Raw genomic sequence first — 121,896 nt, 5'->3', positions numbered from 1 at the left:
GTTGAAGCATTGACAGCTCTGACCGCACTTCTAATGTAATTTGGTGGCCAACGCAACTCAGTGCTAGTTTTAAAAGAATTCTCAGGCAAAAACATTTGATCGTTTCAGGGATTCTTGGCTTGAAAGCTGTTGGGAAATCCTCCCTCAGCTCATTTCTTTTACCGTCACCTGCTGTCTTTAATTCATGCATGCTGTTCTCCCCCCCCCCCCCCCCCCCCTGTTCTCTTGCGCTCTGCTGTCCCTTTTGAAGTTTTCGGGAGTCCTGTGGCTTTCAAAGGGTCAAGAAAGGGCAGCCTACTGTCTGATCGAAGGCAGAGCGTGGGATAAATGTGTGGTACCACCTGTCCTTGCCGCTCTGGGTTGACACCGCTGGTGTCACTGTACTTACACCTCTCCTTCTCACCTCGCACTGCTTACACATTATTTCCGCTTGTTTACATACCAGCAATGTAAGAGCAACAGGGCGAAAGCACACACTTACAGTAGTAGAGCTCGCGCCCAAGTGTACAGGGATGTGTCGCGAGTGAAAGGACCCCTACAGTCACACATAGACAAATTAAGAAGTCACACTGGTAAAAGCCCAGCCTTTCCTTACACTTCACAATATTGAGGACTCATTCTGGACCATGGCGAGAGCAGCGGGGGTGTTTGATTGAGGGAAAGAACTACGTCCTGGGGAGTGAGTCAATGATAGTTCTGGGTTCACACAGAGAATGGAAGGAGGCATCTGAAAGTCCTTCAGGATGGAGCATTTGCCTTTCAAATAGCACTTATAGATCAAGCCTTTCTGAGTATATGTGGGTCTGTCAGTGGATGTCTCCTTTGTGGAGTAGGATTGTCTTCATCAGCCTTGGCCCCCTTTGTCCCACAGAATCCTCAGGAGCAGGTTGATCTAGCCTTCAAAGCAAAGTTTGATCCTGACAACTTCTCAAACTTCTGTATAACTTTACGCACAGACCGGAAGGGAATATCCCTCTGCACCCGGCCTCTACTGGATCCACAGGGCGCTCTATAGGCTGAGTTTTTACTGAGGAAAATATAGAGAGGAGGGGGGAGGCCACAACGCAGTCGTAGCCAACCCTGACCAAGGCCCAGAGTTGGCAACACTCCTAACGGATTAAAGCGGGTAGGCAGAGTAACGAGGTGCTCCTGGGTCACGGGGTTATGGAAGCTAAGAGCACCTCCTCCAATATTGAGAAACACTCCAATGGTTTTGACCTGAGGTGGGACAGTGTTGAGCGATTCCCTTCTTCCATCATAAACTGTAAAAAATGATAAGCTCTGTCTTTCCAGCAACCAGCTTTCATGACCATCCAGAGAGCTCACACCTGAAACAACAAGTGTGTAGTAAGTAACTGAAGCCTTAACAAAGCTAACATACATTTTACAATTCTTAAGAGGTTCTGTCACTTTGTACTATACTGTCTGTCTATTTAGTGGATTGTTTGGCCTTGGTCGCGATACCATTTGGTTCAAGACAACCATGGCATCTTCTTAGTGATGATCACCCCAGGGTTGACTGGTCCAATCCAGTTTGTAGTCTGCCCTAGTACACTTCCATGGTCCCAGGACGAGTGGATGAGGTGGGTATGAGCACAATTGCTCATGCTTGAGCGCACACACCAGCGCCAAACATGATGTTGTATGATAACATATATGATATAATCAATGTGATACATCTTCCAATCAATGTGATTCATCTTCCGCCAGTCAAAATAAACACACAATCAGGAAATTTGCAGCATTACAGTGCTGTATTTTGAAGTGATAGAGTACAAGCGAACCGCGGTGAGATCATTTTATTTTGTTTTGACCAATTCTTGGTCTCTTAGCCGATGAAATGCATCAGAATGTGCACGAGAGGGTGACGTGGGCCTCGTAGCATGTCCTGGAATTTTTTTTGAGCATTTATGGCAGACGCAGATACGCTTGAGTTATGAAATAAATTGCGCGCGATTTACGACGACACGAGAGTAATTCGTATCAGTGTAACAGTCAACAGTGACATTGTTAATAAATATGTTTGTAGACAATAAGGATGTTGAAAATGTCAATGGCTTTGTAACGGAATGGCGCTAGTGTTGAAGGTAAATATATCCGCAGACAGTTATTTGTTGATTTGAAAAAAATATATTGAAGGATTATAATAATAAATTATGTTACTATCTGCTTCAGGAGCTGAGATTATTTAGTAGGCATTGACAATATTGTTGAATTTCCAGGAAAACTTCAGGTTTTCGGGAGGGACTCTAAAGTCACCTACAGGTTTTAGAGGCATGTTTTGGCAAGCGCTTTAGGCCTTAGTAGATTAAACAATATTGAAGTCTAACCAGACTGTTTTTCACAATTTTTGTTCATCGTACCCTAATTATTGGCACGGTGGATGACTGGTTAGCATGTCCGCCTCCTGCGGCTTGCTGAGAGAGTCTGGCTTCGGCCTTCCTGGGTGGAGTTTGCGTGTTCTCCCCGTGCTTGCGTGAGTTTTCTCTGGGTACTCCAGTTTCCTCCCACATTCCAAAGACATGCATGGCAGGTTAATTGAACACTCGAAATTGTCCCTAGGTGTGATTGTGAGTGTGGATGGTTGTTCGTCTCTGTGTGCCCTGCGATTGGCTGGCAACCAGTTCAGGGTGTATCCCGCCTACTGCACGAAACCAGCTGGGATTGGCGCGACCCTTGTGAGGAGTAAGAAAATCGATGGATGGATGGTACCCTAATTATTGTTTTATAACATATTCTTCAGCACCCCCAAGTTGTTTGTCAAATAATAAATACATTTTACATTCACTCAGGCTGCTTGTGTTACCATTAATAACTACAAACTGCTCCTAATCAAGTCACAATAATTGTATTTTTGTGAGCAAGTAAAAATGACTGATTTATCTTACATGTCACCGTTTCCATAACAGGAAAATCTTTTGGACTACTGGCAAATAAATTAAAAAAAAGGGGGGGGGGGGTAAACTTGAGAGAATACCCACTTCACCAGGAGACCACTACACCTCTGCAGCTCGCCTAAGGAAATTATTCCAAGACTACATAGACAACTCATCCAGGAGGTCAGAAAGGAACCTAGGGTAACACTAAAGTACTGCAGGCCTCCATAGCTGTAATTAAGATAATTGTACATGACTCAACAATAAGTTAGAGACTAGGTAAAAATGACATCCGTGGCAGAGTTACAAGGGGAAACCACTGCTGACAAAAAAAAAAGAAAAAAAAAAGCATAAAGGCTTAAAAGCCTAAATGATTTTTTAATTCTTTGAGGATAATATTGGGTGGATGATGAGATGAAAGCTGAACTTTTTGGAATGGTCTGGGGCTTCTTTGATGTAGCCATGAATTCTGCTCTTTACCCAAAAAATCCTGAGGGAGAATGTTCGGCCATCAGATTGTGACGTCAAGTGTAACTGCACCTGGGTTATTGTGAAATTAAGGAAACTCAATATGATTTTTTTTCTGGGGGTCAACCAATAACCTTTTATGCCATGCACTGATTTCCAACCATTGCCAAGCACAAGAATGGGTAAAAGTGAGTGGTCTATTGTGTAAATAATATCAAGCAGATACATGTATGTGTTTGAGATAATCCATACACTATTACTTAATGATCAATATTTTAAATAATTACATTCAAGTATTAAAAAAAAGAATGTGAAGTAGAGCGGAATCAATATTAATGACAAAACCTTCTTACCAATTTTGTAGATTGAACTGTTGCAGACCTCCACTTCCCAGTAATATTGTCCCTGTGCAATGATAACATCAGCACAAACTTGAGGGATGTAAGCCATCGCATCAGGGTCAGAGGTCATCATTAGCCTCTTGGCATTGTTAGGGAGTGAAACAAGAGAGATTGCTTCTTGGTAAGTCACAGTGAGGGATGAGTTGGACAGATGGAGTGAAGGGGGTGTTGTAACTGGGTCCAGAGAAAAATGTAAACCTAAAAAGGAAAAAAAGTAGAAAACGTAGCAGTTTAAAAAAAAAAATAGAACATGCTGACCGTCCACAAGATCCTGTATACGTTTAGAAATCTGAAGCATGATTGCTTACCAAAAACAGATTGCTCCATCGCCTCCTCCTGTAGTTCTACATTGCCCTCAGCTGGTGATACAGTGAAACTGCAAGCACTGGAACCTGCATTTAATATCAACAGGATATGAGCTGTTTCCACAACGGCAAAAACATCCATCCATCCATCCATCCATCCATCCATCCATCCATCCATCCATCCATCCATCCATCCATCCATCCATCCTCTACATGGCTTGACCTCATTACGGTCACAGGTGAGCAGGTGAGGATCCCTTCAATTAACACAAGGTGCATGCTTTTAGGGTATTAGAGGGCCTGGGGGAAAAAAATCTCGCATGCAAGGGGAGAGAATGCAACCTCCACATTAGGAGTCAAGATTTGAACCCCGGACCTCAGAGCTTTGATGCAGATGTGCTAATTCGCCATGTTGGCACATGATTTAAATCCCTGGTAAAATACTTTGTATTAAACATCAGTAACTGTTTTGCAGAGATACTGTATTCATCCACTAAATCATCATCATTATCAGGAATTGTAATAATATTACGTACATATTGCGTTGTTGAGCAGTTAATTTGCTATCAATACAGTTTCTATAGAATTTGTGCTCAGCTGATTGGGTGAGAAGCGGGGTACACCCTGGATTGGATGACAGTCAATAAATTACATTACTATTAAAATTTTATTCTGTACTTCTATTGATGTTACAACTGCTACGTAACCTACATTCTGCTCTTGGTGGTGCTGGCCAATTCAGACATCTTGATAGAGTTGCCTCTGTCATCAAAATTTGTGATCATAAATTGAATATACGACAAAACTAATTTGTAATTACGGTAATGCCTTTGGTCTACTAAATGAATGGGTGATGTGTGTTGCAGCATCGAGAATACACATTGAAAAGAGAGAACAGCACCATCTTCTGGATGTGCGGTGGCCTTGCCCTACTGTTAATGCAAAGCTGGCTCAACATATTGGGACCTGTTGCATCTTTGCAGTAAAATGGAACCTGGCCTATTGGCCTTCGATGGTCTCAAACATATAAAAAAACAAAAACAAGAGTAAATAATGGAATTGGAAAAAAAATCCGTTCCACGGTCAAACTGTTATCAGCATAAGACATCATTCATTGTATAGGCATTGAACATACGAGTTAACGTAAAGTTCCTTTAGTGCCACTATTGACTGCCCATGACTTGGAACGCCTGTACTGGAGGAATTCCAGTCGCAACTCAGCAGACACGGCTACGTCAAAATTTAGCCGTCATAAATGTAATAATAATGCACATATTTGTGGAGACTGGGGTCAAGTTGTATTTTACAATTTTAAAAATGTGCAGAATTTCACAAATTACTTCATGTTACAGATTAGATAGCTCTTAATATGAAAATAATCATCGTCTTATGCAATTATTCCATCTAGTGGCAGAAAAATGCATTTTAATTTCAATGAGTACAAAATGCGTCCATATTTTTATTAATTACATTTTTTTCCACTTTTATGTTAACAAGAGTACGAAAACTTAGGGAAATAATTTTTGTACATTTTATTGTACATTTAGAACAGATATAATTTAGCAATTAATTGTGAGTTAACTATTGAATTAATTTGATTAATTATGATTACAAAAATATTCGCCTGACACCCCTAGTAAAAACAATTTAACCACCATACTCTTCTCTCACCTATAATGACCCAGGTGTAATGAATTCGTCAAATGATCACCTTTTCCTCTCAACAGTCACACAATTTTAAAAAACGTTGTTTATTTTGTTGTGCCATTTTAGAGGCATTTTCCCAAAATGTTGTTTTTATTTGCATGACTTCAGGTTCATCCAACTTCAGAGGTTCAATCGAATATAAAAACATTCTTAAACCTATTCCATAAGAAAAATTGCTTGTTATCACCTTGTGCAGTTATACAACACTCTAAAAAGCACTTAACAAATAGTTAGCTAATCCCCCAGTCAATCGAACTGTGCACGGCAAAGGAGGCTTTCTGAGGAAGTTCTTGCATTGGATCTCATTAAATAAGACACAATTATAAATCAACTCACATTGTGCTGTTTCTTCATACACAGCCACAGGATTGGAGGACCCCTGAATTTCACAGTAAAAGTGAAAAAAGTTTGACAGTAAGTATATTACAAGTGCTTCAATAAATTCACCAAAGTGACAACTCTTACTTGTATATGTGATGGTGGCGATGGTGGGTGTGGTTTAGATGCTTCCTCGCATCTGACGCAGTCAGGCTTGGGATATTTTGGGAGACAGGATAGAGCAGTTGACCATGTCCTACAGGGCAGCTCCACATCATACAGACATAATGGACACAACACTAAGCAGACAAGTGGGCTCAGATCATAGCGGGGAGATGAACCTGACCTCTTCTCCCCTTCCCTTGTTATACAGTGAATACACATGGCATGAGAACATGGCAGGATTAGAAGCTCCTCATTGTTTCTTTTGCACGCAGGGCATTTGGAGAACTCCTGAAATGGCTCAGCATGCTTTTCATCCCTTTCAATTAGTTTGTTGTCTCTGGGACCAAAGGTCAGCCCTGACATTTTGATTCTTGAACAAATGTTTCACCATCCTTTCAGACGGCCTCATTTCTTCTTCTGTCAAGTGCCGGAATGAAATTGTTGCCTCACATCTGATGTTTGTCATTTGGGTTTTACTTTGAATTTATGAGTAAAAAAAACAATTACATAACAAAAATACAACAATTCCTTTTACTTTGTGAAAGCGTGACTGTCTGTATCCAATTATGCTCTTCAGAAGGCAAGGCCTCAGGCTTCGGTGAAGAGCTTCCCATCCTTTTGTTAAGAAGACATCCGCCTAAATGCAGATGCTGTGCTGTTTAGAGATATCCTGCTGCAGTAAAAATGACAAAATTCGCTCTTCTCTGAAAGACCAAAAGCACACAGAGAGCCTGGAGGATAAAAAAGACGAAATCCCCGTGTTGTGCTAACTCTGTTGTGTCCCAAATGACTGGTGTGGCTGCATTATGTAGAATAGGTTGAGAGCTGATAAAAGAGAAAAAGGGGGTGGCCGTGACAGAGTAGCCCAGCCTTTGAAAAGGCACTTACTGCTTGGTGTTGCTACGGTAACAGCCCTTTCCATAGAGAAGCACAGCCACACAAGATTATGTGCTGGAAAGATCTCCTATGTGAATAAAATTGGTGTGTGTGTGCTCATCTATTTAAAATGCAATGGATTTTCCCCCAAGTTATACTAAAGAGGCCAGCCAAAACATGCAGTGTTCACACACACACTCCTCATACAAGACAACATTAAATGAATGGCACATAGATTCAGACTTTTATTGCTGGCGTTGAAAAAGTGTGTGATCCTGCTATTCGTACGATATAAATTCATTCCAATTCTTATTTGTGCCTGCTGTAATGCTGGAAATCACAAGTACCGTCACATAATCCAATTTCCACATCCCCACAGACTTGCTGGTCATTAATTGGAATATTAATGGGAACAATAACTGATAAAAACTTTGGATTTCAGGCACACTTCCTGATGATGTTTTGATGGAAAGTGACATTGATAAAATATTGACATTGATAAAATATTGACATGGGGATGAATTTATAGTGAATACCCCAAACTAAGCCGAAGTGGTGGACGAGTCACAATAAAATACCCGAAACAGACATGCCAAATGGGTGCAAACCTACACAAGATTAGAAATATAATTTTTTTGTTGCTGAAAAGTATGAAAGACACCAACTAACTAATAGAGAAAACCAGGAACACTACAGGTCAGAATTCTTGAAAGGTAATTGAGGCAAGCAACATACAATACTCCAGCGCCCTCTCGCTGCTTAAGAGGTTCTTAAATACCCGTCTGACTCTAACCACCAGCAGGTGCATCGCTGGGGACTCCACCTCCATGTAGAGACTGAGGAAACAGACCAGACAGTTAGGTAGAGAAACAAGAACATTACAGAGGAAGTTACACTATTTTAATGTAGGCAGGAAAAATGGATTTCCTTATTTTATCAGTGTTCTTTTGCACATTGCTTACATTGTCAAGGTGACCCAGAAAACTAGTCAGTACTTACTGGTTTTATTTCTAGTCTCAGAAAACCAGTCAGTGTCCCCAGACCCATCCCCCCAATAAAACAAAACTGCACTTTTCAGAGTAGCCTTTGATTGTGGGCACTCTAAGGTTGAACATGTTTCAACTTTTTAGTATCATGTCGCAAGCATACGTGTGCACGTCTACATGTACGACGAGCGCGAAATTTCACATGCACGAATTTCGCGTGTCGCCCAGGGGGAGGGGGGGAGGCGATTTTCGCCTTGTTGCCCTGCTTCAATAGGAAATGAATTGAGAGCGAGCGACGTCGTCTCCCATGTGCAGAGCTCATTACACTGCTTTGTGAACAATATTTGAGAGAAATGGTGATATTGTGTATGTGGAAGAAGTTTGAGATCTTTCAGTTCATCTCGTAAAAAATGAGAGCTTCAAAAAGCAGTTGAGCTGTGATTGGTCGTTTACTGAGCTCTGAGCAAGTGCACAATGGATAAAAAAAAGGGTGATTTTGCTGCTTAACTTATATTCCACAAATGCAATATTAATCAGCAAACCATGTTTAGTCTAGTGGGGGTACATTGAATAGCAGCACGTGTGCACGACATGTGGACTTCTTGTTTGAGAACTGAAAAAAGACACTGGGCATCTGATAAGATGGTACCGCCCATCACTCTCCAGTTTGGCTACTGCTGCTGCAATCGGTTTGACTTAAGGATTGTCAGACTGCAAGACGTGCTTTCTCAGAAGATCATCTGACATGACTTTCTCGATGTCACTTGGGGTGTTTGCAGTCTGGGATATGATTTTCTCTTGCAGAGACGGCCTTCCACCGAAAATAATGTCATACATGATGACGGTGATGATGCTACACCATTATGTGATTCTGATACGCTTCAGTGTCAAACTGTTGTTTATTTCCCTATTGCTATGACAGATTTACAAGTATGGGCAGCGCAGCCAATGTTTGAAGGAAGGTCTCCTCCACATGTGCCCAAGCAAATGTCATGTTTGTGCAACTGTGCATTATCACAAGTTCAAAAATTGTTATGTGTATTTGTAATATACTGTATTGTTTCTATTCTTAACAGCAAAGTTGCGTTGTCTTCTTAGTGTGTCAGGACCTGTTTAGTCCAATTATGTGTTTTTTAACAATTGTGTGTCTACTCTGTACTTCAATTTTTGTGTTTAATTGCTTTTCTTAACATCATGGCCAGGAGACTACAGATGGAAAATAGCCTTCTGGCTAATTCTGGCTTTTTTAACTCATGCATTTCTATGTGATTTATTAAATAGCACTGTCTACTTTTAAATAAATCAAATTCAAATTCAAAAACCTCCTCTGGTCCAATGTCAATGATGACAGTCAGCTTAATGGTGAGAATGGTTTGCTTCACCTCTGTCTGCTACTCTGGCAAACTTTTCATCCACCAAATTAGTTGAAAACTCATGTCTGATTGAGGGGTTGTTTGCTGGTTGAAACACATTGGAAAACCTCTTCCAGTACACAGTGGGGTGAGCCTATAGCATAGACTGCACAAGTAAAACGCTTATCTGCATATCTCTGGCAAGGTTCATCTATCAAAGAAACTTCTGAAGCCAGAGGGGCCATGAGCTGATGAGAGGTTATCTGATACATTATTTAATTTTTTTACATTTGCGTGTGTCCACTGTCTCCTTGCATAGGATAATGTATGTAGGAGAAGATACCATCTTGTGAAAATACTAATGTAATGTATAAATAATTACACCAGCTAAACAACTGAAATTAATTTCAAAATATTTTACAATACATACAATTTTGCAGTAGGCGTGTGCCCTGGGCTCAAAAGTGTGGTCGAGGATTCCAGTAATCATCTGTGCATGTGATGGAGGAATGCAGAAAGCATCTAGGGGGTGGAGGGGTGGAGGGGTGGAGGGAAATGGAAAGCAGTCTGCTATGTACATGTGATTGGGGAATAACACAAATGTACTTGCATGAAATCTAATTGTTGTAGTCACATTTGCTTGTAGCATTTCTTAATTTTATTTTATTTTTTTGTAATTAAATCACTGTCCAGATCTACAAAGCCAAGGAACATTCTCTCACAAAAAGGCTTACAAACACTTTAAGATACAAACAGCGTTCTGTAAAGTAACTTATTCGTAAGTAGGGTACCGTACTAAATATACTGTATCTGCTGGAAATAAAAAGTTTATATCTTCTACTGGGTCATCTGCTGGATCTGATGGATTACTACCTTACTTGCCATCAGTGCAAAATAACCACTGCATTGTATACTTTATCTTTATGTATTTTTTATTTTTTTTATTTTTTATTTTTATTCATACCAGGAAGCTGGCCTTGGCAAAATACACAAAATCATTGTATATGAACAGAACAGACCATGCGATTCTAATCAACGAATGAATGAAACTCTCTCGTCAAGTGTGATATTTACAGTATAGCATTAATACCGGAAATTGGCATGTTTTAATTTATTTGTTCTACTAAATAATCACGCTGTTAATTAACATAAAGCAGTATAGAACGTAGACAATGAATGAGAGTTTAGAGTTACTGTTGAATGCATTGTCGCACAATCAAGTGAAATGATTACCCTATGAGTAGATGTGCTCTTTTATTTGAATAGCAGAACCGGAAGTACAAGCAAACATTGAAGCTTGATGTTTGTGCATCACATGATAGCCCACAAGTGGATTTGCAGAGAAATTAACCAACATGGAATCCGTTGATGGACTTGTACCCGACTTTTAAAACTTTTTGATACGTTCGTTCAACTTGGCAAAACATTTGATTTTTGTTTTGCCCACATCAGACACTTATTTTCTGCGTTGCTATGTTGTTAGCCAAGAAACATTTTTCCGATTCGCTATCCAGGACATGTCACTGATTAACTTTGCTGATCTAAAGTTTATTGACGTGCTGTTCGTGGGATATAGGCTACACAAGAAAAAACAAAACAGAACGTGGGGTTGTGGAGCTAGTGGAGTTCGAAGATGACAGAGCGGACTCCTCTCCTCCACTACCGCCTCTCCACCAGCGTCAATGAATCCGAGCTGCGGGCACCTCCGACCGGCCAGGTGCCGGAGGAGCACCCGGTCACTCCCCGGCATCGGTTCGCCCACTCGAGTCAACCAAGGAAATTGTCCACATTCTTCGGTGTGGTCATTCCAACCCTGCTATCAATGTTCAGCGTGGTTTTATTTCTGAGAATCGGTGAGTCTTGATGGAATCCAGTAAATGTAATTATAGCGGATATTACTTGAAATGTGCACGCTCTTATATGAAGTTTATGTGTTTTACTTTGATTCACAAACAGGTTTAATAAGATAGATGTCTATCTAAACGTTAATGCAATAATATTAATGTGATCAAACTGTATAATTTTTGTAGCATGCACAAATTCTAGTTGTTCACTGTTCACAAATGTAAGTAGAAGATATGAATGGGAACTAACATTACACCTGTACTTCCTCTTACAAGTTGGGTCATATATTAGTGGTGGTGGTGGGGGTTTAATATGTAAACTAGTAAGGGTGTTTCTCACTCCCCAAACCACGATTCGAATGTCGAGACATGGCGAATGATACGATTCAAGGATGTAACATTATTCTAAAATATAACTTCTGATTCGGTTTGATTCAGTGGGATTTTGATTTGATTCAACATAGTTAGGCTGTAGCTTTTTCAAGTTTGTTAATATGCAACAAAATGTAAACACTCTCCAATGCCCAAACTATCTAAGTTAATTAAATGTAATTAATCAGCAACTTCAAAACAATTTATAGCTAATGTACGTCTCTCGTAAAAGACAATTTGAAAAGTTTCTCATTACATTTGTGATTCGATTTAATAATGCAACAATTTACAAATGTAACAATTTGATTCGGTTCATCAAATCAAAACCGACATGCCGATTCTATTTTTATTTTATTTTATTTTTTTACACTATTATAAAGAAGATTTCTTTTTCACATTTTAGCTGTTTAGCTGTGTCTTTGCGAATATCACAACAGACACAACCTTGTTTTTTGACCTTTCCAATCAACCATCCATTTTCTATACCGCTTATCGTCAGTACCTGGAAAACTCACACACACATGGAGGGAACATGCAAACTTCACAAAGGAAGGCCAGCGCCCAGATTCAAACCCTCAACCTCAGAACTGCTAGGCAGATGTGCTAACCACTCACCTCCCAGTCCACCATCCTCAGTCTTGAATACTTAATACGAGTGGAAATTGTGTGGAGTTCTCATGTTCTTCCAATGCTTGCTTAGGTTTTCGCCCACTATTCCAGCTTCCCATACATGCTAGATTCATTAAATTCATACTTTAAATTAGGGATGGGTGAGTTTATTTTAAGGTATCAATGCTTGTGATGGCGGCTGATACCACCGCTCACCCCCTTGTGGACATTTTACTATTAGAACTAGTAATTAAAATTAGTATATTAGAAAACTGCCATTAATTTCATGCAATTTTAAGGAGAAATGTTATATTGGGATTTATAGATTTTCTTTAAAAAATGATCTGGCATTGTTTTTTTGGGTGTGGGGGGCATTTTATGTAGGCTTATGAAAAGTGCTAGTGGTATCGCTACTTGGTATCGTATTGATGACTGCTCAAGATTTGCATACTTGTACTGGTATCGGTCAGAAAAAAGTGGTATCGAGCTCCCTGCTTTAAATTGGCGAGTGAAGGTGAGTTTTGGATGGTTGTTGTTTGTTTTTATATACTGTATTATACTGTATGCCCATCCAGCTCACCCATGACCCTGATGAGGACAAGCGTTAGAGAAAAAAAAAAGGATATTAAGTGTGATATTACACTTTGCAATTTCACCACTTAATACAAGTTTTGATTAGTAAAATTACACCAACACATTTAGCCTAAACAAGTTGGCTAAAAAGGTTTAGCAGGTTTAGGGTCAAATGCTTGCTGGTAAAGGCCTGGGCTGTGAGTTATGGTGCCCTTCCATCATTATTCAGTTTTTTTCCCAGTTTTATGTATAACGGACATTTAAGTGGGGCATCTATGTGTTTTGTGAATTGAATGTAATGGTGGATAAAAGGTGGGGGGCACCGTTGTGATGTAGGATCGTGCCTCATTATTCAGGTATGTGTTCACTACATTTAGTAGTTTCTAAACCATTGCAAATGTCACGTGCCCAAAACCAGAAAAGACGTGAGCCCCGGGACATGTTGCATAAAATGTCAGACTCCTCGGATGGCTCAATACGGCTAGATTAATCTGTTGAATTCTTATTCCACCAACCCAATATGAATCAGAATGCCATGTTTAGACTAGTGGCCACTTTAACCAAAAATAAATAACTTGAATACTTTTTGATGTTGACAAGAAAAAATACTTCAAAATCACAGTTATTTGGACGGAACAAAAAAAAGCTTGGAAAAAGAGCATCCTTCTCATTTCGATCCTAAATTATCTTGCAAACCTGATAAAAGGATACCCAGGTTATAAAAATGAAAAAAAGTGATAATGGGGACCTTTATAGTTAAATTTTCGTCAACGGTATGTTCATACCCTGAGTAAAACAAACACTGTTGTTAGTGTGAAGCAGGAAATAATGAAATGACATGCAGTTGAAGGTTTCACATCATTGCTACAAAAGCATAAAAAAGCGAAGACAATTCATGAAGCACTCGGACAGAGCGTCACATTCATGTTACTCCTTGACTTTCATTGGATCTCTAGACAGGCCATGCGAGTGTTGATCGACCGTGTCAAGTCTCTTAGTTCTACTACCATGTTATTTTCTTACCCCCACCCTAAGTCTCGTGAGATGTCAGCTGCTGTGGAGTGCACACACATGCCTGCGCACGCATTCACACAGTAGCGCCTGTGTACGACTTAAGACTATTCACTCACACTAACATGCTCATGACCTCGACAGGAATTAACAATGGTTTTATTGTTGGACTGAAAGTCATAATATACCTACAGTGTTTGAATTTCAAACATTATGCTCTTGTGGATCTCTCTACTACTGTGTATCTACAGCTGTAATGATGATGATGATCAATAGCCACATTTGTTATTATCTCCACTACAAAAAGAAAAAGCACAAAGGCGAGTGGTATTTTTACACCAAAATACACCTCTGATTTCTGTGAGACTTTATGTATCAAGTACAGAGCAAATATTGATACACACTACACAGAGGAATAAAACACTTGTAAACATGTTGCACTACAAAAAAACAAGAAATCCCCCAAGCCCAGAATGCAAATGGTACAGTCTAATCTAGACTCTAAAATGCTATCCAAGAGACAATATCAATTGCAACTTAATGTATTTTAACTTTGTGAAGCTGCTTGAAGCAATAATACTGTATTAATTATATTTTACAGGCAGCTGTACAAAGATGATGATGTATTGTTTTGAAGTGACGTTTTGGCTCCAAGTCCCTGCCCGCCCGTGTTGGTACCCTTCTGTCTGGTTATCTGCAGATGACTCTCTCATGTCCAAGCCACAGAAATGGGTGGCCAACCTTGTCATGTTGTCTAGATAATGTAATCCTTCCTCTTGCCAGTTGAATGATAAAGACAGAAAGACTCAAAATGAGCTACACGTCTGGAACGCTAGAATCGTTGAACCAGTACAATACAGGACAATACAATTGCTTTTTAGTCGATACCAAATTACATTTTGAGAAATTCTTTAAACTGTACTTTGTCAGGAATCATTTTAACTTGCTGATTCCTGTTGTACAATTAGAGAAGGTTGAGCATTACAAATAATCATTCTGTACACTAATTACATTAAGGATGTTCGATACTACTTTTCTTTCAGACCAATACCAGTACAAGTACGGTTGAGTAGTCACCAATACCGATACCAAGTGCAAGATACCACTAGCACTTTTGATGCATAAAATGTTTTACCTCAAAACAATAACATATTATTTTAAAGAAAGACCTATATATCTCAGTCTAGCATTTCCCCCCAAAAAATCGCATGAAAATAATGGTAATTTTTTAAAATTAATTTCAAATTTAATTTTAAAATGAATGTATCAAGATTGCAGTCATTTCTCAATGGATATTTTGATAATAAGACAATATTCCATTTATTTTATTTTATTCACACCAGCCAAACTGCCTTTCAAATAAGTCAGTAATGAGCCGTCATTGACCATCTCATAATTGGTGTGTTGTTTTTTTCCCTGCAGGTTTTTTGGTTGGCCAGTCTGGACTTTACCAAGGAATCGCCATGTTTATTGTGGCCTACTTCATTATCTGCATGACTGTGTTGTCAGTATGTGCCGTCTCCACCAATGGAGCCCTTGATGCTGGGGGGGCCTACTGTATCCTCTTGCACAAATGTACACCTCTTTCTGTCCCATGAATTATACAATATCCAAGTGACTTAATTGCATGTCTATTTTAATTTGTATCACACAGTTTATTAATCTTGAAAAACTTCATATGCAGCAGGTTTAAGAGCATCAACAGTTCCCCTGCATGAGCCAGACACTTACGGGGCATGGGGAAAACCATAATTGGAGTTTGATTTGTTCAAAATACAATTTTCTCTTAATCACTGTCAATAGGCTACGCACTTAAAAAGTTTCCCAAATTACCTTTCCTTAACATTCCTCAGACATGATCAGCCGAGCGTTGGGCCCAGAATTTGGTGGTAGCATTGGGATTATGTTCTTCTTGGCTAATGTGTGTGCTTGTGCTCTTTATGTGCTGGGTTTAGTTGAAGCCATTATTGCCACCTTTGGTGTGCCAGAGGGTAAGTTTCAACGTAACTACGTACTAAAATTCTGTCCATTTGAAAAAGTTTTCTTCTTATTGACATCTAAATTTACAGTAACGATAAAGAGATGACATCTAATGTACAACATAACACATTGCAAAGGACATTTGTGTGAAATGATCATGGTTGCATTATTTTTTAAACTGCAGTGTGTGTATTATTAGTCATTGTGTCAATGCCTATTCAACTTTAAAAAATGGCCTCTCTCTCACATCTGATCCTTCCTTAGATGGAGCACTAGCCACATCTTCCTATCAGGTTCTGCCATCAGGCTACTGGTGGTCTCTGCTTTACGCTACGGCCATCGCCATACTATGTTTGCTAGTGTGCATGGTCGGTGCTCACATCTATGCCAAGGCCACCTTCCTAATCTTCATAGTGGTCATGTTTGTCCTCGGCACGATCTTCATCAGCTTTTTTGCTGTACGTCCTCGCACCATCAGTCTGCCGAGTTCTGCTGACTCCAACCCTATGGTAAATGGAACAGGCCCCACCACAGCAAACTTTACCGGCTTCAAGTTGGAAACCCTTCTAGGGAACCTGTGGGGTAAGGCAGAAATATTTCAACAGCGGTCATATTTTATGCTGTTAAATCAGTCGTTTTATACAAGTCAGGATTCTGAGAATATAGTGAGAATCCTGCCAACCCTTTTTTTCCTTCTCTTCACCGGCCCTAATCCTCTTTTCGTACTATGGAAGAGGATTAGGGCGAGTGAAGAAAGAAAAAAAAGTTTAAAGTCAGAATGCTCACTTTAAAGTCAGAATTCTGAGATTATAGTCAGAATTCTGACTTTAAAGTGAGAATTCACTGATACCAATCAGTATCAATACTACTAGTAGGGGCTGGGTTTTAAAAATGTAATAATTGATATCAAATCTAATTTCCTTTTGAGCCTGATATCGATTCATAAAACCATAAATTTATTATTTTAATATCTCTTTATCCCCATAATCTTTTTCCTTTTTTGTATCTTACTGTTTTCTTGAAATTTACAGTAATTTCTGGACTATAAGGCACACCTGAGTATAAACCGCAGGTGTTTTAATGTTGCCGCACCGGGTTCCCACTACTTTCTTTTCCATAACGAGGGTGCAAATTGCCTCACTCGCGTTCTGTCTCTCCTACTGTATTTTGGCTCACTTGGTTTGTTTTGCTCTGCCTGACGCTCTTGCGCTTCCTTTATAGTGCGCCCCCTTGTGATCTGATGGATAAGTTGCACCTTTGTATTAGCCGCAGGGTCAAATGTAAGTGAAACAAGTAGCGGCTTATAGTCCAGAAATTACTGTACTGTTCACATCAATTTAAAATTATTTTCTTGCATTTATGAAAGACCTGACTTTTCAGAATTCGACTTGACAATTCAGAATATTTTTAATTTATATTTACAATTATTGAATTAAAATTATGAAAATATTTTCATCTCATCCTTGCTGATGTGAGTGTTTTTGCAAAATTCAATTTGGAATTGAATGTTTGTGGGGTTTTTATCATGTCCTTGACATTTAAGAAGAATTGATGTTCCATAATTAATCAATATCGGATTGAATTGAAGTGAATCAAATCGAATCGGGCCCAAAAAATAAATAAAATAATCAAAATTGAATCGTACTGAACTCTTGTGAACCGAAATTTAATTGATTGAGGAAATTAGAATCAATACCATTAGTACTTTTGATACATAACCCCCCCCCCCCCCCAAGACAAATAATTTATAATTTATAGTAATAAAGAATGACCCATATATCACAATATAGCATTTTCCTTAAATTGCACGAAATTCATGGATATTTTTTATTCCTTTAACTTCTATTTTCTGGTTCCTGATTGTAAAATGGCCACAAGAAGTCGAAAGTATCGATACCTTGAAACACCGGCTGGTGTCTGCCGGATACCGATCTCTGGTATCGGTACTCGCTCATCTCTATTAGAAATATTTTATAGCGAGTCCATTTTTCATTGGTTAGTGATTTGGAAGGCTTGTACAAATATAATCTCTGTGTGTGAGCAGTAGTAAGGGCTCAACTAGATCTCATCCGGACTGGGAATTTTGCAGTGATTTAAATTGGCATGAAAAATCAAATTTATACTTTCAGTTGCTTGTAACAAATTTGACTTGAAGTAGCATTTTTTGTGTATGTATGTTCAGACTGTCTGATCTTTACTGAGTGTTTTAATACTGGTGGAGCATCTCAAAGTTCCCAACAAGAATGTGAATAGCCATTGTGAAAAGATTATTTTCACTCAAAATGTTAGTCTGTTGAATATTGTTGTCATCAAAAAATTGGAGGAGTCTATGAGGTTCCTTCTCACCTCACAACGGTATCTTTCACTTTAAAAGTACATCCTGCATTGTGAGAATTTGTCAATAGATATCGTTGACCTTGCTGATTGAAGATGGAAGCCTTAGAAACGGCTTCAACAACTTCTAGTCTCTTTACACAGCCGACTACACTGTGGATTACACAACCGGAAATCTGATGACCTTTGCCACTGTTTTTGCTGTGATGTTTAATGGTTGCACCGGCATCATGGCGGGGTCCAATATGTCAGGTATTTGAGCTGCATGTGCAACAGTTAGTCAGTTTATCAATCTGTATACAGACTGACCTCGTGAACATACTTGACCCATCTCCAAGGTGACCTGAAGAATCCAAGCTACTCCATTCCACGTGGTACTATCACAGCTGTCATCTTCACCTTCATCATCTACAATCTGCTCAGCGTTCTTGTGGCCTGCACCTGTGACCGGTCAGTAACTCTCAAACATTATTCTTCACAAGTTAGTCAAAATCAGCTGTGTATATAGCATTTCTTGGATTGGCCGTAACAAATAATTACACATAGTGACCTCCTTGGAAAGCCGAAATATACCCTAATATGCGTGCAAACAATGTCCACACTTTTTCTTTTAAATGTAAATCGACCAGATGTTTTTTTTTTTCAGGGTACTTTTTTTGGGTTTTAAAATGGCAGGCACCCAAAACATTTTGCAATATAAAAAGCACGTTCTGTATCTGCTTTGGTAAAGAACCACGCCTCATACTGATGTTGTTTTATTGCTCGTCCATTATGGAACACCATGACCCCCCCCCCCAAAGTTTAATATTTTCAATCAATATATACTATCATCCCGATGACTCAAACATTCAATAAATAAACAAAGACATTTCATTTAAAAACACGAAGAACCCATGTATTGTGATTGTTAGTTACATAAACAAGGTTTTGAAAGAAAAATAGAAAAAAATGATGTATCAAACAGAAATAAATACGACATGAGCACATTGCAGGGGGTACTCTTTCATATAAAATCTCTGTCATAGACGCACCAAAATCAGAACAGCCTCACGGCAACCTTAATTTTTCATAAAGCTCAGATTTTTTCCCCGAAACATACACACCAGCTTCAAAATATCCCACACTCTATCGATTACTTTCCAAAGGACTATATAGGGCTCTGTGCTACATGATTAAGAATTGTGATATCACAATGACATGGAGCTGGAAGCATCAGCGAGTGATCAGATACGATGGAAATGTGCGTGACATCAGCCAATCAGAGCAGGTTTTCCTTCTCTTCTGCGGTTTGCAAGTTGAAGATATAAACAGAAAATAAGAGAAACAAGAAGTAAACAATGACTGAACGCGCAGCTAAACAAGCCATGACTTGGCGCCATCTTCCCAAGATGAAACGGTTTTGATCATTCTTCCCCGTCGTTTTTATGGTGGTATCTCGTGAAGTAAATGAAGACGTTCTGCAACGTAAGTATTCCTGTTGAATCATTAGAATAATCTAGTGGAGCAACATGTGGGAAGCATTCACAGGTTGCCGACGTACCATTAGCAGTTAAGCCGCTACTAAGTAGTCGTGCAGCCACCAGACCAAAGCAGCAATCAATTGTGTCAACCCGTGTGAATTGCGAATGATTGCTGGTCTGCGAAAACTTGTTTGAACCAGTCCGTGGCGCAATAAAAGGTTGGGGTTGGGTCTGTAATGCAAACTATTATCGTTGCATGCCCCACACCTCCCGGAAAAAAAAAATAATAATTCGGGGGCACCATCACACTTTTAAGCTTAGGGCACGGCACCCACAGGGGTAGCGGCACTGATTCAGGGCTCACGCTATTTTGTAGGGATGTCCGAGTGTCCAGAAGAAAACAATGTAGTACATTCAAAATTACCCACAATGCACTTTGAAACGTAGTGAATATCGATGCTCACTCAAACGGTTGGTATAGACTACAGTGCATTGAGAGTATGAAAAAAAAATGCCCTAAGCGACAGCGCGAGAATCAAAGCGATGCTTTAACTATACACTACGAAAATAATTAATTTGTTTTAGTTGACCTGCGACCCTTGTGAGGAATAAGCGATTCAAATGGATGGATTGACTGTGGCTTGTGTTTTTGTTTAAATCCCGCCTGTTGTGTTTATTGTAGCTCAAAGCACATAAGGTAATGTTATTTGTTGATTGTGTTTTCATTTATTGTTATTCTAAGGGTCAGACACTGACTGTCAGTGGGGTCTGGCGGAATCCTCACATCGCCTCTTGCTCTCTCTTTATACACCCTTTCTCACCCACCTAGTTTTCTCTTTCTACGTATCTATTGCTGAGTGCCAGAGTTCACTATTGATTAGCTTGAGAGCAAGTGTTCCTGAGGTGCTAAATTGACATGACCAGGCTATTAAACACTAACAGCAATAGAGATCAATGCGGCCATCATTTACTCAGTATCTGCCTGCATACTACACACACTCACTGAATCGAGACAAAGTTTCTTATCAGCCCCTCTGGACGTCTCTTTATCTTTAGCTTATTTCAACATTTACAGGAAGTTTTTATTTCGTTTTAAACAAGACACCCCCATAAAATATCTTGAGAAATCTATCCTTTATATTGTAAACAGTACACCAATGGCGAAATTCACAAAAATTTTGCGTGGCTTTTGCACATTGAGCAATTAGAGATCGTCTAATTCACTCAATTCAATGCGTCATTCAATGCCTCACTACCTGCGCTTCCAAGAAGAATGTGCTTCGACGCCTATACTATTTGCACATATTTAAATTAGTTAATATACAGATATTTGGCAGAGAAATTGCCCACCTCTATAGAAAGGATTCTCATTGGTACACAGAGTCTAATTCAGTAACACCAGCGCTGATTGCCTTGTGCAGTTTGAGTGACGCAAATAAAGTGGAAGCCTGATCATGATAGTAGCGATTGTTGCATGGAGAAGGCATTGTGCATGCTAGGCAGAGCTGCTCCTCCGTATACGCAAATCACGCATTGTGCGTCGGGTGGCATTCGCCATGGCAACACTGGCTATCAATAAGGTGTCTGCGATTTTCGACATCTGACCAATGTGAGGGAACTCTCCGACATGTACAAGACATGACATCCTAAATTCCGCCACCCGTGCACTAATGCTGGAATATCATTCGCGCAATATCCTTTGTGAATAGGACGATAAATTGTAATTAGTGGCGTTATCAGCGTACGTAGTGTATTTTTTGTGGATTTGGCACCAAAAGTATAAAGTGTACGTATGGATGAAGAATAACTGCTTTAAACAAGGACCACTGTAGCTCTTGGCTATATTCAAATGTCACAACACAGACACTATGTCTATCACATGATGTGATTCAATGTGAAAAGGCCTCTATACTCCAATCGAGCATCAGCCAAATGTGACCGACGCCTACCGCCTGTGGTGTTGGCCTCACCGTTGTAAAAATGACGGAAAAACATACTGCAACAGACACCAACCCCGACTATTTAGTACCTTCTGCACATGTGTGAGAAGTAATACCCCTCCGTACTATCGGCGGTGGTAGTCACTATTCCTCATTGTTAAAAAGGGCAACTAGAATGCTCTTTACGGGGCAGGATATAAAAACGTAAACAATGCATACCGCTATACTTTTCACTCAAGATGTATTGCTATGCAAAGCACACCCTCAGGCTCATTACAGAGTACCGTGTAATGTAAAAGTAAATCCTACCTCGTATCCAACCCCTGCAAGCATCCTTGGGTGTCCACTCAGGATCCAGGAAGCTTTCTAATAGACTTGTATGACAGTGATAACCAAGCTGACGTATTGCCACTTGAGGATTAATTGGTTGGCTCACATTTGTCATTTACTGTTTTTGCCCCGTGCGCTGATTTACTATCTAATACCCAATTAGTTAGCAAATGTCCCGACAGTCCGACTCATGTTGAATACACCGAAAACGCCCCCCAGACGTTCTCCGACGGTTACAACGGTGATTTTATACATTAATCTGACAGCGCATACCGACACCCGGACACTTCCCGACCTCCGACATCTGATTGGTGTATTCGAGGTCTTAAAGGGCTTGTTGGTATTTTGGTGTATCTCTGCCAACACTTCCATTGTACAAAAGTAATTCATGCCATTGCGGAAGCCTTTAGGATGATGATTAGGTAGTGTCAGAGCACTTGAAGTGAGATACGCCCCCGTTTGCTCTCCAAATTCACACCTTCTTCCTCAATAAAATGTCAGTTGTTTGTGGCTTTCTCCTACCGTGCCTCTTGAATCGCCTCATACTACATGTTAAAGAAGCTTCCACCACTACTGTTATGCAATGTGGTCTGATAAATTAGTCCTGCACTACAAGTATAGTAACACTTGTTTCAAATCTACATTCTTTACCAATGATTTCCACTTAAATTAGATTCAGATTAGCTACTACTTCTAATGAGTGAGACTAGAGAGCAAACAGGGCCCCTGGGGAGGAATACTAAATTTGGATTTATTTATTTATTTATTTTACCTGCCTTTAGCTTCCACCACTGACAATTGCTACATAGACTATACTCTGCACATCATCTTAAGAATTTTACTACTCAGCTTTGTCTGGAATCAGCTCAACAAGACACTGCGCCTGCCTGTCAGGAGTCTTCCATTCCACTGCTGTCCCCCTGTCAAGCTGGCCAGCAATTAGCTAGTGCCATTCTTTCTGCTGCTCTTTTCATATCCTATCTCTGGAATATGGGCTGTCGCTCAGATTCCAATTGCCGAGCCAACATTGAATCCCTTGAACTCCATTGTCCTTGCTATGATCAAGAAGCAACCCAATACAAACTTGCTTTGAACCCTCAAACACACTACACAAAGCCACAACTGGTTCTAGTTGACTTGGCTGTGATTCACTATTTAGCTGAACGTTTTAACTTAAAAAGCTGCCAGAACACTTCATTGGAAAACCCGGTTGATCTACCCCTCTTCTAATTATATTCATCGACCAAACTCCAAAGCTTTTTTGCTTGGTGATTTTAACATTCAAGTCGACTCAAATAACTGTAGGATAGGATAGGATAGGATGCCTTTATTGTCATTATACACAGGTACAACGAAATTGTGGACGTTTCCCCTTTCCCCTAAAAACACATCTTAAAAAATAAAATAGCATATGATAAAATATCTAGCTATCTACAGTATAAACAATGTACACAAAGGTAGGAATAATGGTAAATTACATGTTACTGGTATTGCACACACATATTGCACATTTGCATGATAAATGGTATATTGCACGATTGCACAGATTGCATACAGTCAGTGTTTATGGGAGTTGAGGAGCGTTATGGCTTTGGGGAAAAAGCTGTTTTTGAGTCTGTTTGTTTTTGACTTTATGCACCTGCAGCGCCTCCCAGAGGGCAGAAGTTGTAACAGGTCAAAGTCAGGGTGTGAACTGTCTTTGGTAATCGAAGTGGCTCTGCCGAGGCAGCGGGAGGTGTAGATGTCCATTAGGGAGGGTAGAGGGCAGCCAATGATCCTCTCTGCTGTCCTGAGCACCCTCTGCAGTCTCTCCTTGTCTGCAACGGTGCCGCTGCCGTCACATTTTGTAATGCAGTAGGTCAGCTGGCTTTCAAAAGATGAGTAGTAGAAAGTCCGCAGAAGGTCGGTGGAAAAGTTGTGCTTCCTGAGGACTCGCAGGAAGCGCAGCCTCTGCTGGGCCTTCTTGATGGTTAAAGTGATGTAATTTGTCGAGGAGACGTCAGCGGAGGTGGCGATGCTGAGGAAGGTGTTGACCCTCTCCACATGCTCGCCATTGATGTAAAGGGGGGCTGGATCTGTGTTGTGCTTCCTGAAGTCAATGATGATCTCCCTGGTTTTCCTGGTGTTGAGATCAAGGTTATTGTCTGAAGACCGGGTTGCCAGCTTTACGACCTCCTCCCTGTAAGCAGCCTCATCACCCCTGGAGATAAGTCCAACCACTGTAGTGTCGTCGGCAAACTTAACAATAAGGTTGTTGTCGTGGGCTGGTCATGGGTGTAGAGGCAGTACAGGAGCGGACTCAGCACACAGCCCAGTGGGGAACCGATGCTCCGCGAGCGAGTGGAGGAGGTGTGGGTTGCAAGTTTCACGGTCTGGGGTCGGTTTGTAAGAAAGTTCTTTATCCAAGCGAACCTAGGTCTGCTGCTGCTCCAGGTAATCAGTGCTGTGTGAAGAACTACAGCAATGGCATCCTCTGTGGATCTGTTTTCACCGTAAGCGAACTGGTGGGGTCGAAGTCCAGGGGGAGATTGTCTTTGATGTGCTGAAGAACTAGTCTCTCAAAGCACTTCACAATTACTGGAGTGAGGGCCACGGGTGATAATCATTCTGACTGGTGATGGGAGATTTTTTGGTATGGAGATAAATGTTGCTGATTTTAGGCAAAGCTGGCTGGCTGCCTCGGCCAGGGAGAGATTGAACATGGGCCATTGAATTCCTCTCACTGCTGGACAATTTTAATATCAATCTGCAAATAAATTTTGCATCAAAGGTTAACACGTAAGATGTGGAATGCTCCACTGGAAAGCCGGAAAGTTGGCTGCTTTACTGTTGAACTACAAGTACATACTTTGAAGCCACTGGACGTATACTGGAATTGCTCCAAAGATAATCTGACCTCACTGTCCACCCGGAGGTGTACTATGATCGTCATATAAAAAGAAGCCCTCATTACATAACCCCCAAAAAAGTACAGTACTTCTCTCCCATCATGTGTAAACTATAAAGCAACACAAAACAATTTCAAATGAATAGAATTTGGTCTCGAAATGACTGACTAAAAGTGTATATATTGTATTTGCTGTGGTCTCTCTTTTCTGGAAATCTAATATTTCAGGTAATTGTGTGTTTAACGTTATTACTTTGAAGGAACGTTATCTGATGCTCAGCACTTGGCTACTTTTGATTTCACATGAATGTGGGTTGATGTTAGACAGAACTTTAGATTGTGACCAGTTTGGTTGCACATGTGACCTAAATTCTCAACGGTGTGACAAAAAAAAAAGGAAAAAAAAGTAGCATTAGTGCACTTTTTGGGGGGGGGGGGGTCTCCTTGACTATGAAAGCCTTCATTTGGTTATACAAACACACATCAGGCCCATTGTGATCTAAACCAATCAGAGATAGTGAAGAGACGGTTGGGATGGGCAGAACGGGTTGGACCCCATCGCTGATTGGCCCAGATAATCACATATGTTCGTGTGGGTGAGTTGGTGCGCGTGCGTGCGGGTGTCTACAAATTTGAAAATGTGTGTGCTGCAGTCAGACTCAGTCAACTTGCCCGTTGTGGGAGGCAGAGCTCCCACAGCGAGCAAGTTACACAAACATGCACACATGCTCAGTCACAGTGTGGAAAGTTGCATTCACTCAAAGGGAACAAAAAGATTTAGTAGATTCAAAGCTAAGTTTTCCGACGGAAAATATATTGTCCTAAAACGTGTTATTGTAACAGGGTTAGGTAGTGGCCTACGACCATCAGATTTAGAATAGAAATAGCGGTGGAAGATGAAAAAACACTGTAGATTGACAACTTCTTTGTTCAAAAGTCATAACTAACATACAAATTGTGCTTTATGCTGACCAGATTGTTAGTTAATCATTTACCAGTCAATATTAGCAACTACTGGTATTTATAAAAAAAAAAAAAAGAAAAAAAAGTGAACCTGTACACATGCGATGTAGAATGTGGTACAGGCAAAAAAGTGGGTGCACCTCACTTTTGTGCTGGTGCACCTAAAATAATAATAATTAATAACTCAATCTAGAGCCTTGATAAGACAAACGTGGAAAATGATTTTCTTTTTAATTTTAAAACCCTGTTCCGTCTTGTCCTTAGTTAACTTGTGGCAGTTTGTTGGATCTGGCCTTAACTGCACTGATAATAATCACCAACTTCGCTAAGATGTACTGTATACAAATTTCACAGTAGCACTATTACAAAGAGGGAATTTCCTTATTCTTGCTAATATTTACCCACATGTGCTATATATCTGGTTGATCAAATTGGACTGTTGGATAGTGGTGGTTAAAAAGAAAAACTATTTTTACCTTTAAGTGTTTGGTGAACAGATTTCTACATTTTCTTTTTGTGAAATGCAGTTTTCCAGATTTTCCATGTGATAGTTTCACGTGTGCATTGAATGGCACTTCATTCACACAATGGTCTGTTGTGCACTATGATGAAATAAAGTCATGAGATAATATTTGACACATAACTCAGAAGAATGTACTCATTGAATGAGAACTGATAGTTGACTTTATCAAAGGTGGACCCATAATGATTTCTCAAGAATTATAAGAATTCATAATACTTCACTCATGCTTTCTCTTGTGCATACATAAAACAATCAAAGTGTTTCTTAAACTTTCTGCACTGAATATAAGCTCTGATAAAGCTTGAGTCTCCAAGTACCACCATAACAACATAAATTAAAATACAGTAGCGTAGTAGGCCTAAGCACTTTTAAAAAAGGAGGCACAGGTTGTATTGTTAAGTTTAATGCTTTTGTTTGAACATCAACACTCCGTTGAAATATAGAAGTGTTAGAAAACTGTACTTAATGACACAAATACAATGTATTACACAAATACATAAATTAAATAAAAAAGAAATATGTACCTAAATAAATGTTTGAAAACAAGCCTTTCCAAAAGTACAAATGCTAATTCAATTAAATATAACGTAATGTAATTTACAGTATTTAGTGCTAAATAATATCAGCAATGGTCTCAGGGAACTTTACACATTGAGCAGGTTTGGACTCATTAAGCATCTGTTTCACAAATGTATATCTAGTAATTGAATTTAAAATATCTAATGCAATTGTCTTACTCAAATAGTAAGAGGAAGTAATGCCGGGGGGAGCGTGCTTTTTTGCTTTTAATAGAATGAAGTACAATTACATATCCATGACAGTAGGTGGCAGTAGCGCTCATTCAGAGTCAGAAATATCAGGGAATATTAGCTCTTACCCTGCCTTCACGTGCTATAGGAAAGATGGATCTTAACACTCGACCGAGTTCTGTTCATGTGCTTTTGTTCTTATAGCAAAAAAAATAAACATAGCCGCTAATGTACTCTTTGTAGCAGTGTTGTTGTTTTTAGTAGATTGTTTTGGGTTTACGAAATGTATTTCTTATTTTTCCCCCCCAATGCATTTTAATTGACGTAAAAAATATGCATATTTTTGCGGCGGATGAGCAATAAAGGCCAGCCCACGAATAGTTGTTATATCTCCATTCACCACGAGATGGCAGACATGGCTTAGTTGTGCTTGCAGCATGACTTATACTGCAGCTTTTCAATTATTTCCACCCAAAAATATTAAGGTTATAACAAAGTTAATATTTATTGGTGGAAATAATTGAAAAGCTCTGGCTCAGGCAATGTTTAAACAACACAAACTCGATCACATTTCTGTTATAATATTCAGAAACATTTATATTCAAATATATTTTACTTTTTTAATGTGTGTTTGAAATACAATACAGTACGTTTTACTGCTTAAAGTTGCTAACTACTTATTTAGCTAATTTGCCCAATTATTTTAGCAGGCATCATGGCCTCTGACATCAGTGATTACAGTGCTGCCTTTTTCAAGTCAAGCTTTCAGCAACAAAATTATGCAAGAAATTCTGTTCCATTAACATTCTCTGAGAATTTAAAATAAAAATAATTTCTAATGACAAAGTAGACTATAAGTTAAAAATATGCCATTCATAGCATGTGTTCTGTTTGTGCTTTGAACAATATGAATACATAATACATCAAATATCTGTGGAATGACATGTTTGAGTTGGCCGCCTCCACTGCAATTGTACAAGTTGTCCAAATGGTGGCAGTCATGCTTTCTAGCATATCTGCTCTGATTCACTCGAGAGGAACATTTAGTAACAAACTAACTTTGATAATAGCTATTGAAGATGATTGCTGTGTATAACAATGGTACTCTTCTTAAAAATAATAATTGCCCACTCATGTTTGTGGGAAGTGACAATATCTCAGCATCCATGGTAGCAGCAGAGGTGAATAATGTCAGCGCTCGCTGTAAGAAGCAGGTTTTGCAGCACAAGCCGATAAAGACTCTCAATCACTGGCACCATACCATTATCTCAACCTCCCACTAATCTTTAAACTCCTTGAACACAAATAGTCTTTTTTGGCTTTTAGTTGTTGGAAAAAGTTGTGCAAATTGGTTGTCAGTTCCCTACACATCTTCCTGTGTTGTAAAATATCAATTTGTAAGTGTAGAATATTTTAACACATTTCTTGGTTAATAATCTAAAAATGAATGAGTACTTTTTACTAGGTCATGGGTCCTCCCCATTATACGAATATTAAATATTTTATGTTAACAAAAGATGCCTAATGGCATAATCTTTTTTCACTGAAAGGATCAAGCCAACAGGAATACAAGAAAAGACCAGCATGCTGATTCGTGTGAAATATGAGCATGCCGACACATGAACACAGCCTAGTTACATTCAGCCCAACAGCTGGAAGCACACACCGCTAACATGATGTATTGATGCTAGCTATGCCAGCCAAAGATACGTTATATCAATCACTTTCCATTAGATTTGGTATATACTGGAGAGAAAGAGTTGTTATTTTCTTTGTCCTCGACTGCAACAACCAGTAAGTCCCACTTTCTGTACTGTAGTCATAAAAATGGAATTGTATACCGGCAATTTGTATCAGTACAAAACATGTAGATAGCAAGCGTTACTTTTCTTTTGTAGCAGCAGGCCTGAGTTTCATCGGCCATCTTTTGGTTTGGTTAACATCACCTTCATGATACTGACATTTGAGCAATGAAATGACTTACAGTCCCCGATTTCTTTTCAAACATACAATGGTTTTATCATCCCAATCACTATCAATACTTCACTCTCATTAACACGAGAAGAAAATGTAGTTCATTGGAAACTAAATGAAACTCATTTACAGCACTGTGCAATTGGTTTTCAGGTCACTTTGTAGAATGTTCTCATATTTAGTCACTTTTTAGATAACCATAAGTGATATGCCAGATTGGTGAAAGGGACAGTGATGGTGACGATGACGACTTAGCCAATATGAGATATGGAAAATCTATTAACCTCCTGTGACCAGCTAGCCAGGCATGACAGATTGCGATGTCTCATTTTATGAAACGTGTGTGTGCGTGTGTGTTTCACCAGTAAAAGAAACAGTTGCATTTTAAATACATTTTCATTGGATTATAATGACATATTTATGATTAGCTTCCATCATTAGAAGCAACTGTTATGTTGTGGAACTCTTTGGCTGGCATATTTTTTCCCAAATCTTTTAGTTTTTATTTATTTGTCCTCTGCTAATCCTACCCCCCCCCCTCCCTCCGTTTTATTCAAAGTGTGTATTTGGTGAGTGCAAACAATATGCATAAGTGTTTCCTGCTGCACAATGTTGTGCATCAGTGACCTGTGGGCTAATCCGCCCAGTTCTACAGAAGCTTTTCTATTAATAAATTAGTTGATAATTATATTAGTTTGAATCTGCTGGGCTTTCTTTTGTTGCACTATCTCCGACATGCAGCCTGGTGGATGTTTGTTCAGCCCACATATCCCTTGAATTGTCTTTCATCTGCTAAAAATAATGACACACTCACACATACACACACTGCATCTTTTTTTTCCACTTTATTTTTTTTGCATTCCATTTTGCTTCTTCTGTATGAATTCTATTGGCTTTACCTTTAATGCTTTATTCATTCTGGTTTCACTTTTCTTTTTCTTTTTTTGCTGGATGGATCAAGTTAATTCTCCAGTTTAATATTTGCATACATCTAGACTTAACATTGCCATGTGTTCATTTTATTAAAGAGAGCCCCCTCAATTCAAAGGATTTTAAATTTTGTGACGTAACTAAAAGAGCTAAAACACATGCTGAAGCATGCCAATGTGATTATTTCTATTCAATTAGCCGTGTTGTTTTCCCCTTTTCTAACCCTAACCCTGAACCACCATTTCATTATCATCAGTTGTGTGATGCTCTGTAGTGGGAACATTTACAATCCTTTAACTTTGGCTGAGTAACATTGTTTTCAGTACCTTTCTCTCTCTCATTATTTGCACACCATTGCTACAACCTGCTCACCACCACTCACTTGTCCTAAATAAGAATTAGCATTTTACATAGTGGGTAAGGTATGGTGTTGTCTTTGCTGCATGCCAATAGCATCCTAGTAAAGAAATACGATGCAAAAGTAATCACCATAATGTATTCTGACTGTAGTGAGTGTATTGGAAAATGAATGTCTTTGATTATAATCTGGCATCTTGGCTCAGGTAGTAAAGCAGAGGTTGTGTCTCAATGCAGTTCTGTGACATTGTGAGCTGGGAAAATAAATCAACACAAAATGGGTAAAGTTGCTTCTTTGTGGTATTTTCTGGCAAAATCGATTCTAGATTTGATTTAAATATGCGTATTATTCACAGTCTTTCCCCTTCTATTCTAAATTTTACAGCTTTTCAAAATTGCACTTTCACCAAACGGTGATATTGTTGGCTCCTCTCTATGTCTCCACATCATTTCTGTTCTTATCTTTCATATTTTTCCCCTCCATCTCAGTCCTCTTACCTCCTTTTATTATTTACCCCTATTTCGCCACAACATACAGTAAGTAGATTGTCACCAATTATGCCTTTTTTTTCTTTTTTTTTCTCATCTTCTTTTCTGACAAAGGAGTCCTACCATGGCCCGAGCAATGGCCAAGCCTTTCAGTAACGTCCTGTCTGAAATAAAAGCATACCGAGTCAGACAATGAGCTGATGTGATTAAAGTGCAGCGGTCAGAAAGGAGAACTTTCAAAAGAAGGATTTGGTGACAGTTGGAGATGTTGGCCTTTAAAAATGGGGAGCCAGCCCATTGGTCATTGTTTTCCATGAATACATTTTATATGATTTTATGTTCACAGTGATTGATGAGTACCTCATATTCTATCCATGGCAAGTGCTAAATGTGAATTTTAATCCAACAATCTATCATATGGTTCAACAAAAAACTGCTGTCTTTTCATGTACATACACCAAGGCATAAAATACAGTATGTTGTCATTATTCTGAAGATAAGATTCATCTACATAAAAAAAAAAAAAATCTTCATTATATCTCATAACATAACATTTTGTTTATTTTTTGGGGACACAGTATTAAATATATATATATATATATATATATATGAAAAAAATATATATATACTTGCCCTTTATGGCAAAATTATTTGACAAATGTATAGGATGATGCATCTTAATAAATTCACTGTTGTATTTCGGTAGTTCAATTCAAAATGTAAAACTCAGATACAGTTTTATTGATGACATGTTTCTTATATTCGTGTATTAAATTTTTTAATTTAGTTTTAGTTAACTAAAAGCTATATAAATATTTTTGTATTAAAAGTACAAAAATACAATTACAAAATCTCACTCTGTGTGTAGTTAATCTATAAAATAAATTTCCCTTAAACTGAAATAAAATTAATTTCTCATTCTAATTTATAGAGACAAATTTTATTTGACAAATGTGGTCCTCTTCTTTGAGGATGTTCTCCTATTTCAGTTCTTCCTCAGCTTCTACCTCCTGCTCGTCCTCCACGGATTCTCCCTCTCACCCTAACTTTTCTTCCTCTGATTTCTTCCATTTTGGCTGAAAGCAGGTGAACATACCTGCTGCATTTTTGTAGTGTTCAAACCTGATCGGTTTGTCTACAATAAAGCACTCATGTGTAGAAACAGTTAATGTGCGTGTGTTTAATCAACTGGCTCATGAGTGTGGTGATTTGTCAGTCAATGCTTTGGAATTGCAAGGAAGTGACATTATGACATATTGCTGTGTCTAATGTATAAAAGTGTGTTCAGTGTTTCTCAAATCATTGTGTGGGTTGTTCTGAAAACAGTGTGAGGCTGACTTCGTGTTTATTGTGGTGAAAATCCGGTCCAGTGTTTTGCTCCTTCAGTGTAAGGTGTTGATAATTATAGAATTATTTTGTTTTTAGTGTTTATGCAATCGTAAAAAACTGTAATCAGATTGTCGTGTTATTGTAAAGAAAATTGTTGACATTGGGTGAGACGCCAGATCGCTTACTTATGGATGTAAGTCTGTCATACAGACTCAATTATTTATGTTTTTAAATGGAAAATATATAATGTGGTTCAGCTAACGGCTTTCATACAACGGGAGAATACTTAAATACACGGCAGCAAACGGGCGTCGCAAGTCACAGATTGTTGGACTCTCCGTGAGTATTGACTCTGGACAGTTGCGAGAATGACTTGGATTCATAAAAAAAATGCAGTGTCTAGTCGTTGCCGTTGGTTGAGCCGAGATGGCATTCAACGTGGTGATGTCAATGGCTTCGCTCATTGCCGGTGAATTTGGCTGCGAGCAGTAGCTGTTATGGCGTCTCGACAAATATGTTCTGGGAGCTATTACACGTTCGCTTTAATACAAGCAGTGTAACAAAAAACACGTTTGAACACAGTTTTTCTTGAGAAACCATATATACAGTATTATTTCTCCTTCTGAGCACCACAGGTACACTTTAATGGTGAGGTTTAAACTTGTGGCCTCTGCCTTTATCAAAGACTGAAAATTTTACAATGGTCACTGATATAATAATAAAAAATAAAAAAAATTAGGGGTGCACCGATCGATCGACCGGCCGATCCCTTATATATCAACCGTATCTTTTCCACCGATTTCATCTCCCTCCTCGGACGTCTGAAAAAGTCAGCCACTGTCCTCTTCTGCTGAGATGAGTAATGGGCTGTTCATTTTTATTTCAGAGAACTACTTACTTTGCAGTTGAAACAACCCGTTTGTATTATTTCACAGATCTTGTTAGATGTTTTCCAATTAAATAAGATTGGAACTGTGAAGGTGTATGCTGCTTGTGGAAAAAATCGAAATTGGAATTGGCAGGTCAGACTTTTTAAAAGATCGAAGATCGGTGATCGGCCAGAAAGTTGTGATTGATTAAATAAATAAATACATACATCTTTATTTCTATGGTCCAGATTTATTTGGGAAAAAAACAGAACACTTGAAACCTGCCAAGACAAAAATTACCTTAACTTAATAATTTTGTTACACAATCTTTTGAGGCAATCACCAAATTTCTTCTGAAACTCTGAACAACATCCCTGCATCTGTTGATCAGGATTGGTAACCCACTCCTTGTAAACAAACTGTTCTTTTTGTCTCTGTTTTGAACCTTCTTTCTCTTGACTGAATGTTTGAGCTTTGTCCATAGCTTTCCACTAAGTTCAGATAGAATTTGTAAACCCATTGATTTCAACATGTTTTTTCTTGTTTTTCTTTCTTTAATGGAAGGGTACCAACAGTGTTGAGCTTGTTTGTAGGAGAGGTAGATACACGTTGCTGAAACCACAGTTGATGCTTCAAATGTCCAGAATGCATGTGAATGGTTTGGGAAGAGAAAGCAAATGCTCATGTTGAATATGAAAATGTGTGTGCAAATGTGGATGCATGTGTGTGTACCCACAGAGGCCTTGTTAGTTATTGATTCCATTTAATAATCCTTAACCACAGTCAACTCCCTTGAGAGCACTTATCTTTCACTTTCGCTCTTTCTCCCTGCCTCCTACAATTCTCCCCTTGCCTCCCTTTTACGCTCTGCCTCTGGTTTATCTGTCTGTATCTCTTTCTTGCTCCCGGTGTACCTCAGCTATACTCTTTAAGTACCTACAAGGTCACGGTAAAGTGGGGTTAAAGACGGACATTAAATCCCAGCAGTAAGGGATTTAAGTTTGGTGCTAGTGCTTTTGTTTCCATGCAATTGACTCTGTGGTGACTTGAAGGCCTGAAATAATATAGGACACTGTCCCAGATACTAACTTGAAATATTATTATTTTTGACCCCTTTGCTACTGGTTGCTTCATGTTACAAATACATTTGTCGTCATATGCTCATAATGCTCTAAATTAACATTTAAATTGAGATTTTCTGTACTGATGTTAAACTATTATCTTGACTGTAAAAAGAATGTCTGGGACAGATACAATTAACTTTGTTTCTTTATAACTTGATTGTATAAAAGTGGTCAGCATTCTGCAGCCATTTGTGGGGACAAATCATGGAATACAATTTCATTTGAAACCTATAGTTTAGGTATTTGCAATTTATACATACCATTTTTCATATCGCTGGCCTGCTACCCAGTATCCATTTGGTTCTGGACACTTGGATAGCTATTTATTGTTGCAGCCAAACACTTCTCAGTTATTCAGCATGTGCTATCAAGTCAATTAAGTTATATAAGTGGAGCACAAAAAAGGTTGAAACATTTTTGCCTTGAAGCTTCGCCGGCACCACGTGCCAGCATCAACACTGACCTTTCCAGTCTACAGTACATAAACACCATTGTACTGCATTCAAACTAGTCATGACCCTTTCACAGTCTATTAGGTAGGTAGGTAGGTAGGTACGTACCAAAGTGAAAATTCAAGGTGTCCGGTAGCAAAAAGAACATTCGTACATCATACACAAAATCAGCAAGTAAAGACCCAAAACATAACATAAAATAAGTTACAAATAAATGACAATAGTATTAAAATGCATATTAACAAGATTTGTTTGACAATCTAATGACCTCTCAGTCCTGTATTGCACAGAGAGGATTCTGTGGATGGCTGGTGTTACTGAGGATGGACTTCATCCTCCTCCTAATTCCGCTCTCGACCAGTTGCCCTATAGAGTCCCACCTTTCTCCCTATCACTGACACACACTTCTTAACCACTTTGTCAAGATGGTTCTGCTCCCTGCCCATCATGCTGTTGAACAGCAGCTGTTCCCCCAGCACACCGCAGCAAAAATTACGGCACTGGAAACAACAGACTCACAGACATCAAAATATTTAAATTTTCTGAGAAAGAGGAGTCTGTTCTGTTTATTCTTGTATGCAGCGTTTGCATGTTCCAACCAGTTCAGTCTGAATCTAAAGAATAAGAATCTGCAACCGGATGGTGTTAAAAGCACTTGAGAAATCAAAAAAACATTAGCCTTATGACCCCTTGTTAATTGGGAAAAGAGAGAACCTCTGTTGGTGGAAAGTTGATACTACAGTCAAGCAATGATGAACCTTGTCGGGGTTCGCCACAGTGTTGTTTTGACACAATTTTTACACCGGATGCCCTTTCTGACACGACCCAACCCTTTTTGTCTGGATATTGGACCGGTATTAGCTTGGAATCAGCATATAGCGTTAAGGGTCTTGCCTAGACTATCATTAGAATTTGAAAATTGATCTCCTATATCCATTGTGTGGAAGCGGGTGTGGATAGGGCAGGGATTGCAAAATTATTCGATGGAATAATCAATTCTAAAACAATTCGTTAGTGACAGCCCTTCTTTATTCACAGACTCACAAAGCATCCCAACCGGGTGGCCGCGGGCATGTCCAGAGGTGTGTGAAGCCCGCAGGAAAATTATCTTTGTGTGTGAAGGCACCCAAAGACATTAGCAAGCGAGATTTGTCCTTGCATCTTTCACAAGATGGGTTTATTGATTTACAGGACCATCATTTTCATTTTGTAGAGACACAATTGGTCAGATAATGAGCATTTCAGTGATGTTAGCCATAAGATGGAGCCATCTCTGTAACAAGCTCCCATCTCATTTCAGCATTTATCGGAGATTCTGAAGCCTTTTTCTCTTTGTCGGTTAAACTAGATGATCCTGAATCATTATGTTAGTTTTTCTGATGATTGGCCGCACTCGAATGACTCGAGACCACAGAAGAAGTTACAGAAGAATGAGCATGGCTGATATTCTAATATACTAAAAACAGGCTGTGAATTACCTCCAGCCCTTAGTTGTGAATGCCTTATCAAAAGCACAAACATATTAAATGATGGATGAAAAAAATTGATATACATGACTGAGCAAATGGGGGTATGAAAAATAAATGGTAAACAAAAGAATTGAAGGAAGTAGAAGCCAAAAAAAATTAGAACAATCAGGAGTACAATCTCTGTCGCTCCTTTTGAGTCGTTTCGCTTTATTTCCTCTCTACCCTAAGCAAGCTCCTTTAATCTGTCACTCTTTCTCCCGCGCCTTAATTCCCCCCTTTATTTGGATGTCATAGCTCATTTCATACCGATGTTTGGATCAATACTTACTACCCAGGCCCTCACAGTCATAAGTAATACCAATACACAAAATTATCAAACATACTGCAGCAACCATACAAATGGCATATTGTACTATCGCCACCTAACACACGCACCATGTACTGCAACTCCAGCTTCATCCCTCTCTCATCTCATTTGTCATTCACCCAAACAGACCATTCGTCGTCTCTGTCACCCATGCTACAAGCTTTTATTAGATAGCCAGTTTGCAAATCTCAAGCTTGTCAAGATTTATTTGGCCCTGAATGCACATCAGATAAACCAATAATGAGGCCATCAGTTTGAACCCAAACATCGCACCCCTGTGGGCCATTAACACAGACCCTTAATTCTTTATCATGGCTGACACGTAAGTGGTGTTCACTTTGTTGGGACTCTGGTCCGGACTAAACACTGAATTATTCATTTGATCTTTTTCCCCGCTACCATTTTTACCGGTCCTGACAGTGCACATTAACTCATTCACTGCCATTGATGGCTATAGATGTCAAAAATTCATTTGAACTATTTCTATTAGTTTAACATTTTTGTTAACAAGAGTATGAAAACCTAGAACTTTTTTAATTGTACATTTAGAACAAATATAAAATTTGTGATTAATCGTGAGTTAACTAGTGAAGCCATGCAATTAATTACGATAAGAAAATGTAATCGCCTGACGCCCCTAATTTTTTATATATATATTTTTTTAATCGTGTCAGGCGATTAAATGTTTTAAATTGTAATTAATCGCAGGACTTCAATAGTTAACTCACGATTATTTGCAAATTTTATATCTGTTCTAAATGTACAATAAAAAATAATCTAGGTTGTCATACTTTTGTTAACAAAAGTGGGAAAAATGTTAAACAGAAATAATTCAAAATATTTTTTTTACGTCTATAGCCGTCAATGGCAGCGAATGAGTTAAAAAGCATCTCTATTACTACTGCACCCTGATTTGACATTGTTTTTGATGTATTTGTATGACAAAACTCAAACCTTTGAAGCAGTAATGTGAACTACTAGATTACACATACTTATTGTGGTATTTTTTCCTGCTAAAATGTCATGAAGAGCTTCTAAAATGAACTCTCCAAAGACTATGGAATTACTTTGAGATGGAGATATGCCATGCCACATCAAAGCCTTTCAGACTCTGATGCCGATTGTTATATATTTCACTGGTCCTCGTTATTATCACTTAAAGAGTTCATACCAACACACACACTTGCTAAACTGACCCGAATCGCAACTAAATTTGCTTGCAAGCAGATAGAGATCAATTCGTTCTCAATCAGATTCTTGCGCACCAAGACTTGGGTTATGACAGGGGTGTCCAAACTTTTAAATTAAGGGCCACATACAGAAAAACAGAACGATAAAGATGCCACTTTTTCCAATTCTTTGACTTTAATGTATTAAAAACACTGAAATCTTTAAACAAAGCAATTATTTATTATTTATATTTTCTAGTTAATAAAAAAAAAAGCTCAATAACAGCTTTGTGTTAAAGGTGATAAGGCAATTCGTTTAGTATCTAGTATCTCACTAGAATAAATCCTCACCTGCAATAAACAAAGACCAAATGCCATCACCACAATATTTTAAAACAGTTCCTTGTGAATCGTTATATTATATTATATTAAATTATATTATATTATTATAGAGTCGTTTTTGGTTTATGCCGCGGGCCGCTGAAAATTGGATGGCGGGCTACAAATGGCCCCCTGGCCCCAATTTTAAACACCCCGCTGGATTATAACGTTCATATTTGACCAAAAGGCACTTCACTCGTCAGTGCAAATCTATTATCATTATTATTATTATTATTATTATTATTATTATTATTATTATTATTATTATTATTATTATTATTATTTTACCCTAATTTACAAATACCACCTTAATTTTGTGTTTCATCGAGTGACAACTTTTGAACAAACATTACAAGCATTTAAATATGCTCAACTGTCAGAGCAGTACTGTAAATGTGATGCTAAGATTAAAAGGACAGACTTGGACTACTACAATTGCAAACACCAAACAAAAAATATTTCTATTAGGAAAAATTGTTTCTAAATCACAAAAAGTCTAAATGCTTCCAATAATTATTTTTTAATTCAAATCTAGAGGTTCCAGTTTTTCACAATTAATCTCTGTTAGTACATTTATTTTGATATATTTTCAACCACAGTAGAACATTGTCGTGTATGTGTGAACATGCGCATACTAATTTGTGTGTGCCACTTGGACTCCATGTATAATAATAGTGAGCTTCGTTCTTCGAGTGGAGTGAACAATACCTAATAGGGCCATGATGGCAAGTATTAAAATCAGTGGACCTTAAAGTTGACGTGATGAGCCTCTTAATTACCGTAGAAAGTAGGCAAGAAAGAACAAGACTGAGAGAATGAACGCTGCTTTAACTGTGAACTCTACATATGAATGAAGAAAGGATTGCCAAAAAGATCAGTCAGAGCAACAACAGTGAACATGTTTTGAAACCATGCTGATGAGGCTCATGTTGGAAGGAAATGGATGACTTGTGTTTGTGAGTGTGTGCCAAGCGTTACACAAACATACATACATTTGATTACGCAGCCCCTTTATGGACGGAACAAATGACCTATGATGAAAAGAAACTCTTTTTTTTGTTGTTGGTGAAAGTCAGAATACAGGTAAATCTGTGTGTGTGTGTGTGTGTGTGTGCGTGTGTCAGTGCATGTTTTGAAACACCACAAGAGATTGAAAGGGATCAGGAGAGAGTGAGAAATGCTTGGCACTGTAATTCCGCTCTCTGGCTGTGTTGTATTGGAAGGAGGTGGGGAGCCAGCGGTAATCATGCACACCCTGCTGTGTTTTTTCATCTCTGATCTCACTGCCTCCATGTTGAGTGCAGCATCTTGTGTGCTAATACGCGCAAGCACAGTCGCACACATGCACGCTTACTCACAGTCGCTCTCTCAGCAGTGAGTCTCTTCCAGGAGCTCATCATTAGGCACCTTGGCAGAACAATCACTTTGCTCTCAACATTTTCATTGAAAACCATTTTGTCCCTACAATAAATGAGTTTAAAATCACACACCACCTTTTAGACCACCTGATTTTGATGTAAAGATAATGAATTCATAATCTCTTTTTATGCCTAGAAAAAATGGATATGTTTCATACCATTCTATGAAAGACAGTTCAATACATTAGCAATTGACAGTATGCTTCTCATTTTCTCCCCTGCCAGTCCTGCTGTTACTGTTGACAAGTGCTCCTGCCAATCCACTGATACAAAAAAAATAAAATCACTCATACAGTCAAATCTCATATCACTATACATAAACATAGTGCCATTTGCCATTAGAAAGTACAAAACAAATTATCAAATGTGGCAAATCAGCATTTTTATAACTTATATGTGTCACAGACGCGCAAGTGTGTGCGTGTGTGTGTGCGCGTGTGTGTGTGTGTTGCCAAGCAAATCCAAGATAAATTGAACTTGGAATTTCAATGACTGGTGGATTGCCCCCTCTGTTTCTGCATTGAAATTGAATTGTTTTTATAGATTGAAGACCTTGAAATCTTATAAATTACATATAAAGTGTTGTGACAAAGTATGTGTCCACTTTGTGGTATCATATTTTTGGGGCATTTTGATATTTATCCTATACGGTAATCCGAAAGACTTGTGTCAGTGATTCTTAACCTTGTTGGAGGTATTGAGCCATACCAGTTTCCTATGCATATTAAACGAACCCTTCTTGATAAAACACCCAACCGCAATAATTAAATTTTCAGTTTTTTTATTCAATTGTAAACATGTCAATTAACAAAACTTCAATTACTTAAATAATTCAACTTATTTTTAGTCTATTAATTTCTTCTTCTTTTTTTGTGCAAATATTCAATTGTTAAATCTTTCAAGGAAGGGTCCCCATCACTAGTTATGAATACAACAATTTCCAGATTATTTCCTTTCAATTTCAGCATTTCCTTTGTGGCCAAATATATGTCCTCTCCTCTCGTATGTGTTTTCAAAGCTGTGATACCCAAAATGTTCTCTATAAATGTTTTAGTCTCCTCGTGATAAAATCGGACATGCATCAAAGCTGAGAATTGTCATTTACATCAGTTTATTCATCCGCAGCCAACACAATACACAGGGCACTTTGGATGGCGCTGTCCATCTGGGGGTGCACACATCCTCCGAGAGCAGCTCTGCTCTTCTTCTTGTTGTTATGGAGGACAAGGGAATTAGAAATTTCTTTTCTCTTCAAATAGCGTGTCTGCCATTGCTTCCAAACATTCCCTGACCGTTCCGGAGTCAGTAAAAGGATTTTTGTGTTGCGCCCAAAATCTACTTCACGCGTAGTGAGCACTCGTAGGCAGATAAACGGGGCTCGTAGCGCTCAATGCCAGTAAAATTAAATCATACGCTTCAGTCCTTTCACTTTTCAGTGTCTACTTTTCTGACTTTTGACAATGTCATACTTTATCACGTTTGTCGTGAGAATGTGTGTACCCCAAAAAACAAAAAAAAAGGTATGTGAGTTTACTGGACCCGAGATCTGTCAAATGACCCCGGCTCCAGCATAGCTGCTCTCTCGCATGCCTATTCAAAAATTGTCTATCGGTAAAAATGAATATATTCTTAAAGGTCTGGATAAAAGGGTCTCGGGGTCCGGATCTGGACTGCCGTCCACCATTTGGTGACCCCTAGTATATATTTTTCCCAAATTCAAGACATAGGTATAGGGTTTACAAGTGAACAAAATGAACAGGGGAGTCACCTTTTCATCAAATCTGACTCTCTTGACCTTGAATTCAGAAAGTGTGTTCTTGTATTCCCCATCCCCATGCATCAGTTTTCCTTTATGCTGGGCTAGAATTGCTCAATCAAATCAATCAATAGAATTGCAAGTCATGCAGTTTGGAAACTGACTCCCATCACGCAACTACATTACATTATCCATGTGAATTCATATTGCAAATATTTGACTGACCATTTTCTTTTCTTTTTCTTTTTGCTCAACAAAGTATGAAGGGATTACAATAATAAGAAATCACGCGATGCAGCCACAAGTCAACTACAGAATGCCCCAAATCCCCTGCAGCACAGATGGGCCAAGCAATGTAGCGTGACCACCTGCAGCCAATGATGGCCAAGTGGGGCATATCTCCTGAGACACGCTCACTGAACCCCAGGGGTTCGATCGAACCCAGATTAAGAGCCACTGACTTGGGTTGTCTTCAGATATTAAAATTAATTTCAAGATCTCAAACAATTAAGTTTCCTGCATTCCCAATAAATATCACAAAATAAACAGCCGCAGCAAACGTATTTCAAAGTCTCCTGTTTCACAGAAATACTGTTAGCATAAAAAGGCATACAGATTCACCATTCTGCATCATCATGAAGCTAAACAGAACAGATAGAAAAAAACATTTAAGTGTGGCAAATGTGCAAATAAAAATGTGAAATCAAGGGTTCTTGGTGATATACAGATGATTGCTATTTGTTTTTCAACCAGGGTGCTGCTTCAAAAGGATTACAGCTTTCTGCGAGACATCAATGTCTGGAACCCCTTTGTCACCATTGGAGTTTACTCCTCCACACTTTCGGCAGCCATGAGCAATCTCATTGGAGCGTCACGCATCCTCTATGCATTGGCCAGAGATGACTTGTTTGGTACGTATTTCCTTTATGGTTATACAGTACATTCACTTGGAAATTACTCGTATTTTATAAGACATCACATTTTATGATTTTTATTTATTGTTCTGCTCTATGCAAAGTAAATAATGGATTTAAGATTTAAGAAGAGATTAATTAATAACATTCAATGTACTGACAAAGCAGTAGTAATAATACACTATAAAGCATGCAGATTCATACATTTCTGGTAATATATATTTTGTTCTATATTAATTTGACTCTTGAAACTAACCATCTGTAGAATGTGCATGTCAGCCAAACACTGTTTTTTCTGCAGTCCATTTCAGAAGCAGAATGTAGGAAAGGAACATTTTGATGTATTTATTTTTGCTTTTACAGTTTGGTCAAAACTTACTGTGTTTGGAAGATGATGATATTTTTGTGATATTAATAATAATAATAATAATAATGCATCAGATTTATATAGCACTTTTCTAGACACTAAAAGACGCTTTACAATGGAATGGATACATTATTCACGCATTCACACATTCACACTGTGGTGGCGGTAAGCTATTTAAGTAGCCACAGTTGCCCTGGGACAGGCTGACAGAAGCGTGGCTGCCGGTTTGCGCCTACGGCCGCTCTGACCACCACCAAACATTCAACACCTTCCATACACTAGTGTGATTAACACTGAAGGCAATGTGTGTGAAGTGACTTGCCCAAGGACACAACGACACATGACTCTGGGAGAGCGGGGATCGAACAGCCGACCTTCTGGTTACTGAACGACCATCTCTACACCCCGAGCCACGGCCGCCACAATGTATATTGTATTTAAAAAAATATTTAAAATGTAGATGTTAGTTTTATTTGAGAAAGTTTTCCAAAAATATGACATTTGCCATTTAGAAATAAAAAATAAGGACTCCAACTGTTTCCCAACCTGGTTGTCCTGTTCAGTGTCCCTGGTGAGCGGGAGCCCATCTCAGCTGACTTTGGGTGAGAGGCAGGGTAGGGACTGGCCAGGTCACCAATTATTGACAGGGCACATTTTGGCAGACAACTGTTCACATTCACACATATGGCCGATTCAGTCTTCCACTCATTGAACCTGCATGTTCTTGGAATTAAGAATGTTGTAATAAATCCATGCAAGCATACGCATTTCAAACAAAAATACCCAATCTGATATTTGAAACCAGATCCTCTCACAATAAGGCAGAAGTGCTAGTCAAAAATATTTTGATCCATAATATTAGTTCAAACATATTAGTTAATATTCAAATTTGAATACTTTTCTACTTAATGGCTGTCTGAGGTCTGTAGCTCATGAGCATGAGTTTCTTTCTTTTTGGGTTGTATCTGTGTGTCTGTATCTATCAGTCCGTCGGTCCAAAGTAATTGGCATTTGATTTATACACTGACACTACTCATAAAAGTACAATTTATGAACCTAAAATGCACTATAACATTTAGTAGTTATAATTAATTTGACCTTCTATAAACTTACAAAGTATTTAAAAAAAATACATGATGATTTCCCCCCCATTGTTTTGCTTTTCTTCCTTTAGGTAAAGTGTTGTCCCCTGCTAAGAAGACATCCAACAGTGGCAACCCCTGGGTCTCTGTGCTTATTTCCTGGTTCCTTGTACAAGTAAGTGAAGAATACTATTGGTGTGTAACCATTGCTGGGCAAGAGGGATAGACTCACTAGTCTTCATTGATGAGCAACATGATGGCAGCAGCAAAATGAACGCAGAAGTCCACTGTAGGGCTAAACAATTTTAGGAAAATAATTGTGATTTTTTTTGTGACAGGTTTTTCCATTTCAATTCATGAAGTATGTAACAATCCGCAGTGTGGCACCGTGCCACGGGGTGGCACCTCTTTGTTTTTGTGGGCATGTTTATTTTCGTCTTTGGCTCTAAATGACGCCGGGGAGGCACGATTATTGAAACGTGCGGTGGTGCCTAGCCCACTCTTAGCCCACTGTTTTTTTTTGTTTCTTTTTAATAAGAGTTCGTTTTTGCTGTGCCGCTGCGCCATCCATGGCCGATCAGCCACCGCACATTACAAATTCTTCAAATCAAGTTTCAGTGCAGTATTCACTGTGTACAGTAACATTTACAAACATGACAGAAAATTACATTACATTACAACCATCAAACAAAGCCTTAAATAAATGCACGGAAACCAAAGCAGCTGTGGGAGGGTGGTAGTCCGTTTCCAAGGTTTTTAAAATGGTTCGATGTGAATATTCAATTATGTGTAATAGTGTATTTTAAAAAGTTTTTCTTTTTTTTTTTACCTAAAATGTACTAGCATATTTTTCGGACTATGAATAGTCGCACCAGTCAAAAAAATGCAGAAGAAAGTCACATTTTTTGGGGGGGAAATGTATTTGACAAAAAAACAAGACTCGGACTCGCACCCAAAATAACATTCCCTAATCTTGTGTGTGTTCGGAAACACACTGCGAAGGCACACTGCTTTAACTAACCGCTCAGAAACTTTTTATTTATATATATAACGTTTTATTGTGCCGTTCGCTCATTCAGAGTGTCCCAAAACAGTTCAAGCAACGGGTGCTGATTGATTTATAATACAAGCTAGTTTTTTTTTCTTTTCCTATTTTTTTTATATTGAGAGAAATAGTACAGGGTAGGTTTAATACAGGCTAGGTGTGGCGGCCGTGGCTCAGGGTGTAGAGACAGTCGTTCAGTAACCAGAAGGTAGGCTCTTCGATCTCCGCTCTCCCCAAGTCATGTGTCGTTGTGTCCTTGGGGAAGTCACTTCACACACATTGCCTCCAGTGCTACTCACACCGGTGTATGGAAAGTGCAAATGTTTGGTGGTCGGAGGGGCCGTAGGGGCACACTGGCTGCCACGCTTCCGTCAGCATGCCCCACGGCAGCTGTGGCTACTGAAGTAGCTTACCGCCACCACAGTGTGAATGTGTGAGTGCATAAATAATGTATCCATTCCATAGTAAAGCGTCATGCATTTTTATTATTAGTATTATTATTAGAAGTTAGTGGGAAGGAAGCATGATCTTTCTCTCCGAGCACACACACTCGCAGAGTGGTATGAGTACATTGGAGTGAATTTCCAAATATACCCTGTGTTGACAGCAGCAAACGAGTTCACCTTTTAAACGTTTTTCTTTTTCTTTTAAAATGGCTTAACTTAACTAGAATTCTGCGTTGCATTGTGGTCAAAGGTAGAATCTTCTAGAATCAAGGGATACATCACACATTCTGATGAGTTTTTTTCTTTTTCTTCTTTTTTTACAAGAGAGCAGGAGATTTGGATAGTTTTTGTGAGATGTGGACTGTTAACGGGGCACTGTGCGATGTGAATGAGGAGGCGCTATGTTTTAGTGATGTTCTGATGTAAAAGCATTTTATTTTTATTTTTATTTTTTTTATCTATTTATTTAATTGCGCTTGCCGAGCTGTGTGTTATGAAAAGAATGTAAATAAGTGCGGCAAATAAATGTCATTTTTCAAAATCAAAAAAATCTCTTTCTTCTTCTCCCCCTTCTTCTTCTCCTCCTCCTCCTCATCTTTCTCCTGGAAGTAAAAGCTCTTTTGTTGATGTCAATGCTTTTAGTCTATAGCAAAAATAATGCACTCAAGCAAAATATCAGTTATTTTGAAAAAGATCCTTCACCTATTAATAAATAATGTTAATAACTGTATCTCAGAGTTGCCAATATTTTTTTCTATTGTGTCTTGTAAGTGGTTTAAAGAAGTCAGTTTTGGTTGAAGAGGAGACTATTGAGGAGGAGGGTCTGAGGATAGAGAGACAGAGGGCAAAGTGTTGGGTGTTTAGAGGCCTGACAAAACCATCATTATTCAAAGAAAGAGGAAGCGGCAGAATGGTTTATCATTACTTGTGCTCTTTGTTTCTTTTTCTCTCTTTTTCCCACTCTTGTCCTTTTCACCCATATCAACCGCCTGTGAGTACAAGGGGAGCAATTAGATGGAAATCATTAGCTCCTCGGAGATCATTGACTCTCATCTTCTTGCTCTATTCCACCATCATTCCAATAATTCACTGATGACATAAGTCTGATTGTAATCTTGCCTCTTACACACACACACGCACACCCCCAGCCCCACACACACACATAACTGGATCGTGAAGAACTAAGCACCTATTTTTCTTTTATGTAATGGTATATGGTGGCTACAAGAGAGACAGTCAAAGTCATAACACAATACACAGGATAATGCAGGGTATGTAAAACAGCTTAGTTTGAATTTGTCCTTGTCCAAGCACAATTCAGAGACACATATTTCAAAACATAATAAAATGTTGAGCAAAACCTTTATTAAGAAAAAGCTCAAATACACAAATTCCATGGATCATTAAATCCAATAAAAATAAAGATCGAATTTAGGTTTTTAATTTTTAATTTTATTATTCTAATCCATTCCTCCTTTATCTTGGGCTTGTTGTTGTTTGTCAAACTTTCATAGATTATAGATTCAGGGCCCACACCTTAAGTGATTTCAAGTATTTATTTGTTTATTTTTTACATTATTTGGGATTCCGGCTTATAAAACCCATGAAAACAGGATGTCACAAAATTAGAATAATGTGAAGAAATCACCATGCATACTTCCCAGTCTTTTCCATGGAAAAAAAGATGGATGGTTGGATGATATTTTCAAAACGATTACTCAATGTTCAATAGTTGGTTGAACTCCCTTTGCCTTAATCACTGCTTCGATGTGCCGTGGCATTGCCTGTGGGTCCTGGTTTGTTGTCAGTTCTAGAAACGTACAAAAAAAATACACAATGAAAATGAAATATTGTAATTAAAGTATAATTAAACTTTATCAAACTTAAAAATATATGTGTTTTTACATGAGCACAATAAATAGTATACAGAAATTGATTAGTAAAATGTATTTGTTTATCTCTGGCATCTAAAATGATGGTGTACTTCCTGTTTGGGCGCACAATAACGTCGCCAATAGACCCGGGTGAGACCAATGGGGCAGTTGCCCTGGGCATCTTCAACCCCACCCTGTCGACGATCAATGATGAATTTGGGGCGGCATGGCTCAGTGGTAGAGTGGTCGTCTCCCATCTGTGAGATTGTGGGTTTAATCCTCACCCACTGGTGACCATGCCGAAGTGTCCTTGAGCAAGGCACTGAACCCTGATATGCTCCCAGTGGACCTGACAGCACCCTGCATGGCAGGAGCCGACCACTGGTGTGTGAATGTGTGTGTGAATTGGTGAATGTGGGGCATTGTAAAGTGCTTCTGGCACTATATGGTGTAGATAAAGTGCTATATAAAAAAAAGCAGTCCATACCAAATCAATATCAAGGGGCATCTGCCTGGGATTCATAGGCATAAAGTTGGAAAGTCCCCACAACAATATTTTTCAGGGGCATCAAAATTAGGCACTTGCCGCGAGCATCCATTGTCCTTTGAACTCCACTACCCACAGCCAATAACATTTAAATGATTTTACTGTTAAAGCTGATGTCCTTGAAATATAACAATTGAAATGCATTTCTGAAATGTTTTCACTATTATAAAATTCACCATTAAAAATCTAATATATTTGACCCTATACTATAGTGTACATAAATTATTATTTCATCAGTTGTTGCCAGCCCTGATTATGTATTTGAAGTCAGATGAAAAGCTATCCTTAACAACAACAACAATCTTTTCATGCAGTAATATATTTTGATAATTTATTTTTACTGCTTATTGTGAGCCTGACCAGAACTAGGGCAGATGCACAATGCAAATAGATGTAATACTCCATCAAGGTTCTATAAAGATGATGATTCCAGAGCTCTCATTTTCCTTAACTGCCCCAGGTGACGATGTTTGTGATGGTGGAATTTTGATTTAAAAAGAGGATAGCGGATATTATTTCAAAAGTACTGATCGTTTGAGAATATGTCACAGTTACATCACTCTGATTCAGGTTCTGCATATTAAGCAAGTAAGCATTGATCTTAAGATGCAATGTGTTTCATCTGGAAAGCCTTGTTGCCAAGGTCTCTGGGTCATATGTTTTACAGAAAAAGATCATTGGTAATTTCACCACAAGGATTTCATAAAGGATGAACGTGTACAATAGACTTCCGCGTAGAGCTGGTCCCCCAAGTGTGGAATTGTGAGTGAGTTGATAAAAAACACTGGTTAACTTCAACCCAAAAATCGGAGTAAAAAATTGCTTATTTTCGGACTTCGAACACCCAAGCAAAGCAAGCTAAGCCGAACATACCTTGAAAACGGGTAGTCGAGTGAAGCCGATCGAAGCCGAGCAATGCCGAATGCTCACGTTGCTGTAGGTGAGACAATGCACTGCTAATTTCCAGTCAGATCGTGAGTACTCCCGGAGGTGCTCCATACTCGCGAGTGCATTTTGATTTTTCCACGGCAATTTTCTTCGCCATTGGCCCAAAAAAAGACAACAGTGCCAGTGGCAGCAAAGAAAAACACAGTGCTACGAACCATAGTGACCATAGTGAAATTAGGAAGGACATTATCGCGACTACTTCTGTAAATACTGGCACGAGGACCCCCCTTTGCTGTTCAACAACGTGCCTGACGGTAACGCACAGAAGGACCGCCTAGTAGTCTAATAAGATGCTCAATGTAAAATACACAAACTCAGCACTGAACTAAAGCTAGCATTAACATAGCATTTATCATCCACTGATGCCATCACACCACAACAAAAAAGATAAGGTATTTTTTATTGTTTAAATACTGTACTGTACTGTAAATGTAAAAAACAAAAATAGACATTAAAATAGGAATTTTCTGTTTTTGGAGCTTGGGAACAGATTGATTGCATTTACATTATTTCCTATGGGAAAAAATGTTTCAGAGGTTGAACAATTCGGACTTTGAACACTTCGCAGGAACGAATTATGTTCAAACTCTGAGGTACCACTGTATGGGTATACATATCACCCATATACAGAATGTTTTGATATTCCTGCTATCTGTCTTAATAGTTGCCCCTTTTTTTTATGTCTACGCAGATTTTAAAATTATTGTGCATTCAATATTGACAATTTTTACTTTTCATGACTGAGCGTTACATTTCACACTACAATGTTCTTTCAACTTGAGAAGATGTGAGGTGCAGGTTTTATAAAAGGTTGCAAATGCTATTGTTTTTATGACTTTCAACTTGACTTGAAATTTCAATTCGTACCTCTTTTTTTTCATCTCAATCTCATTTTCTTTCTCTCCCTCTTCATTTGTTTATTTGCTGTAGTTGGTGCTGTTTTCTGGGAAGCTCAACACCATTGCCAGTATTGTGACCATTTTCTTTCTGCTGGTTTATGCTGCCGTGGACTTGGCATGCCTCGCTCTGGAATGGGCCTCGGCACCCAATTTCAGGTGAGACCATTATATAAATTTGCATGCAGCTAGAGTGTTATAATCCACCACTTTAAAATACGCAGTTGTACGTCTTACTTATCACACCCTCACATAGGTCACATTTTGATAATAAAAGCAATACATAAAACTCCATAAGATGTATTATTTTGTTGCACATGTTCCCTTTTCCTCTCTAATCATACTCCCCTCCTGTTCTTTTTTCTCTACGGGTTCCATTGTTTATGTGTGAAAGGGGTGCTTGTATTCCAGCTGGATGCTACTATGGCAACTGTGTACTAATTAAAAGACATAAACCTGGTCCCTGCTTATGGCCCCATATTGGAGAGGGACCAGCAATAAAACTGTTTGTGTTTGAGGTTGCGCAGTGCGAATTGGTTGTTCAAGTACCTGGGATTGGAGATGCTAAGAGATTTAAATTTACAATGTTTGTGTTTTGGCGTGTGCCTTGTATTCCGTGGACACTAGCAATGATCCTGATTTATAAAAGCTTCCTAAAGCTGTGTTCACACATGAGGACCGAGTCAGTGTGTCTTTAGCTCAATGATTACATTGTGACACTGCTGGCATTTGGTATTTGAATCACTTTTTATGAGTCATTTCATATTTCTACTTGCTGCTGCTGCTGCTGCTACTGCTGCTATCTGTCATTACAGATGTGCATCTCCAAACGCAGTAACCGGGACTCCTTTCCTTAAGTCATACCTTCCAGGATTAAAACCTTCCTTGGGCTGAGAGATACGTTCTAAACATGATAAGTGCAACTGCTTTTAATTTGTCACACTGGAGAGAAGCTGTTTAGGCACAGTGCATCACTCCCTTGTTATGACATATCACCTCCGGTATTGCATTTTGTATTATGGATTCCCCTGCAGTAAAAGCTGGATATTAGTCTTGGAATTTATGAGAATACTTGGAGCCTCCTAAGCACGTATAGCTTGAGTGCGGTTATAGTCCAGACACAAAAACAGACAGCGTAAACAAAATGTAAAACCTCTAAATATAACAAAAAAGTTAAGCACTAGTTTAAATCGAGAGTTTTGCTAAATGTAGGAAAATTACATTCATTACATTTTGTATTTGAAAGAGCTATTTTCCAAAACCTTATGATTTCTATTTAAATTATTCTGCGAAAAAATACATACATTTATCAAAACCTGCAACTTTTCAAACATTACAATGGTTTCTTTAGTTAGTTCTTTAGTTCAATTTGACAGGTGACCAAATGTGACCAAACTCAAATCAATCAAATAAATTTTCCCTATTGACCTTTCACAAAATCCCAGATGATTATTATATGAAATTTAAGTTGGACTAAAATCTGCAAATATGAAGTTGTATGTATGAACATGGGAGTGGAAAGTTGGGGTTTAGAAAAAGTTGAATGTCTGTCCCATTGAATGGGAGAAATTTGATACTTAACGTTAAATTATAGGGAAACTGTAAGTATAATGACAAAAGTGATGCCCCGGGAGGCGTGAATTTTTGGAGCAAGTTAGAATTGGAACGATGTAAATCGGATGTATTATGTGGGTGCTGTTACTGGATTGTGCTTGCTTATGGTCGCTATGACTGACTTTAGCCAAACCCAGTGGTATGTAACCCTGGTACTAGGGAGCCGCAGTCCTGCATGTTTTAGATGTCTTCCTCCACCAACGCAGGTGAAGATCATTATCAGGCCTTTCCAGAGCTTGATCATCTTGACTATTTGAATCGCCTGTGTTGGAGGTGGGAGACATCTAAAACATGCAGGACTTCGGCTCCTTAGGAGCAGGATTGCCTGCCCCTGGCCTAGCACATCTAGCTACTTCACAGGCTCTTTACCCTTCATCTAAGAGTGAGGCTGTCCACACTGTTTAATACATTGAAGACACTGCTCCAGCTGTGTTTTTGGCTTATGAAATGAAAGAAATAGGACTCCACCTGACAAACTCTTGGGATACCTAGTGTCCGATTTACGTAGTCCATGGGAACATCTCTTCACCATTTTGCTTTTGGAGGTCCACAGCTTGTTGTAGCTTTTTTTTTTGGTAAGATCTTATGACAGCTCACAGAAATTTTCTAGATCGTTGTTGATGTCTAGGGGCCAGGCACTATCTTGACAGAACTTGACCGTTTGGGTCAAGTTGAAATGAAGTGAAATGCCATTAATCCAGCCTATTGAAGTAATTACCTTACAATGAACTTGTTTTTGTACTTCTGTAGTGCACGTGCTGGAATGAGACACAAGGATGAGGCGGCACGGTGGCTGACTGGTTAGCACGTCCGCCTCCCAGTGCAAAGGTTGTGAGATCAAGTCCGGGCTTCGGCCTTCCTGGGTGGAGTTTGCATGTTCTCCCCGTGCTTGCGTGGGTTTTCTCCGGGTACTCCGGTTTCCTCCCACATTCCAAAAACATGCATGGCAGGTGAATTGGACACTCCAAATTGTCCATAGGTGTGATTGTGAGTATGGTTGTTCGTCTCTGTGTGCCCTGCGATTGGCTGGCAACCAGTTCAGGGTGTACCCCGCCTACTGCCCGAAGCCAGCTGGGATAGGCTCCAGCAACCCCCGCGACCCTTGTGAGGACAAGCGGTACAGAAAATGGATGGATGGATGGATGAACTTGTTTTTGTACTTCTGTAGTGCACGTGCTGGAATGAGACACAAGCATTGGCCTTATGATACAGTCACACCAACACACAACACACCAACAATCCGCACTTTTGCCTTTTCGCCCAAGCTGAAAATTTTTAACTTTCTTCGCACTTCGCCTTGCGGCAGCCAATCGGATTCGAATACGGGCTATGTCACACATAGCGTCCTGTCTGTTGGCAACAACACGGCCAGCTGGGACCGAATGGTGAACAAGAAAGTAGCATACTGCTAGTAAGTGTATTTACTTGTTGTTGAACTGTACCGAGGCTGCAATAGTGTTTAGCATGCATTAGCTAAAGTTATTTAACGCTACCATCTGCCGTCGAATTAAGCGGAAGTAAACACGTATCTCCCAAAAAAAAGAAAAAAAAGTGCTGCTGGAGAAAATGGTGTCCCGGCTGTATAGTGCCAGGAAAGAAGTAAAAGTACTTGGCGGTAGGGATCTCCCGATCACACTTTTTTGGACCAGAGTCAAAGTCACCTCATTTTGAGATCGGCCGATTCCGAGTCCCGATCCGATACCTTGGCATTTTATAAAGGATAATTAAAACCTTTTTTTTCTTTTTTTTTCTAAACAAAACTACTCCAGGGCGGCACGTGGCTGACTGGTTAGCACGTCCACCTGCCAGTGCAGAGGACACGAGATCGAATCCGGGCTTCGGCCTTCCTGGGTGGAGTTTGCATGTTCTCCCCGTGTTCCAAAAACCTCTACGCGATGAAACGCTAGCGAAGGAAGCGTTTCCAGAACGCCTCCCCCGCTGTTGGTGTTAATGTAGTTTCATTACTGTGTAGGTGCCAGTGTACGAGTAACTGAGGTCTGGTCTAAAAATCGATCACCACTGATGGGACACTGACTTGCTAAAGAGAATAAAAATTAGATAAATGTCAAAATGTTTTAAAAACTTATGGTACACGATTCTTAATTTGCCAAATATTCTATATTTTGTTTACAAATTTAATAGATTGTATTGAATGAAAAAAAGCTGTTAAAAATAAGATGCCCTAAATAAAGAATTTTATGGGGTACTCACACATTTAAAATGAGGAGCCTGGAGGATAATCTCTAATAAACCCGCGACATATCGAGGTACAACCCGAGGTAAACCCCACAATGTATGAGTTATGGACCCAAATAAAAATCCGCTATAGAGTGAATTCGCAATAAGTGAACTGCGAAGTACTGACGGACCAATGCATTCTGATTTGCTTCACTTCATTGGAATTGGGGTTTGTATATCATTTATTTATACATAGATGATTTAATTATGTAATCACGAACAATGCCAAAGCATTGGAAGTGCCCATCTTTGGTGGCTCTTAACGACATTTTGTGCAAAACAAAAAAAACAGTGCACGTTCAGTATTTCTATAGTTGGTTTGTCCTGGTCTCCGCCGGTAATCTGAATCGGAAGGAAGTGCCTCAACCTGTTTTGCTGAATGAGGAAGTTGGTTGTGCATAATCCAAAGTACTTTTTTTCAACATAGGGCCATCTAGGTTTAAGTAAAAAAAACAACATCATTTGGAAACAAATGTTTTTTGTTATATTCGATCTATTGAAATTTGCTTGATGATCCAAAACATTTTAAGATGTGATAAATATAAAGTAAAAATATAGTACTGTACGTTCAGATTTAAAATCCATTTACAAGATAATAATTGATGAAATGAGTTGATAGTTACAGTGTAACTTTAATGTAATGTATAGTACAACAAAGTGCCCCTTCTAGAAATTGTGCCTTGTTGATTTCTAGTACAGCTGCAGGACTTAAAGACAGAGACAAAACTTTCCCTACTGCTGATCTCCCAGTCGGCCGAGGGACCTCGAGTCCCCACAGCTGATAAGTGGCTTGTCTGGTAGCCGCACTGTTGTTTTTTTCCCATCTCTGGTTCTTTCCCTCTTTTATACTGTCTGCTTCTTTCATTGCTTCGTTCATTGTGCCCAGGCTCTCTCCCACGTCTCTTTCCAGGCGAAAAGAATTAAAAGCTATTTCGCACCATCTCCCCGGAGAGCTGCTCTGTAATTAGCATAACTAATTTAGCAGAAATATTTCACTTTCCCTTAAATTTGGCATTGTGTAGGGGTGGGTTTGAAATTATGATGTAGCGGAAAAAATATCTACTTGTTAAGTGTGCAAGTGTGTGTCTGGGAGAGGCAGTATACAACGGGAGCATAAAGGCATACAATTAAAAGAATGGCTTTATGTGAAGTCATGCTGGCGTTTGTTTTGTTTTTTTGTTCCTGATCATCAATGTGTGAGTAATGCTGCCGGGCACTAATATTGTGTGTGCACACGTGCGTCTGTGATCAGGTTATAATGTGTGTGTCAGTGTGTGCGTACGCATGTGCGTGTGTGTATTTCTGGTGTTATCTTTGAGTGTGATGAGGCCTCTGTGTGGGCTACAGCTTTATCAGTAGTGGTTCCAGCAATGCAGACTATTCCTTAAGGCCAGCTGCGGTCACTCTGCAGAACTGCATAAGCACACACAAGTGCACACAGGAGCACATACACGAGGCATTGTTTGGTAACGGAGTAAATTAAGGGAAAAGCTGCACTTCACATTGTTTCCATGTGATGTGATGTTTATGTGACAGGTAATATGGTGTAGAGAAAATTAGGGTCGCTTAAACATTGATGTATATGACTCAAATGACTGACTGCAGTTCTCTCTGTCGCCTCTAGGAGCTACACGTCTGTTTGGTTAATTTTTCGAGTAAACAAACGAAAAACCTCATGTAAATCAGTCTTTGTTTGAAGGAGCTACAATGAAATAGTTTGGAGTTGGATTTACCCAATTAGAGGTTAACAATTTGATTCAAACACACACAAATAATTTCACGTTAATGTTCTGTGCATACAAAGAAGTTTATTTTCTATTTCTACTTAAATAACAAAAAAATCACACACGGTTCTATACTACTGCTACTGGAAGGTAATGAGTGGGAGTTAAGCAATGGTGAAATGTAAATGGTCTCATTTATGCTAGGTGAACTGTTCAAAGCCAATTTTGGTATGCACCAATTCTATGTCCACGGCAATCGCATAGTTGCACATACTCTCTCCAGAAGCTCAAACTTTGAGCCTGGGAGGTGACGAATGAGCAAGATAGAGCACGAGGTGGAAAAAGGGTGAGATGGCCGGACCCAATACCTATCTAACAGCGTTGTGTGTGGGTAAAAAACAGAGGCCAAGTCACCAAGCCAAGAGAGAGTGAAGGAGAACGAGGGAGGGGGGTTGGATGGGTACATAAAGAGCCCCGCATTATTGGGTGCATGCATGCTAAAGCAAACGGTAGCATGCATGATACCATATGTTTTAAACCGGTAACGGGAGCAAAAATGAGTTCGGTTGTACTTTATTCAACTATTTAACAATGTACTCACAGTTTTTTTTTTATTATCAGTCTTCATCCCCAAATCTATCAAAGTCCCCATCTTCAAATTGAAAAGCTGGGCAAATTCTCCATCAAACATGCTAGGACCCCCCTTGTCATTATCGGAGTGAGTCTCGTTGCTGTCCAGTGCGTAGTGACGTAGAATGGCGGCTGTCTCTCTGGCAGCAATGTGAAACGCCCATAAAGAAAGCAAGGTAAGTCTCCGTTATGTTTCTAAAGGGACTATCAAAACTCTTGAATGTGTCTAGTGAATAACGAGAGCACGGCGTGGGGGAGGGTGACCTGATCGCATGTTGTTTCTTTAGGAACGCTACGAGGCTTAACTTGGTTTCTTTCACATTGCTTTGCAGAGAGCCAGCCGCCATTCTACGTCACTACACACTGAATGCATTGCGACGTAAATAACAATGGCGTCCCCCCAAAAAATTATACAAAATGTATTAAACTGGAAATTATTTTTGAAAATTTAATCTCATTGTTACGTTAGAAAGACCATACAATAAATAATATAGAGCAAACTTGTCATGACAGTCGGGGCTCCTTTTAAAACACGGAACTAGCTTTTATGACTATTTGTTAAAGTTTCTGTGCATTTGATAAACTGTAGATTAATAATCTCTGAAAATGCCGCGATATAGCGAGGTACAATGCAAGATAAACCCCGTAATATACGAATTTTGGATCCAAATACAAATCCGCGATATAGTGAATCCGCGATAAGGGAACCACAAAGTAGCGAGGGACCACTGTACATAAAGTAACTTAAGTAACTTTTTCGAGGTAACTGTAGCAACACTGCTGATATCGTCTTAATTTTTGTAAAACAGGTAAAACTAAATGCTGTATAACAAAAATAAGATTTAAATCATAATTTAAACATTTTGACTGAGGTTAGCTGCTCTAATTTCTGTTTCTGTCCCTAGTTTGCCATATTGAGTAATCAGTAACAGATTATGTAAGTACTGTGTTCAACACACTTTCTATTTTAATTTCTTAACTGCCAGTCCTGCTATTTTAAAGGGAATATATTGAAATCTGTCAATTTTTGCTTAAGGTCATTCAGTATCTTTTGTTGGCTGACGTAATGTCTCGTACACTAACACTGTGTGTGCGTATGCGTGTGTGCGCGCGTGTATGTGCGTGCGTGTACTCATAAGGATGAAATTTCTGTCTTAGCTTTACCATAATTATGACGTGATTCTGGGCAAATGTCCAAGTCTAGTCTGTTTTAATTCCCTGATTGGCAGTGATTCTCTTAGGGTACTTTTGTGGTGTCAGCAAAGTGACATCAGCTGCTGGAGAACCACAGACAGGTGATGGGGTGAGGGAGAGGTAATTGTATAGAGGTAGCATTGTGCTCATAATGAAACAGAAAGACAAAATGGATTGGTGGGGCGGTTAGGGTGAGCTTTTATCGTTATTACACCCCTCTCCAGAAGGTTGAAGAAGGGGCTAAGGTGTGGTCAAGACGTAAAAGCAAAGTTTGAAGTAGTGAACCTCTGTGGCACATCAGTGGGTACAGGTCAGGACCTATCTTAACAGTTAACAATCCGTAATAATATCAGTTACAGTTGATGCCTTTGCCACTCTCTTCAGTTACTGGTGTACTTACCATTTTTCATTTCATTGTTTTATATCTCTAAGGTGTTGTTCATCTTCCTCTTCTGCTTTTCCTTCTGGCCTGTCCTGTAGGGGTTGCCACAGATGGGTGTCATCCTTTTCCATCAAAGTTTTATCTTTTACATCCTGCTCTCTAACACCAACTACTCTCATGTCTTCTCTTACGACTTCCATCAAAATCTCTTAGGTCTTCTTCTTGCTCGCTTTCCTGGCAGCTCCATATTCATCAACGCTATACCCACTATCTCAACTCTGGACGTGTCCAAACCATCTCAGACAGTACTCTCTAACTTTGTCACCAAAACATCTAACCTTGGCCGTTATTCTGATGAATTATTTTCTAATCTTATTTATCTTGTTGACTCCTAAAAAAAAAAAAAACAACATCTTCATTTTCGCCACCTCTACCTTTCGTTTCTTCAGAACTGTCTCTAATCCTTACCTCACCACTGTCTTTTATAAACCTTCCCCTTCATACAATCAGAAACTCTTCTATCACCTAACACCCCAACTTATTCTTCCATCCGATCCACCCTGCTTGTATCCGTTTCTTCACCTACTCACCACACTCACCGTTGCTCTGGATTATTCCCCCTAAATATTTAAAGACCTTCACCCTTGCTGTTTCTTGTCTTTGTAGCCTCACGTTTCCTCCTGCATCCATCTCACACCCATTCCTTTTTAGCGCATGCCTCCACCTTTACACGTTTCTCCACTTGCTCCCTGCTTTCACGACAGATCACAATGTCACCTGCAAACATCATGGTCCATGGGGGATTCCAGTCGAACCTCATCTGCCAGCCTATCCATCACTATTGGAAAGAGGAAGGGGCTTAGAACTGATCCTTGATGCAGTCCCACCTGCACCTTCAACTCATCTGTCACACCTACAGCACATATTACCACTGTTCTGCTAGCCTCATACATGTCCTGGCCCAGTGGTATAGTCCAGGGTATACGCAGGTATACGGAGTATACCCAGTTCTTTTTCAGTCAGTTTTGAGTATACCCTCTTCTAAATCCCCCCTGATGCACACCGTTCAGCTATGGCCTACCTTCCTCTGCCTCTAATTGGCTGGTACCCCCTGCCTACACTGATTAGACGTGCTAACTCTTGGTATGAGGTCTGATGAGCCAATCGGAGGCAGAGTAGGGTGGGTCATGTCGAGGAAGATAATCCTTCAAATGCTCCCCCGAGCCACAAAATAAATTTAGCTCAGATGAACTGATTTTCCTTCGTACACGGGATATTTGACCTTGACGTGAGTTTGATTCCCGGGGTGGACGCTGCCAGTTACACATGAACTACATGCTCTAGTTAAGTTTTATAGTAGCTATAGGCTGGTATTTGATTTTTTACTCATTTGCTCCCAAAAACGTATACAAATTTTCTATTTTTAATATTGCCATGGACCCAAAAACGTATATATATGTTTTTATGGGGGTTTTTTTATGCTAGAGAATACAGAAGGCTTTTTTCTTTTTTTTCCCCTTTTTCTTTTTTTTGTATGTGCGGGTTTGTGTGTGCATATGTGCGTGTGTGGGAGTGTGTGCTCATTAATTCACCTAAAACCTATTAAAAATCCCATACCGTTCACCTAAACCGAATACTTCAGAATCCTGCTAGAATCGTGAAGTTGTCAGGAAACCCGAGGAAGGATAAGAAAAAAAGAAAGAAAAGTGAAATCCAGCACCGACCAGACATCACCTACTACCCACCGGGTTATAAACCAGAATCTTTCACCAACTCCAGAAACATGTAAATTCCAACCAATTAGGGAGACCTCAAGAGACCAAAGGAAAGACTGAGGAAAGGAAGGAAGGATAGATGAAGCAGAGTGAGATCCACAGACATCAGCCGCCACCGATTCCACGACCAGAGGAAGAAGCAGATTGTGTTTGAATTTCGGTAGATGCTTGTGTGATGGATCTGGCATGCATGAAAACCCCAGCCAGGAAAGAGCAAGCACAACCCCCCATGTTCCCCCAGGCCGCGGCAGCACCAAGACACAAACACCGTGCCCCGCAGGGACCACTGGCTGGAGAGCAAACCCAGGAGCCCGGAGCACCCCCCACCCTAACACGGCCCGCGCCCCAAGCCCAACGCAGCAGAAAGGGGCACGGCAGGCCCACCAGACACCCCACCGACCCACAAATGAATGAAAGATGAAACTTAGCTATATTCTAATGCTAATTGCTGCAAAACGGAAACAGATACAGATATACTTTTTCTCTGATGAAAGAAGAGACTTTAATCTTTATTTTGGTAGGTTCCATGTTTTTATAGCAATAGAACAGAATATGCTGTGGATTTTACGAGATTAGACAAGATCCAGTAAAACAGTCGGGAGCAAAGGGGGCTGCTTCAGTGAAAATGGCTGGGAGTGAATGAGTTAAGTACCGGTAAATTAAAACACAAGAATGGGGACAAATAGTTTAAGATTCATCAAAAAACAATACTGAAATCTAACCAGACTGGTTTTCACTATTTTTGTTCATTGTTCACTAAATATTGTAATTTGTTGTATAACATATGCTTAATGTTTGCCTCATGATAAATACATTTTACTTTATTTCAGACTGCTTGTGTTCTTAACAAGTCATGTTAATTTTATTATTGTGAGCAAATACAAATGATGATTTTTTTATTCTTACATATCACCGTTTCTAAAAGAGGACGTTTTTCTGGACTATTAATAAAAAAATTAAAAAAGATTAAAAATTGAGAGTATACCCACATCTCCAGGGACCACTACAGCACTGTCCTGGCCTCATCAAAGGCTTTCTCGAGATTGACAAAGACACAATGCTTCTTTACCCTCTCTGTACTTATCCATTAACACCCTCAATGCACCTTCAGCATGACCAATAATTCCTCAGCTTCAGAAAACAGGTGAGCCGTGATTGGTTGTGACCTGAGCTCTGAGCAACCGCAATGTCATTTTCAGTTAACAGCAAGTGGCAACATGTATGGAATTGGATAAAAACAGGTGGATTTTGCTACTTAACTTACATTACACAAACACAGTATTAATCAGAATAACGTGTTTAGACTAGTGGTGCGGAATAGATTTTATCGTAAAGAAAAAAAATGGGTCTTACTCTAAAAAAAAAAGAACAAAGGAATATATATCTGAAGAATCAATGATTTAGAAAACAGTAGTTGTGATTCACTAAAGAGGGACTTTGTTTCTTTCCCAGGCCCACTTTTCGTTACTTCACCTGGCATACGTGCGTGTTGGGCATCGTGGGCTGCGCTGTCATGATGTTTCTCATCAACTCCATCTACGCCTCGGCCAGTATCGCCTTCATGCTGCTGCTGCTTCTGCTGATTCACTACCTCAGTCCAACCTCCAGCTGGGGCTACATCAGCCAGGCTCTAATATTCCACCAGGTTTCAAACACACACACACACACACGCGCAAGTTTGTTTTACTATCTTTGTGGGGCCATCTCATTGACATAATGCATTTCCTAGACCCTTCTCCTAACCCCAACCATCAAAAATGATTGCCTACCCATATTCCTTACCCTGACCTCAACCATAACCTTGACCCTCAAAAAGAGGTCCAAACTTGTGGGGCCCAGCAAAATGGCCCTACATGGACAGGTGGGCCCCACAACTGTGTGAAATCCCGAAATGTTGGCCCCACTATGTAACAAAAATAAGACCACACACTCACGCATACAGCACTGCCACATCATTATTACAGCAACTAAAATCTCACCCCCTCAACCTAAAAAAAAGGTGTTCTTGCCAAGCAATCTATTTAAAATGTTTATTGAGACACAGACTATTGGCTCCCTAAGCCAAGTGTATGCAGCAGACAACAACACACACATCAAATGCTGTCTCCAAATTCATGCCCATTCATTGTTGTGCAGCCATTGATCATTTTTATATCAGAACTTACTGACACACGCTGCATATATTTCCCTCCATGAAGTGCTGCACTTGTACAAGCGCACTCGTACATAACTTATATCATACAATTCGCTATGCCCTCTATAGGCGGGCCTGTTGCTCTCAAGGTGAGGCAGCTCTGTTGCCAGCGAGGCCTGTTGCCAAGGCGATTTGGGGTGGTTGGGTTGGCGAGCAGTTTGTCAAGAGGCAGAACATTATTACAAGCACTCAACTTATTGCACTTTTCTTCCTTCCCCCTCCTCCCTTTCCTTTTCTTCCCTTCACACAGACGCCTCCCTACCTATCATCTACCTCCTTCTCCGTTCTTTGCTTTTTCTCTCACACAGGGCAGTTCAACAATTCAAATGATTACAGTACACTTGGGCATAGCAGTAGAGGCGACCTGTTTGCTTTTTACGGCACATGGAAATCAACAAGTTGACATGTTTTTGTGATGTAAAAATGTATGATCTATTTCAGAAATGTTAAACTTTTAATGTGAACAAATATATTTGCTATTCAACTAAAAATGATCTTTTCCTTATCGGATGAAAATCGATTAATGATCTCCTTTCTTTGGGTGTATGTCTGTGATTGGTAGGAATCATTCACATTTGAATGTTTGTTAAATAGTAGTCATTAAACACCTTCCAACTATTAAATATCATGAAAGCCGTAGGGATTGGCGTTTTGCAACATTATAGGAAACAAAAATCCTAAAAGTCCTAACAATGTTTTAAGGGGAAGTCAACCTTCAACATTTCTTGACAATAATATGTTATATGTGACTTCAATACATTTGTGGAATGTGAGTTATGAAGCAAAATCCAGCCGTTTTTATCCATCTCAGGGGGCGGCCATTTTGCCACTTGCTGTCGACTGAAGATGACATCAATGTTGCTCAGGGCTCAGGCAACGACCAATCACAGCTCACTTATCTTCTGGAGCTGAACTTCAGCTTATTGATACTTCACTCATATTTCACTAACACAATATTAATCAGAATACAGTATTTGGACTAGTGGTACTGCATAGAACATATTATTGTCATTAAAAAAAAAATTTTTTTAGGGGGCTGACTTCCCCTTTAATAAACTAATTACAAATACAACCATCCCAAGTGCACATTTACAGAACATCCTTCTCTTACCCAGAAATGATTTAATTGTATTTCTCATATGAATTGTACTTGTCCATTATTGTGCTTTTAATCTTCTTCTCCAATTTTATATTGCAAAAACAGCTGATTTCACAGGTGTGTAGCAGTATATTATAACCACTGTAAAGGGTTTGGCAGAATGCCAGCTAGATGGCATTGCAGCAAGAAATAGAGACAGAAGCGCTCACAACAACAACAAAAAAACACTAGAAGATAACAAGCTGCTGACAACAGTGTTAAGGAAAGACTTAGCGACAAAAAAGGCAAACTGACGCCGATGGTATCGAGTAAAGAAATAGATGGAGACAGAATATAAGCATGGAGAAAAGGATGAGTGATTGAGCAAATGAAGTGATGGATGAGACTGAAGAGACAGAAATGATGATAGCCTGATGGATGAGAAGACCAAAGAAAATGGGAAGATAAAGAAGACAGATGAGTAGATGAGTGGAGGCAGTTGGTCTCCACCTCTAAGACTGTTGTTGCTTTTATGTTGATGCAAGCATGAAAATGTGTAATTGTTGAAAGTAATGTCATGGTAATAGGGTTGGAAATGGCTGAAGCTTAAATTGGTTAGGCAAGCAAGCATTCAGCAACATCCCTGACCTGAAAGTTTGTAGATTTCTTAACTCTTTCACTGCCATTGACGACTATAGATGTCAAAAATTCATTTGAACTATTTCTATTAGTTTCACCTTTTTTCCACCCGAATAAAAAAAAAAAAAGAAGAAAATATTATTAAAAAATTTGGGATGTCAGATGATTAATTTTTTTTATTGTAATTAATTGCATGACTTCAATAGTTAACTCACTATTAATCACAAATTGTATATCTGTTCTAAATGTACAATAAAAAAAATCCTAGGTTTTCATACTCTTGTTAACAAAAGTGGAAAAAAATGTGAAACTAATAGAAATAGTTTAAATGAATTGTTGACGTCTATAGCCGTCAATGGCAGTGAATGAGTTAATAATTCTGGTAATTCTCTCTTTTAGATACCAAAGTTGATGTACGACACGTCTATGTTGTGTGGCATCTGTCCCTATTCAAAGTAGTAGTAGTAGTAAGGGGTGTGAACAAAAATATTTTCTGTGTTTTCCTTGTTGCATCCAGGTACGCAAGTATTTGCTTATGCTGGATGTGAGGAAGGATCACGTCAAGTTCTGGAGGCCCCAGGTTCTGCTGATGGTCTCCAACCCTCGAAGCAGTGTGGGCCTCATCACCTTCATCAACGACATTAAAAAGAGTGGACTGTACGTGCTGGGACATGTCCAACTTGGAGACCTCAGTAAGATGATAAAATGTTTTTGTTTCAGAGACGATCTGTCAAATTCAAATAACGTTTTTTTTACGCAGCAATATATCTGCATCTTTAAAAAAACAATTATTCCAGAGATACCACCAAACACAACTTTGCTGTGAACACACTTCCCACTGTTACTTTCCCCTTCAAGGTTAAATGTGCGTACTTTCTATATGCATCCGGGGCCACACTTTTTACTGCATTAATTCATATTTGTTCATCGTCTCTTGTTTTTCATGAATTTTTAGACAATGCTTATAATATACTATACCGTATGTAAAATACTGTTTTAGTTTTACTTGTGTCCTTGGATTCTTGCATTCCATATGTTAACTTTGAATTGTGTAATCTTGAGAATGTACATGTTGTATTGAAGCCTTCTTCTTCATTCAGATTTATTTTAATTTCATGCGGGACATGGGGTTGGCCCTGAATGAATAGTTCATTATCAAAATTGCCTGAGTGTTGCCTGAGCACAAAAGGGAGGAATGATATTTTCATTAGCTGATAAAGAGCCCTTCTCTCATTTGAGCAGGCACTTGGTGTTGAGAAATATGAGGCAGTTATTCACACACACACAGATGGAACCTAAGAGGTCTGCTTAGTTACTTCTTTACGCCTGCATTATTTTCAGGCTATTTGTGCTCTGTAGCCTTTATAAGTGACTGATACGGCATCTTATGCTTTTGACTGACGTCTCTGTTTGTCTTCCCCCATCCTCACTCACAGACACATTACCCTCTGACCCTCTACAATCCCAGTATGCCTCCTGGCTGTCCCTGGTGGACCATCTCAATATCAAGGCCTTCGTCAACCTGACTCTGGCGGATTCAGTGCGTCATGGAATCCAGCACCTTCTGTTCATCTCTGGACTCGGTCAGTGTCACTATTAGTACAAATTGTCCACATATTCTTTCTGGTATGAAAAAAAGCCAAAGTGTTGGCCAGTGTCACTACTAAGTAAGATTAAACAGGGCAAATGTATTACACAGTTTGGTCATCAGAGATATATCCTAAAGTCTTACAGACTACCATAGCTTTGAGAACACCATTGGGAACAGGTGCTGGTCAGAAAATTTGAATATTGAGGGAAAGTCCATTTATTTCAGTAATTTGTTTGAAACTTGCATGTTATATTAAGTGAAATGTTCCAAGCCCTTATTTGTTTCAATTTGGATGTTTATGGGAGAAAGACACACACACAAAAAAATGCAGTGTTTCACAAAATTTGAATATTTCATGTGACCAACAATAAAGTATCTCAAACAGAAGTGTTGTCCTTCTAAAAAGCGTAAGCCGTCAGGACTATGTTGGTCTGCCTTTTACATTAATAACAGTATCAAGGGATGATCAGCCTTTAGTTAAGGTGCTATTGTAGCCCAAGTTGCTTTGATGTCAGCCTTTTAGATCATTCTCATTTCAAGGTTTCTGTTCCCTTGTCTTCCTCTTGAAAATACATCCATTTTCAATTGCTATTAAAGCAGATATTGGTAGCTGTGACTTTTTTTGGGGCAGGTGCCAAATCCTGTTGGAAAATCAAATCATTATCTCCAAAAAGCTTGTATGCAGGTGGAAGCATGAAAACTTTCATTGTAGATAGCTGTGTTGACCGTGGACTTGACCAAAGCCAATGAGCCACACCAGCAAATGACATGGCTCCCCAAACCATTACTGACTTTGGAAACTTCATACTGGACTTTTGTGCTTCTCCAGACACTGGAGACCTTTATTTCCAAATGAAATTCCAAATTGACTTTCATCTGAAAAGAGGACTTGAGACCACTGTGCAACACACCTGTTTTTTTTTCTCCTTAGCCCAGCAGAGACGCTCCCGTCAAATCAGCAGTTATGAGTCTGAAGCCAACTTAACCAGACTGAGACCATTTGAAGGCTGAGGGAAACCTCTGCCGTTGTTTTGAATTTGTGTCTTTCTGCGATTATCATCAAAATTGAAACAAATAAAGGCTTGAAATATTTCACAATGTGTGCGGTGAGCTAATGTAACATAATTGGTATCACTTTTTGAAACAAATAAGTTGACTTTTCCATCAAATGCAAATTTTCTGACCAGCACTTTTAGTAGTTCTTTTGGTGACTGATGCAGTTTGACTTAAAATCTGTTATAGTAGACATATGCTCTTTTCCTGTTATCCAAGCAAGAAGGCCACTACTGCTTGAGCTTGACTTTTCCGTGCTTGGATAAATGGCACAGATGTGGGCTTTTGACGGTGAAATGTAGTCTTTTCAGGCAGGCATTCACTCAAACTTAACTCACCGTGATGATGAAATCAGGACTCTAAAAAAAAAAGTAGCTCCTTTTGCTTCTTGGTATCTTCTTTGTGGAACTGTTTACGACGTACACTTGCCTTATCTTCCTCACCCACATGCTCCGCAGGATTTTATTATTTATTTTTTTATCGAACAAAAAAAAAAAGAAGAAACCTTTTTTGGGCATATCTGGGTGTGCAACCCCAAACACAATTTGTGGATGTTTTAGTTCAGGTCAGTAGTAGTCACTACCAACTGGAAATATCCTGGAAATTATTTATTTACAGTGTGAACACAGGAAAAAAACAGTGTGAAGTGGCCTATACAAAATTTGATTTGAGGCTAATTCTTTTTGACTTCAGCAAATAAAATCTCCTAATGATGTAAATTCAACAAATAACTTTTTTCAGTTGTTTTTTGGGGGGGGTTATGGATTTTATTGAACATATAAACACAAAGAAAACACATTACAAGTCTAAAATATAAATTGAAGTAAAAAAAAAAAATAAGAATAGGAAGAAAGGAAAGATTTTATGTTCAAAAGCGGTAGGAGGAAGTTAAAAACGTATCTAGTCCTACCCCTTATTCGTTTTATGTTGGTAAAATGATAAGGTAATGTATTTCAACAAAAATAAATGTATAAACCTAATCATATATACAAGTGCACTTTAACATATGCACATTTCCCCGGCGACATAAGTACATGAAATTAATAGACATATAGCATAATACATTTGTAAATCTTATCCTCATAGTCACATATAAAAAAAAATGAAATACACTCACACTGATATATCCAAAGAAATTACAGCATATATACATTTTTAACAGCTCATGACTGATGTAAGTTTTTTTTTTTTACTTTGCTTTTAAACAATTTTTTTAATTCAGCAAGTGACTGACATCTTTTCAGGTTAGTTCCAAAATCATTCCACAAATTAACACCTTTTACATAAACACATCTTTGCTTAATATTTGTTCTTGTTTTGATTTTTTTGTAGACACACTTTTTGTTCTTCACAATTTGTAAAATTTCTTGAAACACTGCTCTGCATAATAATTTGGATTTAATTCTAAAAAATCAACATTTTTATTTTTGAAAACAAAACACTATTATCATGGGGGGTTAGTTTAAAAACTTTCCAATTATTCTTTGACTTGAAAATTATGCTGAGTGCCATTTGCATAGACCAGAGTTCACCAATTCCGGTCCTCGAGGTCCGGAGTCCGTCAGGTTTGAGATGTTTCCCGCCTACCAACACACCTGATACTAAAGATCAGGATCGTTATCAGGCATGCTAATGAGCTGACTATATGAATCAGGTGTGCTAGTGGGCGGGAACATCCAAAACCTGCAAAACACAAATCCACTATGTATTTTTATGTACCTGTACTAGCAGCACAAACAGCAGAGAAAACAAAAGTAGCTCACAAAAATGACTAAAAGAACATACATTGACAACGTTAAAATAAATTTACACAAAATTTAAACAACATTTATGATAAAAGAAACGAAATGAGAGTGTTTTCTAAAGTAATAAAAAAATAATACATGGTTTACAAATGTTTATAAAACATTCATCAAAAAAATAAAAAAATAAAAGTTTTTTAACCTGGATTTAAAAGCGTTTACACTCTGGGCTGGCTTCACTTTTTGGGCAGTTTATTCCATTTGTGTGCAGCCTAATAGCTAAATGCAGCTTCACCATGTTTGCTTTGAACTCTGGGTTCCACTAGTTGACCCAAGTCTGTAGATCTCAGAGCCCTACTGGATTTATATTGAATCCGCATTTCTTTAAATCTACTCTAAGGAGAAATCTGCCCAAAAAATATTTTTACAATAGACTTTTTATTTGACCATTTATGACTGGCACATCTTCTAATTAGCAGATTAACACATGAGCTGTTCACAACGGTTATTCTTGCAAGCCTTTGGCCAATAGTTTTCAGACAGGATTTGGGTTTGAATTTCCTGCCCTTTGTCTACAGATGTGACGTTATGAGCTCAGTATGTAAGAAGGGAGTGTGCAGTTTCATTTTTCGGCCACACGTGGCAGTAGCAATTCGAAATTCAAATTCCTGCGTTGAGCAGCTTTCATGTAATCAGGACCCAAACCATTCAGTGATTTATAGACCAGTAGCAGAATTTTGAAATCTATTCTACAGCTGAATGGGAGCTCAAGTGTGCTCTGAAGCAGCCTTCTCTCAGGGCCCATCTGCATAGAAACGAAGACCAGATTTGAAAAATAGATTTGAACGCCACATACATTTGGACATACGGTCGTTCGGCACATGGCTCTCAAATTCAGTCTTTGGTGGACGCAGCTTACACATTTGGACATAACATATGTGTTTGAATTAATTTCCATTACATGGGGTTGAGTATTTTAAGGGATTTGAGTGACAGATCAATTTCTAGCCAACCTACTAATTGATCAGCTAAATGTTGGCACTTGTTTTGTTTTGAAACAAATCATCTTGTCTCTCTGACTCATTAATTCCATCTCTACCTTCCAGGTGGGATGCGCCCCAACACTCTTGTCCTGGGTTTTTATGATGACAGCCTCCCAAAGGACAAACTCTCCACAAATCACTCCACAGATCTTTCGTGCCTCTCTCATGATCTTGAGCAGCGCCCAACTCCGTTCCATTTTGCTTCCCTTCGGTCCAGTAACAGGGCTGCCAATGACGTGCATGATGGGAAAGTTTTGGGGCCCCGGGAGTATGTAGCCATCATTGCAGATGCCATGAAGATGCTGAAGAATGTGGTCTTGGCCCGTCATTTCAACAGTTTTGACCGAGCGCAGGCTCTGTCAGCGGCCTCTTCTTCTCCAGGGAAAGGTTTTGTGTATGTCGACGTTTGGCCAGTCAATCTTCTGCGTCCAGACAGCACAAGCTACGTGGATACCTGCTCTCTGTTTTTGCTGCAGCTAGCTTGCATTCTCAATATGGTCCGAGCCTGGCGTAAAGCTACGCTACGTCTCTTCCTGTGCGTGGAGGAAGGGCGGAGCGTGAGAGGCTTAGAGGAGAAGCTAGGGCAGCTGCTGAAAGAATTAAGAATCAAAGCTCAAATCTATCCCGTGCCCTGGGACCAACAGGTGGCGCTACACTGGCAGCGCCAAGGTGTAGGGGACAAGAGGCAATCATCACAGTCCCCCGATACCATCAAGGAAGAGAAGAAGCTGGCAAAAGACGAAGAGGAGGATGAGGACGATTACGTCAACAGCTTCCCCAGCAACACCACACTGTTGTCTGATGACTACCTGTCAGCTGTCAATCAGCTGATCCTAGACCAGGCCCGACCTCCACCTGCTGTGCGCTTCTTGTACTTGCCCCGCCCACCAGCTGACACCCGTCGCTACAATTCTTACTTGCACCAGCTGGAGCTGCTGACTCATGACCTGGGCCCCACTTTGCTCATTCACGGGGTGACGCCTGTCATCACCACTGATATCTGAACAACACTCCACTCCCACGGCTTCCATGCTTTGGTTATTCCTATTGGCTGATGAAGCTGCTGTCTGTAGCTGATTTCTCACTCAACAGCAGACTGGATAAACAGCCCTTGAAAAACTGAATATGGGCCAAATCATATTTTACATTTTATTTTGACTTCATGATCCGAGGCTATGGACAAGCCTACAGTACTTGGCCCAGGTTTGCAGGAGTATATAGTTTAGGAATATAAATATTTGAAATGAAGGTAAAAAAAAAAAAAGAAGTGATCATTTGTGACCCGCTCCGACAAAAGTGTTCACATGTCGGCAACATTTGTTTCAAGTTAGTGACAAATATAGAGATTTCTCCCAAAACGCCTCTTTGGCGTCTCTATTTTCATTTCCCAGCAGCACAAAAGTAAAAATTATAATAGAAGTGTATGAAAATAAGTAACCATTAAAACATGCATTTTTAGCCAACGTGTTTTTAGCCGACTTCAGCTAGCCGCCCTGGTCTGAAAACTGCCTCAAAATAACCCAGAGTTCCTCGTCGCTAACGCCACTTCACGAATGATTTATATAAATGGACATAGCAACCAAAAAAAGTTGAAATACACCATAATGTGATCCTTCAGCACGAAAGTGAACAGAAGACACAAGTCATAACAAAGCAGCAGAAGTGAATGTCGTTATCAATCTGGACATCGCGGCCAATTGGTTTGTAATCCAAACAGATCATCTTCAATTACGGCATGTCTTTCTTTAACGAGTCTATTTCTACTTTTAATTAAAATGAACGTATTCATGCACTCAAGCATGTCTCATTGAATAGGGCGAAATTCACGCCAAGCAGGGATGAGTGTAAACGTTATGAAATAAACCCTAACCCTAATGTAATGAATGATGAATTGTAAATAATGTTATGTTTTGATCACTCCTCGATGTCGTCAATTTCTTGCGACGCCATACACGCCACTTCATTGACACATCACAAAAGAACCGTCTGCCTGAGTCGCAGAATATCACCACAAATTTCCACTTTATGCTCTTAAGTGGGATGAAATTTAAATCAAATTAATGCACATATTTTGAGAGACTTATAAATACTGTACAGTATGTAAAGTCTTGTGTATGTATTAGGTTGAGAGAAAAAAAACAGTTGAACCATCAACAAACGCATTTTAGATATAACCCATGATAATTTATCAATAAACTTACTTTTCACAGGCCACACCAAATGACAAATGGTCTTTTAATTAACACAAAATTATTAAATCAAATTTCCCACTGCGTTAATATGACCTAATTTAAATAAGAAAATATCACAGGTGGCAACAATGAAAGAACCAAACTTTGTCTGATAATTCCTCAAAAGATGAAGTGCAAGCTTAATGTGACTTCAAAGTTGTGGCTGATGTCATCTGTTGAGAGGTCAAATTTCAAAAACTTTTAAAGGGTCTAAAACTCAAATAATGTTTTTACCTACAGTTGGAATTGACTTCCCATTGATTTTTTTTTTTTAACAGTTCCTGAAAATTTTGGGATCAATATCTTTTTTCCTATGCTATTGGTTGCAATAGACATTTGAAAGCTGCAAGGACCAAAACTTTAAACTTCTTTTTCTCAAAACTTTGGGGTTTCAACCTGCCAACATTAAAATTGCTGTAACATTGTCAATTTTTGAGGTACATCCATGTATTATATATATAATTTTAATGGGAATTGAGTGTCGAATTAGAATACCTGACAACCTCAATTTTTATTTTTAGACCCATGAGGACCCTTTTACCAGAGCCGGTCACATTTTCAATAGTCATGTGAAGGGGTGGCACGAAGACACTTGAAGTACATCTAAAGTAAACAGTGGAGAAACGATGGATGTACAGTATCTCCTGAATATGTTACATGGCCACCCAGTATGAAATGAACCAAGAGAAGCTACAAGGGAATATATCCTCATCAAGATGGGCAGCCCATCCCTTTCCCCTCATATCATTCCATCCCACACTAGTGAGAGGTTCCCACTGGCCGATTCAGTCTGAGCTGAATTTGAAGTGTCCTCTGGCTTCCCTTGTGGCCCCCTTTTTTTTTTCTTCATTTTGAGATGGGTTGCCCCTCAATTTTCTTCAAATGATCATACCATACGCCTTCAGATCAAAAAGTGAAGAACGTGTTCGCGATCTAATGTGTGGAACTAGTCCAGCCTGGACAGGAAGTCTGACTGTTAATTTTCATAGCACGTACGCTCAAGAGAGCTGCTTTCCATTTTATAGGGATAGGAAACTACTTTTTTTTCCAGTTTTGTCCAGCATACTGCACAGCTCACAGTGTTTGCAACTGCTGGGATTATCTATTATATTTAATTAATTGCTTGAATGTATTTCAGGTACTGAGAATAGTTTTCCATTATCAGTACTGCCTGATCTGTTTGAATAATTAAGTGCCAAGATAAAATGCAATATTATTGTAATTATTAGCCTTTTGCCACAATTTTAACTTTGTCATCACCAAGCGACTATTACTGAAGTACCGTCTGTATAATATTTAGTACCCACATTAGTCACTGTCATAAAAAAAAAAACCACTGCAAATTTAACGTAATTTACTTTGCATTGTTCCTAAAAGTCTTCATCACATTGATCTGATTTGCTTAATTGGGTGTTGACATTGTTAGAATTGAGATATTTGTGGTACTTCTCAACACTCCTCAGTACGCAAATGTTATTATACATTTCTTTATATAATTGTACTTGATGTGTCATGCTTATTTAAGAAATTATTTAAATAAGTGTTTTGATCACTGTGAAATTCTAGCTAAAAAAAAAAGGTGCTCAAGAAAACTAAACTAAGAGGAATAATAAAAACTTTTTATTATGTCACATGCATTTGTTGTTAATGGCATTTCCATCTATCCATCCAATTTCTAAACCGCTTGTCCTCACAAATAGGGTCACAGGGGTGCTGGAGCCTATCCCAGCTGGCTTTGGGCAGTAGGCAGGGTACACCCTGAACTGGTTGCCAGCCAATCGCAGGGCACACGACCATCCACACTCACAATTACACCTATGGACAATTTGGAGTGTTCAATTAGCCTGCTATGCATGTCTTGGGAATGTGGGAGGAAACCAGAGAAAACCCACACAAGCACAGGGAGAACATGCAAACTCCACCCAGGAAGGTTGAAGCCCGGACTTGATCACTCGTCCTCTGCACTGGGAGCCGGACGTGCTAACCAGTCATCGGACGTGCTAACCAGTCATCCACCGTGCCGCCAGTTGATGGCATTTAAAAACCTAAATAAATAACAATGGCACCACGATCCCTCAAAATGGGCATTCTAACAACAAATCATTTTCCTTGATTAGTGGCGATTGTTGCACCAATAAGAATTCAGAAGCACACAACTAATACAGTATATTACTTTAAAATTGATTTGTCATAGATCTCCAGCATAACATTTCTTCAAATGTCTTAATATGCATCAATCACACTGACTGGGTCTGGACTTGTGGACTCCAATTGGCTATAGAACTTCACATAGAGAAATATACTAAACAGTAAGTGCTGATGTTCCATGCCACCAATTCCCTTCACGATATAATGCAGAGTCCAATTCAAGCTGGTATTGGTGACATTGGTCTGATCCCGATCCATTGTGCAAATGCACCAAATGTGTCTTGTAAAAGGGGGGCAGTATTTCAAAACAGAGCTTCATAAAGAATGCAAAACAGTATTTTTTTTTTATATATATATTTTTAAAACTCAACGTATATTGGGATAACATTTAGGCACTTACTGTTTTATAATACTTTGTGACTCAAACTGAAGTAAATCCACTCATCCATCTTCTACACCACTTCTTACGAGGGTTACGGGTGTGCTGGAGCCTATCCCATCGGACTTCGGGTGAGAGGCAGGGTACTCCCTGGACTGGTTGCCAGTCAGTTGCAAAGCATACCTCGTACTGTGAAAAAGGACGTAAAAATGTATCCATCCATCTATCCATTATCCCAGCAGCTTATTTTTGTTGTGTTTGCAAAGATGCACATAAATCTACATCTAAAATAGTAACTGAATTATTTTTTGTTTGTAACACTGGAGATTGAGTTGCAGAAACAAAAATGGTTTCATCCATTTGCTGCTTAGTGTCAAGGTCCAATTTGTGAAAACATCATTAATGATGAAAACAACATGAATGGTTTTCAAGTGTGGTCAGTTTGTTTGATTGTTCTTGTTGTGGTCCCGAATGTTGAGTTGGAATTCAGCTGCTGCTCAGTGGCGAGGCGGATCTATTAGAGTGGCACACAGGGATGACCCAAAACCTAAAAAATAAATCCTTAACTATTTGCCTTATGACCTTTAGCAGTAGCAAGTTTTTTTTAAATACCTACTTTATATCAATAATGTATAATTGCTTCATTGATTTTACCGTGTTTAATAAATAAGTTCAAGTAAAAAAAAATAAAAATTGAAAGTGGCCCTTGTGCCTTTCTATTTTTTGTATGTGGTACTCGGAAGACAACGTTTGGACACTCCTGCTATAGACACATCTCAATAGTTTACATCCAGTGTATACCTTTTAATTATATACACGTGGATACATTATCTCTAATTAATGAAGTTTTGTGTGGCTGTGCTACACAAAGTATAATGAGGCCACACGTGCAAAGGCTAATGTTTGTAACTACTTTAGCAAAATTACGTCAATGTGTAGTATTATCATTTATTTATATGTATTTACCTTCGTTACTAGTTTCTGTGTCCGCGGCCACCTTCCGCAGAAGCTGTCAGCTGACTGCTGTCTTTTTTATTTTTTCCCATCAGCTGATGATGGACGTAGCTGGCAGCGAGCACCGAAACTAGTAAAGAAGATAAATACAAACCTTACTTGTGTTAGAAAAAAAGAACTAATAATGATATAAACTAGAAGACAAGATTCATGTTATTAACCAGGGTGTGTTATTTGCAAACCAAAAAGTCAGCAGAAATAGTTGGAGCATTTGCTTTTTAGTAGTAGTTATAGTTATATAATGCAACCCGTCAATAAAATATTTTGCACGTCATGTGTGAACGCTCCAATATGCACTTCATATGTCGTCCAAAATTTCTTTCCGCATCCCAAAACAAGACTTTATTTTCACGTCTTGGTACTTATTAGGCTAATACGGAAGATAATTAGGGGCAGTGAAGAGAGAAAAGAGAAAGTTAGGCAGGATTCTGACTTAAAAGTGAGAATTCTGACTTAAGCCCTCAAAACTCGGGTATCGTGTTTCGTGTCATATCATGTGGAAATATGTGTTGGAATGACAACAATATTCCTGAAGTCCTTGAAGTGATGGAAGGATATGCAGTAGTGAAGAGGAAACACCAGAGGTGTGTGTGTGCGTGTGCGTGCGCGCATGTGTGTGGGGTGGTGTCTGCGTGCGTGTGTGTGACAGTAGCAAAGGTAGACAACTTTGAGGCTCCGTGTGTTTGCCTGCAGGCAAACCATTTTTTTTGCCCGGTCACGTCCACAGCCCCGATCAGAGGAAACGTGTCACTCCCTCCATGTATCATAGCTTCAACACCCCGGCACAAGCATTCACATGCTCACTTATCACTTCACTTTTAATTTCGACCCTACTTTCCATTTCATCTGCCTCCTCGCATCTTCTTCACATCCACTTTATTTTACAAGACACGCACTTTTCCTGAGTCATCACATGGATCAGGGGAACGGAGAGAGGAAAAGAATTAAAAGATGTATGGAGGGTGGGATGTCAAGTGCAATCTGGTCACGCTGACACACAGATTCGATTACCAGTTAAGAATTTTGGGAGCCAAACAGACTCCTGGCGCTTGCTTTGAGCCATATATGCATTAAAATATGCAGAGAACGTGTCAGTTGGCAACACAGTGCTGACATTAAAAGTTCCGTTTGGCAAGTCTTGCGCAATCATAGCTTGTTATCGTGAACGTGACAAGGGCTTTTCAGTGTGCCGATTGCATGCCCATCATGGCAATCACAAAGTACAATATGCAATATGTCATTAACTTTTGCGTAGGGGGAAATTCATGGGCAATCTAAAATACGATTCAAAGCATATAATCTTATACAGGTATTTGGGTGGGGCGAATCACGAAGAGGGCAAGTATATTTTTATATGTGTGATATGTGTCATGCCATATCAATAGAAATGGTAACTAAAGTACAGCGATAGAGAGAAGGATCCATTTGATTGCTTGGGAAACTTTGGGGACTTATAGTCATACATAGAGGTGAAAATAACACCTGAAAAATTACTGCGCATACGCAATCTGTAGAACAGCACATGTTTACAATATACACTACAAAAAAAAAAAGGGGGATATTTGGCTTTCAGGTGAAATTTTAGGACGATCCTAAATTGCATTCAAACCTTTACAGGTGAACTTAATGTAACCTTCTCTAAGCTTTTGAACGCACATGTCCAACTGTTAAATGTTTTAGTACTTTTTGCACAAGTTGCTGTTCTCCAACGAGGATCTCACCGGCAGAATTCACAAACAACAATGCTCCAGCTCATGGAGGTGACATCATTAGGGAACGGCTGTTGGAGTGTACCTCAAATGGAATGGCCTGCACTTTCTCCAGACCTGAATCCTATTGAAAAGCTGTGGGATCAGGTGAGTCGCCGCGTAGAAGCTGGAAACTCTGCACCCCAGAACCTCAATGACCCGAGGGCTGCCCTTTAAGAAGAGTGGGATGCTGTGCCTTAGCCGACAATGAGTCGACTTGTGAACAGCATGAGACGTCGTTGTCAATCTATAATTGATGCTCAAGGGCACACGACGAATTATTGAGACCTTGCAATTTTTTTCTTGTGGTGTGTACCCACCATTGTTAACTTTTCTTTCAATGAATTGTTTGAGATGAGGAAATCACTAGTGCATCCATCTACTTAAATGTCCTACATTCATGATATATCACTGTAGCGTGAACTTTTTACATTTTCCATAAATTTCACCAGAAAGCCAAATATCCCTAACTTTTTGTGAGTAGTGTATATTTCCTCATCTTAAAATGTGAATACAACACTGTAGTCCTTGTTGGACATTTATCATCCGCCATTTTCCTCATGCCTTTTAGGGCAGTGTTTCTATTTTAATCTTATGCACCGTGGCACTTTTTTTTATATTGTTTACTGGGTGTTCATAGTGGACCTGACAATTGGAATAATACATAAATGTATCACATTTCTAATGGAATACACTTGTGTTATAAAGATGATTGTCAATATTAAATTGAGCAACTTTGCATTGACTCTGTCTTCCTCCCACATTGCAAATACATACATGCTAGATTAATAGAACACTGTAAATTGTCCATACAGTGAATGCGAATGCTTGTTTGTCTATTAATGTTCTGTTAGTGGCTGTGACAATAAAGACTTTAAAAGAGGAAATATGGAGGCCATAGCACAAGATGCAAACCACTCATCAGGGGAAAAAAGCAAGAAAGACCAGATTGTATTTTGCAAATAACTACACAGATGAGTCTCAAGTGTTTTGGAACAAAGTTTTATGGATTGACCAAAGTGATAGAGGCAAATGGAGAAAAAGGATCTCCTTATGATCCAAAACACAAAAGCTCACCTGCGAAACATGGTGAAGGTAATGTCATGGCTTTGGCTTGCATGGCTGCTTATAGTCTTTTTTTGATAATGTAATTCATGATGTTAGCAGCAGAATTAATATTGAGGTATTTTCAAATTGGCAATTTACAGAAACATGCATCCAAACTAATCTTGAGAATCATGCAACAAGACAATGGCCCAAAACACAACAAAGAACTTGATCATGGGGCGTATGCAATTTACTCCATGTCAGGCATTGTAAAGCGCTTTGGGCACCATATGGTGTAGTTAAATTGCTATATAAAAAGCAGTCCAGTCCTCCTCAAAGGGAGACTTCGGCGGCTGATTTATAAAAGGCTTCAACAACAAACAAAAATCCACTATGTATTTAATGTACCTGTACTAGCAGCACAAACACCATAACAATGGTAACAACAACGCTTTAATATGGTGAGGTCACTATGGTAATGCTTATGAATGATACGAGCAACACAAAAACTGGGGTATTTTGTAGATATAACAATAAATGTGAAGTAACATTTTTATGTAACTATATTAGCAGTGCCGTCCTTAAATGCGCCAACATAACAAGGCACCACAGAACAAATCTAAAGTCCATGAGTAACTCATTCACCATAACGCTAAATTAAGAGCCGCTCGCCGCAAAGCGGGCCATCGTCCTGCGTGGGAATCACCTGTAGCTGTAAAGACCATGTACCTTTTTTTCTTCTTGGTCATAAGCTCCCATGTCGTCTCATCACTGGTGCTTTTTCTCCGTTGCAAAGTTTTGTTTTTTACTCATTTTGCTAACTTTCAATTAGCATTAGCACTACGCGACTGGGATAATTAGCATCTTGACATGTGTCAAAAGTCCATCGTAAACAGATAGAATCCGGTCACTTTTCAAAATAAAATATTTTTAAACCTTGGCTAATCAATTAACCGGTCGTACAGTAAGTTTTTTTTTTAATTCTTTTAACTGTGCGGCCCACCGTGGCCCGGTTCAAAGTGGCCAACGGCCCGTTCACTTGAAAAGTGGGTGGCTTCAAACAAAAGGTGTTCTGTCCTGAGTGGTCTAACACATAAATGTATATACCATGAAATAAAAGCTGGAAATCTCAACTTTTGTTTCATATTTATAAAAACAATTTAATCTGCAACTCAAATGTCCTCTAATGTCCTCTAACCTGGCATTAGCCAGATTGATATTGTGATTCACTCAAGGGAGTGCTCCACAATATCAATGTGGGACTGCTCCACGGTGATTTGCTCAGGAATGGCGTTACATTCTGTACAATATTTCGCGTTGATTGGACTATGCGGCATTTCACACGTTTGTTTTGACGGATGAAAATGTCATCTTCGTTCTCGTCGAGGGGGGGGGGGAGCACGAACATCTTCCCCATCTAAAAATGCACGAAGCGCCTCTCGCTGTTCAGCATTCAACAATGAAACGTTGAGAAATTCTGCAAGAACAGAATTAATTACAGCGTCCATGTTAGGTTTGTTTGTTTGCCCCGGCGTCAGCGCTGGGTTCCTGGTTTCGTCACAGCTGCATATCACGCTCCAAACACAATGTCGCTCTCAGTCGTTCGGCTCGGTGGAACGGGCTTGGAACAAGATGTATTCTCCGGAGTTTGTGAACTCACAAATACCGAGAGAATTCATCTTGCAAAACAAGGTTAAATGTCTTCAGCATACAACAAAAACAAATAATTGACTTTTCTGTTTAAATACCTTTAGTGGAAAACACCTCCAAATATTAAAAACGCTATTTTTGAATGCTTTTCTCAACAATTTTGCTTGACAAGCTGAGGGGTTATTTCTATAAATATTACGTCATACTGTAGTGTCATCCATTCTTAGAAAAAGGATTTTAATATTGCCAGAGTATAGAGAGGTTTACATCTTTGCTCTGCTATGCGTATGATCGTCATAGTCATTATTTAGCATTGGTCCTCAAGTCCGAATCCAAGGTCACGTTTCGCCAGACACCATTTTCCAGAGTCCTGCCTTGTGACAAAAAAAAAAAAAAAACGTGATTTGAGCCTGTCCTTGACCTACAACTTTTTGCCATTTTCATCACTGATCTGCAATGTTGCTTTTTTTCTTATCTTCAGAAACTTTATAGGTGGCTCTGTACCTCAGAACACATCTGTTTTATGTGATGATATAGTGTGTTCATAACGTTTTTCCAAATGTACAACCGCTCACCGCTATAGTTTGACCACTCATATCATCTTTCTTTTTTTTTTACCAACAGTAATGATCAGTTTTGATTGACTCTGTCAGAGAGATATTCATTTAAATGATGGGACTGACATCATAGTGCAATTTAAAATAAAATGTAGTATATAACATGAAGCAAACATGAAATGAAGATGCTTGAACAACAGACTTTGTGTCAAGTATTCATGTTCACCAATCAGATTTTTCGATGGGGCAATCAGGCCAGCATACAGTACATTTCTCTAAGTATATATTTAAATCTGGACACTAATTTGCATTAGTATCAGTTAAAAGTCATTAGAAAAAAGAATCCGTATATGGAATGGCAAACTGCATGTAATGTAATCCATCTGTGAAGGATTAGCAGTGTGTGTGAGGTGTCCCGCCAGGCATCATGCCGAGCCTCCCATGGTGTGTTTGAATATTTATGCTGATTGTGCTTGCGGAGCCACAGGTGGACGACTATTCCTTATTTCTTATTCTGTCTCATTTGCGGACTGCGCCGTATGGCGAAAATCAATCATTTCCGTGCTCAGGCAAGGCAGCAGAAGCTCCATAAAGATGGAGACACACTGGAAGAAGAACATTGCTATTTTGCTGCCTCTGTTTCACCATGCGGCACAAGCGCATTTGCTCTGTTTGTGTCTTCTACAACGAGATGGAGATGTGAGGAAGAAATGACATAATATGGAACTGATATATAGACACCTCCAAATCCATCACAGTCACAGGACAGTGTATGCCTGCCACATGTGCCACAATAACAAGCTTGTGTGTGTTTTAATTAAGATTAAGATAACATTGACATGTTACAGCAACACACAATAGCTCTTTAAAACCTCATTTGAATCCTCTATATTCTGTATTCACTCTTTCATCATAGAACAATTCTTCTTTCTCTCATTGTAATACAAGTCCATTAAAAAGTCTTCTGGGTTTTGTGCAACCATTAGGACAACTCTTTTCCTTTCACTTGCATTTTATACGGGACGCTACGTATACATTTTAAGCACCCATGAATCATTGCTGCATTGATTTGGGGGACTTTGCGCAAACACCTCAACAAATGAGTCTCCATAATGTCTAGCAGGCTTTGCCAGCTCCCAAACAATCTCCAACATTTATTTACTACTAAGTAATCCCTTGGCTTCATAGCCCACTACAGTCTAAAATTTAATACAGTTGAACCTCCAAACCCCTCCGTGAGTCATTACCTTATCATGGTGGAGGGGTTTGCGTGTCCCAATGAGCCTAGGAGCTATGTTATCTGGGGCTTTATGCCCCTGGCAGGGTCACCCATGGCAAACAGGTCCTCGGTGAGGGACCTGACAAAACATGGCTCACTGACCTCTTATTATGAGTACAAATATAATAAGGGGCTCGGTACCCTGAACCCCCCCACAAGGCTCCCCGAGGGACCCGGTCGAATGCCTTCTCTAAATCTACAAAACACACTAGATATAGTCGGACTCTCCTCCACACACGGCGTGGGCTCTGGTACCAATCCTCTCGAGAGGGGCTGGGCTCTCTTCCACTCTGAAGTTGCCCACGGTGAGAGGCACAGAGCAGGTGTGGGCATACTGATTGCCCCCCGGCTTGGTGCTGTTGGGGTTCACCCTGGTAGACGAGAGGGTAGCTACCTGCCACCTTCGGGTGGTGGAACGGGTCCTGACTGTTGTATATGCATACGCACCCAACAGCATTTCAGAGTACCCACCCTTTTTGAAGTCCTTGGAGTGTAAGATGGTCGGTGCCTGTCGTAGCGGCAATCCGCGAACCCGCTGATGGACACCAGCGGTAAGGGATGCCGTCAAGCTGAAGAAGGAGTCCTATCGGGCTTTTTTGGTCTGTGGGACTCCGGAGGCAGCTGACAGCTACCGGCTGGCCAAGCGGAACGCAGGTTGGGCGGTCGCTGAGGCAAAAACTCGGACATGGGAGGAGTTCGGTGAGGCCATGGAAAACGACTTCTGGACAGCTTCGAGGAAATACTGGTCCACCATCCGCCGTCTCAGGAGAGGAAAGCAGTGCACCATTAACGCTGTGTATAGTGGAGATGGGGTGCTGCTGACTTCGACTCGGGACGTCGGTGGGGAGAATACTTCGAAGTCCTCAATTCCACCGACACATCTTCCTTTGAGGAAGCAGAGTCTGGGGACTCTGAGGTGGGCTCTCCTATCTCTGGGGTCAAAGTCACTGAGGTGATTGGAAAGCTCCTCGGTGGCAGTAAGCGTTGGACTCTGCCAGGGCTGCCCTTTATCACCGATTCTGTTCATAACTTTTACGGACAGAATTTCAAGGTGCAGCAGTGGTGTTGAGGGAGTCCAGTTTGGTGGCCTCAGCATTGCATCTCTGCTTTTTGAAGACGATCATCAAGCCCTGATCTCCAAATTATGTTTTGTTTTTGTTACAATATATTGCTATGTTTGGATTTGTTTGAATATGTCATATTGCTTGATCTGCTCAAAACAAATAAATCAATTCAATTCAAGATAATAGCAATATTATTTGTCTCTCAATGACTCCCAACAACAGATGAACCGAAACTTCAAATCAAATTCCTCTGGCCTCAAAAAGTAGTTTGATACCAAGTCACTGACTTAATTTTAAGCAAATTCTGCTGGAAGAGGAAAACAGGAAATAGAAGATGAACCAAAACAAAAGTGCAAAATATCACTTAAAACATGCTTAGTCTTCCATTGGCGGCATGGTGCTGAAATACTGGCTAAAATTGGACAAACGTATGGGAACTTCACTGCTTTGAATGTGAGTCTGCTTACTTCGTAACCTTAACTGAGTATGCCCGATATTGTTTTTCTCTTCTCATGTTCTGTTTCACCTCTTGTCGGGAGTAATCCTTCAATAATCGTCCATCCATCCATTTTCTTAACCGGTTATTCCTCACAAGGGTCGCAGGGGTGTTGGAGCCTATCCCAGCTGGCTTCGGGCAGTAGGCGGGTTACACCCTGAACTGGTTGCCAGCCAATCTCAGGGCACACGGAGACGAACCTTTCAATAATAATGCTCCTTTTAAGTTTGTGCAATGGGCCATGTCATCGACTATTAAACTGTTTGTTTATAAACAGTGAGTGAACTTTAACAGAAATTTAAATGTGTCTACCGGTCTGCTGTTCTGAATTTTGCCATTTTGTGACATCACAATTTGGGATCTCTGTTTGGTGACATCCACTCTGCCACATACACACAGTGCAGTGTCTGAACTTAGTGCAGCCTCAAAAAGTGAAAATACTTTCATATCTAAGCACTTTTTTTCCCCACTATCTGAGATCTGCTCTCACAAGTAGAAGCTGGAATTCCCGGGCTGCACTGGTCATCAAGATAACAAAAGCCAACATAGCTAATTTCAACAAGACTATAATTAGCACTGACGGATAAGTTTGCCCAATGATGCCCATTTTCTAAATCATTATGTAATGAGAAAGAGAAAAAACAACAACATGTGACTTTTACTTTCAAGTAAATTTAAACAGAAGTTTGTTATGATCCACAAGACAGTCAAGAACTCATGGGAGCAGCTACCAGGTTTGAAGCTACGCTTTTAGCAACTGGTATGTAAAGGTCATATTTGAACATCATGTGCCATGACCTGAAAATAATAAATAAAAATAAATTCAACACATATATTTTCATTATAATCTTACATGTGTGGCTAGCTGGCTTGTTTTGTTTAAATGGCTAATTGTTAGCTTCATAACTGATTTAAGTTATGTGGGGTGACCAACCATTTGGTGTGACCATTGTAGACAGCTTTCCATGATAGATGTCCTAAAATGAGGATAATGTTAAAATTGTATATTATAGTAAATAATAATAGGATAGGATAGGAAAGGATAAATGGGTTTTTATATGAACGAATTGCTGGGTGTGGTAAAATCCTGAAACAGATCAAAAGTGCTTTAAATAGTGGGGAGGGAAATGCACATTATGCCTCCTTTATGAATATATCTTTCCAAATTTCATAGCTTTTACTCGAAAATTTGAGGTTCCATTGCATTTATATATCATTTTGAGATTTCGAGCAGAATATTATTGTTTTTGCTTTTGATATCGCTGCCTGGTATCAATAGGAATTGTGCAGTGAGGGATACATACAGTATGAAGAGTATTTGTTTTAGCTTAAACTATTTGTTTTTATTTAGATTACATAATTAGAGTAAGTAGACTACAATCATGGTTTGGAGTGTATTCTCGTTTTTATTTCAGTGCCACCATGAAAGGTGCAAATATCTTCACAATTATTTCCACAGTCTTTTTTCCCCTCAAGCTCACTACACATAGGGTTAAATATGTCACACATTTGAAATTTGGATCTGTATCATTGTTGTCACTGTGCCACATTTATTTGCTGTTGCTGGATCATCGGAGGTATCCTTGCTTTGAATGATTTAATTATTATTATGCCAGGGCTGCACAAAATCCCACCTATGACGTTATGTGTAATGTTCCTTATCAGTCTGCTTCAACCATATTAAGAAAAACCCCCTGCAGGACTCATTTGGTGTTCAGCAATCAGAGCGGTGACCCAAATGAAGAACAAAAGCGGATCTCATCTCATGCGCTGCTTCAGTCCTGCTGCAAGTCATTATCATCCCACCTCTTATTTCACTGGCTGTCACCTCCTGCTGCCCCCACCCTGCCACAGATGTAATCACATATATTCAGTCATGAAGATTAAATTGCACCCACTCTACCTTCTCCTGCACCCACTTCCTTTGCAAAGAGAAGTCCGGTCATCTCTTCGTGGCTCAGAGAACAAACAGATTGCTTGTCCTCACACAGCCCAGATCAGCGCGATCACGCCGACCGAATCGCAAAACAGAGGGCATGAAAATGGACGCTTTTGTCTCTGCGAAATTAGCAAGGCAAATTGTTATGAGGCTTTGTTTTTGTGTTTGTTTACTGCTGTAATTAGTTCACTATGCTGTGAGTAAAATGCTCAGGTTAGCCATGCAGAGGAAATGGGCAAAGTGCATCCACAATGTTAATTTTACAACCGACACGCACAATAGGACATTAAAGGGCTCTTTGTAACAAGTGTTTCATTGCAATGGTCTGGGGTCGGTTGTATAGATATGATATATAAGTCCTCTTTATAACAGGTCAAGATTTCTCTTTTGTAAATCTGTTCATAAAATAATTTCTACAATCTAATGCTAATAAGGAGCTGTGTCAAAAATTCTGCCTTTGCAAAATAATAAGGCTCAAGATTTTGATACATAGATGAAGTCATTAAACAGTTTTTGTGGTTGCCTATTCCTGAAAATGTTCTGTGCTCTTAAGTTGGTTGGACTGTTATATAATAATCATACTAATTTACTGGGAAAAAAACTGTCCACTTTCAAGCCACGATAGTGGTCCTGTTTTGCAACAAAACAACAAAAAACGACGCAGCAACAAATGAAAAAACAGGATAAAAACAAAACAAACTAAAGTAAACAAAACAACAACAAAATTAAACACAACAGTCAATGAAAAAACACAAAAGCAAATAAGTAAACAAAAGAACAACAAACTGAACATGTTATTAAAATGAGTGTTACTAGTGAAAATATTTTGATTTGGGACATCCATATGAGATTTTTGGGATTGCTAAAGCACCCTTATAGGACCCCAAATTTGTAGCGCTGTTTACACTTTATTAACTGTATGACCTTTTTCAACAAGGAAGAGAAGTGTTAAAACCTTACAATACTTAGTTGCAATGTAATATTTTATCAGCAAAAACTACCATCATCTGATTCCTCCAACTCCTTCTCGTATGAGCTGAATTAGTGAGTGAGCAATCTTCCAGTCACATAACCCAACTATACTCAAAAATATGTCATGACTCATTTGCTTTTGTGTTTAGTTTTTTTGTTGTCGATTTGTTTTGATAACAAACATAAGCCATAGTCGGACCCCCACAGTCCCCAGACTGTTGTCTGAAATGCTATGTCCAAGCCAAAAGGTAAGCAGAGCTGCAATGAGTTTTGGTTGCTCGGATGCATACTGTACATACGGTTACCCAACATTATTGGCTTCTGCTTGATTGCCCATTCAAGTTGCCAACACATAGACAGTATCTACTGTATTGATTTTTTGATTTTATTTATTTATTTTTTTGGCTCAAATTTTTGGGTTTGCTTTTCATCGTCTTAGTTTAGTTTATTCTGACCTGTAAAGTGTCTTTGGGTGTCTTGAAAGGCACTGCTAAATAAAATTATTAATAATAATAATAAATTTCATAGAGTAAATTTACTCAAAGTACTCAAAAATTACTCTCTGACAGCCAGTATGGTTTCAGAGTGGACAGATCAACATCACTGGCAATAACAGAAGTGATTGAAGAAATAACAAATGCTATTGATCAGCGAAAGCATGTTATTGGAATATTCATTGATATCAAGAAAGCTTTTGACACAATTAATCATGATATATTAATTAAAAAACTAGATGGTTGTGGCATTAGAGGTATTGTGTCAGACTGGATTAAGAGCTATTTACATAAGAGACAACAGTTTGTGAAGCTCGGTGATCTATCTTCATCCTACTTGGATATTGTATGTGGTGTGCCCCAAGGGTCTGTTTTGGGCCCCAAATTGATTATTTTGTGTATCAATGACATTTGTAAGGTATCGGATGTTGGGAAACTGGTTTTGTTTGCGGATGACAGCAATTATTTTTTGGGGTTCTGGGGAAAATGAAAATGAGTTATTAAATGAAATCACTGAAGGAATGGAAAAAAGGAAAATCTGGTTTGACAGAAACAAACTATCATTAAATTTACATAAAACAAAATTCATGATGTTTGGAAATTGCAGAACAAATGTACAAATACAAATAAAGATTGATGGGGTGCGGATTGACAAGGTTCAAGAAAATCAATTTAATTTAATTTTAATTAGTTGGATACATAATTACAATTCGCTTCGCATCTTGTACTGTTCGATAATTCTGCCATATTTCAGTTACTGCGTTGAGAATTGGGGTAATAATTACATAAGTTCAATCAGTTCATTAGTCACTTTACAAAAAAGGGCAACAAGAACCATACATAAGGTTGGATATCTGGATCATACCTACTCACTATTTTTACAGTCAAAACTCTTTAAAATGTGTTGATATAGTGAGTTTTCAGACAGCACAGATTATGTGAAAAATAATATGTTACCACCAAATATTCAAAAAAATTCAGAGAGAAAGAGGGGGGTTATAAATTAGGAGGGAAATACAATCTAAAAATTAACATTATTCAAACAAACAGAAGCTATTATATATCATTCTGTGGAGTGAAATTATGGAACAGTCTATGTGAGAACTTAAATCAATATACAAATATAAATCAATTTAGAACTAAATATAAAAGTTATGTATTTATGAGATACAGAGGGAATGGTAGGGAGCTAGACAACCACTAAGTGATTAGGAGTGTTGCTGATTTGTTAACTACATATTTATGGTTCATGTTTTGTTTTCGTTGACTTTTTGGATCTAGGTTGTACTTTACTATCTTCTCTGTGGATTTACAATGATGAGCTCTCTGAATATTTATTTTATATCATTATTATGGAGTGGTTTATTATTAGTTACTTTTGTTATCCTCAGCTATATATATATATATATATATATATTTATATATATATAATTTTCCATTGATGTAAACTAAGTCCAGTTCCATAGTCTTTTTGACTCTATAAAGACTATATTCGGTCCCACTCTAGAGTACAACAACAATAAACCACTTGTTGAGGAATGATCCCACAACCCTCAGCATGGAAGACAGCCACTCTACCACTTGAGCTATGCCAGACTTAGTGTTAGCTAACATATTGCTGATCCCCAAAGGAGACCAAAACATTGAGGTATACGAGGAATCCACCTGACACCTGCGATATATTGACACCAAGTAGGAGTGGCATGGGTCAGTGGTTAGGTTGGCTGTCTCCCAACCTGGGGTCTATTTCACAAAGCAGGTTTAGTGAGAACTCTGGGTCAAGAAACCCTGAAATGTGGTAAACTGCGTTTTCCGTTTTAGAAAGGGAGGTAACTGAAACCAGAGAAAAAGAGGTAACTCTAACCTGTTTCATAAAAAGAGGTCATTTAAGCTCTCGGTTAGTTACCGTACTAACATGGGCCATGAACCAAACTTGGTCGGTTGCAGGTTTTCACAATAAACCTATAGGTTTTCTCTGACCCCGCCTCCTTTCAGCCACATTTCCTCATTCATAAAGTCCGCTGCGGCGTGTTTTTGCATAAATGCGCTTATAGTCTATAGCGGAAAGTCTAAAGTCCTTTTGACAATGACCCTATTGATGAAGGTGCCGCATTATTGCATTATTTTTACAGCATATATTGTGTGTTGCGTTCCGTTTTTTTTTTTCTTATAACAGTTTGAATAATGTTTTTATATTTCATCTTAAGTCAAGTGCTCTTCTCCCCCGCAGGATTGCACCTAAATGAAATTAATTAATGAGTTACCATTATTATTGAGATTGCATAGGGCTACATTTAAATGTACGCATTGACCTGACACCCGAGCAGCAACGTTCTACCATGCCGCATTCCTTTATGGGGAGCCGCTGCATTGTTGCACTTTTTTAAAACGTGGAAGGAGAGGGCGGCGCCGTGCACTGCACTTTTGCGTTGCCATGGTGACTCGACGAATCGGGGCTCCATTGATGTGGACTTTTTAGTGTAGTGGCAACGCTTTGATATAACTACCTTAAATCAGCTGTCCTGGAAACGAAAACGCAGAGTTTCCTATCTCAGGGCATGTCAACTCGCTGTTCAGGGTTAGACTCGGTGTTTGTTGAACATGCTTTGTGAAATGGACCCCTGAAGGTTCTGTGATTGTTATTCAACATTCAAGTTGTTGTTTTTAATATTTTACACTCTTCCAAATAAAAAGTTTGTGCTGTTTAGACCTGGACCGAATATAGTCTTTTTCAGAGTAAAATGTACTCTACAAAATGTACTGTGTATGCACACTCATTGACAAGCATAGTCCAACGCTGTCTCCAGCAATTTTTGTTAACTTGGGTTTTTGCTCACTCATACCCACAAACCCACAGAAAGGTAAATATCAAAATAAAAAAAATTATTGGGCTGATGTCTTACAATAAAATATAATGCTGAATAATTGCAGCCGACGATTTGAACTCCACGTTTTATTTGACATGAGAGGCATTAAAAAAAGAAAAAATTGGTGGAACTGCAAATTGTATGACTTTCAACTTTAAAGATTCCACTGCAATGTTAAATTATTCTTTTTTTACAGGGTCCAAGTCTTGTTTTATATCATGTTGAAATGTTGAAGCAGTGTATCAAATCGTGTTTAATATACTTTGAGTCCAAACTATATGGTGAGATCAATAATGATAGCAGTCAAAAAACGAAAGCAGGTTCCCACTAGAGGTAGTAACGATATTAAGCCATGTTGCCAGATGCGTCCCCCTAAGCACAAACTATTACAGTCCAACATAAACACGCTTTAAAATGCTTCAATCCGAGCAGTATGTCAATGTTAAATGTACGCTCGTTGATAGTGAGGGAGAAATTCGGCAGCTTTAAAGTGCCATAAACAACATTCAAAGTTTTAGTATCCTCATAAAAGTTGAGGGCCGCATGATGATCCCTGTAGCTGCGATTTGATTCTCATCAGTACTCAAACGTACAAGTCATCGTCCTTCCTTGCAAAATTCATTCCAAATATGGTAATCACTCACTGTAGGTCATATTGTCATGTTTGCACGTCAATCTTGTGCACCTGGACTCTTTTCATGTATACAAGTTCTCCTATGCAGACTACAAACAACAAACACGAGCAACAAGAGTGATGTGTTTTCAATGACATGTTACTGAAATTTGTGGAAAAAGATACAGAATGCTTTAAATTTGTAAACGCACAACACCAGCACTTATTGTTGAGGTAAACTCAGGCACTCACTGTTGTGTGTTCTTTAGCAAACGTGTGATAATTGTACTGTCATAAAAAAAAGTCCAACACACCAAAGTTTGGTGTTGTGAAGCAGAAGAAAGATGTGGACAAACCACAGAAAGGACAACAAAGAACAATGAATGTGACTGCGTGATCTGGGATGAGGAGGAAATAAGAGACGACATCCTCATTCCGACTGAACATCTGCCTAACTTGCCTGTGCAATCCGGCACTGCGCAGACTGACGGCAGCAGGTTGAGCTTTCAGTGCAAACAGATGGATTTAGACTTCCACTCAGACACTCGGCAATATTCGCTGCCTCAGGTGAGGTTTTAGAGGTTGGTATTGAATCGGGCGTAACAAACCGCACTTGGGATAAGAAAAGTTGAAGCGTAAATGGGATTTTCTTTTTTTAATTAGGCAATCCGTTGGCACCATCCAGGACCCCACCTGTATGCTTTTTGCCTGGAGGCTCTCACTTGAGTGCATTTGTTGTAGAATCATCCTGAACCTATAAAGAGAAGAAAAGCGGGACACAAACAGTGGAACGAAGAATACAATTGATTGAAGCTTAAATGAACTTTAATTACTATTCAGTTAAGATAATCTATGGTTTTAAAATGATTCTGCTCAAATGTCAATTCTATTCTCAGGCTAATAACAATAAGGAACCATAAAAAAAAAAAATTCGGTTGAGATTAAAACTAAAATTGGTGTGCTGATTCCAAAATTGCATTTATTTTTATTTTTTATTTTTTTTACTAGCGCATCAATTTCTTTCTCTCCACAACTTACTTTATTTCATTCTGGTTTAGTTTTTAGTTTTCAAAGCTTATATCTATATATATACACATTCATGTAATATTTCTTAAGAAACCAGGGATCCTTTCGCTCAAAACTTGACATTGTAGGAAAAAACTTAAATCAGGTGTAGATTTCACACCCAAAAATGAGTTAATAACAGTTGTCAGACCTAACTCAACAAAAATAATGCTCCTCAGTGTAATCAGTGTTGCTAAGAATTTTCACCAGTAGGTAAAACTGCATTCACACCTAGCTTGCGTATCTCCCTAACGCAATTTGGTAAGTCGCACAGGCCGCTTATAAAGTCTGTGCACGGAAATAATATGTCGCACCTGCATCTTAAAGCGACAGTGTGTACAATTTAGTGCTAACTAGTAGTGAACTAATAGAATACAACGACCTAATTTTGAATCGTTTGCATTTTGAAGCACGTGCACTACAGTCCCTCAGAGAGACCACCCTTCACAAGCCTACCACCGATTACTACGTTCGCTACGTTCGGTATCTGTAGCAGAAAGTTGGCGGTGAAACATGTCAGTCTCCTGTAAGGCGCGGCGTGACCTATGTAAGTTGTATTTTTTTCTTTTTTACTATTATTGAAATTAATAGTGGGTTTTAAAAATGTATGAACATTTAAAAATCGAAAAATTCTACACACTGTCACTTTAAGCAACATGGGTGCACTCACTTTTCTGTTTCGTTATTGAGCGACGGTGTGGACCAAACTAGAACTGATTAGGAGAGGACCGATTCGTTGAAGAACACTTGCACATTATTTACACGTACAAGATTTAAACTGCAAGTATGAGATGAGTAAGGCATGTGTGACCTATTAAGTTGCACTCACAAGATTCTTAAAGCATGCACATGCTGTATTTTGCCTCCAGGAAGAATTTTTCAACCATTTGTTTTTTGGAAAGGTTTGTATTTACCTTTTTTTTCCTTTTTATTTTCTTTTGTCTTTTTCTTTTTTAAACTAATTTTGGCATTCGCTGCCACCTTCTTCAGAAGCTGTTTGCTGTGTAAAAGCAAACCTTATTGTCTTAAAAAAACAATAAAAAACAACAACAAATGACTGTATTAATTATAAGGCAAGTTGAATGTTTACAGTACTTCACTTTTTCCACATTTTGTTATGCTGCAGCGGCATCCATAGTGAATTTAAAAATGTGTTGCTCAAAATACGAAATACAACATCCCAAAATCAAAATGTAGTAAAACTACACTACTCTAGTGTAGTAAAACTAAAGAAGAAATCACGAAGCTCAAAATGGAATTCATTTTATCTGATCATCCTTGAGATGTTTCTTCAACTTAATTGTAATCCGCCTGTCCGCCTGTGGTAAATTCAGTTGATTGGACATGATTTGGAAAGGCACACACCTGTCTTTATAAAGTTCCAAGTGCATGTCAGAGCATAAACCAAGCAAAAAGTCAACGGAATAGTTTTCGATCTCAGAGACATGATTGTCTGAAGGAAAGATCTGGCAAGGTCTCAATAAATAAGGTGGCTTTCATTATCTGTAAGTGAAGAGTTTCAAAATGGAATACATTTATCCTTTTCACCAAAATTATTTTCCTCATAATGACAACATGAGTTTTTTTTCCCTCCAACAATTCATCAATACTTTGTTGATTCACTTTTGGCAGCATTTGAACTCTCAGGTATTTTTGGATATCACACTACACACAAATCTGAAACCAGGAAGAAAAAATAAAACAGAAATCTGAAAAAAAAGCATGTGCATGAAAAGAAAGAAAGAAGAATACGATGCCAAAAGCTTGGCATCCTTTTTGTCCACAATAAATGTTTGAATATTTAAAGAAAAAAAAAGGTTTTCATGTTGTTATTATTGAGTTTTCTAAGAAGAATTCTGAGGGGAGGATATTCTATTTTGAAATAAGGCATGACACAATGTGAGTAAAGTGAATACTTTCCCAATGCACTGTGAATACCTATTTTGCAAGGGCCTGTTATATCTCGCGCAGGTGACATATGATAAAACAAATTCCTATTGTCTCCCGGGTTTTGTACCTCTGTGTGAACCAAACAATTCTGTAGTCACAAATAGCAATTTCACTCACATTTTCTTTATTAGTCCTAATCCGGTTATATGTCTATTTGAAAAATATTGCCTTTTTTTTTCTCTTACAATTTTGCATTGGTTCATGTATTATTTTTTTAATTCTTTGGCTTTTGCTCATTCTTTTTTTGTTTTTGTTTGTAGCCTTAAAGCTGCCCTATGGAGTAATTTGCCCCAAACTATTTTTACAATAGCCTTTTTATTTGACCAGTTATGACTCTTCTAATTTGCAGATTTACACCTTAGCTGTACACAATAGGTACTCAAGCCCCTGTCAGTTATTTTTTAAGAAGAGGTTAGGATCTATCTTTTTAATTTAGTATTCAAGAGGGAATGATTTTTAATAGGTGCCATTGTGTTGTAATACCGGTACATTTGAATGTGTATTGTAATTTATTTTAGTATATTTGTAAAATGGATGGCTGCATGGATGTTTTATGTTGTATTTTATCTAATTTTTTTGTTAAGCGCTTTGGGTTACACGTGTACTATAGACATAAAATGTGTATGTATTATTATTAGTAGTAGTAGTTTTCAGATAGGATTTTGGTTAGAATTTCCCACCCTCTGCAAATGTGACGTCATGTGCGCATTGTGTACCTAAGAAGGGAGTGTGCAGTTCCCTTTTTCAGCCACATATGACAATAACAATTCGAAATAAAATTTTCTGCATTGGGCAACTTTAAAGCCGCCCTATGGAATATTATGTATTTCTTATTGCAACTATAAAAACATGGTCAAATATTATGATTTTTTAAATTAATGAGCCATTTGATCAATATTTGTTTGCTTTGGTGTGAAAAACTTAACATTAGGTTTCCATTATCCTCAGTTTTGCCAAAAGGCAAGTTGCGCAAAAGCAAGCTGGTAATGGAAACACTTGATTTTCGGAAAAAAAACTCTCAAATATCGCAAAAAAAGTTTTTACGCTCTCATGAGGTGGTTTTTGAGACGTGTCAAAATAGAAGTATTTCGCAAAAGTGTAAAGGAAACACTTTTTGCGCATTCCCTGTAGTCATGTGACCCCCGCCCGGTCACGGAGGAATGGAAGTAGGAAGTACGGGGCCACTCGCTTTCGTATCGGAGCTGCCTTCGGGGAGGGTCTTTTTAAGAGATTCGGTTATGGAGCCAATATGCCGCCGTTCAACGCACGTCCATATCGCTGCATGAGAAATGGTCGTTGCCCCTGTCATCGGGCAAACGAGCGTCGTCGTTGAAATCCGTCCGTCCGCACTATAACACAAGTTGTAAGCGCGCGCACACACACCAACACCAAATGGCCGAACCCGTCCGATGAGGGGAGGGAGATGTTTTTAAAGTAATATTAATATTGTCTTCCGTAAACATCATGAGCACCTCCTACAGAACTGCGAGATCCCGCGAGACGGGACATTACGAGAATTGCGCCTCAGAAGCGAAACGCTCTTCAATGGAATCACCGGCAAGTCGAAATTGTACTTTATCGAAATAGTGCAATATTGCTTTTATTTTTGCAAAAAACTCTAACGGAAAGGCAGTATTGTTTGTGAGCGCATTTTCTTGGCATTGGCAAAGCAAACTTTGTTTTTTTGTACAAAACAATGTCTGTACATGGATGTCTAAGTTTTGTTTGTGGTCAGTGAAAAACACAAATTTCACAGAGAGAGAGAGAGAGAGAGAGAGAGAGAAATAGAAAGAGAGAGAGAGAGAGTGTTTGTGTAAATACCTGGCAGAGGCAGCCTGGGAAGAAGCACTACAACGGGAGAGTAAAGAAAAATAAAACAACAGCCAAAAGCTCAAGCTCCCTTCTGATTGAATTTGTTGAGGCATGGCATTGAGATAGATCACAAACACTGATTTGTGTGTGTAGTGTGTGTGAGTGTTTCCGACCATTGCCCAAAGTGGAAAAAGATGGAATTTCCCTTCCAGATGTGAGAAACTGGTATCAGTGTATGTGTGTGATAAGCACATTTGTGTGTGCATCAGCATTCATGCAGTCCTGCGAGTGTGATTAGATATTTACTCTGTGCTGCAGTGTGTGATTAAGTGTGGTTTGAAGCAGTGGTTTTACGCTACACTGCGTCACTGACTGCAATAACAATACTCATCTGGGTAAAAGGAAAAAAAAAGTAGTGGGTTGGAGCGCTCTGTTTCATATCTGCTTTTAAAAAACGCATCCCATTCAAGAGCAGCATGTTAAACGATCATGTCAAACAAATTGTAACATGTTATCCTAACTTCGTAAAAGACCAGCCTTCACCCTTTTCGTAGTAGTAGTAATAATGATGATTCTATTTTTTTCAGTCATGGGACAAGACAAAATATATATATTTTTTTATTGCACTGCAGAGAATGAATCAAAATTAATCAATTTTAATCAAAGACAAACATACTTTCCTTTAAAAATATTGGAACAATGATGTCAATTCAGTTATTTTTGTTGTAGATTGAAACCATTTGGGTCTGACATCAAAATATTAGAGAATAGTTCAAAATTTCAATATCATGTATTTACATCTGGATCTGATTACACACTTTAGAGAAGATACCAAGAATCGATACCACTAGTACTTAATTATGATACTTAACCCCCCTCCAACAGTTTATCTATATATTTATATTAAATATCTTAAGCAGGGTTGGGAGGGTTACTTTTAAAATGTGATATATTACAGTTACAAATTACCTGCTAAAAAAAATTAGTTAGTAGCGTAATCCAAGTACCATAATATTAAAGGAATGTAACTGGATTACTTTTGGATTATTCCAATATTGAGTATGCTCATGAAGACAAAATAAAAATACATATCACCACAATATATATTCTATAGAATGTGCCCCTGCTACTTGCGGGTGATAGGGACCCGGGCAGCCTACAAATCCTTGTGTAATTAAAAAGCATGTAGGCTATTGGTTGATTGATTGATTGATTGATTGATTGATTGAAGGCCATATGCTGTTTTCGAACTGTCACTAAAAGCAACCACACCTCACAGTTAGATAGATAGAAAGATGTATGGATGGATGGATGATAGATAGATAGAGAGAGAGAGAGAGAGAGAGAGAGAGAGAGAGAGAGAGAGAGAGAGAGAGAGAGAGAGAGAGAGAGAGAGAGAGAGAGAGAGAGAGAGAGAGAGATATCCAATGAGAATGACGATGTGTGACATCAACTGCAAAAGGAACTTTTATCCCAGTCACAAGTTTAGCCGTGTATATGTTGTGTATGATGTTTAAATAGTGAATTGGTGGGAGGAAGATTTGTTTGGAAGGTGTAACTCACATTATAGTTGGAGGCTAGCGGGCTAGCTAGCAAGAAGCTACAGCGTTACAAAAAATTTGCAATCTGATTACGTAACGGCACTCCATGTATTCCGTTACTCCCCAAGCCTGATCTTAAGGTTACATGACATTCTGATTGGTTGCCAAGCAAACCTCAAGTTCAGTAGCAAAGAAGAGAAGGATTGTGTATTCACATGTAGCTCTCTCATATAGTGACGAACAAAACTTTGCACACAGTCTGGAGCAACTGAAGCAGCAAATGTACAACTTTCTCTTTTTGTAATACACAGTACATGTAACTGATGAATGAATTTAAAAGAATGACTTGTGCAATAGGTTTCTCGACTGCTCGTTTTTTCCTTATGTTTAACAAAGGCTCATAAGGAGGGTCTCACATTTCAATGCCCTCTGTAGTTGAAATTTGAGGAAAAAATCATAATTCTGTATTTTGAACAACCAATTTATAAAGAAAATGTAGGGCACATAAACAACATCGTTTAATTGAGATCTATGCACTTTAAAAGAGACAACTAAATTAAAATGAGGTCATGGAGGATTACTGATGTTAGAGCCAGTGATTTGATGATTCATATCGGTTTGCTTTTATCAAGTTGGATTGGAAAAATAAATCATTCAAGGCTAATTCAAATGTCTTCTCATTGCACTCATGAGTACAACATGAACTCCGGTGACTGTTGACGCCTTACTCATTGAAGTGCACCAACTTGAAGTGAGGAAGGCTTTTGACAGTCCTCGGACCATACACATTTGAATCACAATTGATTCACAAGTGGGAAAATCAATATGTTTACATACATTAAAAAGAAAAAAATCAAACATTGATTTCATTAAATCAATTAATCAGACTTTCGAAATTCACGTAAACATATTAATCTCACTCTGATCGACTCTTTCAAAGTTAGAGTAATTAATTAATTCAACTTGTATGCACTGCAATCAATCAAGTTGGATGTGGATTTCTGGTCATGAGCCAGTGTTGGTCAGATGACAAATCTGGGAATAGAATATCATTATTACCACGTCACATTTAATTTTAACCAGCCAACATGTTTTGCACACCGACTGAACACATAAAAAGTGTCTTGTGACATAATCCACAACTCCAAAAACTTGTCCTTGACTGGCTTTCAAATCTGTGAAGTGTAACTATAGTGCATGACACCTTACAAGTCATTTATTTTTGTTTATGTTTGTTTTTTTCCAGTTCTTTTTTGTTTTTCTTCATACCAGAAGTAGGATAGAAAGAACTGAATTAATGTTGCTAAAATGCATTTCCTGAGAGCAGCTGAGGGTTCGAACTTTTGCGAGTGTTTGCAAAAGTAGCAAATCTTAATTTCTCATCAGGGTTCATTCAAGGTCGCGAGATTGGCTAAACAATGACAATCAACATTAGTCAAATATTTTAATGTTTTTTCTTGTCACAAGGAAATTTTGAACATTTAGAACAACAACTCACATCAACATTCGGTACCTTCACAAACGTTCGTACCCTCACAAACGTTCGTACCCTCAGTGGCATACGGACAGACTTGAAACATTTCTTCTACATGTACGTCATCAATTAACCTCCAATCAAGGCTTTACACTATAAAAAATCTTTTTTGGGGTGGTTTCCCATCATTACTAGCCACTCAGTATTTCCATTAGCCACAATTTTGTCGTTTGCTAATTATGTTTAATATGATTAGGTCTGGATTCAAGAACAAGATTTGTGACCATTTTCTACCCGACTCCATGGAAAAGACGCTGACCGACAAAATCTTGAAGCTGTTGTGCATACATACAAACATAGCTCATCTTCAGCAGTCTCTGAAATCTCTGCAGCCGGCCTCGCTTCAAAGACGGGTGTCCTCTGGCTGCTCTCAGCTATTTTCAAAGTACACGGTGAGCTCGGTGGAGCTACAACGATGAATGGCTTAATCTGCAGCTCAGTGGCTACATGCTACAAACACTTGAAGTGTGGATGCGCAGCTAGAAATGAGCACACATGACGTCGTTACGGCAGATTGATTGACAGGATTGAGAACTAATCGTTAAGATGATCCACCCGGAAGACGCAACGACAAAAGATCCTTAAATCCATCTTTAACATGGTGTATGTCTCGCTGTGTCTATACTTTCTCTATTTCCTAAGCTCTTTCTCTACTCACTAACTCACTGACATACACACGTCCACCCCACTATAGCGCCCTCTCTGGTGTGGGTGGTGACAAACACCCCAAAACAAAGAAAACAAAATGCACACAATTGACAATGTGGCAGTTTGTGGAGACGTGTGTACAAAAAAAAAAGGGGGGGGGGGGCGTCAACCAAGCATTTTGGTAACGTGATTAATGTGTGCAAGCAGTCAGTGAATACTGAATGTCAGGTTTTTGTTTAAAGCATTTTCCCCAAATATCACACATTAGAGTTTAGTTGAGTTAAGTGAGCATCCATCACAATTTGTAACATTGTGGTAATGGGAAGTTGTTTAAAATATATGTCAGACAGGTTGGCTCACGACCAGATAAATGACAGTGATCAAGAAGAACAACCAGAGCATGATGAGACTATTCCTCTTTGAAGATACAGAAATTGATGCGAATTTCAGCTTGTGGTATCAGGAGTTTCCATGGCAAGTCAGCTACATGATTTGTTTAGCATTGTTTTTATGAGAATGCCCTTCTTTTTTTTTTATCCATTCTTGGGACCTGGAAAGGCTGTATATTGGGGCACTGCCCGGGAATTGAAAGGGATTGCTCAATACCACTTTTTCATATCAACCTCGAGGATTGGCCAATACCAATGTGATTCTTTTTGTTACTCTAACCTGTAAATAATACGTGGCTGTAATCTGCTTGATACTGACATCTAAAAGAACGCAACGTTCACTGTACAACAACTATTCCGGTCCTCGAAAGAAAGAAGGGAAATACACTGAAGTCATGTGTAACTGCTGAGGCCTTATTAAAACGGCAGACATGACTACAGCCAGAGATATATCAGGGGTGTCCAAACTACAGCCATTAATATTTTTTTAGTGGCCTGCAGCATAGACTAAGATAAACATTTGACATGGCCTGTCATTTGTCTGCACTTTGTTTTTATTGCTCACTTTTTGGTTTTCAATCAAACACACATCATTTGTTAGTGCCACCCCAAAATCCTGAAAAACATTGACTTTTTGCTTTTCAATACATTTTTATTAACTTTATTGTGCATTTTCCCCCCACAAGAATAAGGCCTACCTACCGCCTTTTCTGCATGAAAGCTAGCAGCATTTACCGGTACACCACCAGTGATATTCAAGCAAGCTCAACTTGTTGAAATTTCAAAACCCTATTCGTAATTCTTTGCTGAGAATTTGTGTTATGGGAGTAATCTGTCTCAGATGGTTCCAGAAACCTCACTGGAGGAGTGTTATCAAGATCATCATCATCTTTAGTGACACGCACACACAAAACATCCTTTTGTTATGATATTCATGAATGAATGTGACTAACAGTGTATCTTGTCATAGTATAGAAATGGAGAATAACATCAGTGTAAAAAAACAAAAAACAAAACTCCACTTTGAAACCTGTTTTTTTAATCTCTTGTAAAAGACCCAACAGGGTAAGAGGTCATGTTGTCTCACCTCTGCTATTAGAGCTGATACACTCGTCATGTTTTGACAGGTTGAACTAACACTCTCCTATCATTAGATCATTCAAAGACACTTGAACTTTTCCCTCTTATGAACCCTTAAGCTTTCCTCTGCTTGCGGGTATGAACGGATACCTCTGAAGGCCGTCTTAAATACTTACCGTCTGTGTGCGTTTATGTGTGTGCGTGTGTTTGTGTGTGTGCGTGTGTGGGGGTGGGGGTGTGCGTGCGTGTGGTTAACAAGACATCTGATGATAGATTTATAGGGCCTCTCACATACACTGGAGCAATCAAGGAATCACCCCAACTCATATCCTCTCTAATGAAAAAAAAAGTCATAGAGAACACAGAAAGCCAGCAGGGAGCAAACAGAGGACAAGGAATGAATTGGACCTGATTGATGAGGCAGGAAAAAAAAAGAATAGAAGAAGAAAGAAGGAGAAAAGCAAGGATGGATGAGGGAGTCCAGAAGTAATAGGTGGGGAACAGAAACAGACGAGAGGGAGGAAGAGAACAAAAAAAACATGGAAAAGTTTCTTGATGAAATGACCATAAAAGGACAACTCTGATTTCTTAGACTAATCATTGTGCTCCAATTTTGACTGTATGATTTTCACATAAACTGAATCCCTCCTGCTGATAATCCTTCTCAAAGTGCCTTTTAATGAGACAAAAGGATGACGAGTAGAAACAGAGGGATAAAATCCTGATTAGTTGTCAGGGATGAATTGTGTCAATAGAGTCTGGTGGGGATCAGCGGAGAGGAGTGTGCAGGTTGAATGGTCTGCTGCCAGTCAGGAGGCAGGCAGGCAGGCAAACAGAAAGATAGCAGGACGGAGATGGAGGGGAAATGATCCTGGTGGTTGAAGGTAAAAAATCATAGTCATCAAAAAAAGGAAAACATGGGAAACAACTCAAATAAACAAACTGATAGCAGCTTCTTCCTAACTTGTTGAAACAAAGATGGGTGGGCAGAAATGTACATGAAGTATGCATTTTTTGTATGCAGCATTCGCTAATTTAACTTTTAAATTTTATTTTATTTTATTTTATTTTATTTTTTTACAAATAATTGACAATAATGTGAGTTACTATACTTTACACAAATATGAACGCAACACTTTTAATTTTGCTCCCATTTTTTTTTACGAAAAAATTATTTCACATACACAATATCACCATTTTTCTCAAATATTTTTCACAAACAAGTCTAAATCTGTGATAGTGAGCACTTCTCCTTTGCAGAGATAATCCATCCCACCTCACAGGTGTGCCATATCAAGATGTTGATTAGACTCCATGATTAGTGCACAGGTGTGCCTTAGACTGCCCACGATAAAAGGCCACTCTGAAAGGTGCATACTGACTGGTTTTCTGAGTACAATTAACTGTTTCCTGTCAGACTTCCTTCTACTTACATCAAGTAAGATGATGAGCAACTACTGATCTTTTGAGACGTCTCGTCACAAATGGTCTTATCCTGTATGTGTTCATAATTGTGGAAGTGCAGACTCCATATGCGTATGGAGGACCAAAACTGCCAAAATTTAAAATAAATAAATGACTAAATAAATAAATAAATAATAAAACCAAATAAAAACGGATATAAAATACACAATTCCAAAATTAAATACAAAAAAAATTATATAAATGGAAATAAAAACAACAACACATATATATATCCCCAATAAATATATAAAAGTAAAAAATAAATACAAAAACAAAAAACGAAATAAAAAAAATAAATGTCAAAATAAATACAAAAATAAATACAATGAAACAATTATCCTTTTTGTATGCTTTATCGAACATTGACACTAGGGATGTCAAACGATAAACAAATGTATCTTAGAATTTTGATTAATCAAAATTTATCGATTAATGGCTTAATTAAAAAGGCATTTTTTTGTACCCGCCAAATTTAAAGAGCACCTGTTATGTGTTATGTTTTTCAATATTTAATGTTATGAGGACGTCTTCAACATGTTTTGATCCACTGCACACGCTCTTCTAATCAGTTAATTACTTGAATAATTTAAAACGGGGAAAAAATTACTCCAATTATTTGACAAATATTCTGAATGTCATTAATGCATGTAGTTTATTGTCCTAACACAACCTGTGCTACTGCTACCATTAACATAACCATCCGCTGTCAGCTAAAGGATCATTTGCGGTCAAAATTAATAGTGTGATTAATGTGCATTAAAACATGAATAATGCGATACATTTTTGGGATTGATTAGTTAACACTTTAACTTTGACAGCACTAATTTAAACATTATGTTTAAATAAAGTCATTAATGGTGGAGTGGTTCACTTGCCTGACTTCCATGCAGGCTGCATAGGTTCATTTCCACTCAGTCACACTGTGAATGTAACATGAATGTTCATCTTGTTTCCTTAGATTAATTTTTCTTCGTTTTTAACCCAATTTTACTGTTTCTTTATATTGTGTCTTGATGTGGAAAGTGCCTTGAAATAAACTGAATTTGTATTATTGTGAGCGTGATTTGACCAGGTTGTACTCGTTTGGTGTCATTCCATTCTTAATCTTTCTACTATTATTATTTAAGTCGACATGCCCGATATATTCAGTTTTACACTTTTCAGTACTACCATAAAGTCAGAATGAGACAACAACAGCGTGAAGAAGGATCTTCTGTTTCCTTCTCAACAAGTTGGCTCATGTTAAGGAGAGGATCATATCCAAGAGGACAATTTAGACCATTTGAGCCAAAGTGGAGACTGTGGAGTGCGTACTCTCTAAAGTAATAAGCTAATATCTGTTTATGTTAGGAAACTGCAGCTGTGCATCCTCAAATTTGGAGTAACCTCCCAAAACAAACAATGAAAGAAAGTTAAGTTGGAGTATCGCACACAAGACAGTTAAGTGATGTCAACAGCAAACAGGCTTGATGCAATTATTGCGAGGATTGGAAAGAATCTGTTCCAATAATTTGGTTTGTGGCGTTTCATTACAAATAATCTCTCTCTTGTGTATCACTTGATCTCCTGTTCTGTTATTGAACTTTTTATGTCAAATGAAATCTTTTCAGTCCACAGCAAAAATAAAAGAATTGGCCTTACAATGACAATCCATTTGGCAGTCAATGCAGATTGTGGTCAACACCCTCAACTGAGATCATTTTGTGATTAAAAATGACTGTGTGACTAATTTGAATAAATGACATCAACACGTTACTTTGCTTACACTCTTTTACATGTTGATGTCCATTTTGGGCTAGCAGATCTTCAGCTCACCCACCAGCCTAATCGGGATAAGCTGTATTGGGAATTCGTTATCGCACTCCCGTTTGCCGTCACTAAAGCCGTTCCGTGCTGACGTCACGTTCCACGAGATGAAAGTGTGAACAAAATCATCACCAAAAACAAATGCAATTCTTCCCATCCCTGTGGTATCAACTTAACCATCCTTTTTTTTTTGGTTATGCCTGCTTTGGCTGTGAGTGAGGATACAAAAAGGCCATGTGCTTTTCCAGATAAGCACAAGTTCTTCTCTCAGGAATAACGCATCCCAAATCACCCATGTGTCTTTCACACAGTCTCTCTCTCTCTCTTGCTCACACACACGCACGCACACCCCCACGCACGCATCCCCCCCCCCCCACACACACACGCACACACGTACACACACACACATACACACACACACACACTCACTTGTGGGTTAACGTGCCCAACTTGCGTACTAAACAGCTCTGCACTCATAGTCGCCAAATAAATGTGTTCCAACAACAGTCATAGCTGAGATAAACTGCGCACCTCCACAAGAGAGACATAGCTGTATAAAAATGGATAGACTGTTTGCCGGGAGCTTGTGTTAGCTAGTTGATCATGTGAACATGGGAAGAAATACAGTAGCTGAGTAAAGTGTTAAAAAAAAATCCAAAAATCAAAACCCTCCTATCTCTCATTCTGTAAAAAAGAAAAAGAAAAAAGATGACGTTGAAGAATTGGAACGTTATAGCTGTTGGATAAATGTTACGTATAATTTACTCTTTTTTTTTTTTTACCTTTTACTGTGAATCCATGTCCTGTCTGTCCCATGCATGTGCATGTTGCACTCGCTAGCTGCAGATTTAAAAGTGGGTATGTCACTGTGTGACAGATTAGCAGAGACCAGATTTTACAAAATCATATAATTTTCGTCTCGTTTTTGTTCATGAACTAAAATGTCCATAGATTTTAGTGAAGTACATTTTAATCTCATCTTCATTAGTTGACGAAAATGCATATTGATCTAGTCCCAGTTATTGTTTATTAATGTATGGTTTGGTCTAGTCTAGTTTTAGTATGGTGAAAAATGTGTGAAATTATTTTTGTTTAGTTTTTGTTGACAAAATTAACACTAGTCGGGGAGGTTTGTCAAATGTCCTTGCAGTCCATAAGGAACATGTAACTAGCATAGGCTACTAATATCTGATTGAAATATAATAGTGTGCAAAAAGGTGACTTATTTACACGACTGGAACACCAGCATTTTCCCTTTGTGGACAATTAAACTATTTTATCTTTTCTTATCCCATTATTTTAATGCAGAGATTCTCATCCAGGGTGCTGTGACACACAGAAGCAAAATGTTTATCTCCCGCCTTTACTGGTGAAAAAGACCTCAAGATACTTAAACTCCTCCACTTGAGGCAGAATCTCAGTCCCAACCCGGAGAGAGCACTCCACCCTTTTCTGACTGAGGACCATGGTCTGATTTGGAGGTTGCTGATTTGATTTTCATTTCAACCGCTTCACACTCAGCTGTAAACCACCGCAGCATGTGTTGTAGGTCACAGCTTCAAGAAGCCAACAATACTACATCCTCTGCAAAAAGCTGAGATGCAATTGTGAGACTACCAAACTGGACCTCCTCAACGCTTCGAAATTCTCTTATGTTAGGTTATGAACAGGATCAGTGACTAGCCTTGGCGGAGTCCAAACGTTACTGGACGGTGGTATCTGACATCGGTGGTACCGGAACCGAGCAACATGTAAATCATTATCACAGTAGATCCATTTCCCCAAATCCATTTTTTCAATGATGCTGTTGTCAGGGGGAGCATGTGGTAGAGGACCCAAGTGCAGGGAAGCAAGCTAAGCAAGGCATGTGTGCTCACAAAAATGGATGGATGGACGGATGGACAGACGGGTGGACGGATGGATGGACGGATGGGTGGACGGATGAATGGATGGATGGACGGATAGGTGGACAGATAGGTGGACAGATGGATGGATGGTGGACGGACGGATGGGTGCACAGATGCGTGGACGAATGGATGGATGGTTGGATGGACAAAGGTGAAACAAGGCACTTTGTAATCATCAAGAACAATATCAAAGAAAGTAAAAAAAAAGTTTAAAAAAACAGGTTCATAAAAACAGACACGCTAAATCTATAAAGAGACATGACAACTGAGGAACTAGTAACAGACACAAATGATCCAACCAGGACTAAACAGAAACAGAAACAACTAAACAGTGTTGGGAAATTTTAAAAACAACTATGTCAGTTCACACTTCATAATTGAAATTTTTCTAACTAGTTCATATATCTGGTATAGACGATTATGAAAAAAATAATAATCATGATTATTTTGATTGAGATTGAAATCACGATGAATACAACTATGATTGACCGAATTCAAAACTTAATAATTATTCAACTACTAAAACTCAGCTACTTAAAGCTATCATCATAGGCTCATGTATATATTGTAATTTGTGCCATGTAATATGAAAATGAGTTAGCATTAGATTTTACATAATCGGGATTTTGGGGGCTGATCATAATTACTGATCAGCGAGCAAAAAAAAAGAAAAAGATTTCCAATCACTGAGCCGATCAAACGATGGTGCAATATGTCTGTTTAAATTACTTGTTTATTTAATGTTTATTTGGGAAAAAATAGTTTTACATGTTCAGGGTTTTTGGAGTCAATCATATATATATAGTCATTATGCAGTATTGTGTGCAGAATTTTGAAAGGGTGGGGGGGGGGGGGTAGTTGAACGAAGTTGAATTGAAAGTTGCTTCGTAAACTTTTCAAATGCAAAAATATAATACAAATATCAAATAAATAATCAAGCCACCTTTTACACTAGTGCAACTGTGACTCCAAATAATAACCATTACAGTACAGTGCCATTATATTTCTCCACTCATGTAGTGGTCAAAGGTGGTCGCCTCTCTAAACATAACTCAGCCTGCGCCCTCCAAACAGTTCTGCAGAGCTGGTATTTTGATTGGTAATTGCACAGCAGAGGACTGCAGATTCCTGTAGCGCATGGTCAAAACCGCTGTGAAGACCCCCTCCCACGCTCCCTCTTTCGCTGTTGGGACATTTACCAACACGCTTGCCTTCCATCAAAGGAGAGACTGAACCTGCCACAGCTTCTCCCCTGATGATCAAACTGCAAACACCGTGCATTCGCAACATGATGCGAGCCCCTGCCTACCTACCCACAATACAGTTCACTCTTCATGTCATTCATTATCAATCATTTTGTGCTTTGAGCTACAAAATATAATCTTACACTGTTCGATGATGTGAGAAATGCAATAGACTGTGGGCAAACCTGAACTGAACATGATGTATTTCTTCCTGAGATATGGAGGCGGAAGGAAATATGTGTTGGTTGGCAACAAACAGTAAGGTAAGCTACTAGGTGGGTTTTAATTCACTTATTTTTATTATTTTTTTTCAAAAATGACTTAAGTATGTCATGTGAATTCTGGGAAATGTTTCAGCCAGAGTTCGTCTGTAAAATGCTGCTGAACAACCACTTCCCAGAAGCCTTTCACTTGCCGGTGTTCCCACACAGACGGTGGTCTCCTTTTATCCGACAGTGTTCTTAACATAAACAATATTCTTTGCCATCTCCTTTTCACGACGGCTCGTTATGCGGTGAATGCTGACACAATTGTGACCAGAGTTCTTCCAAACGACAAAAGCAATTATCAGCAATCATGGTCACTTTTGTTGACAGTAAGCAGAGTGTCTTTATGTCAGGAGACTCTCATATGATGTCATCTCATGGCATCAGTCTCCTCTACTCTCAATATTCGCAAAATAATAACACATGGAAATGGGCAGAAGTCGCAAGTTTTACACATCTATCCATCCAATTTCCTAACCGCTTATCCTTACAAGGGTTGCTGGAGCCTATCCCAGCTGTCAATGGGCGGTATGCGGGGTACACATTTTCATTAAATTCGCATGACTGTTAGTCCCTGATATGCATTTGACTAAGGGTGGTCAATCCCGGTCCTCCAGGGCCGGAGTGCTGCAGGGTTTATTCTTCTTCTTCTTCAAATGTTTCTTCTGAGCTAGATTGTATTTGTCCTTGCACATTAAAGAGTACAGTTGTATGTTTGTTTTAATTCCTTAATCAAAAAAGTTCATTCAAACATTAAACCTTTCCTCATGAGATTGTAGAGTGAAAATTGCAGCTGTCTACTAGTGCGGACTGAATTGATGGCAACAATAAGGAAATGCCGGTATTTTGAGGGTAATCGCTCGCAGCAACATTCAAAAAATAAAAAATAAATAAAATAAAAAATAAAATAAATAATAAATAAATGAGGGATGTTCAATACCACTTTTTTTTAGACAAACACCGATACGATACTTAAATCTTCAGTACTCACCGATAACAATACCAAGTGCCGATACCATTAGTACTTATGATTATAGGGATGTAACGATAACCAAACATCACGATACAATATTATCGCGATATGAAGGTCACGATATGATAATTATCACAATATTGTGGGGAGGTTGGCGATACAAAAAAGGTCACAATATTGTAAAAAAAAATAGCGCATACTAAAAAAAACCCACAATATTTTGCTTTTGTACATCAATTAATATTGAGGTACTTACCTACTAACGCAAGTTCCTCCACATATTGACTTGCTTCACAAGCATATTACCTTCCCCTTCATCTGACCATTAGCGTGGATTTTAAACATAGAAGGGCCAAAACATGCCTTGTGAAAATTAAACTGCACTAAGAAACTAACCACCAGAAGGTGCTAGAACAAATGGGAACCACCCGACTTTTTAACAGATGTCCTGCTTTTAGTATCGTGGCATGATGACGACATATTGTGACAGTTTTAATATCGCGATATCACGATATTGCCGTTATTATTACATCCCTACTTATGATACATACAATTTCCCAAAAACAATGACAAATATTTTTTTAAGAACTATATAACCCAATAATAGCAAATATCCTTAAAATTGCTTGAATTTTTTTTTTTTACCCATAAAAATCATTTTGCACAGAGCACACAATAAAATGAATTTAAAAAAAATCGATAAATAAAATGCAACAAATAATCCAGTGGCCAGAAAAAAAAGTCCCAATCAAAATATGTGGTTGTACAACTTATTTTTAAAGAATACAGTGAAGTGTAAAGAATCCAATTCAGTACAATAGTAATTTAGTAATATTTACCGTGTTCAGAATTCCTCAAGCTGTTCAGTGTGTGATGTTTAATTATATCTTGTTTTGAAATCCATGTTTTTAATTTGGAAGGCTGCTCTGTATTTCTGTTTCCTGTTTCATGGTCTCCGTTCATCAATCATCTCATGATAGCAGTGCAGTAATCAATGACGATATACTATATAATACACATAGATCCGTAGAGCTAATTAAATTGTTGAGTACAACTGAAGACTTATCTGCTCTTTACTGGAGCCCCCTGTGGCGTTCAATAAATGCAAATGAACCATTTCAGTCTTTAGTTCCTCACCAAAAAACGGTTGCAAGAGCACCGGCCGATACCAGTATTGAAATCAGTCGCGAGTACCGATGCCGTGAAATGTGTCCTGGTATCTCCCGATACGGTGCCTGGTATCAGTACTCACCCAACCCTAAAATTAATAGTTCATTTTTGGAACGGTGAACCTAGTAAAAAAAATAATAACAATTATGATCTATGAATTGAAGTAGTTCATTTTAAACTTTGTGAGCTGAACTTTAAACTAGTTCTCCCCAACTCTGGTGTTATGACAATACAGCTACTGCAAAGTTGAGTAGCCGACATGCCAGCAATGGAAAAGTAAATCGATCGCAATGGAAAAGAAGAAAGAAAATCGGCACAAGATCTCTATGGATAAACAAAACTTTGTTTCATTTATTATTCGCTGAGAAGTTAAGCTGCTGAATGGAAAAATATCAATTTCGATTCACTACTGCCACCTGTAGCTGAAAAATTTAACTGCACACACCCTTTTTTTGCACTCACTGACACATACAAACATTGTCGCCCAGGCGGGAAAGCGAACCCACGCCAACCTGCGTCGTAGGCAAGTGACGATACCACTCTGCCACCTGAACCCCTACTGCACACTCTTCTTCACGTACACATTGCGCACATAACGTCACATCCGCAGCGGGAAATTCAAACCCCAACCCAGTCTGAAAACTATTGGCCAGAGGCTTGCAGGAGTAGCCATTGTGAACAGCTAAAGTGTTAATCTGCTAATTAGAAAATGTTTGAGTCATAAATAGTCTAATAAAAAGGCTATTGTAAAGATATTTTTGGGCAAATTGTTACAAAGAGCAGCTTTAACAATTCATATATATATACACACATATATATGTATATATATATTTTTTTTAATGAGTCATTGCACCTTTTCCCAGAACTGACCAAAGTGAAAGACATCTTCCTTAACACACCTTTGAAAGTTTTGGAAAAATTGTTTATTGATTGATTATTGAGCGACTGCATACCCCGAGCCAAATACAGCTGGGCCAATGACAAGTTCAGCTATTACTGAGGCAGAGCTGACTACCTTGCTACTTGCGCAAGTTGAGCCCAGATTATGGAATAAAAGTGAGGGGCCCATAAATTCAAATTAATTCAAGAATTTCAGCACCAACACTGGCTTCACCCTGTAAATTCAACCAAAAGTTTTGCTGCCTATTTTATGCTTTGCAGGCTCCTAGGTGTATTACTCATGTTGTTCACGTAGATAAATCCACTTCCATTAGCACAGCAGGATTATACTACTGCCACTGCCGCTAAATATAGGTTGTGCCCGTCAATTCATGGCTGTGGAAAGAAGCTGATTGCAAATCAGTAAAGGAATGGCTCTCGGACGGTGCACATGAGATCTCTTTCGATGTCCAATGACACAAATAGCCGCTGTACACTAAGAATGCAGCACGCGTCGGTAGACTCACCTCAACACATGGACAATTAATAGCCTACTCTGATTTGTGTGCGTGTGTGTATGTTGTGATAGTGTATATGTATATAGGTGGCTGTTCTCAGTCCTGGTATGACACTTTCATGGTTGCAATTTATTGACTTCAGTGAATAATAATAGATTTATTGCTTAGGAACTGCTGCAATTCATCTAATTTATCAAGGAAAAGGAGAGTGAGGTCCAATCTGTCAGAAAAATGGAGGGAGGAAGTGTATGGCAGGAAAAAATGACAATGTGTAAGTATGAAGCGGAGGAGGAAGTGACATTTTGCTGCATTTCAGAGTCCCCTGTCAGCACTATTGGATCTATCTGAAATATTAAAAAATAAGATCCATGCTGTATTTACACAGTATACGTACAGGAACTCTGTGTAGAGTTAGAGATTTGTAGAGCGTGTTTCGGCAACAATATTTGTCCATGTACTTGAATACACACTATGTAACTGATAACAACTAAATTCTACTTTACTCACAAGGTCATTGGATCACCGTAGCTTGTTTGTAATGGCATGTATTTCTAAATCTGCACTCCCTTCCTATTTATTTCTACTGAACTTCCCTTGATTTTTTTTTTCTTTGTCATGCACTTAGTACGATGATTGTGGCATTTGCTGTGTGTTATTGAAGAATACTTTTAGCACACTTCCCACTAGGGCTGCACAATATTGAAAAAACTTAATAAAAGTAGGTGATATACAGAATATTGCGATAAGAAAATAATTACAGGGAAACCAAAAAATTTAACATGTGAAAGCCTAGCACACATTTCTCTTTTCTGTCCTTCATTATAGTTTTGACAATTTATAACAACAACAGTAGAAAATTAATTATGGCTCAGTTGAGCATAGACGTACAGTCCACTGAGGTGCATGACGGATGTTCAAAATCACACAGTTAGTGACATGTACAACAATCAAAAGCTTTACCATTATGTCATCCTAAGCAAAATGTACTTTCAGTCTGTTTTTGTTTTTGAAAAAGCACTCTTCTTTTGATCTTATTTTCTTCATGAAAATCTTTTTTCAGTTTAGTTTCCATGAACTCGAATGATTTTGGTCAGTGCAGGCAACAACCAATTTTTTTAAAACTTTTAGACAGCAAGAGTCGTCCGTGGGAATTTGCCATTTGAAAAGATCCGAAGACAAAAAGTGCCAAATGCGTTTTTTGATGTCTTTGTTGTTTGTTTGTGTTTGGCAAGCGAGTTGGAAAGCGGCCAGGAAGGCCTTCAACCCGCTCGCCTGCCAAATGTCATCTGAGAAAAGTTGAAGTCATAGTTAAAACAAAAGTCAGTGGGTGTGTGCCAGGTATTTATCTGTTTGCCCTTTTCAAAATTGCTGACACACAACAATTAAATACAATAAGTCCACTTTCATGAGGAAATTGTTGGGTTCTTTTGTCTCGCTGTGACGCAACGTTGTGGACAAAATGGCTGACATGAAACAACAACTTGTTGTTTCTTGTCGTGTTGTTGTTTCATGTCGTACGAACGCGCTACTTAATCCTTTTTCTCTTCGTATTTTTCAGGGTCACCACATTTACGTTTGGAGCTTGTTGAGAGCACGCTGGACCCAAATGTAAGCGCTAAGCAGGCGTTCAGATGCCCAAAACCGTAAAAAAATCAAATCCAAACACAATACAAAAGCAAAATGCGGCTAAAATGCATGCAAAGAATTGTCATGATTTACTCCAGTCTGGTTTGCAAGACAGAATGATAAATTGAGACTTTAATATATATATATATATATATTAGGGTTTTTAGGAAAAAATCGATCCGGTATTGTAATTTTTGCGGGAATATTCAACAAAACGTCTTACTTAGGGTTAGGATTCACACATCGGCATTAATCGGTATCGAATCGTGACCTATGAATCATGATACGAATCGAATCGCCAGGTACTAGGCAATTCACACCCCTAATATATACATATATATATATATATATATATATATATATATATATATATTAAAGAATAAAAAAAGAAATAGGATCAAGTAGCGCGTAAGTACAACATAAAACAACACGACAATAAACAACAAGTTGTTGTTTCATGTTAGCCATTTTGTCCACAACGCTTAGCACTTACATTTGGGTCCAGCATGCTCTCAACAAGCTCCAAACGTAAATGTGGCGACCCTGAAAAATACGAAGAGAAAAAGGATTAAGTAGAGCGTTTGTACGACATGAAACAACAACACGACAAGAAACAACAAGTTGTTGTTTCATGTCAGCCATTTTGTCCACAACGTTGCGTCAAAGCAAGACAAAATAACCCAACATTTTTCACATGAAAGTGGACTTATTATATTTAATTGTTGTGTGTCAGCAATTTTGAAAAGGACAATCAGATAAATACTTGACACCCACCCACTGACTTTTGTTTCAACTTTTACTTTTCTCGGATGGCAAAATATGTAAAACCTGCAGGACCCCGGACCCCAAGGACCGGAACCCTGGTTTAGTTAATATACCCTTTTATTTTTCTATTAGTTAGCCACTAAAGAGAGATTGTTCCATTATGTGTGTCAGTATTGCTCCTTGTGTGTAACAATAAAATCAATTCAACTTTATAAGTGTATGTGTCTAATTTCCATCACTGCATCAAAAAATCTGGCTAAATCCATACAGGCATGCCCCATTGACCTCCATTCATTATGTCTACAGGACGAATGAATGAGTTTTTAAGGTTGAGTTTTGAGAAATGTCCAAGTTCCCTCTAAAGGTAAACAAACTAAATTAACTTTGATGATATATATATATATATATATATATATATATATATATATAGATAGATAGATAGATAGATAGATAGATAGATAGATAGATAGATAGATAGATAGATAGAAAGGATAGATAGATATTTATATATAAAATGTAAATTTATTAAGTTTTGAATTGTACGAAAAGTGCCCTTTTTTACAAAAACAGTGTGTGACCACAACTGCTACTCTATTTAGCTACTAGCTAACTATAAATTGTATCACTTTTACAGTATATTCTGCCCTCTCTGAGCAGACTGACTACAGACAGCGAACAGGCCCTCAAAAAGTGTCTAATGCTGGTATCCGTTTCACCGTGTTCCGTTCTCACTGACCATACAGAGTGGATGATTAAAGTAGCGACTAGCTTACTTGTATTTTTTTTTTGCATAACTCAACACAGGACAGTACGTTATTCCTGGCTCATATGCTGCATTCGAATATGGTCGGAAGTCGGATTTTTCCAACTTCAAACCAGGAAGTGTGTACAGGAAATCCTTTGAACTCAGAAATTCCACTTGCAAAGTCGGAAAAAAAAAGTACTCCGACTCCCCCGACGAACTACAATGTGACGTCACTAAAATGGCGACCCCTTTGGAAATACAGACCGTGAATGGTAAAACACAATTAACTTGAGTATAAAACTTGATAGCTTTCTCCATTCATAAATATTCCACATAACTCCACATAACACAACATACGTGACAGTAGGCCGCTATCTCCCTGCATGAAATTATACAGTGAACTACTAGAGTTGCCAACGCCCTGAAAAATAAATAAGGGACACCTCATCGACAAAGATGGCCAACCTGATTGCTTAAACATTGCTGGCGGGATTTTTTAAGCTTTTTTTTGAAGGTGAAACAATTTTTTTTCATATTTTTAAATGATATGAACACATGTAAAAGTTGTTATCCAGAAATTTACAAACTAACCACTTACAAAAATAAATATCTTTCAAACAAAAACCTTTCCTACTTAACTTAAAAGGATACTTGACTCATTAAGCCCTTTTCAGCATATTTCCACTTGCTGTCGACTGAAAATGACATCACCTGGGCTGAGGAAGTAGGTAACGACCAATCATGCCTCACCTGTTTTCTGGGTTTGGTCAGCAAACTGAGACATGATTGGCTGTTGCCTACTAACTCGACACAGGTTACGTCATCTTCAGTAAACAGTAAGTGGGAAAAAATATTTTTAAAGCTATTTATTGTACATGAAAAATAATGAAGTTATCAAATTCATTCTGGACAAAATATTAACTATTTTCTGCTGAAAATTGCTCAATCCCTTAAACAATAAATAATAAGCAGAACATTCAACCAGTAACTTATGAATTATCAATGCCACATTATGTGGAGACTATTTATATTTATTTGCCTATTTTTCTCATTTAAGTTTCATCATTGTCATTCAGTGTTCTGAGAGTCAACTTTAGAGCACAGTCAGCTGAATTATAGCTCAAACCATGCATACAATGTGATAGACATGGGCTACATCTGCAACAGTCACCTGTTAATTAGATAAACTATTTGTATTGTATATTTATAGTTAGTGTCGTATATCAACTTCATGTTCAGGAAAAAAATATACAAATCTGTTGGAACTGAGCTGTGTGTCTTATTCATCAATGGTTACTTTTATGTATTATCTATTTAAGGTACTTGTCAATCTACTATGTTTTCCATACAACACAGATATTTATGTCACATTTCCATATTAACCTCGATCAGAGGGTTAAAGAATCATTCTTTACATACCAGATCTATTGCTGGCGTTGCCTGCTGGACCAACATTTTTTTTTCTGGGGCTCCCCTAGTTAAGTTGTGCGTTGTACAGTATTCCGCATGTGTCCTGCACGGCTGCACCACTGGAAGCATTACTTGAGGCCAGTCAGTCCACCATCGAGGCTCTGGTAAAAGAGCGCCAGCAGACAGTACAGTGCGCTTGATAGATATTTTCTCACACTTTCTCAACCCATGTGTTTTGCATCCCAGTCCTCTCATGTTTCTGCCTTTATTCGGAGGAATACTCCTGCTGCGCTGCCGGTCGGATTGTCAGCTATGTATTTCCGCCAAACAACAATACGTTGACCAATAAGATGAGCGGATTCTCGTCATACACGTGAATGAATGTGCTGTCAGCTCATTGGTCACATAGCAGGAGGTCCTTAGAAACTTTACCGTAAGTTCTCACATAAAGGTCACATTTTACGAACTATTTTTGACTCTTACGGTATTACGGGACAAAGTGCGTCCCTTGACAACTCAATACAGGACGCATACTTATAGGTCTAAATACGGAACGATTCCGTACTTCAAGGGACGGTTGGCAACCCTATGAACTACTGAACTGTATGGAATGCTTATGAAATAAGAATAAAAACAATAAATGAAGCAAAATTACAAGAAGGCAAGTTAAATGGAAGTCAAAATGAGTTTTGAGGACCAAAATAAAAAACTATTTATCACTATCCGCCATTTTGGTTGTTTACTTTCGGCTCAAATGCTTTCAGGTCGGAACTGGGAAAAAACAACTCGGATAAATCCGCCTTCCTACCATACTTGATTGCAGCAATCGCACATGCTCGGTCTACCACGCTTCTTGTAGTGTGTTCCTTCACTCTAATCAGTCCCCCAAGCATCATGAACTCAAACTAACAATACTATTTTTCCAGTATCATGCTGTTTATTACAGTCCAGTTGAGGTTAACTGTAAATCTAAATAGAAAATTACACACAGTGCACACTTAAAATACAAACGCCCTTTGTTTAGCATGTTATAATAATAACTATTCTACAGCCCATCACTGCTTTCCAAATACCACCCCGCTGCACCCCCCCCCCCACACAAAAATAAAAATTTAATAATTAAGTTTCACTTTTTTTCAGACCAATACGATACTGTAGTCACATATACTGATACCAATTACAGATACAAGAAAGGCTAATATATTCCAATGTAATATTTTTCCTAAAAAATAATTGAAATTATGGCAATTTTCTATTCCTCTAATTTCTAGTTCCTGATGTAAAACAGTTAAAAGAGGGCCGCTGATTCTGGTATCGGCCACCATCACAACTACCGATACCTTAAAATAAGCCTGGTACCGATACATGGTATTAATACTCACCCATCCCTTTTAACAATAACATTTAAAAAAAATAGCTAGTAGGCAAGTCTGTGGGTGCAAACATGCGGGTGTTTACTGTACGTTTTGCTCAAAAGAATCAATCGTTGTCTGCACTTGCGTCTTTAATGAAGCTAACGTGCTAACATGTTTCTGGAAGGTGGGAGTTTGCTGGCCTACCCGGATAAAAACCACGCAAGCATGAGGTCATGTGCCTGTGTGGCTTTTCTGCAGGTACCCCAGCAAAGAAAAGAGGAAGCGCAAAGGTCACGAGTGCAAGGCAGACGTGCGAGGTGTTGCCTCGGAGAGCTGCCAAGTGCGTGAACCCAATTGGTTTCTTCATGACAAAATGTGGCCCAACTTCAATCAAGTCCAAACTGGCATCTGTTTTCGTGTGCAGCACCAGGAAGTACTGTTGTTTGATTGATTTTTTGCTGGTGTTGCTTCAGCAAAGGTCAAAGTTGTTTTTAATTTGTCTTTTTTTTTCTCTCAAATTATCTGTAACAAGTGACTCCTAATTGCCCTAATGAGACAATTATAATTCATTATTCAACTAAACGGTGGTCGGCCCCGCCCAGTCAGCAGATAAATATGCCAGCATGTTCAGGGCAAGCATCACTTCTCTACTGAGAGGCACTTGCAGCTTCCTTCCAGCTGGTAAGTAGACATACACACATCATCGCTTGACCTGTTGAACGCTTTGCATTTCAACATCTGTGCTCAGCTAGAACGCAAACACGTCGAATATTATCTACTGCAGGGAAGGGCAACCTTGATGATGGAGGGGGCCACAGTTTTTCATCAGCGGAAATGGAGGCCCACAAAGAGGGGGACCTCTCACTCCCTAATTAGATGTAGGACAAAAATAACATTTTCAATATGGAAAAAATATGCATATAATTGACTCCCAGAATTTCTTCAAAATACATCAATAATCGTTCAATATGCATTTTCTTGGAAACGGGGGTTGTCTCCCCCAAAAATATATTGTGAACAAATGTGCAAACAGGTGAATCAGCAGGTGCCGAAAACCACATATGTGCCGTACAATATGTGGGGGGGGGGGGGGGGGGGGGGGGTCCACTGTAGAAGAGGATGCATCTTTATATAATTCCCACCACTGAAATTTGCGTTAAAAAAACAAAAACAAAAAACAATTAGGGGCCTAGTTAGTTTGTGGGCGCGGGCCACAAATGTCTCCACAAATGAGCGCCTCCGCCTCTTGCAGGCTTTTTTGTGAAAGGCCAGCGTCGACATTTTGCCAAGTCCAAAACTAGCAGTAAGACATTTCAGGTCAAAATGCAGAAAATATTTCCAAAACACAACTTTAAATTCATGTTGTCATCAAATTGCTTGTTTGTGTTTGTGTGCTTTTCAGATTGTTTGGGAAATCTTCAAGTGCCATCCCATTAAAAGTAAGGATGATTTTCACTTCTATTTGACCTCAACTCACAAAAGGTCATCCTTGTTTGGCAGCTTGGACTGACCACTTTTTGTTTTGCGCGTCTTTCCAGCAACAAGATGTACAAGTTGATTCTTCTGGCAGGTAAGACGCACCAGTGAAAGCAAACTTTCCAAACCTTCCAAGCAGCTTTTGAAAGTGTTGACAAAATTTGTCGATTGGTTTGAAGGTCTGTGCACCGTCATCGCTCAGTTGGGTAAGTTTGCGTCTTGCGCTGATTGGTGGACAGCAGCACATGTGCTGTCGTTGTAACAAACTGCTTAACTGCTGGCGATTTTCACATATCAGATGCGACACCAAGAAATCTGGTGTGCACCTATCAGAAGACCTCCTGTTCAATATCAATAAACCTCTTCGACATTGTGGAGAGCATCGATCCGCACCTGTGCACTCATGTCGTCTTCAGCTCTGTCAAGCCCAACCCGCTGAATGTCATCCCAAGCCAGAGTGACAGCAACAAATTTAAACAATTCAACAGCCTCAAGAGCAGGTCAGACTTTGAGCACTTTGAGCTTTGTTGTTGGATACCTTGAATGCCAAGGAATGACAATGACAAGGAAACTTTTTTTTCTGTTCCAATAGGAACCCGAACCTTAAAACCCTTTTGGAAGTCGATCTGACTGGCTTGAATACCAACAACATGTAAGTCACAAAAGGCATGGAGCAGTTTGAGAACTTGTTGTATTTCTCTCCCTGTATGGGAAGCCTTCCGTCACGCTGCAACGTCAGCCTGTAATTGAGATACGAGTGACCCCGTGTGACCACTTTCATCAAATATAAGTGGGCCATTTTTTGCTTTGACTTGCCGGTGCAAACTCGAGGTAGGAGCACAGCAGTTTGGCAACTATTGGGCAATTCATCAAAAAGTAGGCTTCAAGCGGTTTTTAGCCACTCCCATCTACTAATCCAATGAAATGACATGACACATTTTGAATTTCAAACAACCATATGACTGACTTAGGAAAGTCGGCTTCGCTTCATGCAGACAAAACAACAACAAAAAGGCAAAACGCCATTGACATGCTAAAAGTTAGCATTGACAGACAGTTGTTTTTGAAGCAAAGGATATTTGATATTTTTGGATATTTGATATATGACATTACAGTAGAAGAATAAGTCCAATTCTTCTTTGTTTGTGTTTGCATGACTGTATGATACTGCCCCCCAGTGGACAGGACACAGCAGAAGGATCAGCACAATGAACTGGACTGCAGCACTAAATCATAGCATAAAAACTGTTTCATACTTTACGTTCTGTTCAATTACATCATACTCAATATTATACCGCACTAGTTTTCCTGATTAAAAATCACAAACACACAATGTTTTGATTTTGGGTCGGCTGGAACGAATTAATGGCACTTTGATTCATTTCAATGGGGGGAAAGATGATTTGCCATACAAGCGTTTTCAGATACAAGTCACAGAACAACATTTGGAAAAAGTCACAATTGGAAGCAAACAACACTTTTTGTTCTTCAAGACAACTTTCCTTTCTTCCCGTTTACCAGATTCACACCAGCAAACAGGGCCATTTTTATCCAGTCTGTCATTGACATCCTGATGATTGAGCCTTTCGACGGCGTCAACATCGTGTGGGTGTTTAAAGTTGGTGTCAATCAACCAAGTGACAGGCAAAGGTTCACACTTCTCATGAAGGTCTGACCTTGAAATGATCCTCCTCTAAATGGGCAGCAAATTTGTTGCGTGTTTGGCAAAGACTTGACCATGTGGTTCTGCTCAACAGGAATTGAAAACCGCGCTGGGTACGAAACTGCTCACCGCAAGCGTCTCAGCTGTGAAACTCGAAATCGACCAAAGTTATGAAGTCCTATCACTTGCCAGGTAAACACAAAAATCAGTTGGCAGCAAAGCTGCATTTATAACAAGACTGGCAAAAACTCGTGTGTGTATTTTAGTATTGTCAACTTCTTCAATGTGATAACCTTCGACCGTGATAGAACTCCTGTTCCACCTGTCAGTGACCCAGCTCCATTCCCCAATGCAGTAAGTAGGCAGAATTGGATCGATGCTAAAAAATGCAAGTGGGTTGTAGTTTCGACAACCTTGGCCGAAGCATTCTGTCCTCCTGTCCATCAACATTTTTTTGGTGTACTTTAGCAATTTTCAATGCGGTACTGGTTCAGCCAGGGTGCACCAAAAGAAAAGCTCAACATGGGAATCGCTTCGTATGGTTTTGACACAAACCCCTCCGCTAATCCGAGTATCAAGGCCAAATACGAGGTAAGATGTGATACTGTGGATCATTCCGAGCAATGAGAAGACATGATGTGAAAATCTGAACGGGACTTTCAGGAGTGCAGTCTCAGTCCACCTCCAACGACAATTAGCGTCGACAGTGATGCGACCATTCAGGCCAAGGTAATCACATTTCAAGCGGATACTTTTGTTCCTCATTCCGCCATTAATGCTCCCCCCCCACACCCCCCCTCTGATGCCCATCCAGGTCAAGTACATCGTAAATGCTCAATTTGGAGGAGCCTTTGTCAAGTCTCTGGACCTGGATGACTTCAATGGAAACTTCTGTGGTCAAGGTCAATATCCTGTCATCCACCTGATCAAGAACATCATCTAAGAGAAAGCGTCGCTCGCTTCCCACAAGGTCTGCGGTGAAGGGAACTATCCTGTCAAATCACAAATCACGTCACTTCCTACTTGTGGCATTTGGGTTGAGGGCTGATCTAATGCACCACTCGCTTATTGCAATTTGACAAAACCTCACAAAAGCAGCCATTTGGCACAATAGCAAGAAACATACAGAAGGTCGATCACTCTTCACTTTCCTCCAGACAAAAACAATTTGCTTACCTACACGTTCATTTTTGCAGCACTTCACACGCAAAATTCATCCAATAACATGCCAAAAATGCAAACTTTCAAACCAAGAACTCGTACTCACAAGATGATTTGTAGTCGACAAAGGCCTGGTACACAAAACTATTGTGTTCCACCACTATCTGGCATGATCACAAATGTGAACACAAACTCTGTTGTGTTACCTGAGTGGAGCGGCTTGCTGTCCGAAAATATATATTTTTTCTTTGGGACATTCGGACACGCCGACAAAATGGCTTCACGCCCTTAGAAGTGTGTGCATTGGGACACAGCCCAAGTTGATGATCGGGCCTCGTTCTAATTTGTGCAATTTAACCAAATGCTGAACATTTGCTCTTTGATATTTTTCCATTTTGTAATCATGACATGATGCGCTTGATGCAGTAGACAACAAGCGTCAGTCTGCATTCATTGGCCATTAACGCTTTATCAGCTGATTGTGTGAAAGAAAATTCAATAAAATGTGTCAAGACACAACAAATTCCTTCTTGATTGTTTCTTCAAGTGTCTCCAAGTAATGCTGTATGTTAAATTTGTCTCTTCAAAATAGCCATAGTACCAAACATAACAACATAAGCAAATACATCTATTCTGTAAATTTGTGTTACTTCCCTGGTTGGCAGTTTGTAATTGTTACTATTAGGAAACATTGTCTTATGTTTTGGAGCGTAAACTCAACAGTATGTGTGTTTGTGTGTGTAGATAAGGGAGTGGACATTTAGTGAAAATGAGTTAGAAGCAGTGTCTATATTTGTTTGCATGTTTACATGCACAATAGATCCCATTAGCAGTGTTGTTTTGTCTTTTAGGTATAGTCTAAAAGATTGAAGGTTGTTGGAAGGATAATGCCGTTTTAGACTGTGACTCCTGCTCCATCCTAAAAGACTCCAATACTTTCTGCTAGCCAGCATGAATAAATCGATTCGTTTTGGCTGAGCTATGTGCCAGTGTTTTAAGAGAAAGAGGGAGGGAGAAAAAGGAATACAAGATGAGAAGAACATGCACTAGGGAAGTATTAAAAAACACAGAACGATATTTTCTTAGCTATGAAAATGTGTCTGATTGATTCTCTGGTGGGTATTACTGGTGAGATTGCATGCTTCATAAGAACAAATGCATAGCTCTGAGTCCAGCACTTTCAAACCATGTGACCCACGGGCAGAAGTGACAACATTGAGTCAAATATGTACAAAAATGTGTTTCTTTTTTAGTGGCTACATATTATGCACACCGCATCACCTTATCAGGTCAGAGCATAACCATCACAATGAACCATGATAAAGTGGCAGTCCAGGAATTACCTCAGTTGCGAGATAAAGATACCATGGCATCCTTTTTGCTGGCAAAGTCTCTGCTCTCCTCAAAATAGCTACGACATAACTGTTTTGAGAAGCAGGACACTCTGCTTGCAAACAACTTAAACACATTACAGATTGTAATGTGCAGAGGTGGACTAGTTGAAAAGCAAAATAGAAACTGATTAAATAAATACCTGATGATTATTCTGCCCTGATTATTAATAAAAAGATACTCTGGACACAGTTAACAGTGGTTAAATAATATACCTTAGTCTACAAAACAGAGTGAAATGGCCACCTTAAAGTGAGACACCAGATAAACAGTTTGAGACATGAGACAAAATCACCCCAACAGCATTTTTAAGAAAGAGTACACGTTCAAATAATATGATTCCAATAATTACTTTGTTAAAAATGCATTGACAAGACCTCATAAATATGATTGAATTTGTGAATTTCGCAAGCCGTGATAGCTCACTGGCGACGCCCTCTTTTTTGACTGTGTATACGTGACGTCATTGGACGAAGGAGTCGTCTTCACTCTGGAGGTGGCGATGACGAGCTGTCAGAAAGTTGGTCGCTCTGTTTTTATTGTTAAATTGAAGCAGTCTAATAGTACACAAAAGACAAGGACATATATGTTTAATGCAGAAAACTCATAATTTTGATCAGTCTTGTAGACATATTACAGAGTCCAATTGTGTTATACTGACAGCTAGCTTAAAGGGACAGCAATGTGAAAAATCAACTTTTTGGTGCTTTTAGTCATGTTAAAATGCTAATTCCTCACCAAAAACATCACCAAAGCCCCTCTACGCACGCCCACTTTCTCTGAGACCTCCATGGGAGAGTGACAAAAGTAGCCTTTTCAGTAAACATTCTGTCCAAATGAATTCAAAGCAATCAATTATCCTTCACATTTGCAATGTCAAAGTGCAATGACTATTGGCCGTCTTAAAATCCCAGAAAAGGTTCTGGCTGATACTTGTGTAAACTACAAGTAAAAGTTTTGCGCTGCCACACTGAATCAATGTAGTGGTTAGTGCTCTCTAAGCAACAGTTAGACGGTTCGTGACCAACTCTGGTGATTTCTGAATGTCTTGCGTTGCGTAGCCATTCGGAGCAGTTTTCAAACGCAGAGCCACAACTGGAGACTGCAGCCAGCTCGCGGCAAGCACACGGGGAGAGGCGGGGTTTTACTGAACCACATTAGAAAACTAACCAGCAAAATACCTCATATTTAATTAAAAATGACATCGCTATGGTGTCAAAGGTAAAATGTATACATTATATGCCTATAGTGAACTGCGGAAGGGCTTAAAATATCGTGGTGTAATCCCTTAAAATTGAAATGTAGTCAGCTTTACCATCTTCAAGCTGCCAAGTTTTATGGATTGTCCGTATTTTGTTATCAAAATCACCTAACGCTGCCACGTTGCACCCAGTGCTCGAGTGACACACTGCGTCACTGCTCATTCATTA

The 121,896-nt window shown here is 38.9% G+C and overlaps 3 protein-coding genes across 3 annotated transcripts; 2 read left to right on the top strand and 1 right to left on the bottom strand.

Moving 5' to 3' along the window:
- Window positions 1-233: 233 nt before the first annotated feature.
- On the bottom strand, window positions 234-7,050 carry LOC147170455 (uncharacterized). Its single transcript, XM_086081015.1, has 5 exons — window positions 6,223-7,050; window positions 6,094-6,136; window positions 4,054-4,137; window positions 3,698-3,943; window positions 234-1,328 (listed from the first exon to the last, which is right to left on the bottom strand). The coding sequence occupies exons 1-5, from the start codon at window positions 6,601-6,603 to the stop codon at window positions 877-879; spliced, it is 1,206 nt and encodes a 401-aa protein (XP_085937141.1). The 5' UTR covers window positions 6,604-7,050; the 3' UTR covers window positions 234-876.
- Window positions 7,051-10,758: 3,708 nt separating this feature from the next.
- On the top strand, window positions 10,759-71,991 carry LOC147170454 (solute carrier family 12 member 9). Its single transcript, XM_086081258.1, has 13 exons — window positions 10,759-11,307; window positions 15,286-15,420; window positions 15,717-15,854; window positions 16,108-16,425; window positions 18,322-18,429; window positions 18,516-18,627; window positions 41,867-42,024; window positions 43,569-43,651; window positions 49,267-49,391; window positions 60,242-60,434; window positions 63,218-63,392; window positions 64,137-64,283; window positions 68,193-71,991. The coding sequence occupies exons 1-13, from the start codon at window positions 11,088-11,090 to the stop codon at window positions 69,131-69,133; spliced, it is 2,853 nt and encodes a 950-aa protein (XP_085937384.1). The 5' UTR covers window positions 10,759-11,087; the 3' UTR covers window positions 69,134-71,991.
- Window positions 71,992-117,778: 45,787 nt separating this feature from the next.
- LOC147170453 (chitinase-3-like protein 2) lies at window positions 117,779-118,856 on the top strand. The gene is made up of 6 exons (XM_086081444.1): window positions 117,779-117,919; window positions 118,008-118,105; window positions 118,180-118,267; window positions 118,382-118,504; window positions 118,577-118,642; window positions 118,728-118,856. Exons 1-6 carry the CDS (start codon window positions 117,824-117,826, stop codon window positions 118,854-118,856), a joined length of 600 nt encoding a protein of 199 aa, XP_085937570.1. The 5' UTR covers window positions 117,779-117,823.
- The last annotated feature ends 3,040 nt before the right edge of the window (window positions 118,857-121,896 follow it).

The sequence above is a fragment of the Leptonotus elevatus genome, chromosome 7 (genome assembly GCF_054856555.1).
Source record: "Leptonotus elevatus isolate MCC_2025b chromosome 7, RoL_Lele_1.0, whole genome shotgun sequence".
Classification (NCBI taxonomy): Eukaryota; Metazoa; Chordata; class Actinopteri; order Syngnathiformes; family Syngnathidae; genus Leptonotus; species Leptonotus elevatus.
The sequence above is the reverse complement of the archived record's forward strand: the minus strand, read 5'-3'. Positions and strand labels throughout refer to the sequence as shown.

Bases quoted from the DNA above. Each gene is read 5' to 3' on its own strand.
- LOC147170455 (XM_086081015.1), bottom strand. From the start codon at position 6,603: ATGTCAGGGCTGACCTTTGGTCCCAGAGACAACAAACTAATTGAAAGG. The intron at 6,137-6,222 runs GTAAGAGTTGTC...TGTGAAATTCAG, and splicing joins CGCCACCATCACATATACAA to GGGTCCTCCAATCCTGTGGC. The intron at 4,138-6,093 runs GTGAGTTGATTT...TATTAAATGCAG, and splicing joins GTATGAAGAAACAGCACAAT to GTTCCAGTGCTTGCAGTTTC.
- LOC147170454 (XM_086081258.1), top strand. From the start codon at position 11,088: ATGACAGAGCGGACTCCTCTCCTCCACTACCGCCTCTCCACCAGCGTC. The intron at 43,652-49,266 runs GTAAGTGAAGAA...TATTTGCTGTAG, and splicing joins TTTCCTGGTTCCTTGTACAA to TTGGTGCTGTTTTCTGGGAA. The intron at 63,393-64,136 runs GTAAGATGATAA...CCTCACTCACAG, and splicing joins TGTCCAACTTGGAGACCTCA to ACACATTACCCTCTGACCCT.
- LOC147170453 (XM_086081444.1), top strand. From the start codon at position 117,824: ATGATTGAGCCTTTCGACGGCGTCAACATCGTGTGGGTGTTTAAAGTT. The intron at 117,920-118,007 runs GTCTGACCTTGA...TCTGCTCAACAG, and splicing joins GGTTCACACTTCTCATGAAG to GAATTGAAAACCGCGCTGGG. The intron at 118,643-118,727 runs GTAATCACATTT...ATGCCCATCCAG, and splicing joins ATGCGACCATTCAGGCCAAG to GTCAAGTACATCGTAAATGC.